The 144,179-nt window shown below is 38.4% G+C and overlaps 1 protein-coding gene across 6 annotated transcripts; it reads left to right on the top strand.

The window, feature by feature from the left end:
* Positions 1–47,042: 47,042 nt before the first annotated feature.
* SEC24B (SEC24 homolog B, COPII coat complex component) lies at positions 47,043–141,105 on the top strand (the record flags this gene model as incomplete). Of its 6 annotated transcripts, none has more annotated exons than XM_079700982.1 (24): positions 47,043–47,169; positions 68,602–69,345; positions 79,250–79,417; positions 88,249–88,353; positions 102,244–102,324; positions 105,378–105,589; positions 111,932–112,113; positions 114,811–114,913; positions 117,161–117,287; positions 117,991–118,100; positions 119,185–119,297; positions 120,565–120,683; positions 121,044–121,099; positions 121,345–121,551; positions 123,434–123,557; positions 123,964–124,122; positions 124,902–125,075; positions 125,960–126,070; positions 128,083–128,258; positions 128,846–128,983; positions 130,216–130,320; positions 131,108–131,200; positions 139,851–139,954; positions 140,199–141,105. In XM_079700982.1, the coding sequence occupies 24 exons, from the start codon at positions 47,043–47,045 to the stop codon at positions 140,311–140,313; spliced, it is 3,753 nt and encodes a 1,250-aa protein (XP_079557108.1). In that variant the 3' UTR covers positions 140,314–141,105. The 6 variants fall into 6 exon arrangements, with proteins under 6 accessions (XP_079557108.1, XP_079557107.1, XP_079557106.1 ...); XM_079700981.1 differs by having other exon boundaries at positions 111,929–112,113; XM_079700980.1 differs by having other exon boundaries at positions 79,244–79,417.
* Between the last annotated feature and the right edge of the window lie 3,074 nt (positions 141,106–144,179).

Raw genomic sequence — 144,179 nt, 5'->3', positions numbered from 1 at the left:
TATGGTTGAGTTGCAGTTTCCGTTATAGGTCCCTTTTTCAGACCTTTGTAATTCATGCCTAACCTGGCATTACTGACTTTAAACAATATTTTAAAATATTCCTATGAAAGACAATGAAATTTATTTTACCAAGTTGCTTTAGAGATGAGAAAACTAATAGAAAAATGAAAAACACAGTTTCTTTAAAATCTCAAGCAACTCTATGCTTGAAATTTATATATATACGTATATATATTAAAATATATATATATATATGTATTTTTTTCTTTTTTTGGCTGCCCCGCAGGATCTTAGTTCCCGACCAGGGATTGAGCCCCGGCCACGGCAGTGAAAGCACCGAGTCCAGACCACTGGACCGCCAGGGAATTGCTGGGTCATATTTTCAACTGAGAAAGGAATACATAAATACAGCAATGGTCACTCAAAGAGAATGCAGAACAAGCCCTACCATAAGGACCCCAAAAACATTTTTATGCTGGTAAAACCTGGTGAAAATAAAAATCTGGAGTAGCTTTAAAGAATGAGAGAAGTTTTGTTTTGTTTTTTAATGCCGCTAACCAGCCAGAAAAGTGGGACAGAGGAGGATAATACTGTGCTGTTAAGCCCAAACCTGGAGCAAAGCAAGTTCAGGGGAGAACTGTATGGACTGTTTATGACAGTCTTGAATTATTTTTAGCACCAGCTGGTAGGATCAGCTTCCTCACCCTGTAAGGACGCTCCTTAGTACCTACTCATAGCACAGCACTTGGGCAATTACCCAGTTGAAACTAATCACAATTGAGCACTGCCGCCATGTCAAACACTTTAGATGCATTTCTGTCATCCTGGAGAGTATGTACTTACAGTACCAGAGAGTCAAATAATTGATATTATTTTCCCCATTACACAGATGAGGAATCTGAAGCTCAGAAAAATTATTGAATTTGCCCAAGCCATACTGCTAGTATTGACTGCTCAGACTTTGAAACTCCATTTGGCTGATTAGGGTTCATGCTCTTCCCACTACACCAGACTGGCTTTCAACCATTTCTCCCTGTTGAAGGGAGAGCTCTATATTCAATTTTTTTCACTAAGGAGAGGAATGGATCTGCATTCCTTTGAAGTACATTGTTCTTAAATTAGAACAATTAATGGAGACTCCATTCTCTTCTTAAAAACAAAACTAAAATATATGAGTTTAAACATCATAAACTAATGTATCAAAATAGTTGTTCATTTGGTTATAGAAACATTTCTATTGGCAGAATGAATGTTTTGAGGTACAAAATAGCTGCTAATTTTAGAAATGCTTTTTAAGTAGTAGCCCTTAAAGTGAGAACTTTCCTGGTAAAGCTTCATTTGTTTTTTTTTAATAAAAAGATGAATTGAATACACTGGAAATTAGATTACCAGCAAATCACAAATGGGATTCAAGATGACAATTACAGTGAGTAGCATAGTTTTTATCACTTGGAGCAGAGTAAAAAAAGAGCACTGGGCAAGGAATCAGGATGATGTGGGATCTGATCTTGGCTTTCCACTGACCAACATAGTCAAATTTCTTAAGCTCAGTAAACCTGAAGTTCTTATTCTGTAAAATGCACTAAGTAATATATCTAGCTCCACTCAGCTATAAATTTCTATGATATGTTCCACATATCCACTCTCCATGTAGAAGTTTTGGTTAGGGACCACCTTTGAACAGTATTATTTTAAAAAAAGAAAGAAGAATGGTTTGAAGAATTCATCACTGACACTTTGATTACATCCACATGTTCCAATAATACTGCATTGTCTAGCTTAAATCAATGAATATTCTCTCTCATGTTTAATCTATCCAGAGCTATATATAAGGTAGAATGGAAACCACTTCAGAGATAATGAGAAGACTCTCAAGTCTATCTGAGGAGCCACGGCTCATTGCTATCTCTCTCTCCATTTCCCACATACCCACTAGTTTAAAATATATTGGTTTTGGACTTCCCTGGTGGTGCAGTGGCTAAGAATCCACCTCCCAGTGCAGGGGACACAGGTTCGAGCACTGATCTGGGAAGATCCCACATGCTGCAGAGCAACTGAGCCCATGTGCCACAACTACTGAAGCCCGCGTGCCTAGAGTCGGTGTTCCAAAACAAAGAGAAGCCACCACAATGAGAAGCCCACGCAGCACAACGAAGAGTAGCCACTGCTCACCGCAACTAGAGAAAGCCCACGCAGCAATGAAGACCCAAATCAGCCAAAAATAAATTAATTAATTTAAAAAATAAATAAAATAAAATATATTGGTTTTATAAGTGAAGGACATTCTTTGAAACACCTGGATTGTACTCTTCAAAAATAACAAGGTTGATGAAAATGAAATGTTGATGAAACTGTTGCAGATTAAAGGAGAGTAAAGAGACTTGACAATTAAACACAGTGTATGCTCCCTGATTGGATCTTAGACTAGGGAGAAAATAGCTATAAAGGATACTATTGAATTAACTGCTAAAATTCAAATATGGACTATAGATTAGACAATAGTATAAAATCAATAATAAATTTCCTGAGTTTATGACTGCACTTAAATTATGAAAGAGAACTGTTTGTGCTTAGCAAAACACACTGAAGTATTTAAGGGTAGAGAGGCATGAGATCTCTAACACACTTTCAAATGGTTCAGAGGGAAAAATATAAATATATATTTTTACACATACATACATATATAGAGTGTATGTATCTATACATATAAAAACATATATGTGGTTATATATATGTATGTATGTATATGTAAGTAGAGAATATTATAAAAACAAATGGGACATATACAAATATAAAACCATTATGAAAACTAATATAATGTTGTATGTCATTTATACCTCAATTTAAAAAAGAAAAGAAAAAATTTAAAAGAAATAGGACAAAGTATAAACTATTGGTAAATCTGGGCAATAGGTATTTGACAGTTCCTCATACTATTTTGTAAGTCTGAAATTATTTTAAAACAAAGCTACCTCCTGCCAAAATTGGTTCAGAACCAACATTTTATAGAACATGCTATTAACAACATTATGGGTAAAGACCTATTGTTTTATATACCCAACCAAGGCATCATCCCAATATATATCCTATCTTGTATAAATAATATTCTCCTGTATCTTAGATCTGCTCTTTCTCTCCACTCACTTTAGCCTTGACTCTGAGCACTTTATCTCCTAGTCTACCCATGTGATAGCTACCATGTCCCTGTCCCCATGGCTACTACTGACTGGTCCATGGGTAAGCATTTGAACCAGAATGGGCCAATCTAAGAATTAAATCTATGATTTTTGCACCGGGTCACAAAGGAAACCCAAATCAGTTACTCTCTGGTGGTTGTCTCAGTCTGGATCCCCCTAAAAAAGATTCTGAAACAAGGATTTGGGTACAAGTAGTCTATCTGGGAGATGATCCCAGGAAGCATGGTAAGAGAGTGTGAAGTGAGACAGGGAAAGGAAGAAAGCAATAATAAAAGGTGTTGAGTCCTGCTGGGAACCCTCTAAGAGGCCTATAAAACAAAACTCAGAATTGTCCTCCAAAAGAATGAGGAAATAAAGGTATTTATGCACCAATTCCCACCACTCTTTGGCTGAAGATTACTCCTGGGCATATTAACCACCTGGCGCTTCTGGCCTGCCTTACCTGCTGTCCCAGCGCACTCCCCCAGCCGCTGTCCTCAGGCAGAATGATGCAGATGCTAGAGGTAGGAAGCCTGGGACAGGTAGGAGAGCAATTCCCCAACTGTAGATGACCTCACAGATGGGCCAAGGAGACACGGCCAGGACAGCAACAGCATCTGCTACAGTGGTTAATGGAAAGTTTAGGAAGTTTTCAGTGGGCTGTGCTTCCTGCCATGTGGAGGAATCTGGTCTACAGGGAAAGAGAGAGAAGCAGACTTTCAGAGAAAGAGATGGAGTTAGTGGCAGCAGTGGAAGCCCTGATTCCAGCTGGTTTTAAGGCCCAGGCCCCACTTTTGTCTGTTCAGCCCTGTCTAGGATTCAGTGAGCAATTAAAATCACATTTATATCTCAACAAATTTGAGTTGGGTTTCTGTCACGTAGCCAGAAGAAGCCTGACTATTAACCTTATTACAATATTATCACCTACATCCCTATGATGAGATACAAATACTTTCACCCTAAAATTCCATCATATAAATATGATCAAAGTAGAGTAATAATCATGAAAACTTCAGCTCTAATCTCTGTATTTCCCTCCACAGCATAACATCGCTTTACTTATTTTTAAATTGAGGCCACTTTTTTAATTTCCTCAAATATTTTCTTTATCCACTGTGGCATATATCACTGTACAACCAAAACTCATTGGACTTAGTGAAACATTCTCCATCTGTCTTGAGGATGATTTTGTGAAAAAAGTATTCAGTGATTTCTATTTCTAGAAAGGACTTTACATTTTTTTTAAAGAAATGTGTTTGCTCAGTATAAATTTTACAGCAATTGAAAAAATGTCTGGTGGTAAAAAAATAAAAAATAAAAGGAAGTGAAATACAGTATAGCTTAGAAAAACAACTCAAATAATTTAATTTGGAGGACAGGAAATAAAACATATTTATTCTTGATCCTGAGAATATAGCAGTATTTTGATCACAAAACAAGGTGAATAATTTTAATGTGCAGCTAAGTTGAAAAAAATGAAAAAGAAAAAATATTAATATATATGCAATACACCCCCGCATACACTTTATAGAAAACTCATTCAAAAAAATTCCCCAGAACATATTTCTCTCATGAGATTTTGGAATTTATACTGCAAAAGTATATAGGGAATATATGTAAGTAAGTTAAGACATCATCAAACCAATGATACAGGAATGCAGATCATGGGATGACTCCATCACCACTTTTTCCCTACTCCACACTGCCTGTTTAACTATGAAAAATCTGGTGTTCAGGCTCATTTTTGCTTTCTAGAGTAATATTTCAAATCATTATATAGGATATTTTAGTGTAATATACACTTTAAAATTTTTTAAATAAAAAATTTTATTTTACCTTTAAAAAAAACACTTAGTGCATGGTATAGAGAGTTTCAATAGAAAAGGGCTATTATCTTTGTTTTTATCTTTCTTTTTTAAATTTTCTGATTGAGAACCAGGCTCATTTGTATGTTCTGTGATCCCAAATAGTTATTTAATAAATATAGGAACAGTTCTCTGGGGTCAAATGGAAACAAGCAATTGACTTTCTTCTAGGGTTGTTCAGGGGGCCCTGGGTGGGGATAAGCCCTGTGAGGAAGGAAGTGCCTGGAATGAGATATCCAAGCAAGGATCAGCAGCATGAGTGGTGAGCTCTCTGTGGGGTGGCACTAAAAAGCTGGCAGCCAACCAGTTAGCTGTTTATGTAAATGAAGGAGAGCTACTACAGATCCTGGTCCTTGCTCCAGCAGAGGGTCACTGTAAACTCTCTACAGGCCATAAATGGAGACTAAGAGGTGGTCAATTCAAGCTCAAGGAGAATAAATATTATCCATCAGACTATGGCATTCGAACCTCCCATCAACTACTCTGACGGCAGGGGAACTGAGGGATGCTGATATAATATGACACAAAGTCGAAAGAGCACCATAAAGTAATCTAATCAGTGAATAAGGGGCTATAAATTCCAAATACCTTGGAGTAAGCTTAACAAGAAATATGCAGTGCTGACATAAAGAAAAATACAAAATTTTACTGGGGAATATAAAAGTAGTGGTAAATGAATGGAGTAAAATAACTTGTTCTCAGACAAGATGAATTAATGTTGTTAAATTTCAAATCTCCTAAATTTCATTTATAAATTTAATGTAATTAGATTTAAATTTCCAATTCCAGAATTAGGAAGCAAAAGAGTAAAGAATGGGGCTTCCCTGGTGGCGCAGTGGTTGAGAGTCCGCCTGCCGATGCAGGGGACATGGGTTTGTGCCCCGGTCGGGGAGGATCCCACATGCCGCGGAGCGGCTGGGCCAGTGAGCCATGGCCGCTGAGCCTGCGCGTCTGGAGCCTGTGCTCGGCAATGGGAGAGGCCACAACAGTGAGAGGCCCGCGTACCGAAAATAAAAATAAATAAATAAAAGAGTAAAGAATGGATTTACAACTCTTAGGCAAAAATAACTAGACAATGTGTGTCTGGCCTGATACTAGACAGACAGGTTAATGAAACAGATTCTAAATTCTGTGATACATCTGAGAATTTAGAATTAGTGAAGCACTTTTGTAATCAATACACAAAGAGTAGATTTTTAATGTATGACAGCTTAAAAAATTTGTTAACTGTGGAAAAATACAGTTAGATTCTTTACCTAACACCATATACTAACATATATTTGTATATTTCCATATAGTCTGAATCATATATTGTGAAAATGAAATCAATGTATTATTTATTTAATTAAAAAAGCAAAAAAGATTTAAAAAAAAGAACTTAAGTGACCAATATAACTTTGAAAAAGTGTTCAAACTCATTACAATTTAGAACATGAAAATTAAAATAATGAGATATGAGTGTAGCCCATAAAATTGGAATTTAGAAAATGATTGCACAAGTGCCAATGAGAGTTCAAGTAAAGGGGTACATCCATTAACTACAGGTGAGAATGTAAATTGGTATAATCTTTCAAGGAGCAATTTGGCAATATTCTTCCAAAGTGTTAAAAAAAAAATGTTCAGACCTTTTTCACCCAGCTTCCACCTCCAGAAACATGGTAGGAAATAATGAGGACTTCAATATCTAGAATATCATGAACTATGTAACCTGAAAATATGAAATAAGTTTCTGCTACAAAGCACCCAGAAATGTTGGATTAAAAATAAACTTATTTTTTAAATACTGGGGGGAAAACAAAATGAATTTGTTTATGAGTGAAAACCTTGACAGCCCCAGAGGGGCTTATTAGTATCAACAATCGAGAGAGATTTTTTTTCAAATGTAGGAAATACATTCAAATAATCTAAAATTCAAGTCATAAAAGAGAGGTAGGGAAAAGACTTATTCCCAAACCTTTCTTCAAACCACTCCCCAGAGGCAAATATGTACTTGTACAGGCTTATGTGTATTGTGCAAACATGCATTTGTAGACTTATTTTAAATCCATATGGCAGCACACCATATACACTGTTCTGCACCTTGTTCTTTTCACTTCAGATAAGATTTTCTCATTCCAACATATAAAAAGCTTTCTCAGGGCTTTTCTGGTGGCGCAGTGGTTAAGAGTCTGCCTGCCGATGCAGGGGTCATGGGTTCATGCCCTGGTCTGGGAAGATCCCACATGCCCGGAGCGGCTAGGCACCTGAGCCATGGCAGCTGAGCCTGCGCGTCCGGAGCCTGTGCTCTGCAACGGGAGAGACCGCAACAGTGAGAGGCCAGCGTACCGCAAAAAAAAAAAAAAAAGCTTTCTCATTCTTTTTTTACCAATACACAGTACTGCATTCACCAGTTAAACTATAATTATTTAACCAATCTCCTATGCACGGGCATTTACATTATTGCCAGTCTTTTTTTTTTTACATTGATAACAAAATGTTGTTTTATTTATACATATTGTTTTTTAAATACAAATATCATACGTTTAATTCATTTTTTTAACATCTTTATTGGAGTATAATTGCTCCACAATGGTGTGTTAGTTTCTGCTTTATAACAAAGTGAATCAGTTATACATATACATATGTTCCCATATCTCCTCCCTCTTGCGTCTCCCTCCCTCATATCCTCCCTATCCCACCCCTCTAGGTGGTCACAAAGCACTGAGCTGATCTCCCTGTGCTATGCGGCTGCTTCCCACTAGCTATCTATTTTATATTTGGTAGTATATATAAGTCCATGCCACTCTCTCACTTTGTCCCAGCTTACCCTTCCCCCTCCCCATATCCTCAAGTCCATGCTCTAGTAGGTCTGTCTTTATTCCTGTCTTACCCCTAGGTTCTTCATGATCTTTTTTTTTTTTTTCTTAGATTTCATATATATGTGTTAGCATACGGTATTTGCTTTTCTCTTTCTGACTTACTTCACTCTGTATGACAGACTCTAGGTCCATCCACCTCACTACCAATAACTCAATTTCGTTTCTTTTTATGGCTGAGTAATATTCCATTGTATATGTGTGCCACATCTTCTTTATCCATTCATCTGTTGATGGACACTTAGGTTGCTTCCATGTCCTGGCTATTGTAAATAGAGCTGCTATGAACATTGTGGTACGTGACTCTTTTTGAATTATGGTTTTCTCAGGGTATATGCCCAGTAGTGGGATTGCTGGGTCGTATCGTAGTTCTATTTGTAGTTTTTTAAGGAACCTCCATACTGTTCTCCATAGTGGCTGTATCAATTTACATTCTCACCAACAGTGCAAGAGTGTTCCCTTTTCTCCACACCCTCTCCAGCATTTATTGATTCTAGATTTTTTTTTTTTTTTTTTTTTTGCGGTACGCGGGCCTCCCACTGTTGTGGCCTCTCCCGCTGCGGAGCACAGGCTCCGGACGTGCAGGCTCAGCGGCCATGGCTCACGGGCCCAGCCACTCCGCGGCATGTGGGATCTTCCCGGACCGGGGCAAGAACCCATGTCCCCTGCATCGGCAGGCAGACTCTCAACCACTGTGCCACCAGGGAAGCTGGCAACATCTTTAATTAAACCTACAAAGACACTTTTTCCAAATAAAATAGCAGTCATAGATTCTGAGGATTAAAAATAAACGTATCTTTTGTAGGGCCACCATTTAGCCCATTACAGATATCAACTGAGAATGTAGAGTAGGCAGTGTTATATGAGATTTGGACTTATCATTTTATAGATGTTTTTAAAGCAGTGGAACTGAATGGTGTAACTTAGAAAGTACAGAAAAAATCTAAGGACCAAACCTTGGGGCCCTACATAACTTAGCAGTCAGGAAAAGGATAAAAGCCCAGCAAAGAAAAAGGGAAACACATGCTCTGTGAGGACAGAAAGTTGTCTGTTTTGTTCCTTAATTGTTTGCCATTATCTTAGATCCTGGTATTTAGAAAACACTCCAGAAGAAAAGAACAAAAATAAAACTCCAAATATTCCATATGATTGCTTTTGATTAGGTGGCCATTAAAGTAAGGAAAAAACAAAAACATGCCAGTGTGGTATTGCAGAATTCCAGCGAAAAAGGTATTTTCAAGAAGAGATGTTTCCTCTTCCAGCTGTGGAGCCGCATGTGGAGGATCTCTAGTCTATGCCAGCAGCCATGCTGCCCAAGGGTCCACTGCAGTCTGTGCAGGTCTCGGGAAGCAGGAAGGTGACCACAGCTCTGGCACAGCACAAAGAGCTAACTGTTTCAACAAGGTGAACAGTGGCCCCTGGAGATGATTGAGCCACTTGCTCTGCAATGTATGCTCCTGGAACCTGTTCTGTTCCTGTGCAGAGTGCAGCTCCCCTGCGTGGACATCCGTGCCTGTGTGAAGGGTGGCCCACATTTCTGCAACCTGCTAGCCCATCTCCAAAGCCCTGGAGGCCAGTTACCAGAAATATATGGATGGGGCTTTGGGAAGGAAATCAAAGAATCAAAGACACCCTCATCTAGCAGGGCCAGACCCTCCCTGCTAGCAGCTGACCCCATCACTGAAAAGCCAAAAAGTACAGAGGCCCTGGTGCATGCAGCAGCCACTAGAAGTCTTACAGAGAAGCCAGCCACAAGGAACAGGGTTCACCTTTATATTAAACAATGGTTGTGGGATTTTAAGTTTTAAAAGAAAGGGGTGGGGGCCCCTTCCAGGTTAAGATGATGTGAATACAGACATCTATTTTTTTCCCTCCCCAAACCCCGTGTGAAAGTATAATAAATGAGTTTTGTTCTAAACCTACACGTGTGGGGAAAGCAGTAGAGGAAACAACAGCAACAAAATTTTGAAAGGTGGAACGCGGATGGATGTGTGATAACTGATTTAGCACCCCCAAGAAACTCACATCCCAAGCTGGCAGCAAGGAAAGTTCAAAATCAACAAAATTTGCACCACAGCCTCAAAAGGATCAGAAATTGGCAATGCTAGAAAAATCTGAAGCACAGTGTGAAGAAGAGTTCCTAAATAAGGGGGTGTAGGCAAAAGCCGTTTGAGAAACAGTAAAAATCGCAGGTCCCTTTGCTCCAACCTAGGAAAAACAGAGGAGGGATGCCAGGAGACCATATGGCCAGTGAATTACTGAATGCAGACACCTCTAGCCTTCTTCCCCAGTACAACTCCCAACATGCTGGCAGCCAGACCCTCCAGAAATGAAACTGAGGCTCCTTTCCACAGACGCTGAGCTGCCTAAAAGCAAGACCTAAGGGCACTGACCTCAGAGTTTCCCCTATAAATGGCCCACCCAGATTCCGATTCAGTGAAGCTCAGAGTTGAAAAGTCCTTCCCACAGGCTCAGGGTGTGAATCAGTCTTTTAGTCTCACGCTTTCTTGATCATGAGCAGAGAGCCAAGGGATTACAAGCCCAAAGAAGAAAGGCTCTGCCGCAGAAACTGGAAACCAAAATAAGTAAAGAGAAAAAAAGGCAACTGTGGAGGAGGGAAAAACTAGATCCAACATAATTGGCTATGAATGGATAATTGTGGAAGCGGAGTAATAGTAGGTAGGGATTCACTGTATCATTGTATCACTGTAGATATTAAAATTTTATGTAATATGGAGTTTTAAAAGGGATGGTAGGAAAGGTTAGGATTTCTCAGCAATACTGGAAACAAAAAGACAATGGAGCAACGCCTTCAAAATTTCTAATAATTGGAAAAATTTCCAAACAAATTCTATAACTAAACAAACTATAAATCAAGTGCAAAGGAAGCACCCGAGTAGATGGACTGGCCCTAATGAACCAATGGCAGTCCACTCATTCTACTAGGAAGTAAGACAAAGTATTTGGGTGCACATACAGGTTGGTTGATATATTTGGTAATGGAAATAAGAGCCAGTTCTCTTCTGATTGCTTTACTTTGAGGAGCACATAGTCTAGTGGGACATACGGATACATAAAGAGATAGTGTTTATATGTACTAAAATAAAATGGCTGAGTTCTGTTATAGAGCTATGCATAGTCTTATGGGACCCCAGCCTTTTGGCTCAGGAAAGGCTTTAAGGGGTAGGTAATGCCTGAGATGAGTCTTAAGGAATGAATAGTGGTTACCCAGAGAAGAAGGAGGGGAAAAGCATTCAAAGCAGAAAGACTGACATTAACAAAGGGACAAAGGAATAAAATATCTTGGTGTGTATAGAATATAGCACAGAACCAAGCACAGAAAGTGTGCAGTAAATACTTACTGGCATCAATTAAATCACTTGGTATTTTCATGGACTTGGCATATCTAGGGTTACTAGAGGCTAGAAATGAAACCAGAAAGTATACTGCAACTGTCTGTTAGTCAAGTGTTAAGTTAATCATTTTGAGACAGCAGAATCAAGAAACAAGGTGCTGAAAACTGTATTCTGGAAGAGGTATTAAGGAGCTGGAAAACAGGAAACAACCAAGATGCTAAGGCTTCATCTACTGATGGACTGCAGCACTTATTTTTAGGAGTTTTCTGGTTGATTCACAGTTCAAAAATTATTTTTGAACTGATTGAATTTAGCCTTGGCTGCTATTGCATTTGTTTAATTCAGCAATCTTTATCTTTACCTATTCTTTTGCTAGTTCATTCTACAAAAATTTTTAAGTACTCACTTGTATAGACACTTTATATAAAACAGTTCCTGGGGCTTTTGTAGTCTGAAGGGAAAGGCAGATGCTAGAGAAATTATGCGTGATTAAATATACAGATGGTATTTTTATATGGCACAAGGTTCCTGCCATATGACACAACAAGAATGTTCAAATATTTCAATACCAATAAGGTCAGCCTCAATCTTAAAAATACTACTGCAATGTTGGTGGGAATGTAAGTTGATACAGCCACTATGGAGAACAGTATGGAGGTTCCTTAAAAAACTACAAATAGAACTACCATATGACCCAGCAATCCCACTACTGGGCATATACCCTGAGAGAACCATAATTCAAAAAGAGTCATGTACCACACTGTTCATTGCAGCACTATTTACAATAGCCAGGACATGGAAGCAACCTAAGTGTCCATCAACAGATGAATGGATAAAGAAGATGTGGCACACATATACAATGGAATATTACTCAGCCATAAAAAGAAACGAAATTGAGTTATTTGTAGTGAGGTGGATGGACCTAGAGACTGTCATACAGAGTGAAGTAAGTCAGAAAGAGAAAAACAAATACTGTATGCTAACACATATATATGGAGTCTTAAAAAATGTTTATGAAGAACCTAGGGGCAGGATGGGAATAAAGACACAGACCTACTAGAGAATGGACTTGAGGACACGGGGAGGGGGAAGGGTAAGCTGGGACGAAGTGAGAGAGTGGCATGGACTTATATATACTACCAAATGTAAAATAGATAGCTAGTGGGAAGCAGCCGCATAGCACAGGGAGATCAGCTCAGTGCTTTGTGACCACCTAGAGGGGTGGGATAGGGAGGGTGGGAGGGAGGGAGACACAAGAGGGAAGAGATATGGGGATATATGTATATGTATAGCTGATTCACTTTGTTATGAAGCAGAAACTAAGACACTATTGTAAAGGAACTATACTCCAATAAAGATGTTAAAAAAAAATACTACCTAAGTACAATGGTAAATTTTAGTGCATATTATAAACAAGGGCCAGGAAAAAAGCAAAAGAAATTTGGTCTTTATATGTGTTCATTATAATGAAAATACTAACCATTACTTACTATTCATGTGAAATTATAAATTTTTATTCAAGATGAGTCCAAGCCTATTGGATAGACTTTGAATACTAGTAAAATGACAGAACGTACTACAGGGAAAGAGTAAGAACATATAGACTCATTTTCTTTAAGTTTGAAAAAAGGAGTCTTTGATTCAAATGGAGCTTCTGTATGGTGAGTTAATGGGTCATCATAACCAAATGATTGTAAGTCACAATTTAATTGAAAACCAGAAGGATAAAAATAGCAAAGACTAAACATATAATATCCTTCTTTCTTCATCTTTGCTTCTGGAAGGTGTGTCTTTCCTGAGCTATGAATCATTGCCTCAGACCTTGCAAATTTGTTCCATGAGAGGGAAGTACCAGAGAGCATTAATACTCTCATTGTGGGTGTCCCTGCTCAGGAGCGAAAAGGTACACAGTCTGCAGTTTGGATAACTCTCCTTCCCCATAGGTTGCATAAAATGGAAACTAATGTTAAAAGAAAAATAGTCGAAGTAGTTTCAACCTTACCTTTCTATAACAACTGTAGTGACTGTACTAACAGAAGGAAGATCTTATTGCCTCCTAGCCTTCTTTAACTAGCCTGGGTTATTGTCATAAGCAGCTACATCACAGAACTTCCAACAGCTCAATCCTAAAAGGTAAATGAAAGTGTGGCTCATTAAATGTACAGTTTACGCTTGATATTTTGGCAACTGTTGCTACTCTATAAGCCTAGAAATAAAATGAATAGGGCTTGAATTTTGAACCAGAATCAAAATTGAGGTTTTCTTTCTTTCAAGACTTAGCTTGCTTGTTACAGAATTTTACCAAATTTCCGGATTAATAATCGTTATATTAACAAAAAACAATTTCAATATTGTTAAAAGTATAGCCTTGTTGGGATTCCCTGGTGGCGCAGTGGTTGAGAATCTGCCTGCCAATGCAGGGGACACGGGTTCGAGCCCTGGTCTAGGAAGAGCCCACATGCCGCGGAACAACTAGGCCCTTGAGCCACAACTACTGAGCCTGCGCGTCTGCAGCCTGTGCCCCGAAACAAGAGAGGCCGCGATAGTGAAAGGCCCGCGCACCACGATGAAGAGTGGCCGCTGCTTGCCGCAACTAGAGAAAGCCCTCTCACAGAAACGAAGACCCAACACAGCCACAAATATAAATAAATAAATAAATAATTTTAAAGTATAGCATTGTCTAGAGTCTGTGCATGTACTTTATTTCTGATATTTTTGCATTCCCTGTAATTTCTATTTTTATATATTCCTTTTGGTTATTCTATTAAAAAATAAAAATTAGGATTGACTTTTTAGCTTTTCTCCTAAGACATTTTTCTTTCCGTATATGAAACAAAAATTGCAAATGACGTCTTCAAAATTATATAGAAATAAGTTACGTACCATTTATTCTCTTATTTGTCTTCCCAATAATAGTTGTTTAAACAATTATGATAACGAATTTGTGGGTGAAATTATTATTACTTTGTATTTCTTTAAGCTCTCCTGGCTAATTCAGTGTACAACAGCAACACCTACTGGACATTTTGGTACTTCTCAGCTAAGAATCATTCTCACTACCATTCAAAGTATGAAATTGGCTAAGGAATGCAATTTATATTGGTATTACTGATGATTATATTTCTTAACATTGCTCTGATCAGCAAACCTGTGAATTTACAGAGTTCACCTAACATAAAGAATGATAATCAGCCTCACAATTATTGAGTATTTAAAAGTGAGAGAAGTATTTTAAAATGTGTGAAGATACACATATAGTCTGTGCTTCAAATTTAGTGTCATATTAATTATTTTCTAAAACTGCTTTATAAGGGAAGCAGAGCCAATGCCTGAATTGTTGGTAATAAAAATTCTCAGAGTTAAGCCACTCATTCGCACTTACATTCCTGTACATCTGTGGAAAGATTCTTAATAGAGCTAATTGATGCCGTTGTGATAAAATCAATGCACAAAAGCAAAATAACGTATGCTATCTGAGGAGATGATATGTAAATGCAGTTAACAAGGGGGAAAAGCTATGCTAATACCAACATTCTCATTTTCTCTTGCCACAGTAAAGTTGGATTTGTCAGAATTCAATTAAAATCAGCGTGGGAGAGAGGATTTTACACATTCATGGAGAAACATAAATAGCTGCCATCCAAATGCAATAATACAGTATTTAATATAGTTCTGATACTCTCATCACTTTTCTCCCCAGAATAACTGAACCTCGCTAACTCTGCACACAGCTCCCCCGCTAGATTGGATCAGAGACCCAGAAAGACTTCGTTGTGTAGAAGAAAAAACTCATCCTTGGCTCCATGTTTTGCGGACTCATCCAGCTTGTTCTTAGGATCAGGCACCCTGGAAAGATTCGGGACTTAGATTCTGGTGTAGGGTGGGAGGGAGCAAAATGGAGTCATTTGCAAAAGGTAAAAAAGGACAGAGGCACTCCTAGAGAGCTCGGTCATGTAATCACTCATTTAATTAATCAGACATTACTCAGTGAATTTCTATATCCACAGAGCACTGATCTGGGGACTGGGGACTGTATAGCAGGGGTCGGCAAGCAACTGCCATCCTGGGGCCCGTTTTTGCACAGCTTGTGAGCTAGGGATGAATTTTGCATTTTCAAAAGTTGTTGAAAAAAGAAAAGAATATGTGTATGGGGAAAAACTCGGGTTTTTACTCCTATGAGTCTCCTTTACTCTCACACTACTCCTGCATTCACAACAATTCTGACATTAGATGTGAGGGTGTTTCCCCCACCAAGAAATCCTGTGACATCAGCGGGGTGTCCTATGATTCAACTCAATTTTGACACTGCCTACCTGGAGATAGCATCCAATCCCACAGGTTAAGCACTCAGTCCCATAAGACCGTCCCCCTCTTCAGATGCCAATCACAAGTAGTAGGGCCCCAAGTTAACCACAACTTCTGTCCAAGTTGGTTACAAATCAGAGGTTCTCACAACCCCTTCCTTGGGTATAATTACTTTGCTAGAATGGATCACAAAACTCAGCGAAACACTTTAGGTTACCAGTTTATTAAAGAATATGTCAAAGGCTACAGAGAAACAGCCAGATAAAGAGTTCAGGGTGGGGTCTGGGAGGGTCCTGAGCTCAGGAGCTTCTGTCTCCTTGCAGCTGGGGTGTGTCACCCTCCCAATAAGTTCACCAACGTGAACATTGGTGAACAGGACGTGTTCACCAACCTAAAAGCAATCTTAACCCCATACCATTGGGATTTTATGGAGGTTTCCTCACCTAGGCATGATCAATTATTAACTCTATTTCCAGCCCCTCCCCCCTCTCTGGAGAAGCGAGTCGGGGGCTGAAAATTCTAAGCTTCTTATCATGGCTTGGTCTTTTTGGTGACCTGCCCCCATCCAGGAACCATCCAGGAGCCCACCTAGAATCACCGCATTAAAACAAAAGACATTTCCATCACCAGGAAGTTACATGGGTTTCAGGAGCCCTATGTCAGCAACTGGGGTCAAAGACCAAATATTAGAAAAAAAGATGCCTGTAGTGCTCTTATCACTTGGGAAACTACAAGAGTTTTAGTTTCATTATGCCGGGAACTAGGGACAGAGACCAATATACATATTTTTACTATTATTTAACAATATGTGACAGAGATATATGTTGCCTGCAAAGCCTAAAATACTGACTTTCTGACCTTTTACAGAAAAACTTTGCTAATGTCTGATATATAGAGAGATTTAACTCTCATGAAGTTAGAGTCTAGAAAGGAAATTAAAACAACAATAATAACAAACACAATAACATAACAATAACATGATTTTTTGATCTTTTATTATCTTTTGAGCATCGAGTTAGGTGTATTACATCATCATCTCATTTAATCTTCATCAACAAACCTATAAGATAGTTATGATTATTGTTAACTTACCGATGAAGAACTCAAGACTAAAAAAGGTTAATATCAAAGATCACATAAATGACCAGACCTGGCATTAAAATCTAGGCTGTCTGACCCAGAGCCGTAGCCACTCAGTTCAGGTACACAAATAGAATGACAAAAGGTAGAAAGTGATAGGTATCTCAAGAAACAGAAAAATACAACACGCTGTGGGAAAACAGATGTGGCAGCTAACACTTCCGGAGGGGATGTTCAGGGAAGATTTCAGGGACAAGGCAGCTTTTAAAGGTCCTGAAAGATGGGAAAGATTGTAACGCTGTGGTGAAGGACAGGGAGCCATGGAACAGCCTAGAGGCATTGGTGTGTGGAAGGAACAGGGAGTCCCAGTTAACGAGAAGGGAGTACTGGGAGACCAGTGGAAAAGCTGGATCAGAGGGAGGTCCCAGACGGCGCTGAATGCAGAACTAGGGGAAAAACAGAATAGAAATAAATGTGACGACACATTTATGACTAAACAATTAGCACAATCAGCCCGATGCGCCGGGGAGATTAATCTGAGAAGGATATATTGGATGGAGTAGTGGAAGGAAAACAGAGGCAGAAACATACATTAGGAGACTACTAACAATAATCCAGATCTGAGATGATAACGATCCAAATTAGTTAGAGGGGAGATGAACAGAGTGGTAGAGAGAGATATAAAGAGTATTGTTAAGTCTCCACTTACACTTCTTCCAAAGTCACAAAGCCACGCAAGAGGGAAGGCAAATGGCTTGGCAAGCTTGGCAACCACAAGCCCCTCATTCTTCCACAGGCCCCTCAGGCTAAATATTGCCTTTTCATGACATCCTCAGTCTAGTTTTTTCCCAGCCTCGTGCCAACACACACACATACACACACACCAGTTTGACTGTTTTGCTAACTAAAGGTCCCAGTTTTAGACATAAAGAACAGACTTGTGGTTGTCAAGGGGGAAGGGGTGGGAGAGGGAAGGATTGGGAGTTTGGGATGAGCAGATGCAAACTATTATATATAGGATGGATAGACAACAAAGTCCTACTGTATAGCACAGGGAACTATATTCAATATCTTATGACAAAACATAATGGAAAAAGAAATTAACACATTGTAAATCAAATATACTTCAAAAAAATAAAAATAAAGGTCCCAGGTTTGGTCCTCTTGATAAAGTCATTACTTGATATTTGCTTTAATGGAATTTCACCTGAATAAAAATGTCAACATTGTGGGGCTGAGTGGGGAGGTGGAGGGAACAATGCCCACTCAGTGTGATTTCCCAGGTCCACAATCCACAGGAAATGTCCTCCAAACGGGTGGTGACATCTGTACACAGATCTACAGCTCACACTTCCTGACATGCAGGCCTTGGTTTGTTGGATCTGTCAGTTCAGTCACTTAAAAACTTAAGTGGGGGACTTCCCTGGCAGTCCAGTGGTAAAGACTCTGCACTTCCACTGCAGGGGGCATGGGTTCGATCCCTGGTCGAGGAACTAAGATCCCACATGCTGCGGAATGTGGCAAAAAAAAAAAAAAAAAAAAAAAAAAAGCTGTGGTTATTAAGGAAGGGAAATAAGAGAGATGAAAATTCGGTCTGTGCTCTTAAGAAGCTAAGAGTTTAATAGGTAAATGAACTATTGATTGAATAGTCCAATGAATACAGAATGTTTTAATATAAATGCATGTTAATATCATCAAATTAAATTCATTTGAAACACTCGAGGAATAAACTTTTTTTGAATAGCTGAATAATATGAACAGGTGAGGTTTACCCACCCTCTCACTCTCCCTTTCCATAGCCAAACTCTCTTTACTTCAACCATCTTGAATAGAAAGCTTCTTTGAAAATACACTAATCACTACCACTGCTTCTGAAACATATCTGAACCTCAGTGGAATGAGTCTGTCTCCAAGGGCAGGATATGGTTTGGTAAGTCTCAAGGGTGAAGCCAAGCAGGGAAGGACATTCTTACGCTGCGATGGTCTGTGAATGCTTCAAGACAAAGGAGAAAGGAGAAAATGTGGCTGGGAGGGAAAACAAACTCAAACCGCAAGAGAGGCTGTATTAAGCATTGAGCTGAAAAAGTAGGGTGAGGACACAAACCCCAGGGAGGCATCAACATTGAAAGCCAATTGGAGAGAGAAAGCCCTGTGGAGGGGGTGGAGCTTGTGAGTCAGACACGTGGACAGGAGGTCCTTGTACAGAAGAGCAGCGGTGTCTGGCTGGCTGCCAGGGGAGAGGAGCTCCTTAAATGTGATGCCAGACTGGACAGCCATAGTCTACTGACCATAAATGTGTTCCTGATTGGTGGCCATTACAGGACAAATCTAAATACATGCAGGCTGAAAGGATGACAGACGGTAAAAGAGCTAATAGAATCCAATAAGATTCTTCAGGTCTATTCTCTTTGGGGTGAGTTTTGACTTAGATTTTGAAGCTCATATTCCAGGCCTTCTTTGCTATTGTTGACTCATCTGGTCCAACTCCCAACAGCAAGTTATGGCCTCCTTTGTTTTGCCTGATTGTGCCTTTGAATCCCAAGCCCCACTGCCCTTGATGTATGTATGAATCAGCGTTGAGCGCACAAGGAAGGATTCCAGTAAACAAGCAGGGTTGTTAGAGGAGCGATTCTGGGGCCTTGTTGTTATTCACTGGACACTGCTTATTTCACTTTGTGGGTTTACAATGCAGCAGCTGTGTTTCAATGTCTCCTGTAAAGCTAGATGCAGAGAAATATCACAAATTAAAACAGACCAAAAGAGACGGCAAATTACTTTACCAGTTACCCCCAAGTTGACAGTCTATAGACCACAACCAAATCTTAAAGTGTTTTGCTGGTCAGTTGTATTTTCCTGTAGCTCTTAAGTGTCTATTTGAAGACCTAAAGCAGGTGATGTTTTCGGCCCAGATCCAGAGTTTAAAACTTATGTCATAGAATGTAAGCCTACCTAAAGTTTTAAGAGAATTTCTGTTAAGCTTTTGGGGGTTTGGACTGTATGCTGTCATCCTTCATTTTCAAAGAGGACATTTTTTTTTTTTTTTTTGGTACGCGGGCCTCTTACTGTTGTGGCCTCTCCCATTGTGGAGCACAGGCTCCGGACGCACAGGCTCAGCGGCCATGGCTCATGGGCCTAGCCGCTCTGCAGCATGTGGGATCTTCCCAAACCGGGGCACGAACCCACATCCCCTGCATCGGCAGGCGGACTCTCAACCACTGCGCCACCAGGGAAGCCCAAAGAAGACATTTTTTAATGATGGTGTTTCACATATATACTTTCCCTTGTCGGCAACATCTACGCTGCATTACTTATAAACTACTGTCAAACTCTCAAAACTGTTCTGCCTCATGGCATCCTGAACTTGATTCCTTCTCCTCTTTCTCTCATGATGGATGGAGAAATAGATGATCATAAAGCTTTCAGAGGTCCTTGGTGGGTTTGTGTGGTAGAGGAGAACTTGTGGGGAGAAAGGACAAATTGGAGAGTAGAGAAATAGGAACCGTTCTTGGCAAAATAGCTTTGCACGGGAGTCATTGCATCTGTGTGATACCTCGATGCCAGCCTGTAAGAAGAGCAGGCTGGCAATGGGGACACTCAAGGGTGCTCAGTGGGGAAGAATTATGGTTCCTGCAGACTGGCAGCAAGAATTTGTCCTGTCTTTTCAAAATGCTGTGGAGAGACTTCTTTGCCAACAAATGCATCCTTGGGCCACTGAAAGGGACAAGCAAATTTACACATATGCCTCCAGGTGAAAAGCATAGAAAAAAGGTTTCCTCTCCTCTGTACCTAGGAGACCTGGGTTCCAGTTCTGATTTTACTAACAACTAGTTGTGTGGCCCACGGTAAAACCATTTAGCATCTATGAGATCTAGCTATGTTTTGTGAATAAAGAGAAGATCTGAGTAAATAATCTCCCTGGCCCTAAAATTCCCTGGGCCTATAATCTATTATGTATCTGGTAGCCTCAATAGCAGTGAAAGTCTGGTGCAGCAGTTCTTCTAAAGCTTCTATTGTCTAGTCCTGCCTATAATCGGGCCAAGTCCTGTAGTTTGTGGGATTAACACGAGGCACAAAATAACTGTGTGTCATCAGAAACAAAGAGTTTGGAAAAGACATTTCCCCTAACGAAATTAAATATCACTGCTCAAAAATAGTAAAAGGCTATAGATAGAAAATATTAACGCCACCACAAATCAACATCTGAGGAACAGCTCTAGAAAACATCTGGAAAATTGCACTAAGTTAACAAACCACTAGATAAAATGTTTGATTTCCCAGTCACTGATGTTACTAACTGAAAAAGCAGTTAAAAAGTCTTATGAGGAATAATATCTTGGCACTGGATGAACAGCAAGAAGCCCAGCTGTTTGCACTTGCTGTATAACAAGTGCCAGTGTGCATACTGTAATCCACACAGTCTGCTAAGGATGGAACAGCCAACCGCACGACGTGATGGAGAGTTCTGACTGGGCAGGGGTGATCAGGCCATGGGGACTAAGTAACAGGCACTGACCTCTTTTTACTACAACAGCCCACTTCCAGGGCAACTTCCTTGTGAAATGTTGCTTCTTGTTATATATTCATTCATTTGCTTTTACTAGAAATTTATATCATGGCCTGGAAAGAACTTCTATTTTCAGACCAGAGTCCCCTCTAAACCATAACAGATGTTGGAAATGCTACTGAGACTGGTCAAAAAAGAAAAGGAGGAGGGGATATTAGCAAGGACTGTATCAGTGACAAACAGAAAAGGAAGGGGCCCTTAGGTGAGTGGACATGTAGAGATAGAAGCTGAGAAGCACGGGAAAGCAAGATAATGTGAATCCTTCAGCCGCCTCACCTCAAAAGACCAGAGGATCATATCCATTCTGCTACTGAGATTTTGAAAGAGACTAAGGTAAAATTCCAAGACAAAGGAAAAGGAGGGAGCATTCAGACAGCAGGACAATATGTTTATTTGCAAAGCTTCTTAGGCACTCCTTGAAATCGGCAATTCTTTGGAATTTAAAAGCTAAAGTCTGGTCAACTTTGCTATCAATCATTCAATGGTTAGTTGTTAAGCTCCTCAGTATGCTTGAGGAAAGCTTCAGGGCGTGGGTGGGTAGAGGGAATAATAGTAAACAAAACAGAAGTGGTCTATGTGGAAGACACTTTATTCTGGTAATCTCATTATTCTGGTAACCGATCAATCACCACCTACAATAAGTGTTATGAGAACAAAAAAAGATATGTAGGGAAGGGGTTTCTTCTCTTTCCTTTATTTATACGCTAGAAAGATAGATAACAATCAAATAACCACAAAAATAAATATAAAATTGCAACTGTATGAGTGCAGCAAAGGAGAGGTATCTGGTCCTATGAGAGAATGATTAGAAGATTTGAACTTGACAGAGGTGAGAGATAGCTTCCTTGAGGAAGCGATATTTGAATTTCAATGTGAAGGATGAATGGAATTTAATTAGGTGAGGCTGGGATGGAGGTGAGAAAGAGTCCTCCAGGAAAAGGTCAGAAGAAATGGTGATCAAAGAGCTGCAAGGCCCATGTTCAGGAATGGAGGGCACTCAAGGAGCATGTTGCAAACTGAAACTGGAGAAAACATAAGAGCAAAATTTGCAGGAGTCTATAGGTCATATTTGTCTTTATTCTCAAAGCATTAAAGGGTTTTTGTGGGGACAGGGATAACGTCAAATTTGGTGTTAAGAAGATCACTCTGGCTGCAGTGTGTACAATGGATTATAGGAACAAGAATGGATGCAGACAGCCTAGTCAGTAGATTATTTCAGTAGTGCACAGTCTAAATGATAAAAGAAGGTAGCTGGCCCTAGGGTGCTGCTGATGTTGGAGGCGCGGGAGTTTCAGCGAGACTCATAGCCGGGAGGGGGTAAGCACGTCAAGTCTGCGATTGTTCTATGATTGGGCGGGGTGAGGCACCAACAGTCCCAAGAAGCTACACTTCATTCAAACAAGAACTTGCTTTGAATGCAGAATGCAGAAAGAAGGCAGTGGTATTCTAAAAAACACAAACAACCAAAGAACCCTACCCTGTCTTTTCTTATTTACATAATTTCCTGGTAATAGCCAACCACTTCCATTGAAAAGAATGACACAGAAGGAGAGGGAAATATAGGGGAACCCATAGTTCCTTTTCCTTTTGGTCCCTCCTTATTCATCAGGAAGCTAAAGTATTGTAGAGCACATTGGTAGGATGTGTATGTATAAATAAGTGAAAAAAAGTGTGAGAAATAAGAGAGTTAGTTTTGTGCAGCGTTTCTGCTCTTCTGTCAATACCAAAAACAAAATGCAGGGATTCCCTGGTAGCGCAGTGATTAAGAATCTGCCTGCCAATGCAGGGCACACGGGTTCAATGGTCCAGGAAGATCCCATATGCCACAGGGCAACTAAGCCTGTGTGCCACAACTACCGAGCCTGTGCTCTAGAGCCTGCGAGCCACAACTACTGAGCCCGCATGCCACAACTACTGAAGCCCACATGCCTAGAGCCCGTGCTCCATAATGAGAAGCCACTGCAATGAGAAGCCTGCGCACCGCAACAAAGAGTAGCCCCTGCTCGCCACAACTAGAGAAAACCTGCGCGCAGCAATGAAGACCCAAAGCAGCCAAAAGAATTAAATAAATAAAATACATAAGTTTTAAAAAAATGCATGTGCATGTACCAGCTAAGAAGCATGAATTGTGTAATTTTGGAGATTCCAGAAGTTTAATGCTCTTATAGTTTCATTTAAACTGGTATTCCACAATATAAAGAGGAAAGGTAAAATTCATGCTCATAACTAAATTTTCAAATTTTTCTTTATTTAAAATGGCATTAAATCAAATATAAAAGACACCAGAACAAGTTGAAAGAGACCATGGAAGAAAAGGGAAAACATATTTTCATACTTTTAACAGCCCTTTTCCCCTACTCTTTTGAACAAGGCATCCCGCATTCTCATTTTGCACTGGGTCCCCAAAATTATGTAACAGGCCCTGCATACTTTCATTACTAGCTTGTAATTGGCTAGTCACATGCTTAATTCCTACTAGATTGGCCCACTGCTGAACACATAGCAGGCCAGAAGGAAATGTCAAACAAAAACAAATCTGGACATAGGTAAGAAGAGACCTTATTTAAAAGAATTATTGTGACTGGAGGAAAGGGACTATTGCAGTAGAGAATGCTCTGACCATAGGATCTGCAATGGTCTTTATAATAAGGGAGATCTGGACACAGACATGCACTCACAGAGAAAAGACCTTGTGAGGACACAGAGAGAAAGCAGCCATCCATAAGCTGAAGAGAGAGGCCTCAGAAGACACTGAACTTGCCAACCTCTTGATCTTGGACTTCTTGTCTCTAGAACTGTGGGAAAATAAACTTCTATTGTTTGAGCCACAAAGGCTGTGCTATTTTTTTATGGCAGCTCTAACTAACTAATACAATCTTCTTATTTTTGAGATACATTATACATTCTGTTTATATCCCTTCTCAGATATACATATTACAAATATTCACTATTTGACTGAATTGCCATTTCACTTTTTTAATGATGTCTATCAAAGAATAGAAGTCTTTAACTTTCAGGAAGTCAAATCACTTAGTTCTTTTATGTTGTGGTTTGTATTATTTGCAATCATTCCCAACTACTCCCTCTGCCTCAGCAGTCCCCAAACTTTTTGGCACCAGGGACAGGTTTCGTGGAAGACAATTTTTCCACGGAGGGGGATGGGGGTGAGGGCTGGGCCGGGGGGAGGGGGAATGGTTTCGGGATGATTCAAGCACATTACATTTATTGTGCCCTTTATTTCTATTATTATTACATTGTAATGTATAATGAAATAATTCTACAACTCACCATAATGCAGAATCAATGGGAGCCCTGAGCTTGCTTTCCTGCAACTAGATGGTCCCATCTGGGGGTGATGGGGACAGTGACACCCGAAGTGTGTTGCTTATGTCCAGTCTACTCTGTGATCTCACTTTGGTCCCTGTCACTGCAGAAAACCCTGCTTCACAAGACAGGATGTTGGAAATGCAAGCAGGCTTTTCAGTGCTTTTGTGGCAGTCTCAGGATATTCCACCTTGACTTTAATCCAGAACATATGGAGATTTGAGGTTGTCTCAAACATACTTTTAAGGCCACCGTCATTTGCGATCTCAAGCAGTTGATCCTCTTCTAGCATGGACAAAGTCGATTCACCTGGCTTATTCACAAATGGGTCACGGATCCATACCTTCCCAGTTCAGGGGTCTTTTGTGGTTGGGAAGTAATGCTCAAACTCTTTTGAAAGATGAGATAGGTGAGCAGTTTTGAAGGTTTCACAGCTTCCTTGGATAGCCAGTCACCACATATTATACAAAGTGGGCTTGGAGAATGTGAATCACCTGTTGCAATGAACATGAAATTTAAGTAGACTCTTGGTATTTTCTTTTAAATGCAGCTTTCTTTTTGTGGGCAGTCTTAGAGTCTTCTGCTTTCTCATCATTGGGTCTTTCCCCCTTTTCAAAGAAGCTCTCCAGAGACATTTGTTTTTTAATCATTTTGGCTAGGGTTAGCTTGTGGGCTTACCAAAACTGTAACTGAGACAAGTGCACAGTGTGGGAAAGGGGCATGGTCAGAGGTTGTAAACAAAATAATGGGCAGGCCATGCATGGACTAAAATAAGTGTCGGATTCTGACTTAAAGCCTGCCACCAGATGCAGCTCTACAATTGAAGTACATCAACTCACTTGCCAATATAAAGTCTGCCACCAGATGCAGCTTAATTGTCACTTGACAATCACTGATAGGGTTTTTTTTTTTTTACATATTTATTGGAGTATAATTGCTCCACAATGCTGTGTTAGTTTCTGCTGTATAATAAAGTGCATCAGCTATACATAAACATATATCTTCATATCTCCTCCCTCTTGCATCTCCCTCCAACCCTCCCTATCCCACTCCTCTAGGTGGTCACAAAGAACCAAGTTGATCTCCCTATGCCATGTGGCTACTTCCCACTAGCTATCTATTTTACATTTGGTACTATATATATATATCCATGCCACTCTCTCACTTCGTCCCAGCTTCCCCTTCCCCTTCCCTGTGTCCTCAAGTCCATTCTCTACATCAGCGTCTTTATTCCTGTCCTGCCCCTAAGTTCTTCAGAACCTTCTTTTTTTTCTTTTTTTTTTTTAGATTCCATATATAGGTGTTAGCATATGGTATTTGTTTTTCTCTTTCTGACTTACTTCACTCTGTATGACAGACTCTAGGTCCACCCACCTCACTACAAATAATTCAATTTCATTGCGTTTTATGGCTGATTAATATTCCATTGTATATATGTGCCACATCTTTTTATCCATTCATCTGTTGATCAACACTTAGGTTGCTTCCACGTCCTGGCTGTTGTAAATAGAGTTGCAATGAACATTGCGGTACATGACTCTTTTTGAATTATGGTTTTCTCAGGGTATAGGCCCAGTGGTGGGATTGCTGGATCATATGGTAGTTCTATTTTTAGTTTTTTAAGGAACCCCCATACTATTCTCCATAGTAACTGTATCAATTTACATTCCCACCAACAATGCAAGAGGGTTCCCTTTTCTCCACACCCATTCCAGCATTTATTTGTAAATTTTTTGATGATGGCCATTCTGACCAGTGTGAGGTGATACCTCATTGTAGTATGATTTGCATTTCTCTAATGATTAGTGATGTTGAGCATTCTTTCATGTGTTTGTTGGCAATCTGTATATCTTCTTTGGAGAAATGTCTATTTAGGTCTTCTGCCCATTTTTGGATTGGGTTGTTGTTTTTTTTTTTTTTTTTTTTGATGTTGAGCTGCATGAGTTGCCTGTATATTTTGGAGATTAACCCTATGTCAGTTGCTTCACTTGCAAATATTTTCTCCCATTCTGAAGGTTGTCTTCTCATCTTATTTATGGTTTCCTTTGCTGTGCAAAAGCTTTTAAGTTTCATTATGTCCCATTTGTTTATTTTTGTTTTTATTTCCATTTCTCTAGAAGGCGGGTAAGAAAGGATCTTGTGGGCTTCCCTGGTGGTGCAGTGGTTGAGAGTGCACCTGCCAATGCAGGGGACATGGGTTCATGCCCCGGTCTGGGAAGATCCCACATGCCACGGAGCGGCTAGGTCCGTGAGCCATGACTGCTGAGCCTGCATGTCCGGAGCCTGTGCTCCACAACAGGAGAGGCCACAACAGTGAGAGGCCCACATACTGCCAAAAAAAAAAAAAAAAAAAAAGGATCTTGCTGTGGTGTATGTCATAGAATGTTTGCCTATGTTTTCCTCTAAGAGTTTTATAGTGTCTGGCCTTACATTTAGGTCTTTAATCCATTTTGAGTTTATTTTGAGTTTATTTTTATGTATGGTGTTAGGGAGTGTTCTAATTCCATTCTTTTACATGTAGCTGGCCAGTTTTCCCAGCACCACTTATTGAAGAGGCTGTCTTTTCTCCATTGTATATTCTTGCCTCCTTTATCAAAGATAAGGTGACCATGGGTTTATCTCTGGGGGTCTATCCTGTTCCATTGATCTATATTTGTTTTTGTGCCAGTACCATACTGTTTTGATTACTGTAGCTTTGTAGTATAGTCTGAAGTCATGGAGCCTGATTTCTCCAGCTCCATTTTTCATTCTCAAGATTGCTTTGGCTATTCGGGGTCTTTTGTGTTTCCATACAAATTGTGAAAATTTTTGTTCTAGTTCTGTGAAAAATGCAATGGTAGTTTGATAGGGATTGCATTGAATCTGTAGATTGCTTTGGGTAGGATAGTTATTTTCACAATGTTGATTCTTCCAATCTGAGAACATGGTATATCTCTCCATCTGTTTGTACTACCTTTAATTACTTTCATTAGTGTCTTATAGTTTTCTGCATACAGATCTTTTGTCTCCTTAGGTAGGTTTATTCCTAGGTATTTTATTCTTTTTGTTGCAATGGTAAATGGGAGTGTTTCCTTAACTTCTCTTTCAGATTTTTCATCATTAGAGTATAGGAATGCAAGTGATTTCTTGCATTAATTTTATATCCTGCTACTTTACTAAATTCATTAATTAGCTCTAGTAGTTTTGTGGTAGCATCTTTGGAATTCTCTATGTATAGTATCATGTCATCTGCAAACAGTGACAGTTTTACTTCTTCCTTTCTGATTTGGATTCCTTTTATTTTTTTCTTCTCTGATTGCTGTGGCTAAAACTTCCAAAACTATGTTGAACAATAGTGGTGAGAGTGGGCAACCTTGTCTTGTCCCTGATCTTAGTGGAAATGGTTTCAGTTTTTCACCATTGGGAACGATGTTGGCTGTGGGTCTGTCATATATGGCCTTTATTATGTTGAGGTAAGTTCCCCCTATGCCTACTTTCTGGGGAGTTTTTATCATAAATGCATGTTGAATTTTGTCAAAAGCTTTTCCTGCGTCTATTGAGATGACCATATGGTTCTTCTCCTTCAATTTGCTAATATGGTTTATCACATTGACTGATTTGTATATATTGAAGAATCCTTGCATTCCTGGGATAAACCCCACTTGACCACAGTGTATGATCCTTTTAATGTTCTCTTTGATTCTGTTTGCTAGTATTTTGTTGAGGATTTTTGCATCTATGTTCATCAGTGATATTGGTCTGTAGTTTTCTTTTTTTTGTGACATCTTTATCTGGTTTTGGTATCAGGGTGATAGTTACACATAGAATTAGTGTGGGAGTGTTCCTCCCTCTGCTATATTTGGAAGAGTTTGAGAAGGATAGGTGTTAGCTCTTCTCTAAATGTTTGATAAGATTTGCCTGTGAAGCCATCTGGTCCTGGGCTTTTGTTTGTTGGAAGATTTTTTAATCACAGTTTCAATTTCAGTGCTTGTGATTGGTCAGTTTATGTTTTCTGTTTCTTCCTGGTTCAGTCTCGGGAGGTTGTGCTTTTCTAAGAATGTGTCCATTTCTTCCAGGTTGTCCATTTTATTGGCACATAGTTGTTTGTAGTAATCTCTCATGACCCTTTGTATTTCTGCAGTGTCAGTTGTTACTTCTCATTTTTCATTTCTAATTTTATTGATTTGAGTCTTCTCCCTTTTTGTTTGATGAGTCTGGCTAGTGGTTTATCAAGTTTGTTTATCACCTCAAAGAACCAGCTTTTAGTTTTATTGATCTTAGCAATTGTTTCCTTCATTTCATTTATTTCTGATCTGATCTTTATGATTTCTTTCCTTCTGCTAACTTTGGGGTTTTTTGTTCTTCTTTTTGCAATTTCTTTAGGTGTAAGGTTAGGTTGTTTATTTGAGATGTTTGTTGTTTCTTGAGGTAGGATTGTATTGCTATAAACTTCCCTCTTAGAACTGCCTTTGCTGCATCCCACAGGTTTTGGGTCATCGTGTTTTCATTGTCATTTGTTTCTAGGCATTTTTTTATTGCCTCTTTGATTTCTTCAGTGATCTCTTGGTTATTTAGTAGTGTATTGTTTAGCCTCCATGTGTTTGTATTTTTTACAGAATTTTTCCTGTAATTGATATCTAGTGTCATAGTGTTGTGGTCAGAAAAGATAGTTGATATGATTTCAATTTTCTTAAATTTACCAAGGCTTGATTTGTGACCCAAGATATGATCTATCCTGGAGGATGTTCCATGAGCACGTGCAAATAAAGCGTATTCTGTTGTTTTTGGATGGAATGTCCTGTAACTATCAATTAAATCCATCTTGTTTAATGTGTCATTTAAAGCTTGTGTTTCCTTATTTATTTTCATTTTGGATGATCTGTCCATTGGTGAAAGTGCAGTGTTAAAGTCCCCTACTATGATTGTGTTACTGGCGATTTCCCCTTTTATGGCTGTTAGCATTTGCCTTGTGTATTGAGGTGCTCTTATGTTGGGTACCTAAATATTTCCAATTGTTATATCTTCTTCTTGGATTGGTCCCTTGATCATTACGTAGTGTCCCTCTTTGTCTCTTCTAATAGTTTTTATTTTAAAGTCTATTTTGTCTGATATGAGAATTGCTACTCCAGCTTTCTTTTGATTTCCCTTTGCATGGAATATCTTTTTCCATCCCCTCACTTTCAGTCTGTATGTGTCCCTAGGTCTGAAGTGGGTCTCTTCTAGACAGCATATATACAGGTCTTGTTTTTGTATCCATTCAGCCAGTCTATGTCTTTTGGTTGGAGCATTCAATCATTTACATTTAAGGTAGTTATCAATATGTGTGTTCCTATTACCATTTTCTTAATTGTTTTGGGTTTGTTTTTGTAGGTCTTTTCCTTCTCTTGTGTTTCCTGCCTAGAGAAGTTCCTTTAGCATTTGTTGTAAAGCTGATTTGGTGGTGCTGAATTCTCTTAGTTTTTGCTTGTTTGTAAAGGTTTTAATTTCTCCATTGAATGTGAATGAGATCCTTGCTCGGTAGAGTAATCTTGGTTGTTGTTTTTTCCCTTTCATCACTTTAAATTTGTCCTCACATTCCCTTCTGGCTTGCAGAGTTTCTGCTGAAAGATCAGCTGTTAACCTCATGGGGATTCCCTTGTATGTTATATGTTGCTTTTCCCTTGATGATTTTAATATTTTTTCTTTGTATTTAGTTTTTGGTAGTTTGATTAATATGTGTCTTGGTGTGTTTCTCCTTGGATATATCCTGTATGGGACTCTCTGTGCTTCCTGGACTTGATTGACCATTTCCTTTCTCATGTCAGGGACCTTTTCTACTATAATGTCTTCAAATATTTTCTCAGTCCCTTTTCTTTTCTCTTCTTCTTCTGGGACCCCTATAATTCAAATGTTGGTGCGTTCAATGTTGTTCCACAGGTCTGTGAGACTGCTCAATTCTCTTAATTCTTTTTTCTTTATTCTGCTTTGTGGTGGTTATTTCTACTGTTTTATCTGCCAGGTCACTTATCCGTTTTTCTGCCTCAGTTATTCTGCTATTGATTCCTCCTAGAGAATTTTTAATTTCATTTATTGTGTCATTCATCATTGCTTGTTTGCTGTTTTCCTTCTAGGTGTTTGTTAAACGTTTCTTGTAATTTCTCCATTATATTTCTAAGATTTTGGATCATCTTTACTATCATTATTCTGAATTTTTTTTCAGGTAGACTATTTCTTTTTCATTTGTTTGGTCTGGTGGGTTTTTACCTTGCTCCTTCATCTGCTGCATATTTCTCTGTCTTCTCATTTTGTTTAACTTACTGTGTTTGGGGTCTGCTTTTCCCAAGCTGCAGGTTCATAGTTCTAATTGTTTTTGGTTTCTGCCCACAGTGGGTAAGGTTGGTTTGGTGGGTTGCGTAGGCTTCCTGGTGGAGGGGACTGGTGGCTGTGCTCTGGTGGATGAGCTTGATCTTATCTTTCTGGTGAGCAGGACCACATCCAGTGGTGTGTTTTGGGGTGTCTGTGAATTTACTATGATTTTAGGCAGCTTCTCTGCTAATGGGTGGGGTTGTGTTCCTGTCTTGCTAGTTGTTTGGCATAGGGTGTCCAGCACTGTAGCTTGATGATTGTTGAGTGGAGCTGGGTCTTCTCATTGGGACAGAGATCTCTGAGAGAGCTTTTTCCATTTGATATTACATGGGGCTGGGAGGCCTCTGGTGGGCCAGTGTCCTGCACTCAGATGTCCCGCCTCCGAGGCTCAGGCCTGACACCCAGCCAGAGCACCACGGCCCTGTCACCCACATGGCTCAGAAGAAAAGGGAGGAAAAAAAAAAAAGAAAGAAAGAAAAGAAAAAAAGAAAGAAAGAAAGAAAGAAAGAAAGAAAGAAGAGAGCAACCAAACCAAAAAACCAAATTCACCAATGATAACAAGCACTAAAAACTATACTAAAAAGAAAAGAAAAAAAAAGGACAGACAGAACACTGGACAAATGGTAAAATCAAAGCTGTACAGACAAAATCACACAAACAGGCATACACACTCATAAAAGGAGAAAAAGATAAAATATATATATAAAGGAAGAGAGCAACTAAATCAATAAATAAATCTACGTACGAAGCTCTAAATACTAAATTATGATAAACATACAACCAGAAACAAATTAGATGCAGAAAGCAAACCCCAAGTCTACAGTTGTTCCCAAAGTCCACTGCTTCAATTTTCGATGATTTGTTGTCTATTCAGGTATTCCACAGATGTAGGGTACATCAAGTTGATTGTGGAGATTTAATCTGCTGCTCCTGAGGCTGCTGGGGGAGATTTCCCTTTCTCTTCTTTGTTCGCACAGCTCCTCGGGTTCAGCTTTGGATTTGGCCCCACCTCTGTGTGTAGGTCACCTGAGGGCGTCTGTTCCCTGCCCAGACAGGATGGGGTTAAAGTAGCAGCTGATTAGGTGACTCTGGCTCACTCAGGCTGGGGGGAGGGAGGGGTACGAGATGCGGGTAGATCCTGCAGGGACAGAGGCCAGCGTGATGTTGCAACAGCCTGAGATACGATGGGTGTTCTTCCGCGGAAATTTTCCCTGGATTACGGGACCCTGGCAGTGGCGGGCTGCACAGTCTCCTGGGAGGGGAAGTGTGGATAGTGACCTGTGCTTGCACACGGGCTTCTTGGTGGCTGTAGCAGCAGCCTTAGCATTTCATGCCCATCTCTGGGGTCTGCACTGATAGCCGCGGCTCACACCTGTCTCTGGAGCTCATTTAGACGGTGCTCTGAATCCCTTCTCCTCGCGCACCTCAAAACAATGGTGTCTTGCCTCTTAGGAAGTTCCAGACTTGTTCCCAGACTCCCTCCCAGCTAGCTCTGGCGCACTAGCCCACTTCAGGCTGTGTTCATGCATCCAACCCCAGTCTTCTCCCTGGGATCTGACCTCCGAAGCCCAAGCCTCAGCTCCCAGGCCCCACCCGCCCTGTCAGGTGAGCAGACAAGCCTCTCAGGCTGGTGAGTCCTGGTTGGTACTGATCCTCTTTGCGGGAATCTCTCCGCTTTGCCCTCTGCACCCCTGTTGCTGTGCTCTCCTCTGTGGCTCCGAAGCTTCCCCCCCGCCCACCCACTCTTTCCACCAGTGAAGGGGCTTCCTAGTGTGTGGAAACTTTTCCTCCTTCACAGCTCCCTCCCAGAGGTGCAGGTCCCATCCCTATTCTTTTGTCTCTGTTTTTTCTTTTTTCTTTTGCCCTACTCAGGTACGTGGGGGAGTTTCTTGCCTTTTGGGAAGCCTGAGGTCTTCTGCCAGCGTCAGTATGTGTTCTGTAGTAGCTGTACCTCATGTAGATATACTTTTGATGTATTTGTGGGGAGGAAGGTGATCTCCACGTCTTACTCCTCCGCCATCTTGAAGCTCCAGTCACTGATGGGTTTTGTATTTTTTTTAATAAATAAATAAATTTATTTATTTATTTATGGCTGTGTTGGGTCTTCATTGCTGCTCACGGGCTTTCTCTAGTTGTGGAGAGCGGAGGCTACTCTTCATTGCAGTATGAGGACTTCTCATTGCAGGGGATTCTCTTGTTGTGGAGCACGGGCTCTAGGCACGCGGGCTTCAGTAGTTGTGGCACACGGGCTCAGTAGTTGTGGCACGTGGGCTCTAGAGTGCAGGCTCAGTAGTTGTGGTGCATGGGCTTAGTTGCTCCGCGGCATGTGGGATCTTCCCAGGGATCGAACCCGTGTCCCTTGCATTGGCAGGTGGATTGTTAACCACTGCACCCCCAGGGAAGTCCTCACTGATAGAGTTTTAATGTGAGTCTGAAAGCAATTGATTTGTTATGTTCTCTGTGCAGTCAACCCTCTCTGCTAATGATAATCTGTATTTGCAGCTGCTCCCCAGCACGCTAGCATCACTGCCTCAGCTCCACCTCAGATCATCAGGCATTACATTATCATAAGGAATGCACAACCTAGATCCCTTGCATGTGCAGTTCACAGTAGGGTTCGCACTCTTATAAGAATCTAATGCCACCACTGATCTGATAGGAGGTGGAGCTCAGGTGGTAATGCGAATGATGGGGAGCAGCTGTAAATACAGATGAAGCTTTGTTCACTGGCCCGCTGCTCACCTTCTGCTGTGAAGCCTGGCTCCACAGCCCAGTACTGGTCCATGGCCCGGGGGTGGGGACCCCTGAGCTGCCGCATTCTATCATCCAAGGTCCAATCAGGAGACAAAAACCATATCAGTTACTTAAATGGAAAAGTTTAGTATAAATGACTGTAAAGTAGTAAAATGTAGTGAGCTACTAAAGGAGATAAAAGAGGATTCTAAGAGGTACAGAAATGGCATCTGCAGATAGCAGCTACCACCTTTAACATTAATGGAAAGTGAATAAGGAAGGAAAATTCAAAATTTAGAGGCCTCCCACACCAAGGTTGAGATGCATACCTCCAAGGAGATGTGTGGCTGTCAGAGGAACCTTCAACCTTCTGGTGGCAATGGAACTGCTGCAGGACATGAGCCACAGCAGCCCCACCACCAGGTGAGAGAGAACTTGATGGAGGGCACAGGCCTCAGCTGGTCAACAGGACTCACTGACCACAGCTCAGGTCTCAAGATGTGGACTTGTTAGTCAAAATGCTCCTAGCAAGGGAGTGAGGAAAGAGAAGGGAAAGGAACTCAGGACCAAAAAGACTGAGAAGAAGCCAGACAGGTAAGAGGAAAAGGTATTATGGAGGGCATTATGCTAAGTGAAATAAGTCAGAGAGAGAAAGACAAATACTCTATGATATCACTTATATATGGAATCCAAAAAAATACAATAAACTTGTAAATATAACAAAAAGGAAATAGACTCAGGTACAGAGAACAAACTAGTGGTTTCCAGTGGGGAGAGGGAAGAGGGGAAGGGCAAGAGAGGGGTATGGGATTAAGAGGTACAAACTACTATGTATAAAATAAATAAGCTACAAGGATATTGTACAACACACAAATATAGCCAATATTTTATAATAACAATAAATGAAGTATAACCTTTAAAAATTGTGAAACAATATGTTGTACACCTGTAACTTATATGATATTGTGCATCAACTATATCTCAAAAAAAAAAAAAAAAAAAGGAGCCAGACAGGTAAGAGGAAAAACAGAAAAGTGGGAGGTAACAGAATCTGAGAGTCATTGTCTGATGCTGCTAAGACAACTGTCTCAACACCAACTTTTTGTATTTGCAAGTTTCCTCTATGACGTTTTTTCTTCTAACCCATCTTCATCTAATCCTACTTAACATTTATACCTTTCAATATCAATTTAGTTATCTCCTCTTCTGGGTGCCTTCTCAAATCTGCCCCTTAAACACATGGTTAGGTGCTCCTTTGGCCGCTAAATGCATTTGCACTTATCCTTGTGATAAAATTTAAGCCCCTTAAACTATGAGATTATGTTTTATTCCTCACCATATCTCCAGATCATAACACACTTCTCAGCACATTGTTAGCATTTCAGCATGATAAATTTTTTAATCTTAATAAATTGCTCTTTTCTCTGTCCCAAATCACTTTTGTTATACTTCCGTCAAGGCACTTATTACCTATTATTATTTTTGTATGTTATTTCCTCTCCCCAAGAAACCATTAGCTCCTACTACTGTGATTGACAAGCACTGTGTATTGCACAGAGTAAGCATTTTCTAAATATTTGCTGCATAAAATGTCACCAAACTCATAAAAGGTGATTAAACTATAGTAAGACTGTTTCAGGATTGGCTTTTGAACTGTGTCTGAAGACATTTCCTTTTGTAACTTTATCAGGAGGCATGCAAGAACCTGGGGTGTACTGTTTTAAACTCATTTGACTACAAGAAGCAAATTAGCTTAAATGGAAAGGGGGGAAGTTTCTTCCTATTAGGAGTAGGACTGCTGTGGAAACTCTGGAGTGAGCTGGAATCAGGCCCTTCATTGCGGGCAAGAGCATTCTCTGTCCCTACCCTCCTGCACATCCTCTGCTTCCATCCTCCCACTCACAGTGGCCTTTCATTCATTCCTTCATCCTTCTCTTCCTTTCTTTGCTTCCTTGATAACGATGTAATCACAAGGCAAGGGAGGGAAATGCTGTTGAAAAGCATTCCTGGGAATTCCTTCTCTGGAGGTCCGGTTGTTAGGACTCCGAGCTTACAGTGCAGGGGGTGAGGGTTGGATCCCCGTTAGGGAAACTAAGATCCCACAAGCCACGAGGCCAAAAAAACCAAAAAACAAAAACCTTTCCCTAAGGTTGTCAATGGCCTCCTACAGCTCCAGAATTTACGGATCCTCCATTCAAGAGAGGTTCCAAACTGATATTGAATTATTTTATCCAGCCCCACACTGAGAGCGAAGGGACTCTGATTTACCCAGTTTGTGTCAAGTGCCTACTCCTGGTCCACTCAACTGTAGGGTCTTGCAGCAAAAGCATGGCTAAGAGTTATCCCTGTAACTGCAGCAATGGATCAGTAGGGAATAGAGGTTAGGAAGGATAGGAAACTAAAGAACTAGACAGAAAGAACCTACTACATTATCCACTACACAACCCACCCAGGTCAGAATTTAAGAGGAGGAAACCGTGTCTTGGGGGGAGGAAGGATCCTAAACAACTATAGGGTTGGCCCGAGATTTAATAGTCAGCAATCCAATGTAGGCAGTGTAGGGTCAGGTTTGATGTGACTCGGTAGACACGAAGGGCCTAGATCTCATCCCTAGTCACATCAGATACGGTCACTTATGGGGCAGAGGCTCCTTCAGCAGCTCCTTCGGCAGCTCCCATCTTGCTCAGTTATGTCTGATCAATTGGTGAAGGCTGGCCTGCAGGTGAAGGCACTGGGGCTGGGGACAATGGAGGCTTATGATTTCTAGTGTGTTTTGCATCTAGCAGCATATCATTATCCAAACTGACCACGTTGAAAGGCAGCATTTTTTTATATAGCTAAATATGTTCTTATAAGTATGTATAGTTTATCACATCTCATACCACTTGTCCTATATTTATTATAGGAGAGGATGACATTGAGCAAGCTGTATATTTAATGTCTCATTTGTTTTACTAATGGAAAAATGACAAAGGAAATTAACCAAAAAAAAAAACACCCACTGAATTTTATGGATTTGATCATCAACTCTGCTGCCTCATGTCAACTGTTAACTACTTTCTTAAAATCATATGGACTTTTAAAATCTTAACTCATAACTCATTGACCAGAATGGGCCCCAGGGCCAACTTACCACCAAGTGAAACCTGACCATGTGTTGTTTAAAGGCAGAGCTGGAACTGCTCCAGGACTAGCACGACCTATTGCTTTTCGTCTGCTACACACATTCCCCCAACCACATCTCTGCCCTAGCCCTTTACAGATGTTACACCTGTAAGGATTATCTGCATTTTTAAACTAAAAGAAATAAAACAATTACCAGAAATTTTAGGTGTAGGAGAAGTGAGGTTGTAGAAATAGAAATGGATGTAGATACAGAATTTCCTGTCCTTTCAAATGAGATCGCTGGATAAACATCTTTATTTAAGTTGGTCCACGGTGTTGGAATTGTTTATGAAGTGTTTTATACTATGGAGTGTGGAGTTGAAGGAGTCTAGCAAAATTAGTTAAAGAATATTTTAATTACTTTGGTTCCGTATCATCCTAATTTGTAATCCAACACCTAAAAATTGTTCCCCTTTCTACCAAGAAATAAACCATTTTTTATCCATCTAGCTTTTTTATTTCTGTGCATTCCTTTCAGATCAACGGCACGAAACCCAAAACTCTTATTAATCACGTCTCTCTAGGCTTACCTACACATTGTCCACCAGATGGCAATGGAAGCCCACCAACAGTTTATACCACAAAGGAGAAAATTAATCAAGACAAAGGGCTGGGGGGACGTTGCTTTCTATCTTTTTTAAAACTAATTGTTAAATGGAGGAGGGTTGTTGCATTTTAGAGCCTTAGATATTGGGCTTTTTAAAAAGCCTAATTAAAAAAAAACACTTTTAGAAAGATATGTTAATGACAGTGTTTTTAGTACTCTAGATTACATTTTCTGGTGATTTTTTTTCAATGAAGCAAAATGGTACTGAACATCACTGCTTGGGTAGTTTGCTAAGATATATTTTTTAAGTTCTCAGTAATCTGCTCATTGAAGTGCTTGGCTGGGGGGAAGAGGAGAAAGTGGCGTCCCTCTATATACTTGAAATCTCTTACGCTTTTTCTCACCCAACTAAGGCACACGAGAGAATATCCTCTTCACAGACCTCATCAGCTGCTGGAAACTGGGTCAGCTACTTTTGCACTTAGATCCTGGAATCTTTCAGGCAACCATGCCTTCTTCCTCTATGACTTCCCCCATGTCTCATCCCACTCACTGAATTATTGGGATAATTGTGAGCTTGGGGGGAGTTTCTTAATCATTTTGAGTTTCATATTTCTCAACCTGAGAATTATTTTTTAAATGTCTACTATTTTGTGGAAATAATATTTTAATGAACCTAAAACAATGCCTGGCTCTTGGTACGTGCTCAAACAATAGCAACAATTATTATTTTTGCCTCCAATTTCTACCTTATTTTGAAAGTGAACATGTGACTTATTAACCATAGTGATTTGTATAGTGTTATCATTTTTGCCTCATGATAAATGCAACAGAATTCTTGCAACAGAATTATGACTGTGCCTACGGTTTATGTGTGCAGGTTAACTATCAAAATTTACATATTTTATGTCCACAAAGAACTCAAGAACTCATGTATTTGCAGCCGTTATGATTTTTGGTTTCTTTAGCCTGGTAGGCTGAATACAACAACATAGTACACACACACGCATACAGAAGAAATGCCACCTCAGCTCAGAGTGTGTCTCAAAGCACATATTTTCCAAACTTCAGATGAGGGGGGAGAAACTAATAGATCTCAGAACTGCTGGCTCCCCAGCTCTTAGTTATGGAGAAAGTATATGGATTATATGCTTCAGTTACGTAACTTATAGCTCCATTGGAGTTTCATGGAAAACAAAGTAAGAACTTTTTTTGTCTTGGAAAATAGACAGGAAATCCCCACTTCACTCATATATCATAAATCTCAGGAAATAAGAACAGCTAGGCCTAGAGATCCTTTTTGGATTAAGCTTGCTCAATCTACAACTGGGTACCATGTGATCCAGTGTCTGTGGGAAGTCTCATTAGAAGATAATGGCACTAGTTTTGATAAATAATAAAGATCTTTACTATTATAAGTTTCCTTAGAGATGTAATACAGAGGCCTTTCACTGAAAAAGCAGAAAGGAAAGCTTCCTACAATACCTCTGTATATATTTCCTCTCTCCGAAGTTCCTTACTCATGATAGCTAAAATCTCCTACTGCTCTTTCAATCCCCCAGTCCCTCAGAGGGACTTTGCTTCCACTTTGTTCACTACCTTCTTCCCACATGATGTAAAAGTGAGAAGCCATGGGTTCCAGTGTCCCTGTGCACCAGCCACACCCAGAGGACAGCTGGAAGTCTCCTGGCTATTCTTCTCTTCTTGGTAAGAAGCATGTGGCATCCCCTAGAATGTGTATTTCTCTTTTCCTGAATGTTTGCCTACATTCCCTACCTTGTTATATTTAAAAGGAGAAAATTTCATGGGAGAAATTCTTGTTTAAAATAACTCTCTCTTGTACCAAGTTTCCTGTAGCTTAAGCCCTATATTATATGCTTGCTAGCATGTGATAAGGATTATTTTAGTCTATTACACAGCAACTGTGCATAGGAATCTACTTGATTTCTACTTTTCATTAGTGAAGAAGAAGGCTATTATAAGAAAAAAAAAGAAACCTTTTTGAAAGAGACTATGAACAAAGAAAGTAAAGAAACTCTACTTCAATACCTGAATATAATATAGAGGAAAGGAAGGACCTCACAGGAAGGACATTGTTTAGTTTACTAGGGCTGCCATGACAAAATACCACAGACTGGGTAACTTAAAACAATAAAAATGTATTTTCTCATAGTTCTGGAAACTAGATGTCCAAGATCAAGGTTTCAGCAGGGTGGGTTTCTTCTGAGGCCTCTCTCCTTGGTTTGCGGATATTATCTTCTCTCTGTGTGTCCTCACATGATCTTTCCTCTTCTTATAAGGACACCAGCCAGATTGGATTAGGGCCCATTCATATGACCTCATTTTACCTTAATTACCTCTTTAAAGGTCCTATCTCCAAATACAGTCACATTCTGAGTTATCAGGGGTTAGAACTTCAACATAAGAATTATGAGGGGATGCAATTTAGCCCATGACAGAGATTTAAATTTTACTGGAATTAGAGTTGGATATGCCTTTGAAGACTTTAAGGATATTAATAAAAGTTTTTTAATTACTGAAAATATCAAACTAAATGAAATCCAAATGACAAATAGAATGACAGGCTATGGAATCTGGAATTAGGAGAAAGTAGCTAAACCTCCCTCCCAGTGTGGGGATACCGTCTCCAGGTTTCCCAGGATCTGTGCTTGAAAGTATTTCATGTATCAAAATTCAATTCATTTGTCCTCGTTCTGATATCTGAAGCAACAGACTTACCACTCTTCAGAAGAAAGCTTTCAAATATTTTAGGAAGTTTATCATTTTGCCTAGTCTTGTCTTCTCTAGTCCAAACCCCCCAAATTCCTGGACATTTTTTATATGGCAAGCTTTTTAGACATCTTGCCGTCATAGTGTTTTTTAAAAGTATGTCTCTCTAAATGAATTGGTATCTTCGACATGTTTTTAATCTGGCATTTTTTGAACAGGGAATTGTGTTTCACACAACTGATTTTTTTCACGTAATTGAAGTTTATCCTTTCAAGTAGTAACAGAAAAATTAACTTAATCTTCTGTAAAACAGAAACACTCCTTCGTATGATATTTTAACTTACAAAGTTTCATTTAAAAAAATCAGTCTTTTTTTTTTTTTTTTTAACTACTGAGCAACAGTATATCAACTTTACCTGCTTCCAGAAGATGGCACTAAAGATTGTACAAAGTAATTTTCGCCTAGGGTAGAGCTTCCCAGCCCTTTCATGTCATAGCAGAGCTGGAAAATAAGAGTATTTTTGCTGGATAAGTAAACAGTGTGTTGCAGACGAAGAAGAGGAGCATCGGGATCATCTAAAGACCCCCTCTGGTTCTGAACTGTGTTGCTTCTACATTCATATGTTGAAGCCCTAACCACCACAATCCCTCATGTGCCTGTAATGGAAACAGGGTCTTTGAGGGGGTGATTAAGGTTAAATGAGGTCAGAAGGGTAGAACCGTGATCTGATAGAACTGGTGCCCCTGTAAGAAGGGAAGTCCCTGGTGGCGCAGTGATTGAGAATCTGCCTGCCAACATGGGGGACACGGTTTCGATCCCTGGTCCAGGAAGATCCCACACGACGCAGAGCAACTAAGCCACGGCCTGCGCTCTAGAGCCTGTGAGCCACAACTACTGAGCCCGTGAGCCACTGCTACTGAAGCCTGCGTGCCTAGAGCCTGTGCTCTGCAACAAGAGAAGCCACTGCAATGAGAAGTCCACGCACCACAACAAAGAGTAGCCTCTGCTCACTGCAACTAGAGAAAGCCCACGCACAGCAATGAAGACCCAATGCAGCCAACAATAAATAAATAAATGAATAATAATAATAAAAAAAAAACAGAAGAGACACCAGAGAGATAGCTCTCCCTTCACCGTGTGAGAACACAATGAGAAGGTGGAGGTTTGCAAGCCAGGAAGAGGCTCTCACCAGAACCTGACCATGCTGGCACCCTGATCTCAGACTTCCAGCTTCCAAAACTGTGAGAAAATAAATTTCTGTTGTTTAAGCTACCCAGGCTATGGTATTTTGTTATGGCCGCCTGAGCTAATACACCATCTTTCTACAACAAACAATAACCAGCAAGAGGAAAAGTAATTGGCAAAATGGTAACATTGTTGAATGGGTGGCAAGATGATCAGTGTCAACATCGGGCACCCATTAACCCGTTAGGAGGTGTTTCAGTATCTTAAAGGCCTAAGCAAGTACTGCTGGTGAAGAAAGCCAGGGAAATTCCAGACCCATTTTAATCTGTACCTCATCAACAGGAATGGTGGGAATACACTATAGCTACTAAGAGGTTCCCTTAGGATTGCAAAGAGGGGCATTCCTTTCCTCAATGGACTTTCAAATGTAAATGAAAAGATGCCCTTTGGAACCTTGTTTCTCAAAGTGTGGTCCAGGACCAGAAACATCAGCATCACCTGGGAGCTGGCCAGAATTTCAGAATCTCAGGCCTTCCCAAACCTACCAAATCAGAATTTGCATTTTAACAAGATCCTCAAGTGATTCATAGGCACATTAAATTTTGAGAAGCATCATTTTACATCTTATATCAGCAAAAAAAAAAAAGAGAGAAGAGTAAGCTTGGTTCTAAAGCTTCAAAGAAGTTCACTTTTGGGAATTCCCAAAGTGGCAGTCCAGTGGTTAGGACTCTAAGCTTCCACAGCTGGGGGCCTGGGTTCAATCCCTGGTTGGGGGAACTAAGATCCTGCAAGCTGTGTGGCACAGCCAGAAAAAAAAAAAGGAAAAAGGGGGGGGGGGAAGCTCACTTTTTTGTTTGGTGGAAATACATTTGTGGCCTAGGAGAATTTACCCTGGATTTGTGAATATTGGGACTTATGAACAAGGAGCTTTGGGAACCTAACCTGTTCATATGTAAAAGAGTTTATAAGGTTCTAAAAATGCGTTGTATATCCCTGCTGTCAATGCCCTTCAGAATATCAGGTTAGAAATTCTCAGATGGTAGAGACCTGTGGGCTATGTTTATCATGTTCTCAGTGTAATATACAGGGTTGTTCAATTTAACTAATTGCCTCAGACTGCTGTGCATTTAAGTTCTTCCATTTTTTCAATATTCTAATGGTGACAGCTGCGCTCACTGTGCCTATATCAACAGTGTTTCCTTCTCCTGCCTCGTGATTCATTGTTTCTAACCTGCTGGGGGCTGGATAAGCGGATAACTACAGAAATTAAGGTATAGCTAAAATAATAGCCAAATATTCTAAGTGAGAACTTGAGAGAATTTTCTGTAAGTGCACTTTTGCACATAGGCTGACTATGTGGTAATTATTTGCCTAAAAATCCCACATTTCTTTTTTTCTTTTAGGATCTTAGTTTGTCTTAGACAGTTGAGACTTAAATGATAGTTAAATTACATCAACATAAGTGATCAAAAGGTATGAACATCAGTGAAATTATTTCTTCCCATCATAATATGTCCTGGAACTCAACTTAGAATGCCCTAATCAGGGGTCCCCAACTCCCGAGCCACAGGCCAGTACTGGTCCACGGCCTGTTGGGAACCGGGCTGCAGAGCAGAAGGTGAGCAGCGGGTGAGCGAGTGTAGTAGCTTCATCTGCCGCTCCCCATCCCTCCTCATCGCTTGCATTACTGCCTGAACCATTCCCCATCGCCCCCGCCCTGTCTGTGGAAAAACTATCTTCCATGAAACTGGTCTCTGGTGCCAAAAAGGTTGAGGACAGCTGACCCTAATGAAAAGGAGAAACAAAGATTCACAAGGAACATGAGAAAAAAATAACACAAGTTTGTAGGAAAAAAATCAAGAAATAAATATAAGAAAGTAGGATTATATGTAAAAGATCCTGCATAGGATCTTCAGGGACAGATTATATCCTATTAATCTTTGTATCCCCAATACCTGGCCTACTAAAAATGCAATAAATGTGTAAAGAGATCAGAAAAAGGAGAGGAAAGAAGAAAATCGTGTCTTCATATTGGGAGAGGGACATCTAATAGGGAATGCCACTGAAAGAGGAAAGGTATTCTACAAAGGTCACATGTGATTTAAAAACCAGAGGGGAAAAAAAAAAGCTGAGGAAGATGGGAAGCCAGGTACAACAGAGAAGGAACTGGATTATCATTTTTTGAGATAAAAATAGGTGTTCAGTTGTCCAAGGCTCCCACAACTTCTGTTAGAGAATGTGAGTCCTAAATTGGGGGTGACAAATAGTGGCACGTGTGTCAGAATTTGACATTCAGCAAAAATGTCCCTCCTGCACCTGTGGCAGGGCTTACTTTCAATTATAGCACTTTTTCCCATTGAACACAAGCTGTGCAACAGCATTTATCTTCACATTGCCCATCAAAACAATTAAGATTGGCGCTACCATATTTGACACCCCTGGAACAAAGTATCACATTTAATGACTGGCAAAAGATTGGAGACATGTCCTGAAGAAAAGGACCATCATTTCCTGATGTTGAAACTAATGAACCAATTCAGCTTAACTTTGTGATTCAAAGCAGCGGTCCTCAAATTTTCTTGTGCATCAGAAACACCAGGAAAGCTTGCTATTGGGTCGCATCTCCAGAGTTCAGTAGGTCTGTGGTGGGACCTGAGAACTTGCATTTCAAACACTTTGAGATTTGCCATTCTAAATGTCACTGGAACAAATTCTAAATATGTAAAACTGAAAATCCTTTGACAAGCAAAATAGTACATAATAATTAGCATAGCTTTATGAAGAAAAATGTAAATTAATCAAGTATAGTACGTAGTGAATAGAGCAAAGACTTTGGAGCTAAACAGACTTTGGTTTGAGTTCTGGTTCTGCCATTTACAGGTTCATGATTTTTACTAAGATTACTTGAACTCTATCTAAGCCTTAGTTTCCTCTGGTAAAATGGGGATAAGAAAAATATCCAATAGAGTTATTGTGAGGACTAAATGGGGGGGGGGAAATACATCTAAAGTGACTAGCACAGTGCCTGGTACTTGGTAAGCATTCATTCAGTCCTTCATCCTTTTCCTCATTTTCTTCACTGATAGCAGTCGTGGGACTTAAAGCAGTAGAGTGAAATAACATATCTTCATAAAGGTTGTAGGATCTGTCATGCAAAAGATTCTTACAAGCATGCTAGAAAATACCATGGTGAATTAGCGGACAGATGGAAAGAGCTTAGATGATAAAGACTGTGGGGAAGATGGGTTAAAACACAGAGTCCCCGTCCTCCTTCTTTAGGAGTCTCCCCTAAAGAGACGGGGCTCAACTTCAGTCCATATACCTGTGATTAAAATGGGCTTCTTATACAGCGGTCCCCAACCTTTTTGGCACCAGGGACCAGTTTCGTGGAAGACAATTTTTCCATGGAGGAGGCAGGGGGTATGGGGGATGGTTCAGGCGGTAATGCGAGCGATGGGAAGCAGCAGGTACCAGTCCGTGGCCCGGGGGTTGGGGACCCCTGTCCAAGAGGATACATTCCAAGGACAGAAAGCCAATTGGCTCGTTATTCCCTTACCCTTATAATAGCAGCCCTTAATACAGGGCTTTTCTCTGAGCCATTTTTCAAAGGACTTCCAGGCAGCACTGGAACCTGTAATCGTGTAATCTTCTCGATGAAGCAGAGTGTGGTCTTTTGCTTATGCGGGGGCTTCGTTTTTTGCGGAAAAGCTGGAAACGCTGTAGAAAAGTGCTTGCCCATTTTGTGTAGATGGATGATGTATTGTTGAAAATCCTAAAACTCAGAAAGTACAAACTATTACAAAAGACAATTGTGGACTGTATATTTGATGATACTAATGAATTCTTTTTAATGACTTTAGGTATAATAATGGTATTGTGTTTATGTTATACATTTAGAGATACATGTTGAATACTTACTGATAAAATGATATGTCTGAAATTCATTTCAAAATAATCTTAGAAGGCACTTCCCTGGCTGTCCAGTGGTTAAGACTCCACACTTCCACTGCAGGGGGTAGTGGAACTGATCCCTGTTCGGGGAATTAAGATCTCACATGCTGTGCAGCACAGCCAAAAAGAAAAAAACTTAATCTCGGGAGAGTGGAGGTTGGTGCCAGTATAGATAAGCAAGATTAGCCCTGAACTGACAAATGTTGACGCTGTCTGATGAGTATATGATGGTCCATTATACTACTTTCTCTTACTTTGTATTTCTTTGAAATTATCTACCTAAAATGTTAAAAAAATTCAAGTAGTTTTTATTAATGGGATATTGCTTTCTAGGACAGGATTGTGTTATAATATCTGTACAGTGTAATTTTCTCTAAAGATTCTGAAAATTTACATTTAACAAAATTCTTGGCTTTTAAACCTTAGAATTTGGCTTAATGCATCTTTCACATGCAGGAACTAGTATATTTTAGCTTCTGGATATCATAATGTAAAAGTATTGTTTGGGTTGCTTATTAGTGTAGTGTATAAAATGGAAAGGAAAAATTAATCAGAATTATGGAAATAAGAATAAAGATAAATTCCAAAAACAAAAGTACAAATCCAACTACTGAAATCCTATTTGTAATTCATTTGGTACATTAAAGCACCAAGTATTAATTCACGGCAGCAACTAAAGGGAAGCTTCGCATTATTCTAGGACTACAACACACTTTATGTTTGGCATAATCATTCAGTAATTAGACTTATCGCTCCAGAAATACAATCTTGCTACATCCCATTCGGAATTCGATGCTTTTGAACAATTTCATTTCTAACAAACACAGAATGACTGTGGCATACTCAGGATTCCAAGATGGCAAAACGACTTGGGTAATGCAGTCCCAGGGCTTGCTTACCAGTTAACATGCTGGGACAGGCCAGAGATTCAACGATTTCACTAGTGTAGACAAACCACGCTGAGTTCTTGCTTTGGGTGTTACAGCTTCTCTTCTGAACATCAACAGGATGAACCAACCCTTGACAAAAATCATCTGGACGATAAAGTTTGCCTTTCAGCTTCCCTTTACTCCATTTCCCCCTTTCCTTTCCCAGGATTTAAGTCAGTGGGAGAAGTTCTCAATTCTTATTGAGATACTGTGTTTATCATAGAGAAATATTTCCTCTTCTTTTGCCCAGGATTATAATTCCCTACGGACAGGGAGCTTGAATGCCTATTTCCTTTAGGATTTAATATTAAGGGGGAAAACACCTCAAGATTAAAAAAAAAAAAAAAAAAAAAAGCCAAACCCAGGGTTCCTCTTCGGAGGAAGGGTGAGCGGGGTCAGTCCGGCCAGGCGCTGCCTTGGTCTCTGGAGGTCACCCCGCAGCTCTGGAACCCCGTCCCCGCACCGCACCGCCCGGCCCAGGCCCGCCGCGCTCCTGCCTCCGCCCCACGTGGGAGCGGGCCCAGCGCCGTCTACCCTGGTCCACCCCTTTCGCCCCGAGGCGACAGTAGGTCCGCCCGGGACCGAGGTCGCAGGGCTGGCGGGGAGGCTGCCGCCCCGGGCCCCGCCTCCGGCCTGGTCGCGCCAGGCTCCGCCTGCAGGGGGCGCTGCGGTTCGCACAGTCAGCGCCTGCCGGGAGCGACCCGCGGGGTGGGAGTCCCGAGTCTCGGGGCTCGAGGCGGCGGCGGGGCAGGGCCGGGCGGGGTTCCGGCGCCCGCAGCGGCCGAACTAGGCTCCGGGGCGGAGCGCGAGCGCTCCAGCCACGGTCCCGGGTGACTCCGTCGGTGACGCCGGGCGCATTCTTTCCTCTTCCTCTCGCTGCTCCGGCTCCGCCTTCCCTTCCCTCCGCCCAACTCACCGAAGCGGAGCCGCCGCCGCCGCCCGCAGTGCCGTCATGTCGGCCCCCGCCGGGTCACCTCATCCGGCCGCCAGCTCCCGGATCCCGCCCAAGCTTGGCGGAGCCGCCGCCTCAGGAGCCGCCGCGCCCGCGGGCCCGGGCCCGGGGCCTCACCAGCAGAACGGTGAGGAGGGCGGCCGGGGCGGAGCGCGGGGCCTAGTGCTGGCGGGGCAGCCTGCGCGGCCGGATCGGGCGGGGCGGGAGGGAGGGCGGTGGGAGGGGGGGCGGCTGCCGGGGCGGTGGGGGGGCGGCACGCGGCGGGGGTCGGCCCCGGGGGGGTTGGGGGGGTTGGGGGGGCTGGGGGGGGAGGGGCGCCCCGGCGCGGGGGCCGGCCCGGGGAATCAGGGAGCAGGGCTGTCTCTGTAGTGTGACCCCGGGCCCGAAACCACGGGGGCGAGTAGGGGCCGTAGAAAAGGGGGAGACCAGACACCGCGTGAAATCCCTTTTATCCAGCCCGGGCGCAGGGGAGTTTCCCCGGGCGACCCCTTCGCCCAGATACCGGGCGAAAAGCCGAGGCCGCAGAGTGCGTGGTCCGGGGAAGGCTGGTGTAGCCATGGAGCTGGGAGGGTTGTGCCCTTCCTGTCTCAGGAAAATTGCTGTGATTTCTGAGGCCTGGCGAGCACGCTGCCTGGAAGGGAACTGAAGTTAGTGCCCAAGTTTGTAGACAAAGGGTGTAAAGATGCAACACAAGTGTAACTGTAACCCTGACCCAGTTCGGCCTCAAGATCTGTCATTGCTGCTGCGGCCGCTACTCGAGCGTTTGGAGTTTGCTGGTCGTGTTTGAAAGGGAGCAGGTGTCAAACGGATTTAAACGAATACTTTTAGATCTGGGTGTGTTTTTTTCCCCCCCAGCTTCACTTTCAAAAACACAAAAACGTGCCAGAGTTGGCCCTGTTTGAGGCAAGGCCTTCATACCGGCAGCAGCCAATGCACCGTGAAAGCGCTTTCATACTAAGGTCGCGGGGCTTTGGGGATGCTCGAGTTTTCAGCTGAAAAATGATCGGCTCTAGGATATCCATTCCCTCATCTTGAGATTTGGAATGTTCGTGGCTGGGGCCGGGGGAGAGGGAGCCTCCCTTTATAGACGATAACGTTTTAGATGAGAACTCTCGAAAGTGATGGACTGAATACTTCAGAAGAATATGTCTGGTTCTCTGTAAAAGAGAACAAGGTCTGCTGGTACTCTTTAAAAATGGTTGTTGGACTGACCTATTTTATCCAATCTGTGAAATAAAAACTTACTGGACTTTATAAACCAGTTCAGCCAGCATCTGATTTTTATAACTGATACTTTTCAAGCTTGCAGTTTATCATTTATCCTGAGAACCAGAAGTTGCATTTTTTTCATAAGTCAAACGTGATGGCTTAGCCTTATCCTTTGGATCAGCCATACTTGTCAGTATTACATGCTTTACTTTCACTGGTCATTGTTTACTCTGTGGGTTTTGAATGTGAACAGTGTAGTAGGTTTTGTACTTCTTTCCTGAACATACATGAAGATATTATTTGTGAGCAGTTTTTGTTCTTGTAAACTTGATATAAATTCTTGTTTTTGTTTTGTTTTTAGAATAGCTTTGTGTGTGGAGGAACTAGAACACGATAATTTAGGAAGCGATCCCAAGTCTTTTAGAATATTTTAAATCCATGATTAATAGTGATCCAGGGATTGTGTCTTGATTTTCTGAGTATGCATTATTGTCTTAGTGTACAGTTTTTAAAGTGGCAAGTATTTACCTCAGCCTTAACAACTTTTGTGAACGCTCAAGGAATGGCAGGATATCAGTTGTAATCAGGCTGTTAAATGTGTAAAAACAAATCAGTTAATACATTTAGAAGCCAAAAATAGATGATGCTTGATTTCTACTGTTTATAATCGTTACTTTGACATAATTCATTTCAACATTTGTTGCATGCTTGCCAGTTGGGGACTCAAGGTTAGCCTAGTAGAAAAGACAGAATCCCTGCCTCTCTCGTAAATTGACATGTATTTTGGTGACATTTGAGTTGGCTATGACCTTGAGGGATTTGACAGGGATGGATAGGAGAGGAGGGCTGTCTCAAGGGCGTGAACAGAAGTCTCAAAATTTAGAAACTAAGAGGCAGAAAGGGTGTTGGGTGAGAGGGAAAACCCAAGGCATTAAAGCTGAAAAGAATACCTAAAAGGGGCCAAGTTACAGAAAGGCCTTAAATGCTAAGGAATTTAGAAATTAAGATAAAGAACTAGAGTTAATTTTTGTTTGTTTTTGTAAAATTAAGTAGCTTATGTAGGTAAATAACAAGATCAAATCTGTTTTTGTTTTGTTTTTTAATCTTAGAAAAAAGTAATTTTTGCTATATGGTATTTGGCACCCATAGATAACGATTAAGCAGTCATTCAGGTTTGTGGTTGATTCTTTAGCCCCACATAAACTAGTTTGCCTTTTAATATATCTCTGTGGAATTCCAGCACGGTGAAAAAGAAATAGGTCAGAAGTATGAGTTTGAAGCATCACAGAGGACAGAGTTGTAAAACTGGAATGGTACTTAGAGATCACTTAGTTTAGCGGTTATCAAACATTTTTTTTTTATTAGTTTCTGCTTTATAACAAAGTGAATCAGTCATACATATATATCTGTTCCCACATCCCTTCCCTCATGCATCTCCCTCCCTCCCACCCTCCCCATCCCACCCCTCCAGGCGGTCACAAAGCACCGAGCTGATCTCCCTGTGCTCTGCGGCTGCTTCCCACTATCTATCTACCTTACGTTTCGTAGTGTATATATGTCCATGCCTCTCTTTCGCTTTGTCACAGCTTACCCTTCCCCCTCCCCATATCCTCAAGTCCATTCTCAAGTAGGTCTGTAAAAACAGATTTGTTTTCCTGCAGAGCCCTGCTATAGAAATCAGAAAAAAGCAAAGCTGTTGTGGTTAAAATAGAGGTGGAGATCCAGGTGTTTTGGGAACACAGTCTGTAAAACACCTAGTTCACTCCTCTAATTGAACAGATCCAGAAAGTTTTGGGTGGGGTTTTTTCACCAATGCCCGTATAAGCTTCTTGAGGGTAGCAGCCTGCCTCCTGTTCACTGCTGTATATTCAGGGCCTAGAACAAGTTATAGTCTCATTAAACATTTGTTAAATGAAGTCTAATACAGTCTTCCTAGTTTCAAGTCCAATCTCTTTCTATTAACAGACTCTAAGAAGTCTCTTATTAGAAACTTTGATATTGGAAAGGGTAGGGAGGCAGAAATCGGGCCTTCATTATTACTTTTCCTTATTTTCTGTGTTTAATTGTTAACATGTTTTCCCCCATTTATTTGAAGATAGAATTTGACTTCTTTGAGTCTTTGAAATATTTCTTTTTAAACTTCCTTCCTTGAAGTTATATTTCTGTACTTCAGTTTTTCATTGAGCACCATACGGGCGGTTTAGAATTATTTGTATTTTCATATGAAGTATTAGTTGAATATTTTTCAACTTTTACTCTGCCTTTTGAGAGTCCTTCCAAAACTGAGTCCTCAAACAAGGGAAGACTGAGTGAATAATATCCTAGTAATGATGGCATAACCCCATAATTTCCCCCAATCGACTTAAATTGAAAGAGGTCTTTTTAGAATTTTTTGGGGCAGTGGGTCACCCAAATTTACCAATGAAACACTGCTTTTTAATTCTACTTTTAGGAAGCAAATGGTGCTCATTTTCAAATGAAAATGTGTTTTCTTCCTTCCATGTGCCTTTTCCAAGAATGATACTACCAGCAGTTTTATCATTTTAATTGTTAATAATGCAAGGAAGATGAGATAGTAATGGGAATTATGAGAATTCATTATGGAAGCTATAAATAAATATACCATTCACTCAGCAATACTGTCTGGTAGGTTATAGGAAACCCTTCAACTTTGAGAGCACATGCAAAATTTAAAATGATACAAATCTCCCTAGTGTGTCTGAAGGAAGTTTCTTTTGATCAGAGCAGTGTCTGTGTCTCAGGTTTCTAGTCTTCCTTTCTAGCTAACCAGAAGCATCAAGTCCTCATGAAGATACTGCCATGGTATATGATAGCTTTCTGCACACATAATTTCCCCCTAAGTTGATTAATAGATATCTCAAGGATCTTAAAAAATATATAAACAAGTGTCTTTTATCTGGGTTCAGTTTTTATTGTTGTTGCTGTATTGCTTTGGTTATTTTGATTCCCATGCCACTCCCTCCCCCTCAGCTTCTGAGGTTATATCTGTACTAATTTTTGTAAATCACATTCATTGCTACTGACCCTAGTATTTCAGCTAACTTTCATCTTTCTGATTCATCTGTAAACCCTGAAGTATTTATTAGATGCTAAAGACGTTGAAATAGAACAGATTTTGAGCCAATCTTCAGCAGACTTTCCTAGAAATGAGAGCATCTTCACAGTCAGCACTGCATGTTAGAGCAGATCATGTTATATTCAGCCCTGGGGAAGCCACTATTATTTCCAGTAGGCTAAGCATACTCAGAATTGTCAGAAAGTGTGGGCTAGTGAAAAGGCTGTGGGCTCTGTTACAGCCCAGGGTTTTGTGGAGAAAATTACTTAACATCTCTGGACTTCAGGGGATAATAATACCTTCCTCATAGGGTTGTTGAGAAGATTACATTAAATGAGGTACTATTTTTTTAAAGTACCTGGTGCTTAGCAAAATGCGACGCTTAGCAAATGAGGGTCCCCTTCAAAATACCAGGATATAAATTCTTCATGTGGCAGATACCATGTGAGTTTTCCTCATCACATTCCGTGGCAGCGTGCAGTAGACACTCAGTGGAGTAAGTGAACTTGGCTATTATTTTCTTACACTCCCTCCCACGAATCTGCTCTTGGAAGGTTTCCTCTAATAGGCCACTACCTCAGCTAGCTGGTTTGCGGGAAGAGGGGTTTCATCGGTTTTAAGTTTTCTAAAATTGTGTGCTGAAAGCTGCCGGTAAGAGGAACTGAGGAAAAAGCGGATGAAGTAGGGAGGGGAGAGGGACTAGTAAAATGCCTTGCCTAGGCAGTGGCCAAGTCCTAACTCGCTTGTTTTTCCTAGTATTTCTCTGAAACGGATATTGTGAAATGGGCTTTGGAACCTGCAATACCTGGCTTCTTCACTACTTCCCAACTATTTGAAATTGTATGAATTAGTGACCTTTCGTGTCCCTGTTTGTCTGTTTGTAAAATGACAATAGTGGTACGTCACAGGACTTGTGAGAATTATATAAGATTATATATAGGAAAGTAAAGTACCTGGCATGTAGTAGGTTTTCAACCAATATTGGTTTTCTTTTGGCCCCTTCACTCTTAGCACTCATTATCATGACATCCAAAGAGGACAACTGATGTAGTGGCAGGAATAACCTATACTTAGTGCAGTGAGATTTCATCCAAATGGTTGCATAGACTGTGTCTGCCAGCAGTGACTGGAACAGTTACCTTTGTAGCTATTAGCCCTCCATCAGGAAGAATAATCCAGGGGAATCAGATGTGATTGAGACTCCCCATTTTTTAAATCACTGGAGTTTCTAATTGCAGATTTCTTTAGAGGTGTATGTGTGTGTATACATTTTATGCTCACTAAAAATGTATTTTAGTAATATTATTGATACTTTATTGGTAGGGGTAGTATATTCAAAATATTTAGTAATCAGTACTGCATGTATTGACCACTGAATGGATACCAACCTTGCCCCTAGAGCAGAATTCAGACAGACTGCAGTGTGCCAGGCATTAGTCCTTTAGCTGCTAAGTTGTGAGTGGCTGTGTGGCAAGGGGCCAGCATGGTGGGGCGCAGCAGAGAGTCAGGGTCAGGACTGTGGCTGTTTACCAGCTGGTTCAGGAGCATTTTAACAGTTTGATAAGGACGATTATTAAAGTGCATACTGGCTGAGTATTGATGGACTTCTTGGTAGCTCAGTGATGAATGAATTACCTTCTTAGATCTGATTCTCCTTCTCCCAGTTAGTACGGATTGTATCTCAATAGGATAGAGGAGTTTGTACTCCGATGACCTTTCATTATCTTTTAAAGATAATGAAAACTTCTCATCTGACTTTTTTAAAAAGTTGGAAATTCAATTCAGGAAAAGACTAATGAAACAAAAATACATTAAAAATGTTGCTTCTCTATGGGATTGGGGGGGGATGAGGAAACATTAAGAGCCTATGGTTTTTTGTATAGTGACTAGACTTTCCATAAAATACTTGATTTGTAAATTTTGATTTTCATGTCGAGTTTGCTTAAAGCAGGAATAGAATGAGTTTTCCTTTGGTGAGACTCTTATCTCTGAAAGGAGATTATGTCACTGAGGCAGATCTATCCCTTGGGTGGATCTTGTGATAATTTACTCTTGCTAAGGAGGGCATAGATGCTTATAGAAAATCAGGCTGTATCTAGCTTGTATATGATAATATCAGTCAGGCTGACCAGCTGAAACCTCTGCAGCTGTGATTAGAGTTGGGGAGATTATCCTGGATCTGGGCGGGCCTGATATAATTACAACCATCCTTATTAGAAACTGGAGGAGTCAGCCTACAGAGAAAGTAATGTGACCATAGAGCAGAGGTTAGGATGTTGTGCTTTGAAGATGGAGGAAGGGGCCATGAGCCCAGGAATGCAGGTAACCACTAGAAGCTGAAAAAGGCAAAGAAATGGATTCTCTCCTCAGGCCTCAGAAGGAACCAGCTTTGCCCATGATACCTTGATATTAGCCCAGTGAAACTGACTTTGGATTTCTGACTTCCAGAACTCTAAAAGAATAAATTTGTGTTATTTCAAGCCATTGAATTTGTGTAATTTGTTACACTTGCAGCAGGAAACTCATACATCTGGTAAGAAGGGAAGAAAAAGTGGCAGTGTCAAAACACTTTAGATGTAATGAAATACAGTAGGTTTTTACTTTCCTTTTGTTTCAAATGTTCATATACTTGAACTACTACAGAGTAAAAAGTGTAGAATGCCAAGGTAAAAAAAAAGTCAGACTTGTATATTTGTTCTCATAGTAGCGTATAAATGACTTTACTTAGTGGAAGCTATTAAGTTTTGAATTCTTCCGCTTTCAGTATCATATAGTTCTTGTTGATAATTGTGATGAGGTAAATGCCTGATACAGAAATATTTGAGGATTATTTATGGGACTTAATTTTTTTCAAAATATAGTAATGGATTCCATGAGCCAGTCACTATCCTAAGCCTTAAGGATACGATAGAGCTGAGAGCAAACTAGGCCCAAGTTTTTCACTTACAGAGTGTACACTTAGAGTTCCATGTGGAAAGGGCTGTCCAAAATACTGTAGTACAACATTAAGCAGGCATCTGCTTGTAGGGTTAGAAAATGTCTTCTAGAGGAAGAGCTGAGCTGAGAACTGAAGAATGAGCAAGAGTTGGTCAGATGAAGGGGCTAGAGGGAGTTTTTGAAGTTTCCACATAGAGGGAAGAGACTGTGTAAACAGTCAGGGGTGAACAAGCATGACTTGAGAAAAATTTTCTATGGTAAGAGTGTGGAATAGTGATTTTCAGCCTTTTCACACTCATGGCTACTTTAGTGCCAGAGTTTTGGGTGACATTCTTTTTTTAAAATTTATTTTTATTTATTATTTGGCCGCGTGGGGTCTTCGTTGCTGCGCACGGGCTTTCTCTAGTTGCGGCGAGTGGAGGCTGCTCTTTGTTGCAGTGCGCGGGCTTCTCATTGTGGTGGCTTCTCTTGTTGCGGAGCACAGGCTCTAGGCACGCAGGCTTCAGTAGTTGTGGCACGTGGGCTCAGTAGCTGTGGCTCGTGGGCTCTAGAGAGCAGGCTCAGTAGTTGTGGTGCATGGACTTAGTTGCTGTGTGGCATGTGGGATCTTCCCGGCATGTGGGATCTTCCTGGACCAGGGATCGAACCCGTGTCCCCTGCATTGGCAGGCGGATTCTTAACCGCTGCGTTTGGTGGCATTCTTGAAAGAATTAAACTTTGAATACCTGTATTTTAAAAAAGCAAGTTTCAGAAAAATATCACATAATTTACTGGATCCTCTTCAGAAGTCTTTATATGGCAACTTAACTGTTGTATTCTGCCCTAATAAACCTCTTCGATGGCCTTTTGAGGCAAAGCTCCAGCATACAACGTTACCTGATGTTGTGCTGTGGCTCCTTTGCTTTTCTCGTGGCAAGTTATACCTCTTGCTACCAGGTCAGCATTCTGTGTCACTTCATCATAACAGTAGGCATTCTGAGTTGTAGCAGAATTACATTTTATTTATTGATCAAACTTTGGCGGACCCACGTGAGGACTCGCGGTATATTAAGATATACCTGTAGGAAATCATTGTGAGAAGGGGGAGTGGTGAGCAATGAGTTGGGAGAGGTAAGCAGGGGTCAGATCATGAAGGGTCTTTGCATTGGTTTTCTCTTTGCTGATGTAACAAATTGCCACAAACTGGTGGATTAAAACAACATGAATTCATCTTCTGTAGGTTAGAAGTCTAACTGGGCCAAAATCAAGGTGTCATTAGGGCTGCATTCACTTCTAGAGGCTCTAGGCAAAGGCAAAGGTCTTTTCCAGCTTCTAGAAGCTGCCCACATTCCTTGGCTTGTGGCCCACTCTTTCCATCTTCAAAGCCAGCAACGTTGCATCTCTCAGAGGAGTCTTCTGTAGTCACATCTCCCTCTGACTCTCTTCTGCTTCCCTCTGCCACTTTTTTTCTTTTTTGCGGTACGCGGGCCTCTCACTGTTGTGGCCTCTTCCATTGCGGAGCACAGGCTCCGGACGCGCAGGCTCAGCGGCCATGGCTCACAGGCCCAGCCGCTCTGCGGCATGTGGGATCTTCCCAAACCGGGGCATGAACCCGTGTCCCCTGCATCGGCAGGCGGACTCTAAACCACTGCGCCACCAGGGAAGTCCCCTCTGCCACTTTTAAGGACTCTCATGATTACACTGAGCTCACCTGGATTATCAAGGATATTCTCCCTCTTCTAAGGTCAGCTGATTAACAACCCTAATGCTATCTGTAACCTTACCTCCCCTTTGCCATGTAACCTAGCATATTCACAGGTTCCAGGGATTAGGAAGTGGACATATGGGATGCAGGAGGGATTATTCTGTCTTCCACTATCTTACAGGCCATGTTAAAGAATTTGTATTTTTCCTTGATGGCAAGAAAAACCGTTAGAAAGCTTTAAACAAGGAAGTAACAATCAGATTTGTTTTTTAGGAAAATCACTCTGGTGGCTATGTTTGGTGTAGTCATTTGCTTCACAAATTTTGTCAATCAATTTAGTAGGTCGTTTCCAGCACTTTTTTCATTGATGGTTTAAAAACTTGTTATTTTGCAATAATTTTAGATTTGCAGAAGTGATACACAGTACGGAAAATGCAATAACCTTCTCTTAGCTTCCTCTAAAGTCTTAACATCTTCCTCTCATGATTTACCATCTTATAAAAAACTATGGTACCTTTATCAAAACTAGGAAATTAACATTGGGGAAATACAGTTAACTAAACAACAGATTTTTATTTACAGTTCACCAGTTTTTCTGCTAATTTTTTTTTCCGTTCCTGGATCCAATCCAGGATATCATGTTGCATTTAGTTGTCGTGTTGCCTTAGTCTCCTCTGGTCTATGACAATTTCTTAGTCTTTTTTTTTTTGTTTTTTTAGGACTTTGACAGTACTGGTAAGTTATTTTGTAGATAGTTCCTCATTTTGGGTTTGCTGATGCTTTCTCATGATTAGACTGGGGCTATGATTTTTTTAGGAAGAATACCCAGAGGTTGAAGTGCCCTTATCATGTCATATCAGGGGTTACATGATATCAATTTGTTTTATTACTGGTCATGTTAACCTTGGGCACTTGATTGAAGAGAAGTCTTAGTTTGGGCTACTATGACAAAATACCATAGACTAGGAGGCTTAAATCACAGACATTTATTTTCTCAGTTTTAGAGGCTGGCAGTTCAAGATCAGGGTGCCAGCATAGTTGTGTTCTGGTGAAGACCCTCTTCGTGGCTTGTAGACCTCCATCTTCTCACTGTGAGCTCAAATGGTTTTCTTCTTATAAGGATACTGATTCTTCATGAGGGTCCTACCGTTGTGACCTAATCTAAACCTAATTACTTCCCCAAAGCCCCACCTCTTAATACCTTCAAATTGGGGGTTAGGGCTTCATACGGATTTGGAGGGGGACACATTCAGGCCAGATTCCTCCACTGTAAAATTACTATTTTTTATTTTTTCCTGCTCTCTTGGGAGCAACTCACTTAACTCAAGCCTACATTCAACAGAAAGGGAATTATGTTCCACCTCCTGGAGTTAAGTGTATCAAATAATTTGTGGGCATATGTTAAAATCACCACAGTAATTAATAAACATTCTTAGGGTGATACTTTGAAGTTACTATCCTGTCTCCGCTTAAAATTTCATGTACTGGGCTTCCCTGGTGGTGCAGTGGTTGAGAGTCCGCCTGCCAATGCAGGGGACACGGGTTCGTGCCCCCATCCGGGAAGATCCCACATGCCGTGGAGCGGCTGGGCCCGTGAGCCATGGCCGCTGAGCCTGCATGTCTGGAGCCTGTGCTCCGCAACGGGAGAGGCCACAACAGTGAGAGGCCCGCGTGCCGTGAAAAAAAAAAATTTCATGTACTAATTTTAGCATCCCTCATTCGCTCTTGCCTGTGGTTATTATTGCTGTGGAATTCTAATGGTGATTTTCTTTTTCCCTCATTCTTTCTACATATATTATTTGGAATTTTTCTGTAAGGAAGACTTGCCCTCTTTTCTCCCATCTTAAAGTTTATTCAGTCATTTATTTATATTATTATGGGCTTAAGAATATTTATTTTATTCTTTGGATTATAAGCCAGTACTATCATTATTTAAAATTTTTACTCAAATTGTTACAGCTTTGGCCATTGGGAGCTCTTTCAGTTTGGCTGTTGTGACCTTTGGCCACCATCCTTTTGTTTTTTGAGCACTTCCTTACTTTCTGGCACTAGCAGATGCTCCATCTTCTACTTGCACTATGGCAGCACCAGAGTCTGCTCTTTGTCCAAGGAGCCCTGCTTCCTTTTGTTCGGACATGGTGTTAAGAAACCAAAAACTGGGCCTTGGATGTGCTCATTGCTACTGTGGTGTCACTGTTTCTAGGCTCTCTCAGCAGACAGAGCTGGGGGATGTATATGTATACGAACCCAAGTATGTAAACCTATTTATATAATTATATCTGTTGCCTATTTATCTGTATGTATATTACCTAAATATCCTTCTGTTAGGTTATCATACATTTGTAATAAACTTAGACTGATTTGTCACAGTCTGCATTCCATCCTAGATTTTCTCAACATCTAGTTGAGTTTTTACAAAAATTTGCATGTAGTAAATTTTATTCATTCTTTGTAGTGTACAGCTCTATGGGTTTTGATGAATGCATGTACGTAGTCAAGTATCAACCACCACATTACTATTCAGAACAGTTCCATCACCATAAAAAAAAGGTCTTCATGCAGTCCCTTTGTAGTTAACAGCTCTCCCTTCCGCAAATCCTGGCAACCATTGCTGTTCTCCTTCACCTTTTCCAGAGTGTTGTATAAATGGAACCATAAAATATATCATCTTTTGGGTCTGGTTTCTTTCACCATGTTCATCTATGCTGTTGCATGAAACAATGTTCTGTTCCCTTTTATTGCTGCATAATATTCCATTACATGTATAAACAGGATTGTTTATCCATTCCTCCGTTGTTGAATATCTTGGTTGTTTCCAGTTTTTGGTGATCATGAATAAAGCTGCTATAAACATTCAGGCACTGGGTTTGTGTGAATACTAGTTTTCAGGTCACTTAGGTAAATTTGTAGGAGTGGGACTGCTGGGTCAAATGGTAAGTGTATGTTTAACCTTTTATAAGAAACAGCCAAACCATTTTCCAAGGTGGGTGTACTATTTTGCATTCCCTCCAACAATAAATTAGAGTTTCTGTTAAACTATATCTTTGCCAACATTTGATATTTTCAGAGTTTCTGTTTCAGTCATTCTAATGAGTGTATAGAGATATCTCATTGGGGTTTTAATTTGCATTTCTCTGACTAATGATGAGCATATTTGCATACATTTGCCACCCATATATCTTCTTTGGTGATTATCTTTTCACATCTTTAACCAGTTTTTGGTTGGGTTGTCTGTTTTCTCGCTGTTGAATTTTAAGAGTCCTTAATATATTCTGAATACAAGTTCTTTACTGAGCATGTGATTTGCAAATATTTTCTCCTAGTCTGCTACTTGTCTTTTAATCCTCTTAGTGTTTTTTACAGAGCAAAAGTTTTTAATTTGATTAAGTTCACTTTTTCAATATTTCATGCTTTTAGTGTCATAGGTAAGAACTTATTGCTAAGCCCGTATTCACCTAGATATTCTTCTATATTTTGTCCTATAAGTTTTAAAATTTTCCATTAAATCTGTGATTTGTTTTGACTTAATATTTGTTTAAGATATGAGACATGTGTTGAGATTCATTTTTTTTGCATATGGACTATGTATGCATCAATTGAAAAGTACCATCAATCGAAAAGACTGTCTTTCCTCCGTTGAATTGCCGTGGCACCATTGTCAAAAAATCAGTTGACTGTGTTTTTGTGGCTCTATTTTTATTATTTTCTGTATGTCTAGCCTTTCCTCTGGACCACACTTTCTTTTTTTTTTTTTTTTTTGTGTTGTTGTTGTTGTTTTACGCGGGCCTCTCACTGTTGTGGCCTTTCCCGCTGCGGAGCACAGGCTCTGGACGCACAGGCTCAGCAGCCATGGCTAACGGGCCCAGCCGCTCCACGGCATGTGGGATCCTCCTGGACCGAGGCACGAACCTGTGTCCCCTGCAGTGGCAGGCAGACTCTCAACCACTGCGCCACCAGGGAAGCCCTGGACCACACTTTCTTGATTATTGTTGTATATAAAGTCTTGAAATTGGGTAATGCAAATCCTCCAACTGTTCTTTTTCAAAGTTTTTTGTTTGTTTTTTGCTATTTTAGTATCTTTGCAGTTTCCTAGAAATTTTAGAATCGGCTTTTTGATATCCATAAAAAAGCCTTCATGTATTTTTATTGACATTGTTTGAATCTAAAGATCAAAATTGAGATAATTTACATCTTAATGTCAAGTCTTCCAGTCCACAAACATGGTATATCATTCCATATCCTTGATTTCTTTTATCAGTGTTTTGTAGTTTTCTACATATAGATCCTTCACATATTTCATTAGATTTGTATTTTAAGTCCTACCTTTTGTATGTTTGCTATTATAAATAGTATTTTGGTTTTAGAATCTGAATTCTGAAGTTTTAAAAACAGTAATTGCTGTTCTAGTTGCTATTAGTACATAGTAAATTACAACAAAACAGTGGTTAAGCAACCATTTTATTATGCTCACAGACTGTGTTGAACTAAGACTTTGAACAGGGCATGGCATAGATGGCTTTGCTCTGGGATGTCTAGGGCCTCAGCTGGGAAGACTTAAAATGATTTTGATGGCTGGAGATTGGGATGATCTTGAAGGCTTATTTATTCACACATCTGGCACTTAGACTAGAATAACTCAGAGACTCGGACTTCAAACCAGAGTCCCTAGTGGTGACCTCTCTATGTGGTTTGGCTTTCTCAGACCGTGACAGCTGTGGAGTAAATGGATTTCTTATGGAGTTGCTTAGGGATCCATATGCAGATATTCCATCAAACAATGCAGATGCTGGGTTGTCTATGACCAAGCCTGTGAAGTCACACAGCTTTGCTTCTGCCATTCTTTATTAGTGGAAGCTGTTATAAGCCTGCTCAAATTCAAGGGGAGTAGACAGATCCTACCCTTTAATCAGCAGAGTATCAAAGAGTTTGGGAACTGTGTTTTAAAACTGCCACAGATGCTAAGGCAATTATAGGGAATATAAGCAAATGAAAATGCTACTACTAGTAAAAACCCCATAATTTACAGAGTGTGTGTTTTTTTTTTTAAAGAGTATGGTTGTATATAAATGATTTATTTGTGATATTTGCCAGGCTCAGTTTTTAGTTTATGCAGAAGAAATAAAACTTTAATACTAGTATACCCTAAGAGAAAGTTAAGAGTTATCTAATATATTTTAAAGTTGAAGAAAAGAGAGTGCATACCTTGTTAGGTCACAGTAAGACAAAATTTTAAAAAATATTTGCTTGTCCTAGATATCAGTTTTTTTCAATTTAAACTGATCTTTATGGTTTGTTCTGTTTTGTTTTTTCAGTGCAGGCTTTAAAAGTTTTTATTTTTTATACAGCAGGTTCTTATTAGTCATCAATTTTATACACATCAGTGTATACATGTCAATCCCAGTTGCCCAATTCAGCACACCACCATCCCCACGCCCCCGTGGTTTTCCCCCCTTGCAGGCTTTAAAAGTTGATTTAAAATATTCGAAACAATCATTTTGCTTTCAACGAAGTCTTTATTCATTTATTATTTTGATTAAATTATACTAGAAATTTTGGGGGGTACACTTGGAACATTTAGATCTTGATATAGTGTAAGGAATGGTAAGCACCAACATATAATTAGCTGTTCCTACCTTTGCATCCCCCCCTCCTCCCACAAAGTAAGGACCTTCCTTTTCTTTGATGGGCTGAAAAAGCAAATAGGATTTTTTGGGTGGGTAATTCACTTCTGATAAATTTCAGCAGATACAACGTTCCTGTTATTTTTAGAAGAATGGCATTTGAGTAGCTTGGACATGATGATGATGATTTTCCTGTTTTCAGATCATGTGGCATAGATGAACCAAATCAAATCATGAAGTGGGTAGATATTTAAACAGATTTCTCTAACTCTGACTTGGCTCTTCTCTTGATCGATAAATTTGTACCAGTGTTGGGTTTTCTGTGACTGTAATGAAGAGTAGCAAACCCTGGTTTTTTTTTTTTTTTTTAATTTTTATTGCAGTATAGTTGATTTACAGTGTTTTATTAGTTTCAGGTTTACAGCAAAGTGAATCAGTTATATGTATATCTAGCAAATCCATTTTTAAAATATATTTAAGGAAGAGAAGGAGCAGAACATTTTACACTTTTTTTAGTCATGTTAAATTCTTCTAAATGAACTATGATCATGTAGAATATCCTGTAAGAAAAGTAAATTATATACCTAGTAAAACAGTGTTACCTGAGTTTTGGTTCTCTGTATGCTCCTTGGAAGTGTGGCCGTTATTTTTTCTTTACAGCTTGATTGTGTAAGTTATGTTTGTATCTGCCATGGAGTATGTATTTAAATGACCAAAGATTAAGATTCCACTGCATTATTTAGTAGGAATTGAAAACAGAATAAGGAAATTATTCATATATCTTTTATAAACACATTGTCTATTTTCTATTTTTATACATTATTATTGCAAAGAATACAGTGGCACTTTCTTTGTGTCAGTGAACTTGAAACAGCTTGAAATATATATATATATATTTTGATTATCTTTTCATTTGAGGTATGATACAGATATCTATTTCATTCCACAAGACAAGAAAATTAGATTCTAGGATAATTAAATTTGCCCTTGTAACCAAAGCTAGAATTCCATTGTTTGAGATAATTGACCTTCTTCTTGGCTAAAGAAAGCTAGCAGGATTTTAGTGTGGCAAGGGGCAGCAGATCATTGTCTGAAAGCACGGACTTCAGCCAGGTTATTTGAATCAAGTCCCAGCCCTCTTACTTCCTAAGTATGTGACTGTATTGAACAACTTAACTTTTGTGCCTCGTTTATTTTATTTATAAAGCGGTTATAATGATACTGTTTACTTCAGGGAGCTGTGAGGATTAAAGGAGTGAATATATGTAAAACATTTAGAACAGTGAGAGGCACAAAATGTAATGTTTAGTAATGTTTAGACTATTAATAAAATTAATATTAATATTATTTTTAACTTTAATGGTATTGATAAAATAAATACATTCTATAATGATCAAAGATAACTACATAAAAATGGAAATATTAAAAGCACTAGAGGAAAACATTGGTATATAGCTTTATAATATTGGAATGGGGCAGGCTCTACTAAGTATGATTTTAAAATTTATCAAGCATGAAAGATTTTACTATATAATAATTGAGAAACTGTAGCAAGAGACAACATGAACAAAGTTAAAAAACAAACAATAACCTGAGGGAAAATATAGACAGCACATAATAATAACATATTGTTATATTTCTTAACATACAAGAACATTTATAAATTATTAAGGGAAGCACAATCCTATGGGAAGAGGGCAAATAACAAAGAAAGATACCCAAATGGCTAAGAAACATTAGAAAGGATTCTGAGCATCACTCAAAGTCTAGTATTGCAAACTATAATGTTTCTCTCTTATTAGATTGGCAAAGATTAAAATGGTACTCAGTGTTGGGAAGATGAGGCATTCTTAAGCATTACTGCTGAGCAGTATAAATTGATAGACATTTTTGGAGAGTTATTTGGCAATAATGGTCCATTTTAATAGCCCCAAAACCCTTTGAACCTCCAGTTTCACTTCTAGGAACTTACCCTGCAGATTCATCAAAGGAGTTGACTTCATAAATTAGTTCTCTCCCTGGAATAAATATTCATCAATGGGGATTTGGTAAATAATGTTATGTTTCTACAATGAAGTACTATATAGATTCTTTTAGAAGAACAATGAAGTTTGTATATGCTAACACAGAAGGGTATCCAGGATATATTAGGTAAAAAAAGGAAGTTGTCAAACTGTAGTATGATCTATGTCTGTTTAAATACATATGCTTATATATACATTACATATGTGTATATAGGTATACAAAGGATACACAAGAAACCATTAACTAGCTACATCTGGGACATAGGACATAAGCTACCAGGGAGAGAAGGGGACTTGTACTTTTCACTTTATATTCTTCATTGTTTGAATTTTTTTAACAGTGGATATATTGTTACTTTTATAATAAAAAAAAAAAAACAGCCTGTAAGAAAGGTTTGAACGTCTTCCATGCTAGGTATATTGTTATCTATTGCTGCATAACAAAATACCCCAAAATTTATCAACTTAAAACAACAAATATTTAATCTCATAGTTTCTGAGGGACATGAAGCAGCCTAGCTGGGTGGTTCTGGTTTAGGGTCTCCTGAGATTGTAGTCAGGCTGTCAGCTGGGACTCTAGTTAGATTCTACTTGGGAGAGGACCTTCAAGATGGCGGAGGAGTAAGCCATGGAGATCACCTTCCTCCCCACAAACACATCAAAAACACATCTACATGTGGAACAACTCCTACAGAACACCTACTGAATGCTGGCAGAAGACCTCAGACCTCCCAAAAGGCAAGAAAATCCCCACGTACCTGGGCAGGGCAAAAGAAAAAAGAAAAAACAGAGACAAAAGAATAGGGACGGTACCTGCACCTCTGGGAAGGAGCTGTGAAGGAGGAAAGGTTTCTACACACTAGGAAGCCCCTTCACAGGAGGAGACGGGGTGGTGGGGGGGAAGCTGCGGAGCCATGGAGGAGAGTGCAGCAACAGGGTTGCAGAGGGCAAAGCGGAGAGATTCCCGCACAGAGGATCAGTGCCGACCAGAACTCACCAGCCCGAGACGCTTGTCTACTCACCCACCGGAGTGGGCGGGGGATGGGAGCTGAGGCTCGGGCTTTGGTCGGATCCCAAGGAGAGGACTGGGGTTGGCGGTGTGAACACAGCCTGAAGGGGGCTAGTGCGCCACAACTACCTGGGCGGGAGTCCGGGAAAAAGTCTGGACCTGCGTAAGAGGCAAGAGACCATTGTTTCGGGGTGCGCAAGGAGAGGGGATTCCTTCCCTGTCTGCCCACAGAAAGCAGAGCACTGCCTAAATGAGCTCCAGAGACGGGCGTGAGCCGTGGCTCTCAGCTCGGACCCCAGAGATGGGCATGAAATGCTAAGGCTGCTACTACAGCCACCAAAAATCCTGTGTGCAAGCACAGGTCACTGTCCACACCTTGCCCTCAGGAGCCTGTGCAGCCCGCCACTGCCAGGGTCCTGTGATCCAGGGACAACTTCCCTGGGAGAACACATAGCATGCCTCAGGCTGTTGCAACGTCTCGCCAGCCTCTGCCACCACAGGCTCGCCCCGCATTCCAATTGTAACTACCGTACCCCTCCCTCCCACTGGCATGAATGAGCAAGAGCCCCCTAATCAGCCGCTGCTTTAACCCCGTCCTGTCTGGGAGGGAACAGATGCCTGCACGTGACCTACACGCAGAGGCGGGGCCAAAACCAAAGCTGAACCCCAGGAGCTGTGCGAACAAAGAAGAGAAAGGGAAATCTCTCCATGCGGCCTGAGGAGCAGTGGATTAAATCCCCACAGTCAACTTGATGTATCCTGCATCTGTGGAATACCTGAATAGACAGTGAATCGTCCCTAAATTGAGGCGGTGGACTTTGGGAGCACCTGTAGACTTGGGGTTTGCTGTCTGCGACTGATTTGTTTCTGATTTTTATGTTTATCTTAGTATAATTTTTAGCGCTTGTTATCATCGGTGGATTTGTTTATTGGTCTCTTTTTTACTTATTATTTTTTTCATTTTAATTATTTTTTATTATTTTCTTTTTAATTCTTTATTTGCTCCCCTGTCTTCTGAGCCATGTGGCTGACAGGGTCTTGGTGCTCTGGTCTGGTGTCAGGCCTGAGCCTCTGAGGTGGGAGAACCAAGTTCAGGACACTGGACCACCAGAGACCTCCCAGCCCCATGTAATATCATTCAGCGAGAGCTCTCCCAGAGATCTCCATCTCAACGCTAAGACCCAGCTCCACCCAATGGCCAGCAAGCTTCAGTGCTGGGTGCCCCATGCCAAACAACTAGCAAGACAGGAACACAACCCCACCCATTAGCAGAGAAGCTGCCTAAAATCATACTAAGTTCACAGACACCCCAAAACACATTTCCAGATGCATCCCTGCCCACCAGAAAGACAAGATCCAGCCCCACCACCAGACCACAGGCACCAGTCCCCTCCATCAGGAAGCCTACACAAGCCACTGAACCAACCTCACCCTCTGGGGGCAGACACCAAAAACATCAGGAACTACGACCCTGCAGCCTGCGAAAAAGAGACCCCAAACACAGTAAGTTAAACAAAATGAGAAGACAGAGATATGCAGCAGATGAAGGAGCAAGGTAAACACCCACCAGACCAAACAAATGAAGAGGAAATAGGCAGTCTACCTGAAAAATAATTCAGAGTAATGATAGTAAAGATGATCCCAAATCTTGGAAACAGAATGGAGAAAATATAAGAAACATTTAACAAGGACCTAGAACTAAAGAGTATAAACAAACAGTGATGAACAACGCTATAAATGAAATTAAAAATTCTCTAGAAGGAATCAATAACAGAATAACTGAGGCAGAAGAATGGATAAGTGACCTGGAAGATAAAACAGTGGAAATAACTACTGCAGAGCAGAATAAAGAAAAAAGAATGAAAAGAATTGAGGACAGTCTCAGAGACCTCTGGGACAACATTAAACGCACCAACATTCGAATTATAGGGGTCCCAGAAGAAGAAGAGAGAAAGAAAGGGTCTGAGAAAATATTTGAAGAGATTATAGTTGAAAAGTTCCCTGACATGGGAAAGGAAATAGTCAGTCAAGTCCAGGAAGCACAGAGAGTCCCATACAGGACAAATCCAAGGAGAAACATGCCAAGACACATATTAATCAAACTATCAAAAATTAAATACAAAGAAAAAATATTAAAAGCAGCAAGGGAAAAGCAACAAACAACATACAAGGGAATCCGCATAAGGATAACAGCTGATCTTTCAGCAGAAACTCTGCAAGCCAGAAGGGAGTGGCAAGACATATTTAGTGACGAAAGGGATAAACCTACAACCAAGATTACTCTACCCAGCAAGGATCTCATTCACATTCGATGGAGAAATTAAAACCTTTATAGACAAGCAAAAGCTAAGAGAATTCAGCACCACCAAACCAGCTTTACAACAAATGCTAAAGGAACTTCTCTAGGCAGGAAACACAAGAGAAGGAAAAGACCTACAAAAACAAACCCAAAACAGTTAAGTAAATTGTAATAGGAGCATACATATTGATAATTACCTTAAATGTAAATGGATTATATATACAATGGAATATTACTCAGTCATAAAAAGAAAGGAAATTGAGTTATTTGTAGTGAGGTGGACGGACCTAGAGACTGTCATACAGAGTGAAGTAAGTCAGAAAGAGAAAAACAAATACCGTAAGCTAACATATATATATGGAATCTAAAAAGGAAAAAAAATGGTTATGAAGAACCTAGGGACAAGGCAGGAATAAAGGCACAGATGTAGAGAATGGACTTGAGGACATAGAGGGGGGAAGGGTAAGCTGGGACGAAGTGAGAGAGTGGCATGAACATATATACACTACCAAATGTAAAATAGATACTAGTGGGAAGCAGCTGCACTGCACGGGGACATCAGCTTGGTGCTTTGTGACCACCTAGAGGGGTGGGATAAAGAGGGTGGGAGGGAGGGAGATGCAAGAGAGAGAGTATATGGGGATATATGTATATGTATAACTGATTCACTTTGTTATAAAGCAGAAACTAACACACCATTGTAAAGCAATTATACTCCAATAAAGATGTTAAAAAAAAGTAACGTAGGAAGTTTAATATCCAGTTACTCCTTGGCAGCGCTATCACCACAGCCAAATGCCCACCAACTGATAAATGGAGAAGCAAATCGTGGTCTGTCCATACAATGGAATGTGACTCAGCCATAAAAGGGAATGAAGGTCGGATACAGGCTACAATGTGGATGACCCTGAAAGCCTTATGCCAAGTGAAAGAAGCCAAACACAGAAGGTCATATACTGGGTGATTCTATTTATATGAAATACTCAAAATAGGTAAATCCACAAAGGTGGAAAGCAGATTAGTAGCTGCCAGGGTCTGGGGGCAGGGAGGAGTGAGGAACAACTGCTTAATGGGGACGGGTTTCCTTTCAGGGTGATGAAAGTGTTTTGAAATTAGAGGTGATGGTTGCACAAGAGCGTGAATGTACTAAATGCCACTGAATTGTAGCTTTTAAAATGGTTGAGTGTATGTTATATAAATTTGCCTCAATTAAAAAAAAAAAGAGAGAGACTCTACTTGGTATGAAGGATCTGCTTCCAGGCTCACTCCTGTGATTGTTGGCAGACCTCAGTTTCTCTCTGGCTGTTGGTCAGGAGAATTCGGTTCCTCACTGCATGGGTTTCTCCAGAGGGCTCTTCACAACTTGACAGCTTTGTTCTTCCACACTGAGTGAGTGATCTAAGAGAGTGCCAGCGCCCAAGACTGGGCAGATCTTTGGAGCGATATATCATTACCTCTGCTATATGCTGTTGGTCACACAGTCCAGTCCTGGTATTGTGGGAGGGGGTCAGTACCAGGGGGTGGGGGTCATTGGGGGCCATCTTGGAGGCTATCACAGTGGGTCTATCAGAGTATAATCTCTTGTAACAATTTGGGATTATGAGGAAGTAAATTAGGGCAACATTTAGATGGGAACTGTGCTTAAAAGTTAGTTGCCTTCTTACTAATTCTTGTAAATATTTGCTCCTTTTTTTTTTCAGGTCCAGCACAGAATCAAATGCAAGTTCCATCTGGGTATGGATTGCATCCTCAAAGCTACATTGCTCCCTCAGGACATTACTCTCAAGGACCTGGGAAAATGACCTCATTGCCATTGGATAGCCAGTGTGATGATTACTACTCTGGTCCCTATAGGGTACCAACACAGAATGTGGTGACTCCTAACACAGCAAGCCAACAACCGGGAGCACAGCAGATGTATGGCAGCGTTCCTCCTGCCCCTCATGTCGTGGGATCCACTCTGGGATCATTCCAAGGTGCCGGGTCATCAGCATCACATTTGCATACGAGTGCCTCCCAGCCGTACTCCTCTTTTGTGAATCATTACAATAGTCCAGCCATGTACTCTGACAATTCTTCTGTTGCTGCTCAGGGATTTCCCTCTACTTGCGGTCACTATGCTTTGTCAACTGTTTCTAATGCTGCGTATCCTAGTGTTTCATATCCCTCTCCACCTGCTGGTGATCCATATGGGCAGCAAATGTTTACCTCGCAGAATGCTCCGACTGTCAGGCCAATTAGAGATAATTCATTTTCTGGTCAAGATACAGCTATCAGCCATCCATCACCACTTCCACCTCCACCATCACAACAGTACCACCAGCAGCAGAGTCTTTCAGGATACAATACTTTTGCGTGGTCAGCTTCAGGCCTTTCGTCAACCCAAGACAATCTAATCCAAAACCACACCTCCCTGGCTACAGCCAACAACCCAACAAATCCTGGTAGGTTGAATGAAAAGTTCACCAAAGCATGGTTGAAAATCAGTGCATTTCCAATCTGATTTTCATTGCATGAAGGTTAAAGATGATACTGCCTAATAGAAAAATTGGAAATTAGCTCACCTTTGCAATTTATTTACTTTATTTATAGTGGAATTTTGCAGCATCTTCTTGAACCCTTCCCCTTCATCTATCCACAATTAGCCCCCCAACCATCTGCCTTGTATAGCATGGTTCCTTGCCACGATTGGGATCTCAGTTGGTATTTGTTGCTGTGTTTTCATGCCTCTGCAGTAGTTGTCTTTAATGTGAGTTAGGAATAAGGCAAAATGGAAGGGTCTATTTGGGGATATGCTTTGGTAGCTAATACTTTCTTTTTTATATTAGTTCAACCTTGGGACAGTTACTATTCCAGCCATAGCCCTCTTCACTATAGAAAAAATGATGGCCTGCAATACCACACTGGTTTCTCTAGGTAAACCCCTATTAGCGACTTTCACAGAAGATATATTTCCTATACATTAAAGTTGATGTTTTCTCAGCCCCAGATTGGTAAGTTAGGATGAAGGACAGGGAAGATGGAGAAAGATACATGAAGAATACCCTTGTAATTAGTTTTTCTTACCTTCCTAAACCAAGATGTGGTGAAATGTATTTGTTTAAAAATTATGTATGCAAGGTATGTAGTTTTTTAGTGTGGGGTTTGCATAGGATATATTCACTTTAATTCAACTTGTGAACTTGAACTTAACAAAATCTGCTCTTGAACTGAATGAAAAGGTATGTAAAGGATGGGAATTGTTAAAGCTGTGATAGTTTTCTGAATGATGTCTTTAGATTGTATATCAGAGTCTAGATAGCCATAGGTCAAGGATGTTGTAGAAAAGTATCATTCCCTGGACAGTTAGATTATTTAAAGTTAGAACTTTAGAATATTAGATCTGAAGTGTGCATTTGAGATCATCTATTCTTTCGTTGCTATGTTGTATAGAAACACTTCGGCCTACAAGCAACTAATAGTGGTTTAAACAAAAGTGGTATTTTTCTCACATAACAAGAAGTCTAGGCAGATGCAGTAGATCTAGATGTCCTCAGTGTCTTTTTCTCCCTTTCCACTCTGCCATCCTTAGTATGTTGATTTATAGAAACAAGATAATTTCTGTACCTGTAGACAGCAAGTCAAAGTTAAAAGCAGAAAGAAGGGAGAGGAAAGAAGATGAGGTCGTGTCATTGACCCCATTTCATTTTACATATCATTTGCCATAGCTGTTTTAAAAGACCATCTCTAATTTAAGGGAAGGCTAGAAAATGAATATTTAGCTATGTAGCCTTCATGGTAGAGGCAGGCAAGAAAGAAGGGGTTTAGCATTAACTGGGTTTTAGGTAAGTCAACTTGAAGCATCTATCACAATTCCCAAATGTGGCTGTGCACCAGAATCCCTTGCACAGATTGTGATCTTGAAACCCAACTTACTGAGTTAGAATAGAATCTCCAGGGTAGTCTTTGGCGCGCAATTTGTGGGATCTTAGTTCCCTGACCAGGGATCGAACCCGGGCCCTCAGCAGTGAAAGAGCAGAGTCCTAACCACTGGACCACCAGGGAATTCCCTTGGGAATCTGTATTTCTGACTTGATCATGAGTGATGTCTGGTAACAGATCCATATTCTACTGTATGTAGTCCTTTTGTTTAACAAACGAGGAAAGCCTGTAGTCATTAATGTTAGAAACAGAGCTTGTCCTGAAGCTCAGTTTCTTCTGACTCTCAGTCTGCCCTTCTCAGAACCAGGGCCTTCTGTCCCCTAGAAATTCTGTTTTCTTTCTTTCTTCTTTCAGCAGTCCTTTTACACATCAGCTTATCCTAAGGTCCCTCTGACTTAAGGATTTTGTGACTTTCGTGACAAAAAAAGAAGAAATTCAGGTAATTCCTGTCTTATTCTGAGATGGGACTGAATAGAACTAATTTATGCTGAGATGTAGGATCAGGGAAATGTAGGGCCACTTGGCTAAGGAATAGAATACCTGTGTGGAAGGGCCTGTCGTTGAAGAAAATGTTGAATAAAGGGTAAGAATAATTACAAAATTACCTTCTATTTGAATAAGTAGTAATTAGGCCGTTAGGCAGAGAGAAGGGGGTATATTTCCATTCTTTTAATTGTGATACTATACTGTGAAAGGCATAGTAAATATAATTTTAGAAGTTCATTTGTTAAGAAGTGGGTTTCTTTATTTTTTCTCTTTAGATTGGTAAATGACTTTTTAATTGTAGTTCAGAAGTTGACAAATTAAGTGTATCTCAGGTTAATATGACCCATACTCGTCACCATTTCAAAAGAAATAAAGAGGTTACTTTTAAAACGTACTTTAAATATTACAGAAGTTCCTAAACTTTCTCAGCTGATGTTTCTCAGTATTTTTTCCAGTGCCTCAAGCTACTTAGTATTAATAGTTCACAAGGTTTTTTGACAGATGTCACTGTGTTTCTCTTGAAAATTTAAAACATGCCTAGGAACTCTGTGAGTTTGTTGCGAGGGCAACTTGGGTGCCTAATTACAAGGTTTGGGAACCACGGGTATACTGATTTTAATGTTCTAGAAAGACAAGCAATTTAATTGGTTTGGACATTCTTAAATTATATTGTCATATTAAAATGGGAATCTTAGGTATTAACCTTAGTTTTGTATGAAAATCAATCTTTTAGTAATTGACAAGAATGATTGCATTTTTATTACCTGGTTATATTAGTTTCATTTTCAGGTAGTATAGTAAAAATTCTTAAGCAATTTGTGAAGGGTTGAGATCCAAAAGCATAAACCTGACTTAAGTGATTATCAAAAACACAGTGATTGATACATGCTGTTACTTTTAGGTAGTTGATGAGTTCATATTCAGAAACATAGAATAAAAGAGACATGTAAATGTTATCTCATTTGCCTATATTTTATTATTTTTTAATTCTATTTATTTGACTACGTTGTGTCTTCCTTGCTGCACGCGGGCTTTCTCTAGTTGCGGCGAGCAGGGGCTACCCTTCGTTGTAGTGCGTGGGCTTCTCATTGCAGTGGCTTCTCTTGTTGCGGAGCATGGGCTCTAGGCACGCAGGCTTCAATAGTTGCAGCACGCGGGCTCAGTAGTTGTGGTGCGCAGGCTGTAGGGTACACGGGCTCAGTAGTTGTGGCTCACAGGCTCTAGAGCGCAGGCTCAGTAGTTGTGGCACATGGGCTTAGTTGCTCTGCGGCATGTGGGATCTTCCCGGACCAGGGCTCAAACCCGTGTCTGCTGCATTGGCGGGCGGATTCTTAACCACTGCACAGCCGGGGAAGTCCATTTGCCTCTTTATTTTAGAAAAGCATGTTAGTACAATTCAGCACTAGAATTTCAGATTACTTTATTAAAAACAGTGATGTATATGTTTTGGGGACTATGTTTAGTTGTTAACTTAGAGTGAAATTTTGGCTGGTGTTTAAAAGGTGTCATTATACCATTAAAATTTTTTAAACTGTCACTGTAGGTAAATTTCTCGAGGTTCAGAAGCTCTTTCTTAGTTTGAGATGAAGTTGGCTGAGTAATACAACTTCAGTAAGGATCACATCTTGACAGCATATTATAGAATAGTACTGAGTACAATTTTATTAAAAAACACTTAAAAATCTACTTATAAAAAAACAATAAACATTTATATAATCCTTATATAAAAATCCACAACACACATGACACTAAGGTATAACCACTGATAAGTTAATATACATCTATCATCTCGGGGTGGTGATGTGCCTGAGGAAAAGCAAAATAGATCCCTATAGGAGGTGACTATCTGGATAAAGAAATACAAGTTAGAAATAAGTTAGAAAACTACATTGGAGGTACAAATAGTACAGTTAAGAGATTATTTTCAGCTTTGGAAACGTGTGATGAGATTGCAGAGTTGTGTGGTAGTGATAATTATGCTCCCTCACACTCGTACTCCTTCAGCTTTTCCAAAGCTACTCTTGAACCTTATCATCTGTACTCAAATTTATACCTTCCACCTGTAAATTGTTCTATATTTACTCCTTCTTCAAGCTCAGAAGATGAGATGTCCATCTTTGTGACCACTTCCTTCAAAAGTTGACTTTATCAGTTGTCCCTTTTCTGTATCTCAGTTTCCCAGTTTCTCCTGGGCTATGGCGTTGGAAAGGTGAGAGGAAAAGACTTGAAGGAAAAACATAAGCTTGGTCCTGTATGTAATCAGCAGCCATCAGAAATTTTTAAGCAAGGGGGTGACGCTATCAGATTTGCGTTTCAGATCTTTCTTCTGTGAGCAATGTGGTAGGTGGACTGGAGGAGGAAGAACTTGGAGACAGGAAGACCAGCTAGGAAGGAATTACTACAATTATCTAGATGAAGGATGCTGACATAGGTTGAGATTTATTTATACAGAAGACAGATGGCAAGAGATGATTTCAAGAATTCATTGATAAGGTTATGAAGGAAAAGGAATAATAAAAGTTGACTTAAATTTTCTAGTTTGAACAACTTGAGTGGGTAATGGTGCTATTAGTTGAGAATTTGCTTAATCTTCCTAGTTTCAAAAGGGTTTATGTACAGTTACTAAGGAGCTACTAAAAACTAACAGGGGAACTACCTTAATGCCAATAAATAAATAAATAGATAAACAGACAAATGATTTATTTTTGAATTGTAGGTTCTGTCTCTAAGTATACCATGTTTCATCTGTCAAATTCTCTTTGTGAAAGGGGTTGTTGTTGTTTTTGGCTGGCATTTTTCTGTGGTCCTTCATATTTGTGGAACTTGTCTCCATTTATTTGACAAATACTTGAAAGCCAGCTATGTGTCAGGTGTTTATTTTAGTGCTGGGAGATAAAATAGCAAGTAGAAAGACTTGATCCTTACCTTCATGAAGTTTGTGATCTTCTTGGGGAGGCAAACATTATCCAAGTAAACACAAATAAATGTAAAATTGCTACTATTATTTAAGTATCATGAAGCGGAGATGTATGGTGCTTGGTGAGAGTACTCTAGGTATAGAGTACTCAGGAAGTTTTCCCTGATCTCTGATATGTGAGCTGCAATCTGAAGAATGAATTCTCCATGTGTAAAATAAATTACAGATGAAATAAATATTTAAATGCAAAAAGGCAAAACTTTAAAACTTTTCAGAGAAAATACGGAAGAACCTTGGAGTTGGGAAAGATTTCTTAAGAACACCACACACAGTGCTAGCTAGCCATAAAGAATAAACATGATAAGGTTTACTGTCATCTAATTAAGAACGTTTTTTCATTTAAAGGCAACATAAAGAGAACAAAAGAACAAGCCATGAAACGGGAGAAAAAAAATTTTATAGTATATTATCCAGAATATACAAATAACACATAAGATCAATAAGGAGAAGACCAGCAACCCAAGAAAAAAATACATGAACAGGCATTTCACAGATGAAAGGAAAACATACTCAGTCTCATTAATAATCAGGGAAAAGCAACTTAAAACTAGAATGGGATATCTACTTATACCTAGCAGCAGGATGGTAAAACTTTGAAAGACCGACTATACCAAGGGATGGCAAGGATGTGGAATAACAGGAAAATCTTAGACAGTGTTAGTAGAAGGACCTGTTGCTTCAGCATTTTAGGGAAATTTGGCATTAGTGGGATTGAAGATAACCACACCCTAAAACACAGCTTTCCCACTTCTGTGTACTCTAGAGAAGTCCTTCTCATACTTTGTATGAATCACCCGGGGCCTTGTTAAAATGGAGGTTCTGATTCACCAGGTCTAGTATTGCCTGGCCTAAGGACTTTATCAAGTTTCTGTATAAAGTGTTGTTAGCCCATAGAGTACACTTTGAATAAGAGGGCCCTACAGCACCACTTCCTGTTTTAAATGTGTAGTACTTGTAGAAAATAACATTCTGCGGGGCGGATTCTGAGCTAAAGGGTCTATTCTATTCCCCAGGCCAAGGAACTCACTTCCCACAGGCCCCCCAGGGCTGAGGGGATCCTCATCCCTTGCTGTACAACTACATACACACTTTTGAGCTGTGGCACACACATTGAGAAGCTCCACCCCAGAGAAACTAGCACATGTGTACCAGGGACATGTTCATGAATATTCCTGTAGTACTGTATGTGAAAACAAAAAATTAGAACCCAAAAGTCCATTTATGATAGAATGGATAAAGTATATCCTTCCAGTGGGCTACTGACCAGCAGTGAAAATGATGAAATAGAGCTATACTCATTAACACAAATGAATCCCAGAAATGTAACAGGATTCATGGAAAAATATATGCAGTATGCTATTGTTATAAAGTTAAAAAAACAAGCAAAAATAATGTTTAGGGATACTTATTTGTGTGGTAAACTAATAACAAAAGCAAGAGAATAAGGAACACAGTTCAGAAGGGAGGCAAGAGAATACCTTCCGTGAGGAGTACACCAGGAGCTTCAACAGTATTGGAAATGTTTTATTTTCACAGTTGGATGCTGAGTTCATGGGTATTTCTTTATTATGATTTTATAAATACATACACATATATGTATCACCTTTTATTTGTATCAATTATTTTATTAAAGAAAAAAGTTTATTGCATCTAAGGGGGAGCAAGTGTATTCCCCGTTAATGGGAGAGAACATGGCAAGTTCAAGGGACTGAAAGACCAGTGAAGCTAGAGGAGAACCATGGGCCAGGAGGAGGCTGGGAACTCAGGATCATTCAGGGCCTCGTTGACCATGTTAAGAAGTTTTCAGGGTAAGATGTTTTGTCTTCACGCTCAAGCACTGGCAAACTATTGAAGGACTGTAAGGAGGGTGATGCCACGTATCAGGCTGGAGACTGGAGAACACAGAGGGCCGTGTTCAAACCTGAACTACTTATCTTCGACTTTGTGCTTGGAATTGTTTTTGAAAAATTACTTGTGGGAATAATTTGAGGCCTAGGATGATGGAATTGTTCTCCAGAGAGGATTTATATTTCCTTCTGCCAGTTTCCTCCAGGTACTACCAGCCTGTGATCACATTCATCCAAGTCCAAGTGTCTAGATGTACTGGACTGTGCAGATGTTCTGAATCAAAGCTGCTGGCTTTTGTAAGGCTTAGCTTCCTGGTTTATCCTTAGCCCGAGGTTATAACCCTTCAGATACTATCCTAAAAGTGGAGGTATGGGGTGCTGAATCAGGTGCCCCATCTTGGGTGTGCTGTGGGAGATGTCTTGTTTCCCATGCTCTGCAAGGCTACAGAAAACAGCAGATCAGGTTTGCAACAGATAACCACGAGGTGAAAGCAGCTCTGAGTGTTAGGCTTATTTCTCTGAGTTTTCAATTTCTTACAGATTTTCACCCAGAGATTCATTAGTATCATGTTAGATCTTTGATTATTTTAAGAAGATCTTTTTAAGTATAGTTTTTAAAGTTACCTTTAGTAGAAGGTTTGATACTAATTACCTAGATCATCATTACCAGAGGCAGAAATATCTTCTATATTTTTAGACAGTGTCTTTTAGTTTCTTATTATGAGCAAAGGTAAAGTTAATATATTTACTGTCTTCCACACCCCTTTCCTTTTTTTATCACTCAATTTTAGGTGATTATATCTTAATTTTTACTTTGTATTGTTAAATATATTCATCGCTCTGTTACTTTAGCATTTTTAATGATTTCACCAGTTATCTAATGCTGGTTTAAAACAAAAATTATTTATTATTTTTCATAGTTCTGTGGGTTGTATGGACAGTTCCTCTGCCGGTTTTCTTGGACTCATGTGACTTCATTTAGCTGGAGAGTTGGCTGGGCTGGAGGATCGTAGACTTCACTCATATGTCTAGCAGTTTGTGCACACCATTCAGTGGGGCGCCTAGGTTTTTCTCCACGTGATTAGATTAGCTTCCTTACATCAGGGGTCCCCAAACCCCCGGGCTGCGTACTGGTACTGGTCCGCGGCCTGTTACGAACCGGGCCACACAGCAGGAGGAGAGTGGCAGGCAAGCGAGCGAAGCTTCATCTGCGGCTCCCCACCACTCCCCATTGCTTGCATTACCACCTGAACCATTCCCCCGTCACCCAAGGCCTTGGAAGAATTGTCTTCCACGAAACCGGTCCCTGGTGCCAAAAGGTTGGGGACCACTGCCTTACGTGATGGTCTCAGGGCAGCATTTCAAGAGCAGAAAGGCATAAGCTCTAGTACCTCTTGAGACTTGAGGTCTTGGACTTTTACACCATTACTTCTGCCACATTCTGTTGATTAAAGCTAGTCGAAAGTTTAGCCTCAATTCAGGGAGTGGGAAAATAGATTCCACCTCTCAGTGAGAGGAACTGCAAAATATTGTGACTGTATTTTCAGTCTCTCACAATGATGTTTGTCCTTCCTAAAAATGATGTGGCAATTAATGTATTTAGACTACCTTCCACCTTCTTTCTCCATTCTCATATTTATATCATTTGTACACTATTGAGAAATGTATCACATTTTGTTCTGTCACTATATTCTTGCATTTGTTTCGGTCTTAGACCTAACTTTGTTCATATATATATATATATATATATATATATATATATATATATATATATGAACATGTCATACATATATACACATACGTACATGTCTGTATGTGTATGTATACTATTGTGTAAGTTAAGATGTGCAACATGATGATTTGATATACATATTTGTTGCAAAGTGATTACCACAGTAGGGTTAGTTAATACATCCATCATCTCTCATAATTACCATTTTTGTGTATATGGTGAGAATATTTAATATCTACTGTCTGAACAGCTTCCAAGTATATAGTAACAGTATTGTTAACTGTGGTCACCGTGCTATACATTAGAGCTCCAGAGCCTACTCATCTTATAACTGAGAGTTTGTACTCTTTGACCAATATCTCCCTATTTCCCCCGCTTCCCTGCTTCTGGCAACCAAAACTTTCTGTTTCTGTGAGTTCGGCTTTTTTAGATTCCATATATAAATTACACCATGCATTATTTGTCTTCGTCTGATTTGTCTCAATTAGCATAATAACCTGAAAGTCCCTTCATGTTGTCACATGGCAGGATTTCCTTCTTTTTGATGGTTGAATGATATTCCATTGTGTATGTGTGTTTTCTTTATTTCCACATTTTCTTTATCCATTCATCCATTGTATATATGTCTGTTTATATACACATACACACATGCATGTATTGATATATGCATACACATACATATATGTATGTATATACACCACATTTTTAAAGTCCATTCATCCATCAGTGGACACTTAGGTTGTCATCATAGGTTTTTCAGTTATCTCTTGGTTGGCTGAAGATGATCCTGTAGGTCAGGCAGTTTGAGCTATCAAAAAGACCAACTATGAATCACATGTACTTTATTCCAGAGGTCCAGCCTTATGTTACTGTCAGGCCCTTACTTAGTTACCTGTGAGATATGGGATCTGATTAGAAACAGCAAATGAGAAGTGGCAGTTTACAATACAAAATGGGATCTGAGCTAATACTAGAAACATCTGTATAATTCATGAATCACATTACTGCAGAAGCAAATAACCTCTGTTCATCTTATCTATCTAAGGTACCATTGCACAGTACAATAATTAGTATTAATAATAGTGATCATTAGTTAGTAAAGAAAAGCTGTTTGGGGTTCATTTTGTTTAAGAAGGTATGGAAGCTTGTGAAATGTTTTAGGAAAATTGCCATTAAAGACTTTTAAAAACATTTAGTGAATGTTTTTTGTTTTTTTTGAAAATCATTTCTTTGGACCCCTTATTTTCTAGATATAGATATAGTAGATAAATGTGATGCTGCTGAAGTTTCTTACAAGAACTTCAGATTAGCTGTATTTTGTTAGTATTTTAATATATTTCAAGCTTACTGCTATGGATGAAATAGTTTCTTGTCTTCAGTTGCAGATACTTTGTCCTGTTCTGTAATGCAAAATGTTCAGCCTCCCAAGTCCAGCCCAGTAGTGTCCGCTGTTTTGTCAGGAGCCTCGTCAACAAGAACGCCTCCTGCTGCAAGTCGCCCAGTTGAGCCTTTGGCCTCAGTTGCACGGCCGTCAGAGCTATTACAGCAGAAAGGTATTTGAAAAATTTGTTATACTGCATATATTGTACATATATATACGCACACAGTAATTCAAATAGCTGATTTTAAAAAGTCAAACCGATTAAGCATAATTTATGGAAAATATGAGAAAAAGTAATTTATAATCTCAATTGAAACACTATTTTTAATATATTCCAGTCTCTTGCTTATGATTTTATATAATTATGTTATAGAATTTTGTTAAATCTGTTATATATTTTATATCATTGCAATCATAGTTTACATACCATTTTGTATTTTGCTTTTACATTTATTAAATTATGCAGTTCTTCATATATCTCTGTACAGTTTTATAGTCATGGCTAATTCATTGTGTCATTGTATTATAATCTACTACTCCATCCCTCCATTATGGGCCATTTATTTTCTATTTTTTAAAGGTTATTATAGTTTCTTTTGGGATGAAACACCCAAGATTTCCTTGTTTTGTGAATTTCCATATCCTATTTGATGATTTCTTTGCTTGTCATTATTATTAATGGAAAGTAACTTTTGACCCAATTTTGAGGATGAGAGGATGAAAATGAAATTGTAAGCCACACTCTTGCATCATTGACAAACAATATGGTTTATTTGTTTGCTTGTTTAATATTCTCCATGTGTTAAATAAGTGACAGGTGACTAAAATGTGTTGTTTTGACCATTTCCCCACATTGCCTTTTCTTTTGGTTGTATTCTTGATGGTTTTCTGTCTGGCTAAAATTCCAGATCTATTGATGTTTCAGGTTAATATACTATATTTTTCATATGATGAGAGATAACTCTTTTTAGGAATACGTGGTTTGTATTTCCAGCACAATCATTAGTAATATTTTAGGGACTATATTCACTATGCAGTGACGGCCCCTCACCTTGAGTATGAAGAACTCTCTTATGTTCTGAGACTTGGAAAAAGCAACATAAATCCTTAGGCTGATCTCACTGCTTATATCTGCTGAGTGTTCCTGTGGTCAACAGAGGCTTTTCTAACCTTTGATCAGATTATACATTATAGATTTCCTTATTATTTTCTTTTTTTTAGGAAAACCAACTGCAGCACCAGAGAGTGTCCACTGATTCCCAACAAGCCAGTGGGTGTATTAGGAATAGAATCTAGTTATTATAAGCATTTACTTTCAAAGTGAGGGGCTGGTAGGAAAGTTTTACTTATCATGAGTAGAAGAAACTTAGGGGTACATAGGAGCCCTAACTAAATGAGTGATGTCTTTCCTCTACATTGATGATTACCTTCCAGATGTTAAGATATATATGCTGCTTGTTTTGGCCCTTTACATTGCCCCCGCTAATTTATTTTTTCCTATTATATTTTTCTTTTGACCATTTTAGTTTAAATACCATCCTATCATCTTACTGTATCATTTTGTAAACCACTTTCCCACTAAATAATTATAATTATTATGTTTCCTTTTTCTTACTAATAAGATAGATTTGAAAAGAGAAGGAACTATTGTTTATCGAGCAGTTACAATGTGCCAGATACTTCATATTTATTATCTCATTTAATCCCCTTACCAATTCTACTAGGTAGACATTATCCTGGTTTTACAGGTGAGAAAAGTGACATTCACAAAGATTAGGTAACTGGCCCAAGATTATAAATTAGTAAATAGCAGAGTGAAAGATTTTTCTTTTTTTCTTTCTTTTTTTGGCCACACCACACAGCATGTGGGATCTTAGTTCCCCAACCAGGGATTGAATGCGTGCCCCCTGCAGTGGAAGCACAGCATCTTAACCACTGGCCCGCCGGGGAAGTCACCAGAGTGAAAGGTTTTCAACTCAAACCTTTCTATTTTGTGCTCTTTCTATAAATGAGGCTGAATTATTGTTTTTGTTGGCTGTTAAACTCTTGATTTACCTAAGGTAAACTCCTTGAATAAGTAACAGGAAAGATAATGCTGAAGACCTAGGAAAGATAATGCTGAAGACCTTTGAATTGCAGCTTTTATTGTTCCATTTTCTGAAGTAGGAGATTGGTCACTTTATGGTCTCATTGCCTTTGGGTAGATCTGGATACACACAGATGCGTATGAGTTATGGCCCCATGTACGTTGTGCAAACTGTAGTTTACAGGACTGACGCCCCTTGTGTGCAGGGTACGGCTGTGTAGGGCGTGCTGTGTGTCTGATAAGGCTACGAAAGTATTGATGCTTAAAAGAGGTTAGTCTTTTTCTCCTGTGAATGAAGAGTGTTGCCTGCCATAAAGCAGAGAATGTTGAGCCACCAACCCACTACAAAGCTGCTGCCAGTGGTGAGCCCCGAGGGAACTCAGGATGGAGACAAACTGCCGAGCCCTGAGCCACTGCAGCCAACCCCGCAGCAGTGCGCCCGAGGAGACTCAGCATAGGAAAGAACAGGACACCGCCCTAGAGAGCTATGGTACCTATGAAAGGAATAATTCAGTGAGCCCAGGCTCTTGCATCTTCCCATACACAGAAGAGTGCTAAGTTCACTGACTTGAGATACCTGGTTTTCTTTAATTAATGGTTATCTTTTGATGTTCTGGTCTTTGTTGCAGAAACCTCTGTATGTCCCGGCTCCTCCCTTACCTCTTCGGAGCCATTCCTCAGAGCTGCCTGAGAGGCTGTCTTCCGGGCTTGAAGTCCTCAGAAAGTCCACCAAATAACACAGTTCTCAACTTTTAGGTTGTGCTTTTTTTTTCAGTTGACATTCCCAGCTTCAAAGACACCCTTTCTGAGCTATTCTCTCAGCATTTTTTACTGGTTTTTACAGGAGAGGCTTCAAATTTTTGCTTGCATATCTATCTCCTAAAAATTTTTTGAAAAAACTGTAACTACTTGAACATTTTTAGATTGACATCTAAAATTTTTCACCAAAAGTTTAAATACTTGCAGTTATATAATTTTCAACATACTCAGTATGTTGACTTTTACAAAAAAGATGTTGTTTTTCTGTGTATCCACTGGAATGAAGCCTGTCATCCTTTAAAAGATAGTAAAGGGACTTCCCTGGCGGTCCAGTGGTTAAGATTCTGCGCTTCCAGTGCAGGGGCCGCAGGTTTGATCCCTGGTCGGAGAACTAAGATCCCACATGCTGTGCAGTGAGGCCAAAAGGTTTAAAAAAAAAAAAAAAGAAAGAAAGAAAGTGAAATTAGCCCTTCTTTAACATTTAGAAAGTTTACATTTTTCCTTTTTCTTCTTAACATCCCTTGAATGTTTCCCTTGAATGTAGTAATAATATAATATATTCTTAAGCTAGAAACCCTTTTATCACTCTATCATGCTTTTCTGCTACAATAACATTATATATAATTGAAATTTTAAAATATTGTCTATAACCATAAGTGTCTAAACATTAACATTTTTTGTTCTGGACTTTTCTATCAGTACAATCATTGTCAGTATCTAGTGGGTCAAAACGACATAGGGCTTCCCTGGTGGCGCAGTGGTTAAGAGTCCGCCTGCCGATGCAGGGGACACGGGTTTGTGCCCTGGTCTGGGAAGATCCCACATGCCGCGGAGCGGCTGGGCCCGTGAGCCATGGCTGCTGAGCCTGCGCGTCCGGAGCCTCTGCTCCGCAATGGGAGAGGCCACAACAGTGAGAGGCCCATGTACCGCAAAAAAAAAAAAAAAAAAAAAAAAAAAAAAAAAAAACGACATAAACATCGTGAATTTTGGTATTTTTTTAATGGAAAGTACATTTTTATTGGAAATACATCTTTCATTGAGATAAATGGCTTTCCCTCCATCCCACCATAGCTTTCTGTACCTGAATTGCTTGATTCATTATTAGAATAAGATAAACTTTAGAAAAATTTCATTCATAGTTTTTATTTGCATATATATGATTACTGAGAAACTTTGTTCATGTAAAGTAGATAGGAATGGTATTGAAAGGGTTTTATTAAAGCAATATTGTTCTATAAAGTTATTTAACCTTCTGAGTTACATGTGAGAAATTTTTATTGTTGTTGGTTGAATTTTATTTTCCAGATTGTAGATAGTTGGTAACATTATTATTTCATGTAGCAGTTTGCAATTTTAAAATACCTTTAAGTTTTATTATCTCACTTGATCATCATGTGAAGCAGACATATCATATTTCACCTTTATTTTATAGATGAGGAAACTGAGGTTTAGAGAGGTTAGGTGTTTTACCCAAAGACATAGAAGTTCCCAAAAGGGATACCAAGACCCAGTGCAGATCTTCTGCTTCCAAACCCAGTGTTTGTTTTACTGAGTTAGCAATTATTCAAAATATTGTGAATTTTATTATATCATTGCCAGTATAATATCACATACTTTAATGTATTTTTATCAAAAACTTCAAGCTGTGACATAAGTCATTTATCTCATGGATGGCATCTCCATATAACCTAATTGGCAAAGGCAGTCCTCATTTTCAAACCAGTGACACAAATTTTATTCTTTGTCAAAAATCCTGATTTAATTTTTTAATTCAAAGAAATGTGTTCCTTAAGTTTCAAGGGGTATCATAAACTCCGCTCAGAAATAAATTTCATCCTACATATCCTAAGCCAAATTACTAAGAGCAATCAAATTTAAATGTCAAAGATTATTCTTTTTTATAGTATAGGTTATAAAAACTAGGCAGTGAGTCAATATGCTGTTTCTCATTGCCAAATTTGAAATAAAGCATTGTAATATGTACCTAATACTAGGCTATTTGTGAAGCAAGGATTATATTAAAAAGCATTGTATTCCTGTGGTAAATATATGCATAGTGTGTATCAAACTCTGTTATTTGGCTTTTTTTAGTATTTAAATAGGAATCAAGCATAAAAATTAGAAATAACTCTTAATTTCATCATACATCATGATAAAAATGTTCCCATGTATTTTATTATATATATATACACACACATATATATATATATATTACTAAGTACTAATAGGTTTACCTGCTAGTAAATTTTTGTTTTTTGGTTAAAAGGAGGTAGAAAGCATTAAGTACTGTATAAAGTATAAGGGGATATGAAATGATTATAACCATTATTAATATTTTATGATAAAATAGGTTGTAAAGTACTTTATTGAACATCTCATAGCTTCTGAAAGAAACATGTAGAATTTTTACCTATGAGTTTTATCCAGTGTCTCTTGAAAAAGACTGGTAGTCCTAGAAAATTTTCTACTTATTTTTAAAAGAACTAGCATTACTAAGAGTATTATTCAGGTTGGTAGAAGGTTCCTTTTCTAACTAATGACTTGTCCTAGGGATAAGTATTAAGAATAGTTAAAAATAATTGTTTTTAATTAAATAGATACAAAAACGTGGTTTTAAAGTTCAATAGTAATAGTAGTGAATACTACTATAGTATTTACTATATTTCAGGCACCATTCTAATAAGATTTAAAATATATTAATTCATTTAATCCTCCCAGCAGCTGTTTGAGGTAGTTATTACCCCACCTTACAGATGATATAAATGAAGAACAGAGAGGTTAGTAATTTTGCCCAAGGACACACAGCTAGTAAGTGGTATTACCTGGAATTGAACCCAGAGACCCCATCTTTATCCATAATGTCCTGCTGCTTGTCTGTTCAGTATTTCTTACTGTTTTTGCTTTGTTCTCATGTGACTCTTTCAAAAGCAATGGATTCTTTGGCAGTAGTGGTTGGGGCCTTCACATACGCAGAATCATTAAGTAAATTTATCATTACTGCCGCCACCCTACTTTTCACTTTCTGAATTAATAAAGCCAACCCTATTCCTAATATGTTTCATTTTTAACTGCAGCATGTATGGCAAGGTAAAAGATAGTCTGTAGATTTAGGGTGCCTTGATCAATCATTTAAAGAAGGAGGAAGCTTTCCTAGTAAGATTTAGGATAAGTTAAGGTAATGTGTTTTCCTTTGTAAAGTGAGAAAAAGTCTGTTCTTAACACAGGTACTTTCTTAGGTGGATAAGATATAGGAAAGAGAGTACTGTGGAGAGTGATTCCCTTAAAAGCCTTCTTTCGTGGGAACCCTTGCAAAGTCTTCTAGTGTGTGTACCTATTTAGAAGACCAGATTAGGAAAGGTAACAGTTGCTCAAGTCTGAACTCTTGAATTTAAAAAAGCTAACCTCCACAAGGGATTTGTTTTCTCTTAAAACTAGTTTTATTTATTCCCAGTGTAACTGTATCTAGGGAACGGTAAAGATGCCTTTTATTAAGCAACTCCAACTCTCCTGGAGAATTTGGCCTGAAGGTACTTTAATGATGGGTAGTTTAAACAGAATGTCTTTTTGAAAATATTGGGACCCTGTCAGTAACAGGCTCTTCATCATGTCATTCAGTCTGTGAAATAGCGTCCCGCCTCTTGGTTTTCTAGATTCATACCTTGGAAGCTCTGCTTAAGACAGAATGAATTGGGGGTGTGGCATTCCTTCCTTGTTTGGTGGTGATGGCTAGGGTGGGAGGTACCCCAGGACATTTCGACAGTGTGCTGTATACAACCTAGAGCAGGGCATTTAAATATGAATTGATTGTTATTCTGGAGCTCTTACCATTCTTCTGTGGATTAACTAAAATATCATATCCTTCTGCTGTTAGTATTCCCAAGCTTTTAACAAAGTTTACTTAAACGAGCAAAGGAAGGCTAAATTCTGAGCCTTAAATATTGAGTCGCAGTTGGGAAGAGCTTAAATCTTGATACTTTCATCTCCGGCACTTCTCAAAAAGGATTGCATCTTTTTTTTAGGACAGTAAAATTAAGTATGTTGTGTGACATTCTGTTAATATACAGTACGTTGGCAACCATTGTATAATCTAAAATGATATTGTAATAAATAATATTACTCTGTTCTTATTTATAGGTTTGTTCCAGTGCATTAAGTAGTTGCTCTATAAATTTTTCTTTAATCATTGGATAGCCATCTCATTTGCTTCCAATTAAGCATTGGATATTTTTCCAATAATATGTGATATCTGTTTTTATTCAGTAAATCTGGAAAAAGAGAGGAAAATATTTGTCTTATAATACATATAGGTTTGCCCTATGCTTTGGCTTCTTTGATTAGTTAGAGTCAGCAGTCTACAGAATGATTCAGTCATGAAAAGAGTGGATTTTCTTCCTGCTTTTTGGCCTCTCTTAGCACAGTAAATGTAATTTCTTTTTTTTCTTCTTTCTCTTACTTCTGCTTATTATATACATACATACATGTGTACTTTTTAAAGTGCAATGCTAATTGACATTTTGGGAAAGTACTTCGTTTTTAAAGAAGTTCTTAAATTGAAGAATTTCTTTTCTATAAAATCTTTTTACTGTTAACTCATGTCTGTTATAAACTTCTTAGTATATTTAACCTAAGGTCTAATATTAGTCAAATTTTCATTTTAACTAGGCCTTTATTAGAGGAACATGCCACTCTGAATTTGGTCTTTCAAGGTACCAAGTTTATTTTTTGTGTTGCCTGAACTTATTTTACATTGATTTTTACTTTCTCAGATGAATTTGTGATAACTGCCATTTTATCTGTATTTAAAACATGTTTCAGCAAAGCTAGCAGATTCTTCCATGACTTCTTTAGTCATGAGGGTCAAAACTTCATTCATATACAGTTTAACCTTTGCTCTCTTCTAAGTTCAGATTTTATTCTTTAATAGCTTTTTTCTTATGATAGGCATGAGTTATGTTTCTCCATGCTAATTTAAAAGGTCATCTGAGGGCTTCCCTGGTGGCACAGTGGTTGAGAGTCCGCCTGCCGATGCAGGGGATACGGGTTCGTGCCCCGGTCCGGGAAGATCCCACATGCCGCGGAGCGGCTGGGACCGTGAGCCATGGCCGCTGAGCCTGTGCGTCCGGAGCCTGTGCTCTGCAACGGGAGAGGCCACAACAGTGAAAGGCCCACTTACCGCAAAAAAACAAAAACAAACAAACAAAAAAAACAAAAAACAAAAGAGGTCATCTGAAAAAAACAATGAAGAGAGCATCAGAGGTCTACCACATGATTTTTTCGGTGAGGCAGGGCTTCATTGTGCTTCCAATATTGTGACGTGTTCTTGAAAATCTTTTGCTAGATTAATCAAATAATAAAAATATGCAATCAACTTTTTTTTTAAAGGGAAGTACTATACAGTTACCAGTTGTTGTGCCTTTTCCACAGACTCTGCTTTCTCTTGCTGTATCTCACACTGAGGACTAGTCTCATTCACCTACTTCAGACTCACATGTAGGCATTAGTCTGATGCTGAGATGATTGGCCATCTCAGAAAATTTACTTTTCTGTAATTGTCTCACTTGTAGGGCCACAGTTAATAAGCCTTTTTTTTTTTTTTTTTTTTGAGCGTCTACTCTGAGCAGAGAACTATGCTCAATACAGTTCTTTTCCTTAACTCATTCTTTTTCCATTATGAGAACTGAGTTACCAGCAGGGTGGCATTAGCAAAAGGAAGGTACCAAGTATATCTGTACGTGTGTTGTGTGCTGTATAAATTCATTTCAGTAGAAATGATCACTGCTCACCAAGAATACACAGTCCCAAAGGAAGTATACCACAAGGGCCCCAAGCTCAAAGAAGGTAAACATGTATAGAGCTCAGTAAAACGTTCAGAGAATATCAGTGCAGTTTCCTAAGTATTAACAGTGTCAGACATGGTACTTTCTTTTTTTACACTTAAACCAACTAGTTCATATTAAAGCTGCTTTTACTAAACTGCTTCGCAGAGATTTTCTAACGGTTTGTTTCAGTTTTGATAATAAATTAGCTGATATTAATATGCATGCTGGGATGTTCTTCGGAATGTCAGAGTTCTTTCTCACTTTTAATGCAATGTCAGAATTTTATTTCTCATCTTTCCTGTTGGTTTGACTCTTGTGTTTGTGCTTTCCACTTTACAGGCATGCAGTATGGTGAATATGTTAATAATCAAGCTAGCTCCGCACCAACTCCCTTGTCATCCACTTCCGATGATGAGGAAGAGGAGGAGGAGGATGAGGAAGCAGGTCTGCTTTAGCTTTACACCAGTTCTTGATCTTTTCCTACTCGAGTTTTCTTTTTATGTCCACAGTCTTACTAGTCCTTAAAAAATGTGTCTTTGCAGATTTAGCTCAATAGCTTGGTTTCAGCTATAGAAGGTTGGGTCACTCGAAATGAGGTGTTTTGCATGTTTATTTGTTTTGTGTTTTCTCCTTTGGACCTCTCTACCATTTTGTAAGTAACAATGCATTTTTCATGATGATAGAGTGCTTTCTTCTTTCCGAAGTGCATTTTCTCTCATGCCACATGCAAAAGAATGAGTCCTGACTGAAGCTTTTGGCTGATGATTGCTGTAGCACCCTTTTAGGATTCCTTTTGGGAATGTTTTATTTTCTGCTTTGCATGCTACTTTAGTCTAATCAAAATGAATCATGTGGACTTTATAAAAGTGAAAGAGAAATAGGACATTGCTCCTCTGAAGTCCCTGTGGCCTTTCCCGTCATATATTTAGAAGACCCCAAATTTTTAGTTATTTTCCTGCTTCATGAAGTATTAGTTCACATCATGCTAGATGAAGAAACTGTGCATGCGATTATGTGTTGCAGGCTGTTTAATATCTTTTTCTGCCTTTGATAAGTATAACTGTTGAGTATTAAGCTATTCAGTTCGTCCATTAATTCTAATAGTCTGACTGAACCAATAAGTGATCTTTCAGGTTATTATACATGACCATGATTCTCTTTCTGTTATCTTTATAATTGAGTGGAAGGATTTGCTCTGTAAACAATCCGCTTAACTAAAAGTTTCCACTTCCTTTGCATTTTTTAAATATTCAAATCCTTATGCATGATTTGAGGTGGTGGGTTGAAAATAGAGGGTTCCAGATGGAGAGTAATTTTTCTTACCTTAAAAATCTACATACCCATTTATCTTTCTGAATTTGGGGTAATTTTATTTTATATAATTTCAATCTTATAGAAGAGTGAAAGAAACTACCGTATACACTTTATACCATTTTTGCCACATTTGCTTCTCTCTATAAACATTATTTCCTACGTCATTTGAAGGTGGAGATATCCTGAACCTTTACCTCTAAATACTCCAGTATGTATTTCCTGACTGTAAGGACAATGCCTTACATAACATAAACACAATACAGTTGTCAAGAAATTGAGCACTGTTGCAGTAATATCTGTTACACAGTCCATAGTCAAATCTCAACAGTTGTCTCAGTAAGATCATTTATAGCTGTTTCCATGACCCAGGGTCATGCACTGAATTTAGTTGTCATTTCTGTTTAGATTCCTTCAACCTAGAACAGTCCCTTAACCTTTCTTTCTCTTTCTTGACTTTGACATTTTTGAATAATAGAGGCCAGTTATTTTGTAGAATGTCCCTCAGTTTGGGGTTATCTGGTGTGTACTTGTGATTAGATTCAAATCATGCATTTTTTTGGCAAGATTACCACTGAAGTAATGTTGTATTCTCAGTACATTGTGTCCGAGGCACATGTTGTTGATTTATCCCCATATTGATGATGTTAACTTTGACCACTTGATTAAGATGGTGTCTGCCAGGTTTCTCAACTGTAAAGGTACTTCTTTTTTCCATTGAAATTAATAAGTAATTTGTGGGGAAATTCTATGACACTACGTAAATTTCCTGTTCTTTTTTTTTAAACCGTCACTCATTAGTTTTAACATTCATTGGTGATTTTCTAGTTCCAACATTCCTTCTATATTTATGAGTTGAGGTTTCATTGTGAAGAAGAGCTTTCTCTTCTCCCTTGTTGATTTCTTTGGGTTCATATTGACTCGTGGATTCTTATTTTATTCAGTGGGTAATAATCCATTACTGTCATTAATTATTTTGATAGCAACTTGTCCTGGCCAATAGCAGCTCCTTCAAACTGTCTTTTTTAAATGTTCCCATGAATCTTTAAGCACTTATTTTAAGTACCTTAAGTCCTCGATAAGATGTTCCTAGCTCATCTTGTGTTTGGGCTGCTGCAAGCCTGGGACAAACCATTTTCTTTAGTCCTGGTGCCTATAGTAGAGAAGGGTGTTTTAGAAACCAAGATGTGATCGTAATGTGTGGTCATTGCTAATGATGGGTCATTGCTCCCAGGTCCTGAATTATTATTATTATTTAATGTATATATTATTCAGATCCTACATATGTCTCACTTTTTAATCTCATGATCCTTATTTTACACATTTCAAAAATGTGTTATTTTGCGTAATGTTATTTGTCAGCCTAAATTACCCCCGTTTTTTTTCTGCTTACAATTAGGTGCAGTGGTTGAAAACCCCTTTTCCTTAGACAGAAAAAAAAATTGGAAAATCAAAAAGATTTAGCATTAATGGCTTTTCTCCTATCACCTTGTCTTATTTAACTACTTTTTTCTTGAATATATTACAGATTAAAAATCCCTAAATTCTTAACTCACAGCATTTAGATTTTAATAATACCTAACATTTTTGAGTACTTACTGTGTGCCAGCTGCAGCACTAAAGAGCTAAAAGCTGTGGGGTTTTGTGTCTTTTCTTCTAAATTCAAATCCTGACTTTGTCACTTATTAGCTTTGTGACCTTAGACAAGTTTCTTAAACTCATTGAGTCTCAATTTACTCATCTGTAAATGAGGAATAATAACAGTAACAATTACATATGGTCGTTTTGAGGATTGAAGGTATTCTTCGTAAAGAGCTTAGAATAGTGTCAGGCAAATGGTAAAATCTCTCAAAAAAAATTAGGTGTCATTACTAACATTGAGAACATGTTTTTATCTCAATTTGTTCTTCTCAACAATCCTGCAAGGCAGAGATAATTGGCTCCATTTTGCAGATGAGTTGACTACGATCTGAACGTGTACAGTAACATTTGTCTCTGGTCACACAACTCCTAAGTAGCAGAGCAGAGATTCAAACCGAGGTCTGTCTGCAGAGAGGTGTGAAGAGGACAGTCTTTATCTCCTAGTGAGAACACAAAGCTCTGGAATAGGTGGGAACTAAAGGGCACATGGCAGTGGTCACCATGGCATTTCTTATGTGTTGTCTTCCTCCTTTGCCTTTTTTATTATGCAGCAAAATAATGACTGGACTATGGACATTTTTACTAGGATCCTGGTGTTATCTCTTCATGGTTTGTAAAAAAAAAAAAAAAGTCCTATTTTTGTTGATTGCAAATTAAAGGGACATTCTAAGTGAGGGGAAAGAAAAAAATGGAAAGAAAATCTAGCTTTAAAATGAATTTTATGTTATTTTTTAAATCCTGCTCAGTTACAGTATTTTTTTCATATGTAAAAAGGTAAAAGAATGCCTCAGATTGGTGCGGAGATTACATAGAAGTGTATCTGTCAAGTAGAGATTTTGGAGTGCTCTATTTTTTAAGCATTTCAGTGGTATTCATTCCCTGTAATCATGAGATTTTTGTGTATTTAGTTTATGTGGATTATTCTCCGATTTTGGAAAAATTTATTAAGCAGTAACGAAATATCAACTAGCAAGCAGGTTTGGAAATCAGTAATAATCTTCTTTATAGTTATATTTAAAGTAACTATCCTCTTACTTTAGCTTTTCATTTATTAAAGCTTAGGGTTTCCTTGACAGCGGGTCTATCTAGGAGTCAAGTACACGGATATTTATTTAAAACTTTCAGTTTTAAAACAAAATTTTGATTTCAGTTCTGATTTTACATTAAACCATCTAATTATATTTTTTAAATTACATGCTACAAATAGGCTTCCTCTTTAAGGTTTCCTCATTAAATGCACACTTGGAAACTAAAATAGGATTTTGTACTAGAGACAGTCTTATGTTTTGTTGGCAGCTTCTAAAAGTGCAGAATTGTTGGAGAATAAACTTAAAGAAAACTTGAACAGATAGCAAGATATCAGGTTCCCATAGTGGTTATATCTTAAACTCCTCACTAAGTTTATTCAGTCACAGGTATTCACTCCTTCAGTTGTTAGTGCTAGAGTGGACCTTTTATTAGTTTTAGATTCAGTACTGAAGACAAGTACTGTCATACCTATACTAGTAAGGAATACTAACTTGAAAATGGGAGTGAAAGGGAGTAAGCAGTGAAATAAGGTGAAAGGGGAGAGTAAAAAACCAAAGATCAGTATCAGCCCTAGTCCCTGGGAGACACTGTCAGCTAATGTTCTGTCACCTGCTATCCATACTCCCAGTGCCTTTCCTCTAGGGAGTTTTCAGGTTAGGAAGAGGCCAGAGGACAACAGGAAGCTCTCTCCCATGGCTCTAGTAATGTGACAGCTTGATGCTATATTTTGTAAATGATGTTAGGAAAAAACTTCTGATTTTTTCATAATGAGTTTTAAGGTGCTAGTCAGTTTTTATTTGACTTTCACACAGGCTAATGGTAATTATTCAGTGCCAGGTACTATGTCAAAGATAATGATATGTTTATGGTTTGCTTGGATATTTTAAAAGGTCATGTTGTATTTTGATAGAGAACAAATTAAGTCAACTCCTGTAGATAACAGCACAGTATTGGCCTTATCTCGAACTTCCACAGAAAATTCTTTTTTTTTAAATTCAAGTATATAATATGGTATTGTTAACTATAATCATTGTTAACTATAATCATTATGCTATACATTAGATCCCCAGATCCCTAGAACATGTATAGCTGGAAGATTGGACTCTTTGATCAACATATTCCCTTTTCTTCCACCACTCCCCTACCCCCCGCCAAAGAAAATCCCTAAAAGGGTTCAAATCTATCTTTCTCTTTAACTGATGTACTATGTGATTATTTTGACAAATAAATATCTTTCAACTAATTCAATACATATTTAGTATATTTTTTAAATTTTAGAAATTGAACACATGTCCTAGGTCTGTGGAGGATATAAAAAGATATCCATGCCATTAAGAACAGTATTAGTTTCAGGGTTTTCAGTATTCATATACATTGAAAAGAAAATGTCGTCATGTGTTTGCAGATGATACCTGTTACCTGAACACCTAGCTTGCAAACATCCTGTATATATAATTGCTATAGCTGGAAACTCCAACTCTCTGTACAGTGGAAGAGGGCAGAGTATTAGGGCTATAGCAGAAGGAGATTTGGTACCAGTGTCCAGAGTTAGAATTCAGAAGGCACTTTCAAATAGAAATAGTGATTGGATGGTGATTGGATGTCTAGGCTAGCCCTAAAACTAATTAGCTGAAATACTGAACATTTGCAAATGCTTTATTTTTTCCAGCCTGTCATAAATGTATAGTGTTTAATCAATAATATGGATTATGGGTTTTTTAAGAGTGCTTATGAAACAACTTGGGATAATAAATACCAGTTATTTCATTATTTCTTTGAAAAAGTGTGTTCTGAGTTCTGAACAACCAATTTATAAACAGATTAATAATGCCCTATTTGTGAGCTTGATTAAAAGCCCAAGAAGCTCACAGTCTGATTTGGAATATAGAACAAAATGATAGTAAGTCCTGTGTTAATCATAGTGTTTTATAGGAATACATAGGAGAATTTGGAACCAGATGTAGGGTGGGATAACAGGGAGGATTCTCCTGGAGGGCGGGCAGGGGAACCTAAACTGAATCTGAAAGAACTTGGAATTGGGCAAGTGAGGGATCTGGGGAGAGGCAGAGACACTTTTTGAAACAAAGCAAGACGCTTGAGAGAAGGTAGCATATTTGGGGAACTTTAGTGAGTTTGGGACCTATGGTTTGCAGAGAGCAGTGGCAAGAAGAATTGAATGAGGGTGAGTAGGATGGCTGGGTAAGATCTTTAAGAACCTTGCGTTTCCTAGTAAGGAGTTTGGATTTTATCTTGAAGGTAGTGAGAGGTCACTGAAGGAGTTTACATGGGAAAATAACATAACCAAATTTGCATTTTGGAAATGCAAATTGATTTCGCATTTACAGAAGAAATTGATTAGAGCTTGAAGCTTTTGGAATAAGCCAGTGAGAAATAAGAGTTCTTAGACTAAGGTAGAAGGAAGATTGGAGAAGGGGGGAGAGTATTAGCAGAGTATTACCGAAAGAAGAGAACCATTTTTACAAATCAAAAGTAACTTGGTTCTCAGTGATAAATGTTAAGGAAAGTTTGGTTGAAGTCTGAGAACAAACGATTGGCCTTATCCATCAGGAGGTTCTTGTCTTGGTCTTTCTTTTCCCCTCTTTTGTAGCACTGTTTTAGCATAGGAAGAGGGAAGAGAAAAAAAGAAGAACATTTCCTGAGTCTCTGGCTAGTATCTGTTTAATTTATGTCTGTTATAGCTGTTTAATCTTAACATTAGGCCTGTGGAGTAGGTGTTATAACATCTGTTTTTACAAATAAGGAATGGCTCAGAAATGTTAGGAGTCTCATCCATTTTCTCTCAACTGGTGAGTGGTAGAGATGGAATTTGACTTACAGTTTTTCCATGTTTTATACAAGTTATGAGGAAGTGAAATCTCAAATTACCTGGTTAATTTCAAGTTGAACAGTACTAGTAAGTAAGTATATTAGACTTGGTTGACCCATGGAGAGAGAATGGCTTCAGTTTTTTTTAGAAGGCTTCAGTGCATCCTGGTTTTTTTCCCCCAACTTCACAGATTCTGAGCTATTCATTTGACCTTACTCCTTACTTCCTCAGATTCAGCTCCGCCTCTTTTCTGACTTCCCCTTTTCTTCTCTCAACCTGTGACATAGAGCCAGTAAAAGAATGAGGGAAAATGTTTCCCAAGTATTACATTCATACTCACCCTCCTTTTGATCTCAGAATATTTGTTATCACTAACTGTAGCGTGAAGTGACTAAGGCACACTGGACCTATCAGAGGTTTTAAGAGTGGTGACAAGTACCAAAGCTTCTCATTCGACTAAAACTAGCTCGTATTTAGAAAGCAGTATTTTGCTTGGTATCGTGGTTCCAAATATCAATACAGTAGCATAGCTGCCTCTATAGACTAATAATATGACAGGGAAGCAGATATCATATGTGATTACAGTACAGCTTGAAAAGTACAGTAATTCGGGGTTAAGAAAATGTCCCTATATAGGAGAAGAAATGATTTCCATTGGCATGTCAGAAAGGTTTTAGGAAGGGTTTGAAATTTGAAGGATGAGTAGGAATTTGCCATGTGGAAAAAGAAAATCTAGGCTAACAGACCAATATGTACGGTACATAACACAAAAAATAGTGTATTGGGATGAAGAGTGAGAAGTTGGGTGTGACTGTGTCATAAGGTAAAAGAGGGAAGATGGTACAAGAACAGGTGGGAGATGGAGGTGACAAGGAAAGTGGAAGACAAATTTTGAAGTTTTTTTTTATGGCAGTATAAAAGCATTTAGACCTTATTCTGTAAAATGGTAGGGGAACTAGTGAAGGTGTTTTTAAGCATGTTTAGAATATTGGCATGTTTCATAATGTACCTTTTTAAAAAATATATTTTGATTTGTGTTGCAGTAATGGCATAACCTAATTAGAATTAATCTGAACAATAAATTTTAGCAAAGTTTGAGTCTGTTTAGTTTAGTGGTTCATCTGGATTTATAACTTTTATTGTTGCTTTGATATTTTAACAAGTTCAAAATAGAGATTTGCATTTGTTCTTTTCTTCTGAAAGTGAATTAAAATATTTTTTAATTTATTTATTCAACTGCATTGGCTCTTAGTTGCGGCACGTGGGATCTTTTGTTGCAGCGCGCAGGCTCTTCGTTGTGGCGCACAGGCTCTTCGTCGCTGCGCTCAGGCTTCTCTCTAGTCGAGGCGTGCAGGCTCTCCAGTTGCGATGTGCAGGCTCTAGAGCGCGTGGGCTTAGTTTCCCCACAGCATGTGGGAATCTTACTTCCCCGACCAGGGATTGAATCAGTGTCCCCTGCATTGGAAGGTGGATTCTTAACCACTGGACTACGAGGGAAGTCCCTGAAAGTGAATTTTATTTTATTTTTTTATAACTTTATTTATTTATTTTTACTTTTGGCTGCATTGGGTCTTTGTTGCTGTGTGCAGACTTTTCTCTAGTTGCGGCGAGCAGGGGCTACTCTTTGTTGCGGTGCACGGGCTTCTCATTGGGTGGCTTCTCTTGTTGCAGAGCACGGGCTCTAGGTGCGTGGGCTTCAGTAGTTGCGGCACTGGGCTCAGTAGTTGTGGCTCGCGGGCTCTAGAGCACAGGCTCAGTAGTTGTGGCACATGGGCTTAGTTGCTCCGTGGCATGTGGGATCCTCCTGGACCAGGGCTCGAACCCTTGTCCCCTGCATTGGCAAGCAGATTCTTAACCACTGTGCCACCAGGGAAGCCCTGAAAGTGAATTTTAAACTAGCAGGTTTCAAGTTATCCAATAAATAAAATAGAATATTTCTATCAAATTAATACTTTAAAGTTTGTTACTATAGCATTATTATCTAAATGGGCAATATTTTTAAGCATTAATATTTGATTTGACATGGATGGAAAGAAGCTAAGCAACATAATTAAGTAGTATTATGTATTATGTACCTGTTAATCCTATACTCCTAATCTGTCCCACCCCCTTCTCCCCTTTAGTAACCATAAGTTTGTTTTCTATGTCTGTGAGTCTGTTTTGTTTTGGGTTTTTTTTCTTGTTTTTTTTAAATTTAATTTTATTTATTTTTTTATACAGCAGGTCCTTATTACTCATCAATTTTATACACATCAGTGTATACATGTCAATTCCAATCACCCAATTCATCACACCACCCCCAGACCCCCACCGCTTTCCACCCTTGGTGTCCACACGTTTGTTCTCTACATCTGTGTCTCAATTTCTGCCCTGCAAACCGGTTCACCTGTACCATTTTTCTAGGTTCCACATATATGCGTTAATATACAATATTTGTTTTTCTGACTTACTTCACTCTGTATGACAGTCTCTAGATCCATCCACGTCTCAACAAATGACCCAATTTCGTTCCTTTTTATGGCTGAGTAATATTCCATAGTATATATGTACCACATCTTCTTTATCCATTCGTCTGTCGATGGGCATTTAGGTTGCTTCCATGACCTGGCTATTGTAAATAGTGCTGCAATGAACATTGGGAACATTGGGGTGCATGTGTCTTTTTGAATTATGGTTTTCTCTGGGTATATGCCCAGTAGTGGGATTGCTGGATCATATGGTAATTCTCTTTTTAGTTTTTTAGTGAACCTCCATACTGTTCTCCATAGTGACTGTATCAATTTACATTCCCACCAACAGTGCAAGAGGGTTCCCTTTTCTCCACACCCTCTCCAGCATTTGTTGTTTGTAGATTTTCTGCTGATGCCCATTCTAACTGGTGTGAGGTGATACCTCATTGTAGTTTTGATTTGCATTTCTCTAATAATTAGTGATGTTGAGCAACCTTTCATGTGCTTCTTGGCCGTCTGTATGTCTTCTTCGGAGAAATGTCTATTTAAGTCTTCTGCCCATTTTTGGATTGGGTTGTTTTTGTTTTTTTAATACTGTGCTGCATGAGCTGTTTATATATTTTGGAGATTAATCCTTTGTCCGTTGATTTGTTTGCAAATACTTTTTCCCATTCTGAGGGTTGTCTTTTTGTCTTGTTTAAGGTTTCCTTTGCTGTGCAAAAGGTTTGGTTTTTTTTGTATATAGATTCATTTGTATTATTTTTTAGATTCCACATGAGTGATATCATATAGTATTTGTCTTTCTCTGTCTGACTTCACTAAGTATAATTTTCTCTAGGTCCATCCATGTTGTTGTAAAAGGCGATATTTCATTCTTTTTATGGCTGAGTAATATTCTATTGTGTGTGTATATATATAAATACACACACACACACACACACACACACACACTCTACATGTCCTTAAGCTAATTGTCAGTTGATGGGCACTTGGGTTGCTTCCATGTCATGGCTATTGTAAATAGTGCTGCTGTGAACATTGATGTGCATATATCTTTTCAAATTAGAATTTTTATTTTTTCTGGATATGTACCCCCAAGAGTGGGATTGCTGGATCATATGGTAGCTCTATTTTTACTTTTTTAAGGAACCCCCATAGTGTTCTACATAGTGGTTGCACCAATTTACATTCCCACCAACAGTACATGAGGGTTCTCTTTTCTCTACACCCTCCCCAGCATTTCTTATTTGTAGACTTTTTGTTGATGGCCATTCTGACCAGTGTGAGGTGATACCTCATTGTGGTTTTGATTTGCATTTCTCTAATAATTAGTAATGTTGAGCATCTTTTCAATGTGCCTGTTGATAATCTGTATGTCTTCTTTGGTGAAATGTTTATTTAGGTCTTCTGCCCAGTTTTTTGATTGGGTTGTTTGTTTGTTTTTTGATACTGAGTTATATGAGCTTTTTGTGTATTTTGGATATTTAACCTCGTGTCGGTCTCATCGTTTGCCAATTTTTTTCTCCCGTTCTGTAGATTGTCTTTTCATTTTGTTGGTGTTTTCCTTTGCTGTGCAAAAGTGTTTAAGTTAGATTAGGTCTCATTTGTTTATTTTTGCTTCTATGGTATTTATTTTATTTTATTTTATTTATTTTTTTATACAGCAGGTTCTTATTAGTCATCAATTTTATACACATCGGTGTATACATGTCAATCCCAATCTCCCAGTTCATCCCACCACCCCCCCCACCCCCCCACCACATTCCCCCTTGGTGTCCATACATTTGTTCTCTATGGTATTTTTATAATAACAACTTTATTGAGATATAATTCACATACCATAAAATCACTCATTTAAATTTAAACAAAGTTCTGCAACCATCACTGTGTAATTGTAGAACACTTTCTTCACCTCAAAGTAGAAACTCCATGTTTTAGCAGTCACTTCCTTTTCTTGTCCCCCTACATGCATGCATGCGCACATACACGCACTAACCTACTAATCTACTTTTTGTTTTTATAGATTTGTCTGTTTTGAACCTTTCATATAAATAGATGGTATACTATTTGGTTTTTGTGACTGTCTTCTTTCTCAGCATAATGTTTTCAAGTTTTATCCGTGTTATGGCATGTATCAGTCCTGTGTTCCTTTCTATTGCTAAATAATATCTTATTGTGTGGATAAATATCACATTTTATTTACCTGTTCGTAAGTTGTTGGACATCTGGGTTGTTTCCACTCTGGGGCTGTTATGCGTAATGCTTCTGTGAGCGTTCATGCACAACTGTTTGTGGGGGTGTATGTTTTCATTTCTCTTGAATGGAATTGCCAGGTCATGTGATAACTGTTTGCCACCTTTTGAGGAACTGTCAGACTGTTTTTCAACATGGCTACAAGATTTTACAATCTCGTGGAGGCTTCCATTTCTCCACATCCTTGCCAGAACTTTTTGTTATCTGTCTTTTGAATTACAGACATCCTAGTGGATGTGAAATGGTATCTCACTGTGGTTTTGATTTTTATTTCCAGAATAGCTAGTGATGTTGAGCATCTTTTCATGTGCTTATTGGCCATTGGTTTATCTTTTTTGGAGAAATGTCTGTTTAGATCCCTTACTCATTTTAATTTGGTTATTTGTCTTTTTATTGTTGAGTCATAGAGTTCTGTAAATATTTTGCATATTAGACCTTTATTAACTAGATATATGATTTGCAAATATATTCTCTCATTCTGTGGGTTATATCTTTATTTTCTTAATGATATCTTTGGAACACAAAAGTTTTTTAATTTGATGAAGTCCAGTATATCTATTTTCTTTCTTTTGGTGCTTGTGCCTTTGATGTCATATCTAAAAATCCATTGCCTAACCGAAGGTCGTGAAGATGTACTCCCATATTTTAAGAGTTTTAGCACTTACATTTAGGTCTGTGATCCATTTTGAGTTAATTTTAGCATAAGGTGTAAGGAAGGGGTCTAACTTCATTCTGCTGCATGTGGATATCTAGTTGTTCCAGCACAGTTTGTTGAAGAGAATATTCTTTCCCCATTGAAATGTCTTGGCATATTGGTTTTGTTTTGTTTTGAGGTGAAATCTACATAACATAAAATTAAACATTTTAAAGCATACAGTGGCATTTAGTATATTCACAGTGATGTGCAACCACCACCTCTATCTGATTCTGTCATTTGGGTTGTCGTGCAGTCACCACTTCTATCTAGTTCTAACTTTGTAAATGTAGTGAACTTGATAAAACTAAACATTTTCATCATCCGAAAAAAGAACTCTATACCCATTAAGCAGTAACTTCTCATTTCCCCCTCCTCTCAGCCCCTGGCAACCACCAATCTACTTTCTATCTCCAGAGATTTACCTATTCTGGATATTTCATGTAAATAAAATCATTCAGTGTGTGACCTTTTGTGTCTGGCTTCTTTTGCTTAGCATGTTTTCAAGGGTCATTCATATTGTAGCCTGTATCAGTACTTAATTCTTTTTATAGCTGAATAATATCCCATTGTATAGATAGACCACATTTTGTTCATCCATTCATCTCTTGGTGAATATTTGGGTTTTGGTGTATTGTTTTTTAATGCTATTACTTCAAGACTTTTGACCTTGTATATCAGCATTCTTCTTTAGTTATAAATTCACAAATACAAGGAAAAGGAAGAGCCATTACTTCCCATTCTTAATTAAGAGTAATGACCTATATATGCAACAATATTCTATTTACCACAAAGAAAGCACTTAGTATGTATTAGTGTCTTTCACCTATTATTTATTTTATAGCCTTCATCTTTTGTAAGTTGCTTCATAACCACTGTCTCATCTAAGCATCACAAGAACATTAAAAAGCACACATAGGGCATTTAAAAAATTGTTCTCATTTTGCGAGAGAGAGTATTATGATGATTGTCACTTACCCAAAGTTATTTAGCAATTAAATGACAGAGTCTAATGTAACTACAGTCTTTTGCCTCCAGATCATGTTCTTTACTGATAACAAAATGTTCCTACACAAAAAATTTTAGCTATTATGCCCTGAGTCAATACACTGAGCTCTTGTAGTTAACCAAAATTATTCAATGAAAGATAGTTATGCATATCTATTCTTTCTATATCACAGTTGAAAATTAACCTAAAATGTAGTTTAAACCCGGTTATAATATTGGTGTTAAGAGCCAGAGATAACCTCTGTACCACAGAATTTTGTCTTCTGGTGAAAAAGACCAAGATCTTTAACACAAGAGAGAGGCTGAGTGTTTTCAGTTTTATTAATTAGTATATACTCTAGTGTATCTACCTATGTTAACTGTAGGCTCTCAATAAAATATTTGTTAAGTGAATGAATGAGAGAAATATATGTTCTACCAGCTGTGTGACACCACTACGTTTTATCGTAAATGGCCACTGAATATTAGTCTTTCAAGTTTTGAACGAACACATGTAATAAAAATTCTTATAGTCTAACACATATTTATTAGAGTACCTTTTATTTTTGTTACCTTATTAAATATGGCAGGTACTGTTTAATATTTATTGAGCAGATGAATAAACCGAGGCATAGAAAAGCTTAGTAACATGCTAGGTAGCAACCCAAGCCATAGATTCCTCTCTTATGAAGGTTTCATACAGCTATGCTGAGTTATAAAAGTAATTAAAATTTAATTATCTTAAAATAGCGTGATATTGATATAGGGTATTTAATAGCTTGTGATTTGGTAGATCCAATCTTTGAGGTGTGATTTTATTAACATTTCTATCAATCTAAAATTGATGTTTGTGTGTTTGACTACTTTGAAAGTTGTGTATCTTTTCTTTAAGATGCCTTCATGTGTGTCTGCTTAAATTTTATTCCACTTATCAGCTCTGTATTCTTCCCACTTTCACCCCCTGTTCTTATTATCAGAAATTTATGTATGGTTTTTTAAATGTCATTAAACATCAGTCATTTCATGTTTTTAGGATCAGGAATTTTCCTAGATCAGCAAAACATCTTTTTCAAAATTGCCAAAGGTTGCTTTAAGATATGTTGTCATTTTAAACTTAGTAGATATTTTGGTTTTCCTTTTAGGTGTTGACAGCTCTTCTACCACAAGCAGTGCTTCTCCAATGCCCAACAGTTATGATGCCCTAGAAGGAGGCAGCTATCCAGGTAATTTGTTTTGTGCATATTTGATGTTTATTTGAAAAGTTACCATCAATTACTTTCAAACATGAACATGTACTATACATAATTAGCAGACTATATTTTTAACAGAAAAAAAGGGACATTTTCCTGGCTTTTTCAGCCTTAATTTAATGGTGTAATTGTCATATAACAACTGTGGATGCTGTTTTTGGGAGGCCTAAGGAAATTTATTATTTGATTTTTGTTACCATGGTCTTTATCTTTTTCCTCTTTCTAAAAGACTTAATACTGAATAATTTTTCTCTTCTTTTCCCTTCTTTTTATGCTAATAATTCCTTAAATAAATTTTATATTTCTGTTCTCATGCTTAGGTCCTTGAATTTCTTCCAACTAGCCTCTGAATATAAATAGTCTTTGACTCTTTACTCCCCCTATGGCTCCTGGCTGCCTCCACCAGGTAAATAGATTAACCAACTTGGGGGTAGGTTTTGGAGGCATTACTTTTAACCATATCTGGAAGTAACTTTGGTCATATGTAGGAACAGGAGTGGTGGATAGTGTTTAAAAAAATTACGAACTGAACTTCTATAATGATTAGTTATTTCATTATAGCATCTTGTGCTGTGATCTTCCTCATTTGCCTGTCTCCTGTCACCAACAGCCTGACAACCACACCTGACCTCCTTCTTTGTCTTTTCTTTCTAATGATTCCAAACTTTAGGATTAACAGAACAAGTAATTTTGCTCTTCGCCTTATTTCTTATCATGTTGTTAATTATCCAGGATGAAGCTTAATTGAAGTTGGAGTGTGCTGGACTTCACACACCGTCTTGCTATCACTGTTCTATGAGTCAGTAGAAAACTTTAATCTTCTCAGCTTAGTACAGAGTTCCCTTTTAACATTTCAAGAATACTTAAATAAGCTACTTAGTCTTTTGTGGTTAAGGGTTCTTTCCCTAGGGATCTGTGTGTGTGTGTGTGAGAGAGAGGGAGAGAGTGTGTGTGTGTGTGTGTGTAAAAAGTTGTGGACCATTCCAAAAGCAATTACCATTGTCAAAATATTCTAGAAGAGTTACTTCATTCACTAAAAGGTGAATACTATTTATTCAGCTATCATATTTCATGAGCTTCAAATTAACCTGAAATAAAACATCTAATGTGGTATAGTTAAAAGATGATGGCCTTGGAGTTAGACCTTGCTGTGTTTATCTGTATTCATTTAATCCACAAATCTTAATCTTGTTATGAACTGTGCTTTGACAGTAAGCGAATAACCTTAGATAAATTTTCTAGCTATTTATACTGCACCAAAATTAAGGAAAGCTATGAACATCTATCACAGTAAGGTTAACTGAATTAAGTCTGTGTCAGGTACTAGGTAGATCTTAGGGACTATAGAAATGTATGAAATACTGTCCTTTTCCTAAAAAGGGGGGGAAAAGTTTTAGACCCCCATGTTTAGAACTCCAGTTCTTCATTTCTTGAGCTGATGACTGGTGTCATGTTAAGAGACCTTTCTACCTACAGTCCCATCACAGTGAGGAGAGACAAGCAGGAAATCTAAGTATATGACACTGCATTGATGCTCTAGTCCTTTTAAGAGGTCTGGGAAGTTACCAGAAAGCCAGTAAGCCAGTGCTTGCCTAATTTGCACAAGACAATAGACAGCAGAATGTCTAGGAATGTCTCTTCAAAATGAGAGCGAAGAGAGCCAGTAGAAAGATGATTCCTCAATAAACTTTGAAAAAATAAATTTCTTAAGTCAGATGCTTTTAAGAACATATTTTCTTTTTGCAGAGTCTGATTGCTGGTGAAGAATATAATTTTTATATGAAAATATATAGTGAAATACAGTGACGAGAGATTAAAATACACATGTATTTTAGATTTGACTTTTTGTTGTTGTTATTCTTGTATATGGTGATAAAATTTTCTACAGTTTTTTTCCCCCAGTTTTAATCAAGTTTTAGTTTCTGTTTTAAATTTAAATAAAGGAAGAACATTCATTCATTACATTTTATTTGGCCTCTACTACATACCAGACATTGTTTTAGGAGCTGGACACTATTCTAGACTGTCTTTCATACTTTCATTTTTGCCTCTGCAAATAAAGCAGACTTCTAGGGGATTGTGGTAATATGCCACTCCTTCCGTGGACTTTTTTTTTTTAAATAAATGTCAGGGTCAGATAAAAAGGCAAGTTAGAGCAAAGAGTAGTTGACACTCTTTTTGTTTTTTGTTTTTTTTTTTAATTTATTTTATTTATTTATTTTTGGCTGTGTTGGGTCTTTGTTGCTGTGCGTGGGCTTTCTCTAGTTGCAGCGAGCGGGGGCTACTCTTTGTTGTGGTGAGCGGGCTTCTCATTGCGGTGGCTTCTCTTGTTGTAGAGCACGGGCTCTAGGCATGCAGGCTTCAGTAGTTGTGGCATGCAGGCTCAGCAGCTGTGGCTCGCGGGCTCTAGAGCGCAGGCTCAGTAGTTGTGGCGAACGAGCTTAGTTGCTCCGCAGCATGTGGGATCTTCCCAGAGCAGGGCTCAAACCCGTGTCCCCTGCATCGGCAGGCGGATTCTTAACCACTGCGCCACCAGGGAAGCCAGACACTCTTTTTATTGCTTTGCTTTGTCTTCCGCTTCTTAGCGCCATTTCTGCTGAGAGAATAAAAGGAAAAATAACTGTATTTTTAATATACATAAATATATATTTATATTATATGCTATGTGGTATTATATATATTTAATATGCATAAATATAAAGGTCTTATCTGTTAGAAATACCAATTGAAGTATTTGTCAATGAAATGATATGAAATGGGGTTTTCTTTTAAATACATGTGTAAAAAAAAAAAGATGGGGTAGGAACATGTGAAACAAGATTAACAAAATATTGATGATTATTAAAGCTGAGTAATGGATATATGGGGTTTATTATTCTATTCTCTCTACTTTTGTGTATGTTCAAAATTTCTCATAATAAAAAAGTTTTAATAAAAAGGGAGATGCCAAAGGCTATGGGCTCAGCCAAGAGTATTTGTGGAGTCCTGACTTTCAGTTGTCAACACCATGCTTTTCCCTTTGTTAGACATGCTTTCTTCATCGGCAAGCAGCCCTGCTCCTGATCCCGCTCCTGACCCTGCTCCAGCTCCAGCTGCTCCTCAGCCTTCAAAAATGGCCAAGCCATTTGGGTATGGTTATCCAGCTCTGCAGCCTGGATATCAGAATGCTACAGCACCACTTAATTCCGGAGTGCCACCCAGTAGCCCAATGTATTCTGGATTCCAGCAGTATGCTCAAGTATGTATTTAGTCATAAAAAAAAAATCCTATAAAAATTGTGAAACTATTATCAATTCTGACAAATTCCTGGTGATTCAAATGGATCATAGGTATGAATACAGGTAAGTCTAGATCAAACATACATAGAATTTGATTCCAGTTTGTGTAAGTGTGTGTGTGTGTGTGTGCGCGCGTGTGTGCGCACATGCGTACATAGAAGAAGATAAAAGGTATTACTGTGATTTTTCTTTTCTGCATTGTACTTTTATTTTTCAGGGGTTCTGCAATGTACAGGTATTAATTTTATGATCGGGAAATTAAAGTAAATGTTATTTTAAATTCTGTATTACTAAGCTGCCTTTCTCCTCAAAAAATGACATGGTATAAGTGTGGTTTGGGATTTTGGTCTCAGTTCTTAACTTGAAGAACTCTCTGTGACATATAACTGAAATTGGTAAAAGCCTCCATACACATACATGCTCATTAATACATTTGTTCATAATTACTGCTATGACCTCTTTTGACATGACCTTTCTTGGAGTTACCTGTTAAATACCATATCAGTTTAATAATAGGACAATAAGTATTTTACATTTATATTTATTGGGAAAAAAATAAAATATAAGGAAACAATTTAAATGGCAAAAGCATTCTACTTACAATAAAAAACTGCTCGTAGTAGACTAACCTTACAGAAATTTCATCTGGTGGTGAACTGATGAAAATTAGAGGGGAAATAAGAAAACCATTTGTTCCTGGAATTTAATCTTAGAATTAAAGCACAGAAGAAAGAAGGAAACTGGGAGAGGCACTGGAGAAATGTGGTGGTTAGTACAGATTTCCCTGCCTTCCATTTTGTTAGATTTTCTTTATGATTGGTCCAGATGGAACACCACTATTTCAGGGTAACTGAGCAATAGTGATTTAAGCACATAGCTAGGGTGTGCTTTTAAATTCTTACCTGTGTACTAAAAAAAAGGTTATAGATTTTAATCTAATATTAACATTAACAAGCTAATTTTAAAAGCAGCCATTTATTTTTGAAGTCCTAGTTAGAATATTTTAATTTAGCTTTTAGCAGCTTTCTATAGTAAAATTGAAATGCCTTTAAATGTTGCATTTAGTATAACCCCAGTGGGAGGGTTCTGAAATCTAAGGGCTTTCTTTGTGTTCATTTATTTATGATGACCTTTATTAAGTAGTGGGAAACCCCAGTGGCTGCCCTTTGAGGAAGGAAAAACTTAAATTAGTTTTTCAGGGTAGAAAAACAGGTAAAAAGTTGATGTTTAAAAATGAAAATTAAAAATAGAAAAATATTTTAGTGAATATGTAAAAAACCAGATACAGATACTGTATGGCTTTTTTTTTTAACCAAAAAAAAATGTGCATGATCAACTGTAGGAAAATGCAGGTAAGCGAAAAAGAAGAAAATAAATATCAATCAATACTCCCACCATCAAGATATAAAAAGTAACAGTTGGAGTCTGTCCTTCTGGGTTTCTTGCTGTATGCATTTGCAGGAGAAAGCCAGTAAAGAAGCTGGTCATGTAAATGACTTATTTACACAAACAAATAAGTTGATAAATATGGGCATTGTTTTGCATTTTTTTAAAATCCTTGAACAGCATAAGAGGAAACCTTTCTATATTATTACATATCCTTTACCTGATAGCTGCATAACATTTTATAATCACCCAGTCTGCCACTATTGGGCATAGCTTGAGTGTTAAAATCAAAATATACACGTGTGCACAAACCTTGTGCATTCGTCTCATTATTTCCTTGGATGAAATCTCTTCAGGTGAAATTAGTGAATCATAGCACCTAATTTTACCGGTCTTTGGAATTTCTCTCTACTTATTCATTCAGTGAAAACTTAACTGAGTTTCTACTATGTGGCAGCCCTACTCTAGGCACTGAGGTTACAAGAGGAAGCTAAGTGAACAAAACAGAGTTCCCTCTCTCAAGCAACTTGGTGGGAAGGCAGGGCCAATGGGACAGTAAGTAAGTAAAGCAATAAATTAACAAACTAGTTTCAGGGACTTCCCTGGCAGTCCAGTGGTTAAGACTTTGCCTTCTAGTGCAGGGGGTACGGGTTCAATCCCTGGTCAGGGAGCTAGGATCCCCATGCCTAGTGGCCAAAAAACCAAAACATAAAACAGAAGCAATATTGTAACAAATTCAATAAAGACTTTAAAAAATAAAAACGAAAACATGCTGATTTCAAATAGTTACAAGTGCTATGAATCAAGAGGAGTGGAAGAAATTGCAAGGGTTGTGTATAAAGAGTAAACAGGAAGGCCCTCATTATAGAAGTTACGTTTGAGTTAATATTTGAATGACAGGAAAAGCCAGACATGGAAAAATCTGGGGGTAGAGGATTTCAGGCTGAGGAAACATATATACAGAAACGTTAAGGCAGGAGCAACTTTAACACGTTCTAGGACCAAAGTCCCAGTGTGGCTGGAACTCAGTTAGCAATGGGAAGAATAATAGGAATGAGATCAGAGAGCTAGGGAAGAACCATAGTCAGAAGCTTGGATTTTACATCAAGTGCAAAGGGAAAACATAGGAGACTTTATGTAATGGAATGAAATCTGATTTACGTATTTAGAGACTCATTTGGCTACTATGTGAAGAACAGATTAGGGCTGGGAGTATTTGAAAAGATAAAAATGGAAACAGGGAGACAAATGGAAGCTTTGCCATCATCCCAGAAATAGATGATTGGGCTTTCTTCTAAGGTGGTTTTGGCAGAGGTAGTGAAAAGTGGATGGGTAAGGGATATCTTTTGACTTATTGATGGATCGGATGTGGCGGGTGAGAGAAAGAAAGCATCAAGGATAACACTTAGGTTTTTGGCAGGGCATCTGGATAGAGGGTACTGTATTTACTTAGATGGTAAAGACAGAGGAATAGTTCTGAGAACAGGAATCGAATTGGCCATATTAAGTTAGAATACTTAATAGACATCCAAGTGGAGATGTATAGTAGACGGTAGTTGATCAGTATTTGGTGGTCAGGTATGGAGAAATAATGTACCAATTTATATTCCTAGCAAAAGTGTCTTTGCCTACTTTTCCATATTACTAAGTATGCCAAGTATTATATTTTATAAGCAAAAATATTAAATTATTTTCATAATTATTAGTTATTTGTGTTTCTTTACCAAAATCCCTGTTCATATTCTTTCACCATTATTCTATTCAGGTCCTTCTAGTTTGTAACATTTTTATCTAATAATATATTGCAATTTTTTCCCCCAGCTTGACACTTGTTTTTAATTTTAATGTTTTTTTTCTTAATTGGAGAAATGTTTAATTTTATATAGTCATATTATAATTTCTTTTGTTTTTACCTTTGTATCTTTTTTTTTTTTTTTTTTTTTTGCGGTACGCGGGCCTCTCACTGTTGTGGCCTCTCCCGTTGCGGAGCACAGGCTCCAGACGCGCAGGCTCAGCGGCCATGGCTCACGGGCCCAGCTGCTCCGCGGCATGTGGGATCTTCCCAGACCAGGGCACGAACCCGTGTCCCCTGCCTCGGCAGGTGGACTCTCAACCACTGTACCACCAGGGAAGCCCATTTACCTTTGTATCTTTTAAAAGTCTTTTCAACCTTAAGATTAGGGAAAAATTCCTTCTATATATTTTTTTTTACTTTGGTGATTTCACTTTTTTGCATCTTTTAAGGTTTTGTTTTGGTACATAATGTAAATAATAAATCTCATTTCTCCCCCCCCATATATATTCAATAGTTAGCTCTAATTTCACTGGTATTTATTAAATAATCTATCTTTCCTCATTGATTAAATATTCCACCCTTATTTTGTATCCTAGATTCTTAAATTTAAATTCTTAAATTCTAAATTCTTATCTTAAACTTGGGTCTGTTTGAGGTTTTCCATTATACACTGTTACTGATCCATGTAATCATTTTTGTCTCCTCCTTTACAGCTCTACTGAAAACTGAAAGGATCTCTTGTATTATCCAGTTTTGGGTTTTTTTCCTTAGGACCATCAGCTTCAGTTACTGTCAACAGTTTGTTATATTTGTTTGACCTATCCTCTACACACACACACACACACACACACACACACACACACACACACACACACACACACACACACACACACCCCCCTCTCTTTTCTTACTGAGGGTTTTAAAGCTAATCCTGGGCAAGGGGAGGCAGGGAGATGGAAAAGATAATTTCTTGCAAACCACAATACCACTATCATATCCAACAAAATTAACAATAATTTCTAAATGTTGTTTAAAATTCAGTCCATATTCAGATTTGCCCGACTGTTTCAGTATTGCTCTTCTGTAGTTGGTTTGTTCAAATCAGGAGCTAAGCAAGACTTACTAATTGCATTTGCTTATGTCTCTTAATTCTCTTTTTAATTTTAAAACAAAGCTCCACCCCCATTTTTTGTGCCTTTGATCTTTTGAAAAACCTGGGTCTCTTGTCCTGTAGAATGTTCCACATTCTGAATTTGGCTGATTGCTTCTTGTGGTATCATTTAACTCGTTCCTCTGTTCCATTTTCTATGTTATTAGAAATTAGATCTAATGGCCCAATTATATTCAGGTATATTACTTCATTTATTTATTTCCCTAAGCCAAAATACAATATATTTTGGTTCTGTGTACATTACAATAATAATTGGTTGTCTCACTTTTAGTGGTGTTAGGACTGATTAGTGGGTTCATATGGTGACAACCTGATCTTTTCATTGTGAGGTTCCTCATTATGCTTTTACCCAGTGGTTTTATCATCTATTGATACCTGTTTATCGTCTATTCCAGATGACCATTACCTGTATCATTTATTTCCATATGGGTTGTAAAATAGTGATTTTCCTGACTTTATCATTTTGCACTGATTAGCTAGAATTCTGCAGTACATTCACATAATGGAGTGCTCGATAACTACAAAAAAGAATGTGGAAAATCTCTATATACAGACATAGAGTTATTGCCAGGACTTTTTTTTTTTAGGTGAAAAAACGGGTCATATTTAGAGCAGTGTATATATTAGTTTATATTTGTAGATACAGACAATGGAAGATTAAACCAAAAACTGATAAAAATAGTTATTTAGGGGGAGGGATCAAGAGTGAAGCAAGATATCTCTGAATTATTGTAAAGTTTTGACATTAGAATTAGGTAAATTTTGTTTACTCAAAAAAGATTATTAAGTGGAAAAAAAGATGAAAAGCAATCCTTAAAAATTAAAATCAAACAAAAACAAGCAAACCAGTTTATCAAGTTGAATACATTCTGATACAGAAAAAAAGTATTGTTCTAACTAATCTTAAAACTCAGTATTTTGTATGTTCTCAATGGGAAATAATCCAAGGACAAAAAGAACTACAAAGAAATCTTTATTTTAATAACTTTACATTTATAATAATATTAGTGTTGTCATTTTGGAACTATTTTAGTATAATTTTCAGCAAAAGAGAAGAGAGATGCAGGCATAAAATCAAAAAAGTTAAATTAAAACACCATCATCTTAAATTTGAATTGGAAATGTCAATGTGAACTGATTATTCTTTTTCTTCTATTTAAAAATGTATTATGTTTTCTATCTCTACGTATTGTAGAAGTCTGGAAGTAATAACAGCACACTAGCAGTGAACACCCTTATTATCCAGATTATGGTCTCTAGATACCATCCCTACTTAAAAGGAACCAATAATCTTTTTTGGATAAATGATTGATTTGAAATCTGAAGGAGGAATGGTACAAAATGTCATGCCAGAAAGCGAGGAAGCTAACAGAGGCAATGGGTTCATATCAAAAGGACACTGGGGTCAGCTTTAAGGGGATCTCACTGGCCAAAGATTGGGTAGTTTGGCCATCAAAGTGAATACTAACTAATTCATTAAGTCACTTTGAGTTAATAAAAGGCATGAATTCAGAATGATACTAAAAATATAAAGGGAAGCAAAAAATAAGCAAAGCAGAACTCATTGAACATCATTGTCATTTCTACGGCATCAACTCATTCTGAAAATTGAAAAAACTTTAAAAACAAGCATTTACCCTGCTTTTCCAGTATGAAAGATATTCAGAGAAACCAAATTCTTGATGTTGAAAAAAGCATTATTTAAATTTTATTGTGGAGTTTAATCATGCAAATAAGGTTTAAATTTATTCAGCATTTTTGCTTTGAGTTTTTTCAAGAGTGCTTTAAACTGAGCTGTCCTATATTATTTTACTGTTACAAAGCCAGATTTAAATTTTTTTTAATCTTCTTGCCTTTCTGTATGTTAACATCCTATATATAGGATAATAAATTTTATTCATGTTTGTTAACATTGTTCTTTTGTTTTGCTTTGAAATGCCTTTTCAGCAGTATCCTGGTATGAACCAGCTGTCCTCCAGTCTGGGAGGATTGAGTCTTCAGAGTTCTTCACAACCAGAAAGTTTGAGACCTGTAAACCTTACTCAGGAGAGAAATATTTTACCCATGACTCCTGTGTGGGCTCCTGTACCTAACTTGAATTTAGACCTCAAAAAATTAAACTGTAGCCCAGAGTAAGTATTTAATTTATAATCTTTAGTAAGTAAAACCTTGTCAAAAATGTTGTATGACTTTCAAAAATAGTAAAAGTACTATGGTATTAATTCCTTGATTGGAAGTTTTGTTAATGTGAACTCTTGTAAATTAGTTTGTATAGAAATTCTAGATGTAAAATTCAATTTAGGTCATTGGATCCTGTCCCCATCTCTGTCACCATCCAATCTCATTCCCTATCATCTAATGCTAGGAAATGTTTTTTCTATTTTAGTGAAGGGTTTTAGGAACCCAAATCTAACTATATTTTTTTTCTTAAATTTCTTTTTCCTCACTTTTCACCAGTAGTAACTTCTGATGTCTTTTAAATAAAGTGAAATCTTTAAAATTTTATGCACTTCAGTCTCTGCTTGAAAAGGATACAAACGTCATTTGTGTAATCCCAACAACAGGTTTAGATAAATAATTTATCTCTGAATTTTCTTTTCCCACTCAGTGTAGAATGAGAAGACCATTGCCCCCAGGCATATTTATCCAGCCTGAATTTAGATTTGGATTTTCTTTATTGAATATTTCCTCACCTTATGGAGAAGTTTAGCTGGCAGCCTCCATCTGGTGGCCACAAACCCCTGGTGTATCGTCTGGGTGGATGAGCTCTGTTACTCACCTCATAGTGCACCCAAAACCAAAAGTTCTCTGTTATTACCTGCTTTCCTTACTTCTGTCTCATAAGAATAGGATATTCCTCTGCACCCAGACATCCTCCTGCTTGTGGAAACTCTCCTCAAAAAGTAAACAATGATTCACAGACAACATTCACAAACAACTCTGATTCACAACAACATCACAGACAGCATTTCTTCCTTGCATTAGGATTAGTGTTCTTTAGAGACCATATATATAAATATATATATATATATGGTCCCATATATAGAGAGACCATATATATATATATATATATATTCTATATCTATATATGTATTCTTTTTTTAAAGGCAGTAGTTTTCTAGCTTTTAAAAAAACTAAGTTCCTCTTTTTTTCAACCAAAGTCTTATATAGATTTCCAATACAGGAAACAGAAAATGGAGGTGCTTCAAGGGTTCCACCTCTTCTACCACACCCTACCACCAGCACCCCCATCAGTGCCAAAGGCAGTGCCAAGATCATTCTATAAAAATGTATAATCGTTGATTCTAGATTGAAAGTAGCTGCCTATCCTTCTGAATGTAACTTGCCATCAGGTCGATAAGTATGTGGATTATGGCCTTGTACTATGAATGGTTAGGCATCCCCCAAGTAGGTAAATATAGTCTATGTATATGTGTAAGAGATCACATAGGTAGGGAATGGTGTCTGTGTTTCTACTCAGTTATGTGTTTTCTGTGAAAATATCTCTTATCAAAACAACAAAGCAGAGTAATAGGCTTTAGAGAATAGGCTTTAGAGTTTGACAGACCTAGGTTCATACCATGGTTCCACTGATAAGTAGCTGTGAAACTGCCGATTACTCAACTTCTCAAACCTCAGTATTGTCAACTGTAAAACAGGAATAATAATTGTGCCTACATATTAAGATAAATCATTCAATATTTACTGAATGCCTTCTAAATAAAGTACCAGGCACTATTTCTAGGTGCTGGGAATGAAGCAGTAAACAAAACAAAGTTCTCAATCTCATACAACCAATATCCTATTAGGGAAGACACACTGTGAACAGTCAAACCAATGGGTGTATAATGTAAATGTAATTTCAGAGAATAACTATGAAGTAGAGAGTAGTAAGGGTGGAGGTTGACTATTTTTAATTGAAGAGTCGGGATGGGTTTTCCCAAGGAGTTATTAACATTTGAGTAGAGATCTGAATGAAATGAGAGAGCAAGATGTGACTCTTGAAAAAGAGTGTGCCAAGCTGCATGAACAGCAAATGCAGAAGTCCTGTAGCCAGAACCAACTTGGCGTGTTCAAGGAACGTCACCAGCGTGGAGTCAACCCATAACTGGATATCTCTACATACAGTCAAGCACTCCTTGAAATTCCTGTCACGGTTTCCAGTTCCTATGCTTCTTATCTCTTTGGTTGCTCCTTTATTGATTCTGTGTCTACTGACCTTAAGTTACTACTCTTTGAGAGGAATAGTGCCAGGGTGACACAAGGACAAAATGATCTCTAATCTCAAATGGAGAAGATAAAGAAAGTACACAACCAAGTAAAGCAGATCAGACTAATTGATAACACAGAAGCATAAACAGATCTCAGAGCACAGAGGAAGAAGTTTTTCTTTCTGACTTGTGATCAAGGGTGAGGATGGTTTCACAAGAAGCTATAACTTTGATGAGTCTCATAGAAAGATTAGGAGTTCAGCAGATGAAGAATGACAGCAAAGCAGGAACAGCATCATGAAAGCTGTACTTTTTCACTCATGTTATCTACTCCCTCCTGTTCATGCCCTGATAGTCATGATGGAGTTACTGTTTGTTCCTGGATGTGTTGTACTTTTTCACCATGAAAATGTTGAGTCCTTAATTTAGGCCTTTTGACATATAAATTACATATATGCCCATTTAAAGTAATCAGGACCCTCCTAATTGTAGTTATGTAATATACCCAAATGATTTTCATGTATGCCCTTAAATGTTTAGTTATCTATAACTATCTACGTCAATATTGTTTTTTATCTCTGATAGCTAACGTAGTCTGTGTTGTTTATATCTTTGCAGTTCATTTCGGTGTACTTTGACAAATATTCCACAGACACAGGCTTTACTGAATAAAGCTAAGCTTCCTTTAGGATTGTTGTTACATCCCTTCAGAGACTTAACGGTAAAGTAACATTTTAAAATATTAGTGGGTACTGACCTGTGTACTTATGTGCGAGGTATTCAGATTGTATATTTTCTTAGAATTTTTTTCATTTTCTTTCATTTGAAGTTAGAATTAATCATTTCTGTCAATTTCAATACAGCAAACATTTTCGGTCACCTGCTTTGTGACAGGCCCGAAACTAAGCACTGGTAAATACAAAGATAATTAAGTCATTGATGTTGCCCCTAAGAAATTCTTATCTAACAGGGGACAAAGATATCCCAAATAATTACAGTGCAAATAATTACAGTGCAGGAAAACTAATACATGTAACTAATCAAATTCTATGAAGTACTTAGGTGGTGAATATAGTATTGGAAGGGATTTCCTCTGGGTACAGTAGCAGACTTTTCTACAAGTAATGAGATCTGAGCTGGATTTTGAAAGGTTAGTAGTTTTAGAAGTTGGAAAGGCCGTAGAGGATAGATAAACTTTAGGAGTTCTTTTTTAAACATAAAGGAAACACCAGCAATGATATGCATTTAGGGAGGAAAACCATATGGTTGTTCCCAACTGTATTAATCAAATAACCTTTGTAGTAATAAAGTTTAAATGCTTCAAGTCTATTGAATTAAAACATTACTTTTTAAAGTTTCCATAGTCTGTTGGCCTTAATACCTAGCTTGCTGGATTTTTACACATACTTCTGGTATTTCATGCAGATATGTTGAATTTAATTTAAAATTTCTAAACTTCAGAAATAATGTTTATCCAGATACATTCTATTTATACTTTAAGTTGCATTTCTCCCTCACACATTTTTATGACTGTGGTTTTCTACGTTCATCGCTACTGAGTTTCTTTTGCTCTCATTCAACCAAAAAATATTTATTGACTACCTATCATGCTGGATGCTGAGGATACAGAGGTCATTGCTTCCTCGTGGAGCTTTCTTTCCTACTAGGATGTATAGAAAGGAGCAAAGTGAATAGAAAATAGAATAATTATAATATGCAACAAGTACCTTGAATTTATTCATTCAGTAAATACTATTTGATCACCTGGAATAAAATTGCAACATTTATCTCGAAACCAAGATAGTTAATTTCCCATATACATAGGTGAAATTTTTTTTTTTTTTTGGCTGCATTGGGTCTTTGTTGCTGTGCATGGGCTTTCTCTAGTTGCGGCGACCGGGGACTACTTTTCGTTGCAGTGCGCGGGCCTCTCATTGTTCTCATTGCAGTGGCTTCTCTTGTTATGGAGCACGGTCTCTAGGCACATGGGCTTTAGAGCGCAGGCTCAGTAGTTGTGGCGCACGGGCTTAGTTGCTCCGCGGCATGTGGGATCTTCCTGGACCAGGGCTCGAACCCATGTCCCCTGCATTAGCAGGCAGATTCTCAACCACTGCGTCACCGGGGAAGTCCCCGAAAATTTTTGTCTAAATACATATTCCATATGTGATACCTTCTGGAAGTATATACACTAAATTGGCAGCAGTGACTTCCTCTGGAATGTAGAATTCTGGATAATTTTTTATTTTCTTATTTTCAGTTAAACATATTTCCTGATTTTTTCACAAATGATATGTAGTTATGTAATAAAAATTATTTTTGTGAAAAAAATTAAGTACAAAAATAAATGTTTATGTATGGATAGGGAGGAAAAAAGCCAGAAGGAAATATACTAAAATGTTATCAGGAGTTAATTCAGGGAGATAGAATAATATGTATCATATTTTCTAAATTTCTTATATTGAATATAAAGTTCCTTCCCCAAACTAAGCATAAAGAGATGTATAGTGTTTGAGGCACATGTGTTTGGTTTCTCGTGGCCACAGTCCCCAACAGGACTGTGTGGCTGTCTAACAAGCAGGGTCTTGAGAGTCTGTTACCAGGTGTAGGCAAGCAGCAAAGACAAAGGCATTTTTATATGGTGCATGTTTCTTTCTCACTCTTGTTTCTTGAGTTTAGCTGATAGCTGAGGTTATTGTATTTTCTTGGCCAACCAGGCTTTTCTTGTCTGCCAGTAACTTTCATTACATTTGGTTTGACTTTATTTTAGTGTTATTTTATAGTTTGCGACAGAAGAGGGAGAAAACTTGATAGCTGCTTGTGTTGCTTAGTGCACCACTGGATTTTATTAAAATGTTTCAATTTCAAAACACGAGTGTGGTTTCTGTTCTGTATATGGAGCAGAGCAGTGTGTGGTCCATTTTCCTCTGGAGTGCTTTTTCTGCTACAACAGCTTTATTTTATTTCCTAGCAATTACCAGTGATAACATCCAGTACCATTGTGAGGTGCCGATCTTGTCGAACATATATCAACCCTTTTGTATCCTTCATTGATCAACGTAGATGGAAATGCAATTTGTGCTATAGAGTTAATGATGGTGAGTTTCAGATTCTTAAAATAAGTGTGTTTTATATTATTTTAAACATTTTGACATTTTTGCCGTTATCTGGTCTCTCTCTCCTCATTGCTTTAAAAACTTCCATGCCACTTTTAATGGAGAGAATACAGGCTAGGGACACTTCGTTTTGGCTGGCCAAGAGAATAATTGATAATGAGGAGAGTGACGGGGAGGGGAAAGTAAAAAGAATTCGTAAATACAGCAGTGAAGGTCATGCAGATGAGATCATGCAGACTAATTATGCTTGATCCTGACAAGTTAAGGTTGTCTTCTGTTTGTACATTTGGTTCATTCAACTCAGTGTGGATCTCTGCCAGTATGTGTGAACACATGTGTGCATGTGTATCTATTGTCCCCTTTAGTCATTCTTAGGTCCTGTTAGTATAATTGCTTTCGAATCTGTGTTTCTGTCTGATTTTTTTTCCATGTCATGTGATACAAGAAATAGGGCACAAGCCTAAGAAGCAAGATTACTTGTATCCTGGTTTTCTCATCAGATTTAAGTAAATAAGTTTTTTTATCCTTCTGATTTATTTTTTTAAAGAGGGCTTAAGGCATTAGTTTTTATCATTAGATCTTCACAGAACTGTTGTAAACCTCATAAATATTGATGATAGAGGAGTTTATTTCTAGGCGTGTATATGTGTTACTAAATTTGTACTGGATTCCTAATCTTATCTAGTTCCTGAAGAATTTATGTATAATCCCCTTACCCGATCTTATGGAGAGCCTCATAAACGGCCAGAAGTTCAGAATTCAACTGTGGAGTTCATTGCTTCTTCAGATTATATGGTAACTATTCAGTGTTAAAATTAGTCATGGGATGCAATTGTATTGGTTATTTGTAATTTGCTGTTAAGTGAATTCTTGTCTAAATTTTGAAATTGTCCATAGTATGAATTTTTTGAAATAGTGCTGAAAGTTTATACTTAATAAATAGAAAGCTCTTTGTAAAGATTACTTGATCTCCTAGAATAATGCAGTTATATCACTAAGAAACCTTGGTAATGTTTCATGATGAGCACTAGCATCTACAATTTGTTGTCATTTTGATTTGATTACTTGCATGGAATGAATATAAATATTCTTTTTACCATTTTCCTTAAACAGAAAAACTCATGTTTTTGCCAAAAACTGCCATTTTCAGGCTCTTAAAGATATCACCATCTTACTGGTTCACCCAGTACAAATATCAAGATAAATGGATATTAACTTGAATCTGACTTTTCTCTTTCCACTTCATCATAAAATTCTACCTGTTTTTTAATTATACTGATTCTTCAGATCTCATTCTTCTTTTCCACTTACAAAAACAAATTCTTCGCCTAAGTTCTGCTCATTTCTTTATTTCTACTCATTTAAAATATCTGTATAATAACTTGCATTTCTTCTGTGTCCTCACTTCTAATCTTTGTTGTCTGCATAAATGTAAAATGTTGCTAGTGGGAAAAGGTGAATAGGGACAACTAATGTGTATGAAGTTCCTGGTGCTTGGCTCATTTCCTTCTTTATTTTTGTGATTTTTTTATGATCCTTTGTGTCCAATTTCGCATCTGCCCACTGAACTACTATTTTCTCGTCTGTTTCCATATTAACTATATTTTCCATTTTAACTCATGGTCACTTTTACTCTCAACTTCTTCTTTACAACTTGTTATATTCCCAACTCTGTTCTGGCTCCTTAGGAATCAGTCTAATTGAAGTGGTGAAGTAAGAAGTAATCTTTAATTTTTAGCATATGACCTATATGATTCTTGATTGGCATATCTTCTTTTTTTTTTTCCGATTACACTCAGTAAATATCCAGTAGTAGTTGTGATATAAAAAGAATAAATTATACGTACTAAATACATTACATTATTTCTATTCCTTTCAGCTTCGTCCACCTCAACCAGCAGTTTACTTGTTTGTTTTAGATGTGTCTCATAATGCAGTGGAAGCTGGATATTTGACAATTTTGTGCCAGTCACTGTTAGAAAATCTAGACAAGTAAGAATTTTTTTTACTCATTGTGTGTGTGTGTGTGTGTGTGGTGTGTGTGCGCGTATATGAAGTGTTTATTAGCAATTTATGGGGTTGGTTTTTATTCAATTTGATTTCATTCATTTGTCACTAAAAGAGTACATCCTGGCTACTTCAGAATAAAGATCCTGCTACTTAGATTATTATGATTTGTGACTTGATATCTGATTCTTAAAACCGTAAAAGTTTTAATACTTGGTAAGGAATTTAGATCTCATCTAACTATCCCTCTGACTTAGCAGATCTGAGCACTGGGACTCAGAAAATTCAACTTAGCCAGGGTATCAAGAGAGAAATGAGAGAAATCTAGCTGTAATTTATGCCTGAGCAAGGAGTTTTTCATAAGATAGTTTCAAATGTGCTAATGAGAGAATGAGCCAAATAAAGGGAAGGAGGGAATTGATTTTGTGCTGAATACTTCAGGAAACCAGAAACTGAACAGGCACATTAGTAAGGAGCTTTATTGTGGAAGTGGAAACAGAGTATAGCATAGGGTGCTTATACTTGGCTTTAATTCCTACCTGTGTGTCTACCAGTATTAGTCATGAAGGAGACCTGTAAATAACTTAAAAAATGAACCTTCCAAATCTCTGGAAAACAAAGTTGTTTATACATTTCTTTTTCTACTCCAACACTCATAAGAAATATGACTTAAGATTGTTAGTAAGAGTAGTTTCCTATTGCAGTGATCCTTGACATGTGTAGAGGTGTAAGGGTGGTTATATATGAATATTTTGTCAGAAGTACTAGGTTATTCCAAAAGGTTCTTCTCCCCCATCTTCCATTTGAGTTTGAGAGTCCTTGCTCTACTGAGTGCTAGCTGTAGCCACCATAATTGCATGTCACTGATCTTGGCCTGTGAATAAACTGATAACATTGAGACATTCAAGATTAAAAACATCCATAGACATTAAATGATTTGCTTTTAGATTCTGTTAGTAACTTGGAGTTTTCATATTTTTATCCTTGATTGAAGCATTTGCCCTTTTTTAAGTCTCAAGTGCTTAATTTGGACATAACTTCAGCATTGTGTGGCAATGGAAGACCCTCTGCAAAGAAATAGTTTTTAAGACTGAAGAGTTAGCTTGCTGGAAAAGTATATGAGAATATAGCCCTAGAAATAGGAGCCAGTCCAACAAAGATGAGTGACTGCGAATTCAATGGACTATGCAAAGCCAAAAAGATAACATTGGGAATGAAAAATAGTTTTTAAAATTATCATTTCTTTCTTTAGGCTTCCTGGAGATTCACGAACAAGAATAGGATTCATGACCTTTGATAGCACTATTCATTTCTACAATTTACAAGAAGGATTATCACAGCCTCAGATGTTGATTGTGTCTGATATAGATGGTAAGCAGTGAATAAAATAAAACTATTTATTAATAAAACAGAATTTTGGAATTAAGCCTGCTTTATTTTACAGTACATCTTGTCATAATGCTATACGGATAATTTGGCCTACTTTGGTATTTGTTTTAAAATAACTTTTCCTGGAAAATACTTGATTCTAAGTTTTTTACACCCATGTGTGTGTACTTATACATGCTCGGGCACACACACACATATAATACACAGAGTGTATATATATATTTAATAAAGCAATATTATGGTACCCGTTACATGTATGGCCTTAGAAAAACTAAGATTTTTTAATTCAGAATTCTTTTGGCTTGATTTATCATTTGGTTAAAATATATGTTTTCCCTATAGATGTTTTCCTGCCTACACCGGATAGCTTACTGGTGAATCTGTATGAAAGTAAAGAGGTGAGATTGATTTTTTTCTTAAAGTATTAAAGTATTTCTCTTACTTCAACTGATTACTAAAATGCTGAACATGTGTTTACTTGGTGTATATTAACATTGCAGTAGACAATGTAGGTAGATATCTGTTGACTACTCACTTTACAGTCCTCCAAAATGTAGTGGCACGTACTGTACTCTGGAATATTTTAAAGAAGAATATTGCTTTGCCTTCTCAGTAATTCAATTTTTAATCTTTGTTTTCCCAGCTTATAAAAGACTTACTGAATGCATTACCAAATATGTTCACCAATACAAGAGAAACACACAGTGCCCTGGGTCCTGCGCTCCAGGCTGCCTTTAAATTAATGTCTCCAACAGGTGGCCGTGTGTCTGTATTTCAGACACAGTTGCCTTCCTTGGGGGCAGGACTTCTGCAGTCCAGAGAAGATCCTAATCAGAGATCAAGCACAAAGGTATTTTATATTAGTTTCTCTGTCATATTTAAGATCATGTCTTCTACCTCTATAGACTGTGTAATTATTTGTTATTCTATTTTTCTACTTCATTGATAGTAAAAAAAAAAAAAAAGAAAACTGGTAAGAGAGTTTAATTCAATTATTGTTTTGTTTTTGTGTTGCAGTGTGTTCTTTTTATTACTTTGTTTACAAGTCATAGAAATTTAGAAATTATCTACTCTAACCCTTTTATTTTACAAATGAGGAAACAGATTAAATGGTCTTGCCAAAAGTTATTAAGTATTTAATGGTAAAGGTGTGACTTGATTTTCTGACTCCACTGTTCTTTTCTATTTCACAAGTGATTATACTTACTAAATCTGAGATATTATAATTTAACATGCACATACTAATAAAGTTTTTTATTATAAAGGTAATATAAATCATTGTATAAAACTTGGAAAGTGGAAACAAATATAAGTCAATTATCTCACTGTCAAGATAATAGCATTTAGTTATACAAATACAAATAAGCATAACTGGGTATCATACATTATTCTATATTTTTTAAATGACTTTTTTCATTGAAGAGTACATAGCATTTTCTGAGGTCCCCAAAAATTCTCCTAAAAAAAATGTTTTTTAGTAAATGTGAAAAACTCGATTTAATTAATTGCCTGCTAGCTGTTGAATAGTTGTTGCCAGTGTTTTCACTATTAAAAAAAAAGAATATGAGGCTGAATATTACTAGGGTTTCACATGAAGATTTGGTCAGGGTATTTTAATCCCTATTTCAAATAATAAATGAACTGGGACAATCATTTTTGTTCTGTACATAAGTTTTGTCTGACCTCAACTTACATATGTATGAAAGTGCCATTACAACTAGTTATGAGTATGAATTAAACATGAACATGTTTAATAGTGTTATAAATCTTTAGCCACGTATTCGTTTTTTCCATAAGATAAATTCCTAAAAGTGAAATTATTGGATCAATGAGTATAAACTGTATTTAAATTATTATTGTATTCTACTTACTGGGGGTTTTATCAACCTGTACTCTTAAGGACTCATCTTCTAGCCACCATTAAGTATTGTTGCTTTTTTATTCTTTACCAATTTGCTAAAGAAGAATAGCACTATATTGTAATCCATTACAAAATACTGAGGTGTTTTGAACAGAGCAAAGTGTTTACTGATTCTTTGATACAGTTTGAGGGGTTTTTTTCTCATTTAACTTCCAGAGATGTTCTTTATCTGCCTGGGACTCAAAAGCTTAAGTATCTCTTCCATTTTAAACTCTGATATAATAGTCATACACTATAATTAAGAAGATTGAAACATTTTGTTGTGCAATGTAGCATAGTAATTAAGAACTTGGAGCCCGGCTCTTGCATTCTTAACTGTTCTCCAGTGCCACATCCTCACCTCAAGTGTCTTCATACCAACAGGAAAAACTTTCCTTAATCTGTTATCCTCTCATGTTGTTATGTAACAGTATACGTACAGTAATGGGTAACAGCACTCACTCTGGAGCCAGACTTCTTGGGTTTATTATATTCCAGCATCTACCACTGAATGACAATGTAATTGGTCAAGTTACATAATCATTTTTTTGGCCTCAGTTCTCTCCTCTGTAAAATGTTGGTAACTCTATGAGATATATGTTATTATGAGGGTTAAATAATTTATATAAAACATCTGTGCTGGCACATAAGTGCTTTATAAATGTTAGTGATTGTTATTATCCTCATAGGAAATTTGTGCCAACTACCTAGACATTTAAGAACTCCTTAGTTTGATAGGGGGACAGAGGATATCCTCTTCCTTATTTTAACAGACAGAAATATATGCATAATTCAAGGTTTCTAGCTCTTACTTTATGACCTGTTGACTTAGGTTGTACAGCATCTTGGCCCTGCAACTGATTTTTATAAGAAACTTGCTTTAGATTGCTCAGGGCAGCAGACTGCAGTGGATCTGTTCCTTTTAAGTTCACAGTACTCTGATCTCGCTTCTCTAGGTAAGGAGATATCATTGTGTTTATCTGCTTACATAAACATTTTTAGCATATAATTAAATCTAAACTCTTTACTAAGAGTTCTCAATAGTTTGGGGAGAAAGATGTGAATTAGATAATGTATATGAAAATTAACCGTAAACTTTAAAGCACTATACACATATAAAATGCTACTATGGGTTGTTGTTTTTTTCAAATACAATCCTTTACCATTCTGCTCAACAGTAAATTTATTATATATTTTACAAATGTTTATGTTTCTCAGATATATATATTATCCCCATTTTGACCACTTTAGTTTTTTTTCACTACGAGTTAGATTTTTTCATAATACAGAATGTGCACTGCTATTGGACAAGTAGAATATTATTGTTTCTGTAGCTAATACTACTTATATTTCTCTCTAAAGCTTGCATGTCCAAGTATTCTGCAGGGTGCATCTATTATTACCCATCTTTCCACTATACTCACAATCCTTCACAAGCAGAAAAGTTACAAAAAGATCTAAAACGATATCTCACAAGAAAAATTGGATTTGAAGCTGTTATGAGAATAAGGTGTACTAAAGGTATGAAATTATGTAAATTATACTTTATATTATATACTTTTGTCAAAATTAATAAGCATTCATATACTGATGACCTTTGACTACCTATAATAATCATAAAGGATTTTCTGCTTGATCCAGTTAGCTATACCCTGTTTTAAATATAGTTATTAAATAATTGCCCAATTTTTTAAGCAATTTGGATAAGTGGGCAAAGGTAATGTTTTGCTTTATTAGAAAGAACCCAAGAGAAAGTCCACATTGGAGGTGATTTCAGAAGAACTTGAGGAATAGGGAAGATCTTAAGTGAAAATCGTCAGATTAATAGTCTTTGCCTTCCTAATCATTCAAATGGTCTTCAGTTTACATTATCTCTTTTGTGTGAATGTTTGCTGGAGGGATTCTCATCCCTTATTTTAATTCTTAAGTAAGTTGTATAGTAACCTTAATTTGTTTAATTTTGTACATTAGGTCTTTTTTGTCTGACTTCAAATTACCTATAGGAAATTTTGTCTGACTTCAAATTTTGTCTGACTTTAAATTTTGTCTGACTTCAAATTACCTATAGGAAAATATTATAAGATCATCAATACAAGTTAAATGTGTAGCCTCCTTTTATATAACCTGCATTGGTGTTTTTGAATTGATATTTTAGAACCTCCACCAACAATCCAGTACTACTCCCCAGTTATCCTTTTAATTCAAAATCAGAGATATTTTTTATTTTAAAAAGTAGCTTTAGCCTGAGGTAAAGATACTAGTGTTACGTCATCTTTTATAACAAGTTTTCTCTTCTGTAGGTCTTTCGATGCACACTTTTCATGGAAACTTCTTTGTCCGTTCCACTGATTTGTTATCCCTCGCCAACATCAATCCTGATGCTGGATTTGCAGTACAGCTGTCAATTGAAGAAAGTTTGACGGATACTTCCTTAGTGTGCTTTCAGACAGCCCTGTTATATACATCAAGCAAGGGTAATGTTAACAGAAATGAAACGTAACCTGCAACAGTAATTCTCCCCTCCTTTCACGTGCTGGGAGAATAGGGAGAAAGAATGAACACCAGTGGGAGGGGATTTGGAAATATATGTATATGTATAACTGATTCATTTTGTTATAAAGCAGAAACTAACACACCGTTCTTAAGCAATTATACTCCAATAAAGATGTAAAAAAAAAAAAGAATTTGTGAACTAAGTTGGACTAAACTTTGTAACTTTGAGACTTTAAGTGAACATGTCAGTGAAGCAGTTGGTATCAGATTTGGAATTCAGGGTAAGGGACTGGGACACTAGAGACACACACACAAAAAAAGAATGAACACCAGTGGGAAGTAATAGAATTTGTATTAGTTAATCAAATATATGTTCCATTCTTTTTTTATATTCATTTTTGAATCTTTAAAGAATATCTTTTTGACTTATGGAAGATTTGTATTCCCAGGATCATACTACTATAATAACTCATACTAAATCTATCTGTGTCATCCTGAGCATTATTTCTATCCCCATAACATAAGAAATTCTGCATGGCACTTCAGGCCTACATTTGTTATTTCATAGTCTAAGTTTTCTGATATTTTATTATGTTGTGTATAATTTAGAATGAGTGATATTAAGATAAAACCAGAACCCAATTTTCGACTATATACAAAATATATGTTCATAGTCTGTGTTCAGATTTGGAGAATGTTTAATTTTCTTTAAAACATGTTTATTGTAAAACTTTGTTTTTGCGTTTCAAAATCCTGTTGGTGATTTAATACAATCAAAACACTAGCTTGAATAATATTTTGACCTGTCTGCTTTCTTTCTTGGTCTAATGTATTTTGCAATGACATGGATCCATCCTTTCATTAGGTGAGCGGAGAATTAGAGTGCACACACTTTGCTTGCCAGTGGTCAGTTCGCTAGCAGATGTATATGCAGGAGCTGATGTACAAGCTTCCATCTGCCTCCTGGCAAACATGGGTGAGTAAAAAAGTGAAGCAACAGGTGAAATATATTTTCCTGTCCTAAAAACTGAAGCCTGGGCATTTTTTTACCCTAGAAATCCCTTATTTAAAAAGTATATGTTTTACATTTTCATTTGCAACGGTGTGAATTGGACTGTTCTTACATTTCTTATTACTTCTTTAGTTTAAAAATTATGTGTGGGATTCATAATCACATAATCACATAACTGGTAACAACTCAAATGTTTCTCAAATCGTGAATGCGTGAACAAATTATGGTACATCCGTATAATGGAATACAACTCGGCAATAAAAAGGAATGAACTGTTGATATGTGAATGGGTGTGACTCTCAAAGGCATTATGCTAAGTGAAAGAAGCTAGACTCAAAAGACAACATGCATATGATTCCATTTATATGACATTCTGGAAAAGTGAGAATTATAGGAATGAAGAATAGATAGTGATTATCAGGGTTGGTGGCAGGGGGAGGATTTCACTACAAAGGGGCAGCCACAGGGGATACTTTTAGAATGATGGATCTTGATTGTGGCAGTGATTACATGGCTATGCATTTGACATACATATATGACACTCTGAAAGTAAATTTTACTATATGTAAGTTTAGAAAACTCCTTTGGAGAATTAGTATAACACAGTGTTTTGTTTTTTTTTTTTTTTTTTTTTTTTTTTTTTGCGTTACATGGGCCTCTCACTGTTGTGGCCTCTCCCGTTGCGGAGCACAGGCTCCGGACGCGCAGGCTCAATGGCCATGGCTCACGGGCCCAGCCGCTCCGCGGCATGTGGGATCTTCCCAGACCGGGGCATGAACCCGTGTCCCCTGCATCGGCAGGCGGACTCTCAACCACTGCGCCACCAGGGAAGCCCCAGTGTTTTGTTTTTAATGAATTTACCTTTTAGATGAATGTAGATGTAAAATGAACCTTGTTATTTTCCATGAAGTCCTGGAGAAAGATAACCATTATTATTCATTTTGGGAAAAAGTTTAATAACATTTACTAAGGATCCCAATATTTTTTTTTTTTTGCGGTACCCGGGCCTCTCACTGCTGTGGCCCCTCCCATTGCGGAGCACAGGCTCCAAACGCGCAGGCTCAGTGGCCACGGCTCACGGGCCCAGCCGCTCCGCGGCATGCGGGATCCTCCCGGACCGGGGCACGAACCCGCGTCCCCTGCATCGGCAGGCGGACTCCCAACCACTGCGCCACCAGGGAAGCCCCCCAATATTTTAATTGTCATTTTTTATCTTATATTTCAAATGAATTATACTATAACTATTTTTCAATAATTGTTTTATTTTTAATATTTCGGCATTTGTATCTCTGTTTTACTAAAATATGTACCTAGAGGAAAATAAGTTCCACACTGATATCTGGCTCTTCATTGTCTATATTTAGGGAACCTGTGTTTAGTTTGACCTCTTTTTTTGTTGACCAAAGAATGCTTTGACAGAGAAGATTTTAGAGGATCATAAGGGATAATTCAGATTGCAGAACTTGCATTGTTTATGCAGAAAAGAATGATGCTTTATACACGTGACTTCTGTTTGAGTAATGAAAAGATACCCAGAGCTTTCTCAGAAGTAGATGGATAGTACATCTTCTCTAATATATCAATAGCAATTAAGTGTTTTTAGGCTTAAAAAGATTAAAAGAAAAAGGTCCAAAACAACCTAGATTTGTTCTGATTGTCAGATTTATTCAGATTTAGTTCCAAAATTGTCTAATGAGCAGATTTTTTTTTTTTTAATGGCTGCACTGCACAGCATACATGATCTTAGCTGCCCAGCCAGAGGTTGAACCCACACCCCCCGCAGTGGAAATCTTAACCACTGGACTGCTAGGGAAGTGCCCAGATGCTTTTAAATTGAGGGAGCAAGTGAAATGTATTTTTCTAACCTAAAAATGGAATTTTTGTTGGTTTCTTAAAAATTGCATGTAAATCTTATCTCTTATAGTATTCATTGGCATCTAATGATTAAATTCTTTTTCATTTTGGTTGCTTTATAGCTGTGGATCGATCAATTTCATCAAGCCTATCAGATGCAAGAGATGCCTTAGTGAACGCTGTGGTGGATTCATTATCTGCATATGGCTCAACTGTCTCAAATTTACAGCACTCCGGGTTGATAGCACCCAGCTCCCTCAAGTTGTTCCCTCTCTATGTTTTGGCCCTTCTCAAACAGGTAGTTCTCTATATACTGTTAGATTTAATAAAGTCTTTTGAAATTCTTGATACATAGGTGAAAAATGAAACCTAGGTTTTCTGAGGGGTTTTAAATGTTTGATTAGACAGTTATGCAGCTTAGCATTGGAAGAGTTTTGAACAGGAAAAGGTGAGTGGAAAATGACAGTATACAAATACATGATGAGTATAAATACATACTGATGAGTCTCGTACAACCATATGCTCTCAGTCTAACATGTGGGAGCAGCTTGAATAATGGTGTGCGTATAGCACACTCATATTGTGTGCTCCTGGAAAGACTTGAAGGAAAGGATCTACTGTTCATTGAACATCTTCCCAAGTCTTAGGCACCACAGTAGGTGTTATATATATGTTCCCTGTTTTTCTTATGATGACAGTATAGCTTTGAGAAACTGAGTTACTTGCTCACATACCTACCTATTGAATGTCAGAGCTGAAAATTGAATCCAGGCCTGTCTGGTTTGAAGGCTGTGCTTTTTCCATGACTGCTGGTATATATTTGTTTTAATATTTGTCCACTATATTTATGTTTTACTGAAAAATGTGTATCGTTTTTCCATGTAGAAAGCATTTAGAACAGGTACAAGCACACGCCTGGATGATCGTGTATATGCCATGTGTCAGATAAAGTGTCAGCCACTTGTTCATCTAATGAAAATGATTCATCCCAACCTATACAGGATAGACAGACTGACAGATGAGGTATGATTTTTTTTCAATGTGTTTGAAATTTTTTAATTTAAATTTATTTGGGTGTCTTGATTCTACAGCTAAGGTAGTAATGTATTATTAGCAATTTCTTCCATCTGTTTTTCCCCTGTGGTGATAATACATTAAATAAGGACACAAACTATGGATTTGATTAGACAATAGGACTATTAGATACTGTCATAGTTACAGACTTTTCAAAAATAATTTCATCTGGGAAGTAATTCACCTTGTGGGTTTGCTTACATTTACTGCAAAGGTATGCTATAGAGTGGGCAGTTCCATCTATATTTTGAAGATATTGACTGTTTCTGATGTGAACAGAGTGAAACTTTGATTATATTATCGTAAACCAAATCTGGTATCCAACAGTATTTTTTTTTTTTTTTTTTTTTTGCGGTACGCGGGCCTCTCACTGTTGTGGCCTCTCCTGCTGCGGAGCACAGGCTCCTGACGTGCAGGCCCAGCAGCCATGGCTCATGGGCCCAGCTGCTCCGCGGCATGTGGGATCCTCCCGGACCGGGGCACGAACCCGTGTCCCCTGCATCGGCAGGCAGACTCTCAACCACTGCGCCACCAGGGAAGCCCCAACAGTATTTTTAATATGCAAATATGTAATGTCTTTTTTCTTCCTTGTGTTAAAACTCTGCTAGTTGGAATCGTCTCTGTATTTTGTTACTAGAGGAATGTAAAAAAGTCCTTTGCAGCAGATTTAGTAGTCATACTTTTAACATATCCTGATCCCAGAAGGGAAGGAAATGGACAGGTCATTTTACATATTCATGTTTTTATCTTTTAAATTTGAATACATTCAAGAATCTTTTAATTTAAATACATCTGAGCGTCTTGATTCTACAGCCAAGGTGGTAATGTATTATCAATATAGTTGACCCTTGAACAATGAGGGGGTTAGGGGCACCAACCCCTGTGCAATTGAAAATCCGTGTGTAACTTTATAGTCAGACCTCTGTGTCCTCTGTTCCATATTCAACCAACTGCAGATCATGTAGTACTGTAGTATTTATTTATTTATTGAAAAGAACTGCATATAGGTGGACCCATGTAGTTCAAACCCATGTTGTTCAAAGGTCAACTGTATTTTTTTGCATCCTACAAAATTCTCAAGTATCATTTTTCAGTATTTCATAAAGAACTAGGGGCCATTAGCTTCCAGCCTGTAATAATAGTAATGTAAGTACATTCACATTCCATCTTTTCCTTTTCAGGGTGCAATACACGTTAATGACAGGGTGGTACCTCAGCCACCTCTTCAAAAATTGTCTGCAGAGAAACTGACACGAGACGGTGCTTTCCTTATGGACTGTGGCTCTGTAAGCACCCACTACTGACAAAAGCTTAACACTTCCAGCTGGCAAAAGGAGAAACACTTACAGGGTCCAGCTCTGTTATCACAGATCAGGCAATGAAAGATGGATTAGGAACTCAAAGGCAGTAAATTGGTAACTGGCACAGGTGGTCAATTTATTTAAGAGAAGTAAAGAGATAAATTCCTGCCTTCAACGATTTTACCATCAAGAATCATAAAATTCAAAGGGACCTCAAGAATTTATCTAGTTCAGCTTCATCCATTGTCTGAAATGCCATTAATAATTAGGAGTTCAGGAGAGGTCATTGGACAGGGTGGTGGTGAAGGGTGTCAGAATGGGCAGGATGGCTTCATAAATGATGCCTTGTGATCCCAGGAAAGGGATTCTGATAGCCACAGTATGGGGTGGGGCAGGAATAGGGTAGGGGTGGGAGGCATTAGTTAAAGTACAGAGGCAGTAATTGAAATGATGGAACTAGTGGGTGAAATAGAGAAAGTCAGTTATCCTGGTTGAAGCATTACATTCCTGTTGGGAAAAAGGTAAGGAAAGCAGTAAAATATATTTTATGAGAAGCCTTGACATTTAAGCAGAGAAGATATGAACCACTCTAGATTCCTGAATGTAGATTCCAAATGTGCCAGTTACAGGTTTCCTTTTTTACTTTCATGTTTGTTCCTACTTGATTTGAGTTAGTATACTTTGCCTCTTTTATGCTTGATAATTTTGAGAAAAGTAGCTATACTGGGTTTCTGATTAGGGAGTTTTAATATTTTGTTATTGTTATTTTTAGGTTTTTTACATTTGGATTGGAAAAAGCTGTGACAGTAACTTTATAGAGGATGTGCTCGGGTATCCGAATTTTGCATCAATACCACAGAAAATGGTCAGTGGATTTTGTGTACTTGTTTAAAATTTTTTGTGTGAGATAAAATTCCCTTGAGTCACATTTTAACCATTTTAAAGTGTACAGTGCATTCGTTCTTAGTATATTCACAATGTTTACAACCATTTCCAGTATCTAATTTCAGAGCATTCACCTCAAAAAGAAACCTATATCCCCCAGTTATTCCTTTCTTTTTTTTTTAATTTTTGAATTTTATTTTATTTATTTTTTTATACAGCAGGTTTTTATTAGTCATCAATTTTATACACATCAGTGTATGCATGTCAATCCCAATCGCCCAATGCATCCCACCACCACCACCACCACCCCGCCGCTTCCCCTCTTGGTGTCCATACTGGTTCATCTGTACCATTTTTCTAGATTCCACATACATGCGTTAATATACAATATTTGTTTTTCTCTTTCTGACTTACTTCACTCTGTATGACAGTCTCTAGATCCATCCACGTCTCTACAAATGAACACAATTTCGTTCCTTCTTATGGCTGAGTAGTATTCCATGGTATATATGTACCACATCTTCTTTATCCATTCATCTGTCGATGGGCATTTAGGTTGCTTCCATTACCTGGCTATTGTAAATAGTGCTGCAGTGAATATTGGGGTGCGTGTGTCTTTTTGAATTATGGTTTTCTCTGGGTATATGCCCAGTAGTGGGATTGCTGGATCATATGGTAATTCTCCTTTTAGTTTTTTAAGGAATCTCCATACTGTTCTCCATAGTGGCTGTATCAATTTACATTACCACCAACAGTGCAAGAGGGTTCCCTTTTCTCCACACCCTCTCCAGCATTTGTTGTTTGTAGATTTTCTGAAGATACCCATTCTAACTGGTGTGAGGTGATACCTCATTGTAGTTTTGATTTGCATTTCTCTAATAATTAGTGATGTTGAGCAGCTTTTCATGTACTTCTTGGCCATCTGTATGTCTTCTTTGGAGAAATGTCTATTTAGGTCTTCTGCCCATTTTTGTATTAGGTTGTTTGTTTTTTTAATATTGAGCTACATGAGCTGTTTATATATTTTGGAGATTAATCCTTTGTCTCTTGATTCGTTTGCAAATATTTTCGCCCGTTCTGAGGGTTGTCTTTTCATCTTCTTTATGGTTTCCTTTGCTGTGCAAAAGCTTTTAAGCTTCATTAGGTGCCATTTGTTTCTTTTTGTTTTTATTTCCATTTCTCTAGGAGGTGGATCAAAAAAGATCTTGCTGTGATTTATGTCATAGAGTGTTCTTCCTATGTTTTCCTCTAAGAGTTTTATAGTGTCCGGTCTTAATGTTGGTCTTTAATCCATTTTGAGTTTATTTTTGTGTATGGTGTTAGGGAGTGTTCTAATTTCATTCTTTTACATGTAGCTGTTCAGTTTTCCCAGCACCACTAATTGAAGAGACTGTCTTTTCTCCATTGTATATCCTTGCCTCCTTTGTCATAGATTAGTTGTCCATAGGTGCATGGGTTTCTCTCTGGGCTTTCTATCTTGTTCCATTGATCTATGTTTCTGTTTTTGTGCCAGTACCATATTGTCTTGATTACTGTAGCTTTGTAGTATAGTCTGAAGTCAGGGAGCCTGATTCCTCCAGCACCATTTTTTTCCCTCAAGACTGCTTTGGCTCTTCGGGGTCTTTTGTGTCTCCATACAAATTTTAAGATTTTTTGTTCTAGTCCCATATAAAATACCACTGGTACTTTGATAGAGATTGCATAGATTCTGTAGATTACTTTGGGTAGTATAGTCATTTTCACAATATTGATTTTTCCAATCCAAGAACATGGTATATCTCTCCATCTGTTGATATCAGCTTTAATTTTTTTCATCAGTGTCTTATAGTTTTCTGCGTACAAGTCTTTTGTCTCCCTAGGTAGTTTTATTCCTAGGTATTTTATTCTTTTTGTTGCAATGGTAAATGGGAGTGTTTCTTTAATTTCTCTTTCAGATTTTTCATCATTAGTGTATAGGAATGCAAGAGATTTCTGTGCATTAATCTTGTATCCTGCAACTTTACCAAATTCATTGATTAGCTGTAGTAGTTTTCTGGTGGCATCTTTAGGATTCTCTATGTATAGTATCATGTCATCTGCAAACAGTGACAGTTTTACTTCTTCTTTTCCCATTTTTATTCTTTTTATTTCTTTTTCTTCTCTGATCACCGTGGCTAGGACTTCCAAAACTATGTTGAATACTAGTGGTGAGAGTGGACAGCCTTGTCTTGTTCCTGATCTTAGAGGAAATGCTTTCAGTTTTTCACCATTGAGAATGATGTTTGCTGTGGGTTTGTCATATATGGCCTTTATTATGTTGAGGTAGGTTCCCTCTCTGCCCACTTTCTGAAGAGTTTTTATCATAAATCGGTGTTGAATTGTGTCGAAAGCTTTTTCTGCATCTGTTGAGATGATCATATGGTTTTTATTCTTCAATTTGTTAATATGGAGTATCACATTGATTGATTTATGTATGTAGAAGAATCCTTGCATCCCTGGAATAAATCCCACTTGATCATGGTGTATGGTCCTTTTAATGTGTTGTTGGATTCTGTTTGCTACTATTTTCTTGAGGATTTTTGCATCTATAATCATCAGCGATATTGGTCTATAATTTTCTTTTTTTGTAGTATCTTTGTCTGCTTTTGGTATCAGGGTGATGGTGGCCTCATAGATTGAGTTTGGGAGTGTTCCTTCCTCTGGAATTTTTTGGAAGAGTTTGAGAAGGATAGGTGTTAGCTCTTCTCTAAATGTTTGATAGAATTCACCTGTGAAGCCATCTGGTCCTGGACTTCTGTTTGTTGGAAGATCCTTAATCACAGTTTCAATTTCATTACTTGTGATTGGTCTGTTCATATTTTCTATTTCTTCCTGGTTCATTCTTGGAAGGTTATACCTTTTAAGAACTTGTCCATTTCTTCCAGGTTGTCCATTTTATTGGCATAGAATTGCTTGTCGTAGTCTGTTAGGATGCTTTGTATTTCTGCGGTGTCTGTTGTAACTTCTTTTTCATTTCTAATTTTATTGATTTGAGTCCTCTCCCTCTTTTTCTTGATGAATCCGGCTAATGGTTTATCAATTTTGTTTATCTTCTCAAAGAACCAGCTTTTAGTTTTATTGATCTTTGCTATTGTTTTCTTTGTTTCTATTTCATTTATTTCTGCTCTGCTATTTATGATTTCTTTCCTTCTGCTAACTTTGGGTTTTGTTTGTTCTTCTTTCTCTAGTTCCTTTAGGTGTAAGTTTAGATTGTTTATTTGAGATTTTTCTTGTTTCTTGACTTAGGCTTGTATAGCTATAAACTTCCCTCTTAGAACAACTTTTGCTGCATCCCATAGGTTTTGGATCGTTGTGTTTTCATTGTCATTTGTCTCTAGGTATTTATTGATTTCCTCTATAATTTCTTCAGTGATCTCCTGGTTATTTAGTAACATTGTTTAGCCTCCATGTGTTTGTCTTTTTACATTTTTTTCCCTGTAATTCATTTCTAATCTCATAGTGTTGTGGTCAGAAAAGATGCTTGATATGATTTCAATTTTCTTAAATTTACTGTGGCTTGATTTGTAACCCAAGATGTGATCTCTCCCGGAGAATGTTCCATGCGCACTTGAGAAGAAAGTGTAATCTGCTGCTTTTGGATGGAATGTCCTATAAATATCAATTAAATCTATCTGGTCTACTGTGTCATTTAAAGCTTCTGTTTCCTTATTTATTTTCATTTTGGATGATCTGTCCATTGGTGTAAGTGAGGTGTTAAAGTCCCTTACTATTATTGTGTTACTATCAATTTCCTCTTTTATAGCTGTTAGCAGTTGCCTTATGTATTGAGGTGCTCCTATGTTGGGTGCATATATATTTATAATTGTTATATCTTCTTCTTGGATTGATCCCTTGATCATTATGTAGTGTCCTTCCTTGTCTCTTATAACATTCTTTATTTTAAAGTCTATTTTATCTGATATGAGTATTGCTACTCCAGCTTTCTTTTGATTTCCATTTGCATGGAATATCTTTTTCCATCCCCTCACTTTCAGTCTGTATGTGTCCCTAGATCTGAAGTGGGTCTCTTGTAGACAGCATATAGATGGGTCTTGTTTTTGTATCCATTCAGCAAGCCTGTGTATTTTGGCTAGAGCATTTAATCCATTCATGTTTAAGGTAATGACCATTTTCTTAATTGTTTTGGGTTTGTTTTTGTAGGTCCTTTTTTCTCTGTGTCTTCCACTTAAGTTCCTTTAGCATTTGTTGTAGAGCTGGTTTGGTGGTGCTGAATTCTCTTAGCTTTTGCTTGTCTGTAAATCTTTTGATTTCTCCATCGAATCTGAATGAGATCCTTGCCAGGTAGAGTAATCTTGGTTGTAGGTTCTTCCCTTGCATCGCTTTAAGTATATCATGCCACTCCCTTCTGGCTTGTAGAGTTTGTGCTGAGAAATCAGCTGTTAACCTTATGGGATTTCCCTTGTATGTTATTTGTCGTTTTTCCCTTGCTGCTTTCAATAATTATTCTGTGTCTTTAATTTTTGCCAAGTTGATTACTATGTGTCTCGGTGTGCTTCTCCTTGGGTTTATCCTGTATGGGACTCTCTGTGCTCCCTGGACTTGGGTGGCTGTTTCCTTTCCCATGTTAGGGAAGTTTTCGACTATAATCTCTTTCGAATATAATCAAATATTTTCTCTGGTCCTTTCTCTGTCTCTTCTCCTTCTGGGACCCCTATAATGCAAATGTTGTTGCATTTAATTTTGTCCCAGAGGTCTCTTAGACTGTTTTCATTTCTTTTCATTCATTTTTCTTTATTCTGTTCCGCAGCAGTGAATTCCACCATTCTGTCTTCCAGGTCACTTATCCATTCTGCCTCAGTTATTCTGCTATTGATTTCTTCTAGTGTAGTTTTCATTTCAGTTATTGTATTGTTCATCTCTGTTTGTTTTTTCTTTAATTCTTCTAGGTCTTCTAGATACAACATTTCTTGAATCTTCTCGGTCTTTGCCTCCATTCTTTTCCCGAGGGCCTGGATCATCTTCACTATCATTATTCTGAATTCTTTTTCTGGAAGGTTGCCTATCTCCACTTCATTTAGTTGTTTTTCTGGGGTTTTATCTTGTTCCTTCATCTGGTACATAGCCCTCTGCCTTTTCATCTTGTCTATCTTTCTGTGAATGTGGTTTTTGTTCCACAGGCTGCAGAATTGTAGTTCTTCTTGCTTCTGCTCTTTGCCCTCTGGTGGATGAGGCTATCTAAGAGGCTTGTGCAAGTTTCCTGATGGGAGGGACTGGTGGTGGGTAGAGCTGACTGTTGTTCTGGTGGGCAGAGCTTAGTAAAACTTTAGTCCACTTGACTGCTGATGGGTGTGGCTGGGTTCCCTCGTTGTTGGTTGTTTGGCCTGGGGCGACCCAACACTGGAGCCTACCTGGGCTGTTTGGTGGGGCTAATGGCAGACTCTGGGAGGGCTCACGCCAAGGAGTACTTTCCAGAACTTCTGCTGCCAGTGTCCTTGTCCCCACGGTGAGCCACAGCCACACCCGCCTCTGCAGGAGACCAACACTAGCAGGTATGTCTGGTTCAGTCTCCCCTGGGGTCACTGCTCCTTCCCCTGGGTCCTGATGCGCACAGTACTTTGTGTGTGCCCTCCAAGAGTGGTGTCTGTTTCCCCCAGTCCTGTTGAAGTCCTGCAATCAAATTCCGGTAGCCTTCAAAGTCTGATTCTGTCGGAATTTCTCCTCCCGTTGCTGGACCCCCAGGTTGGGAAGCCTGATGTGGGGCTCAGAACCTTCACTCCAGTGGGTGGACTTCTGTGGTATGAGTGTTCTCCAGTCTGTGAGTCACCCGCCCAGCAGTTATGGGCTTTGATTTTATTGTGATTGCGCCCCTCCTACCGTCTCATTGTGGCTTCTCCTTTGTCTTTGGATGTGGGGTATCTTTTTTGGTGAGTTCCAGTGTCTTCCTGTCGATGATTGTGCAGCAGCTAGTTGTGATTCTGGTGTTCTCGCAAGGAGTGAGAGCACGTCCTTCTACTCCGCCATCTTGTTTCCTAATCCCAGTTCTTCCTTTCTATTTTCCCTTGGCAACCACTAGTTTACTTTCTATCTCTACGGATTTGCCTGTTCTGGACAATTCATATACAGTATATGGAATCACACAATATGCAGCCTTTTGTGTTTGACTTCTTTTACTTCTCACAGTGTTTTAAAGGTTCATCCATGTTGTAGTATGTATCAGTAGTTCATTCTTTTTTTTTTTTTTGTGGTACACGGGCCTCTCAGTGCTGTGGCCTCTCCCGCTGCGGAGCACAGGCTCCGGACGCGCAGGCTCAGCGGCCATGGCTCACAGCCCCAGCCGCTCTGCGGCATGTGGGATCCTCCCGGACCAGGGCACGAACCCGTGTCCCCTGCATCGGCAGGGGGACCCTCAACCACTGCGCCACCGGGAAGCCCCATTCTTTTTTATGACTAAATAATAGTCCATTGTATGAATATACCACATTTTGTTTATCCAATAATCTGTTCATGGGCATTTGGGTTTTATTTCTACTCTGGGGCTGTTGTGAATAGTGCTGCCATGAACAGTTCATGTAGAAGTGTTTGTGTGAACATCTGTTTTCAAGCTTTCTTGAGTATGTAACTAGGAGTGGAATTGCCGGGTCATATGGTAAACTCTAAGTTTAACTTTTTGAGCAACTGCCAAACTGTTTTCCAACAGCTTTAACTTCTCTAATTGAAATTATTTTGCTGATAATAAACATAATCTTTTCAGTAGGCCTTTACTATATGTGTGTTAATACCAAAGAAATATGATTCTGAAAGCAGTTCTCTATACTTAATGGAAAAGGCCTACCTTATTGTAAATATATGCTTTCTCCTAAATGAATATAAATTCAATGTGATTCTTACCACATTCGCTGTTTATTTTTTTAAATTTGACACATTAATCCCATAGTTCATTTCTAAGACTCAACAAATGAGGGTAATTAGGAAAAGTTTGAAAAGAGAGAATACTATCAGCAGCGGGGAAAGCACGTGAAAAACAGGTCCTGCTAAATAAAATAGTAAACTTTATTTTATAGCTGTATTTATGCACAGTGATACTGGCACAATAAACATATCAGTAGAACAGAACAGAATACAGAAATGAATCTAATTCATGAAAAATAGAATGCAGTAAAGATTGCATTTCAAATCACTGAAAAAATGGAATATTAGAAAAATAGTATTTATTATATTAAAATGGGTAAGGCCTTTGTAAGTCAGTGGTAGAAAAGGTTAAAGAATGTGAGAGCATAAAAATAAAACATTTCTATCTGGTAAAATAAATAAAGCCAAAAGACAACCAAATCAGAAGATTATCGGTAACTCATATGACAGGAAAGGGGCTTATTTCTCTAGGATAAGAAGTTCTTTTACAAATCTTTAAGAAGAGGACATCTCGGGGCTTCCCTGGTGGCGCAGTGGTTAAGAGTCCGCCTCCCGATGCAGGGGACACGGGTTCGTGCCCCGGTCTGGGAAGATCCCACATGCCACGGAGCGGCTGGGCCCGTGAGCCATGGCCGCTGAGCCTGCGCGTCCGGAGCCTGTGCTCCGCAATGGGAGAGGCCACAACAGTGAGAGGCCCGCATACCGCAAAAAAAAAAAAAAAAAAGAAAAGAAAAGGACATCTGCACTCCCTCAAATAAGAAAAGAAAAATGAGGAATAATTTGAACAGGCAATTCATGGGCAGAAAATATAGTAGTGGCCATATGAAACAGTGTTCAACTTCATTTGTAATTAAGAAAACAGAATAACAGCATAGCATTTCTTTCATTTATCAGATTTTTGCCAGCTGGTAAAATTTTTTTAAATTTGATAACAGGCAGTAATGCAGAGGGAATAGGTCAACGGGCCTGTCAAATACTATTGATTGGACTCTACATTTACACAGTCTTTTGGAGGGTCATTTAACAATATCTGTTCAAATTAAAATCACACAGTGTATGAAACAGTAAATTATTTACTCCTAAGAATATATCCTATAGGCATATTCATGGAAGTATTTATATGTACACATATACTTGTAGCATTAAATAAGTAATATCTATGCATCTATTCAAAAGAATACAACCTGAAGAGAGAATAATGTGCAAAATATAAACTTTTTAGGTATCTAAAATAGTCTTGCATATAGTGTTTAAATATATTTACACATTCACACTATTCTTTAAAATTCCTTGCCCTTAAATTTTAAGGACTAAAGAAAACATACAGTTCCCTAAGAATGCCTATTATTAGAATAGGGTATAGTGTATAGTTGTTTATAAGTGAAATTGGAGCTTAGTGATAGCCCCCTTCTCTTGAATACTTCCTTTAGAAGAAACATACAAAGTGTAACACAATATACATGAAATACTAATCATTGTGTATGTTTTATTGACTTGTCTGGAAAAAAGTATAATATTCAGGTAAAATATCAGTCACATACTTATCATTAAGTATATCTTATGACTTAGAAAAATATAAATAGATTTATCAACAGTGTAAATTTCATATATTTGTTTGCTGCTGTTTGGGCTGGGAATAGAGTGCTGGCAGTTGGTTGGTGATAGTGGCAATCATGTTTGAGTCCTAACACTACCTAAGTCTATGAGAAAGGAAATAATCTCCTAATTACATTTTTTACCAGACACATCTTCCAGAGCTAGACACCCTTTCATCAGAAAGAGCTAGATCCTTTATAACCTGGCTTAGAGACAACAGACCATTAAACCCAATTCTTCACGTGGTAAAGTAAGTACTTCTATAACTTAATTATGAAATTGTCTTATCCTGTCCAATCTATGTGAAATTGTTTGTCTTCAAAAGCAAATTTTAGATAATAATATCAAAATACATTCTAGTGGTAGAATGCTATTACTTGATTAACATCCCCTATTCATTTTCAAGTCCCTATGAATTAGTAATTTTTTTAATAAGTATAAGTATTCTTTTTAATAGTATGCATTATAGATAAAAACTCCTTTTTCTTCTTCAGAGATGAGAGCCCTGCCAAAACAGAATTTTTTCAACATTTGATTGAAGACCGGACAGAAGCCGCCTTCTCTTACTATGAATTTTTGCTTCACGTTCAGCAGCAGATTTGTAAGTGAAGTGGAATAAAATTGAATAAGAAGAAAAACGTCTGTAACCTAGGTAAAGCGTAATCTGTCAGAGAAGCACATAGGAAATTTGAAATGTAGGCATTTGTTGTTACAAGAGACAATGTGTAGCATAGCACCTGGTCTGAGGCTTTGGCAAAAGGTAAAGAGGAAGAAAGAACTTGACAGACTTTCTTCATCCTAAATTAATGGTAATGATGATGCTGTTTCGCGAAGTATATTTTGAATCGGTTTCCACACATTTCCAGTAGTGCAGCAGTACAGTGCTCTGTTCATTGCAAGCCGGCAAACTTATGTAGTTATGTGGGATGATATGTCATAATGTAATATTAGATAAATTCCCTTTTCTTATAATTAATATAACATTTCTGGACTTGAACTCTGACAAGAGATGCCAAAAGGCAGTGGTACCGTGTTATTTGTTTATATGAATTACTTTTTAACAAGGAATGATTCATATTCATTAAATGAATTCAATATTTTCCCTGTAAAAACAATAGAGTTTCAGTACATGAACTATAGAAAAAATATATATATAATGTACATAAATGTTACATTTGTAAAGAAAATGTAAAAATGTAACTACAGAATATGAATTGCTTAAACTGTGCTGCATTGGTGGATGACAACTCTTTTGGTGGCAGTTAGAGAATGAGGTTGACTAATGCATATTACGAATTGAGTCCACAAAAGAAACACAAAACTCTTTGTAATTCTGTTAAATCTTTTATGTGGATTTATTTATGATCAGCCTACTAATTAAAAATATTTTGCTTGACAATATGGCTTGGTGTTTGTGTGTTTGTGGTAGGGGAGAGTTGGTGGTATTTTTACATATAGGATGTATTGAATTTATTGCTTGGGGAAACGCAATGATACCACATTTCACTAGGTAATATATGTGAATATGTTTTCATTAATTTGTGGACATTATCAAATACTTTTTCTGTTTGTATTCTAAAAAAACACTACTTTCAAAACACATATGATTATTGACTAATCATAACCTTAATTTGTTTTTCTTGGTTAAATTAGGCATTTTTTCCTGCACATGCATAGCAAGAAAATTTTTATAACGTTGTGACTATCCTGTTGAATTGACTTTAAGATTACCATCTTGAACTTTGAGAGTGATTTTATTCTGATGGAAAAAAAAACACCTCATTTACTAACAGCTTATTTACTGTAAAAACTGTTCATGATCCATTAGCTTGTAAATAAAATTTTATTATAAACACTGTAAAAGTCCCATTGATGAACTTTGGAAGGAAAAAGGCTCTCAATGTGCGTGGTGAGTGATTTCTACCGGTTTGTGTTTGGTGGACCTCTTTTCTTTGGATAAAAATAAAAGTACTCTCTCGCATTCCCTGCTAGAAATGAGAGGTTAAATGACTCACCCCGGATGACGTTAGTAATTAGCAGCCGAGCCAATAGTAGACGTCAGATGCTCTGCACACCCACCACCTTCTCCCAGCCATCCCCGCACCGTGCTGCGTCCTGGAGGGGACTCTTGTGGGACGCGAGGAACGACTGCAGTACTCCAAGGGCAACCGAGTACTGTCATTTTACAATGCAAAGTATCGTGTTTCTACTTTAAGAAAGATGAAACGGGGCTTCCCTGGTGGTGCAGTGGTTGAGAGTCCGCCTGCCGATGCAGGGGACACGGGTTCATGCCCCTGTCCGGGAAGATCCCACATGCCGCAGAGCGGCTGGGCCCGTTAGCCATGGCCGCTGAGCCTGCGCGTCCGGAGCCTGTGCTCCGCAATGGAAGAGGCCACAACTGTGAGAGGCCCGCGTACCGCAAAAAAAAAAAAAAAAAAAAAAAAGAAATGTTTTGTCTTTGGATAGTTTGTTCCTCAGTTAATAGGTATTTATAAGTACTAATACTTGCTAGATACTGTTCTAGGCCCAAAACACATAAAATCCCTGCTTTCACAGAGCTTACACTGCAGAGTGAGCTTGTGGAGGACTGGGGGAAAGACAGTACGTTTATATGTCAGGTGTGGTGAATGCAACGGAGAAAAATAAAGCCAGATAAGGAATCCAGAATGCTGGTTTTAGCACGGGCTCCAGCAGCGGCTGCAGCTCCTCTTCAGCATCGAGCCGCTCCGGAAGTTCCAGCAGGTCCCCTGGCTCTCCGAGCCCTTCTCGGCGCAGGCATGACAGCAGGCGGCGTTCCCGCTCCAAATCCAAACCACCCAAAAGAGATGAAAAGGAAAGGAAACAGCGGAGCCCTTCCCCTAAACCCACCAAAGTGCACGTTGGAAGGCTCACCAGGAATGTGACCGAGGATCATATGGAGATATTTTCCACCTACAGGAAAATTAAAATGATTGACGTGCCTGTAGAAAGGATGCACCCCCATCTGTTTACAGGCTACGCATATGTGGAGTGTGAGAATCCAGATGAAGCCGAGAAGGCGCTGAAGCACCAGGACGGAGGACACATCGATGGCCAGCAGATCACTGCCACCGCTATGCTGGCCCCCTGGCCTCGGCCACCCCCCAGGCGATTCAGCCCTCCCAGGAAGGAGAGTGACGCCACCGCCTCCCATGTGGCGCAGGTCCCCCCCACGGAGGAGGAGAAGGACGCGTCCCCCTCGGCGCAGGTCCACCGGCCGCCGCAGCCCCAGGAGCCGCTCCAGCTTCAACTCCTCCCGATGCGCAGGGCCACCGAAGCTCTGCCCTGTGACTTGTATCCCCTCCAACTCACTCTTGTCACTTTTCTAGCCGAAGGAGGATCGAAAGGAAAGAAATCCCTCACTCGGGCAGGCCTCGAAGGTGAAGGCAGTAATTGCCACGTTTCCCCTGGCGGCAGAGTTCCGGCTTCAGGAGCGTTGTTGGTTTGGGGTCGTGCTTATGAAGATGCCCTCCAGTCTTCTGGCTAGAAAGCGTCCGCATTTCTAGTTCCTGAGAGGCAGTTTAGTGGCAGAGCCCGCAGGGATGAGCAGGGGGCTCCAGGAGCAGGTACATCCCCAGCCTGGGAGCATGTTTTCCCGTTCCACAGATGACCTGGGGCCCATCTGGTGGCCTGCTCGTGCCCTAACCTGTTGGCCTGCAGGGTCCCACAGGAAAGGTGTGCTTTTACGCAACTGCCGTTCCTGTTAGCCGGCCCCTGCTCCCCTGCATGAGTCCTTTTCTGACCTCTAGGGCCAAATACCCAAAATGGTTCTTTTCACGTGTACTCATGTCGTGCAGAGACACACACACACACACACACACACACACACACACACACACACACACATGTCTCCTTTTCTTTCTGAAACTGGTAAGTTGAGAGTCAGCTCTGTCGGGTCATCACAGACCCCCCACCCCCACCCCGCCGCATTGTGTTGGTATTCATGGTGGTTGTGCAGGTTACCTTGGCAAATGTGTACATTGTTTTTTTGGCTTTTATTGTACAGTCAGTACTATACATTTTCTGTTTTGAGTTTTGTAACTTTGTAGCATTTTAGATAATATTGTGTTTGTACCTTGTTGTGTAGAGAAAAGAATTGTGTTGAATAAACCTAGGATTAGAGTGCAGCTCGAGTGTTGGGTTCACAGCCTCCTTCCTGTCCCTTGGCCCCAAAGGCAGCTTCAGTTGTGAGGTAATTAAACATGATTGTCTTAAAAAAAAAAAAAAAAGAATGCTGGTTTTGATAGTAACTAGGGAAGGCCCTTCTGAAAAGGTGACAGTTGAGCAGACCTCTAAAGCCATGTGGCTGTTTGGAAGGAACCGTCCCAGGGGGGACCTTTGCAGTGAGTAAATGTGGAAGTTAGCTTCTGATCACTCTGATTTTCCCTATAAAAGAAGCAATTGGAGTTATCAGCTGCGAAAGGGGAAAGAGTGTGAGATTCCAAGAAATAGTCACC

This window comes from Hyperoodon ampullatus (assembly GCF_949752795.1).
Source record: "Hyperoodon ampullatus genome assembly, chromosome: 1".
Taxonomy (NCBI): domain Eukaryota; kingdom Metazoa; phylum Chordata; class Mammalia; order Artiodactyla; family Ziphiidae; genus Hyperoodon; species Hyperoodon ampullatus.
The sequence above is the reverse complement of the archived record's forward strand: the minus strand, read 5'-3'. Positions and strand labels throughout refer to the sequence as shown.